Source organism: Colossoma macropomum, unplaced genomic scaffold (assembly GCF_904425465.1).
Source record: "Colossoma macropomum unplaced genomic scaffold, Colossoma_macropomum, whole genome shotgun sequence".
Taxonomy (NCBI): Eukaryota; Metazoa; Chordata; class Actinopteri; order Characiformes; family Serrasalmidae; genus Colossoma; species Colossoma macropomum.
Genome location: NW_023494786.1, coordinates 10,539,655 through 10,683,833, shown reverse-complemented (window position 1 = coordinate 10,683,833; position 144,179 = coordinate 10,539,655). Strand labels below are relative to the sequence as shown.

Genomic DNA, 144,179 nt, shown 5'->3' with positions numbered 1-144,179 from the left:
GCACAGCTTTTATCATTGCCATAAATCTCCTCCTCCAGCAGTGTTACCCCATAAAGAGGCAACCTGCGAATATCAGAAGCTCTCTCCACCCCACAGAGAGACGTCGAGGACGGCCACAGGCGCTATTACACAGACTAATAGCAATTCCGCCCATATGTCTGAGCTAAAGCCTGGTGGGAACCCGAGTCGGCAATGATTACTGCGGCACCCATCAAATTTAACCGGTCATCAAGATATAATTGAAAGGCAACTAACTGCCTGCTGAGTGCATTCTGTTGAAAAGGCATTCAGACACCAGCAAGGTGAAACTTAATTAGACGTAATGTGTTCAAAGGCGCTACTCTAAACATAAGATGAGCGAAGGCTTAAGCACTTCACTTTGCTAAGTAAATGCACCCTGCCTATAGGTGCTGTGTAGAGTGAATCTGGCCTCATCAACTGGTCAAAGAGAAGGAAGACTTCTAATTAGGTTTCACTTTTAAGCTTTTCAGTGGAACATCACTACCTTTTCAACAGACTGTTCAGTAAGATTTTAATTAAAGAGGAGCAAAAAGGGAAAGAATGAATATTAGTAGAATTTAAAAACAACTTGGTCGGTCCAGTTTCTACACCAGCTAAAGAAAATACAGGTGCTGTTAATGTACAAAAGTTTAGCGGCCACAGTGAAACCTAAAATACCAGAAACGCATGTTTTCTCTCACAGCGTAACATCTTAACCTGTACAACAGCAAGACCACAACACTATATGGCTCATTAACCGATGAAAGATGTGAAGGAGCAAGACGACAGGTAATTACTCTTCACTTTTCACTGGATTTTCACTACTTTTCAACACACTGTTCAGTTAGGTGAATGTCAAAGAAAGTTCAATAGATTTTAATTGAACACTAACAAAAAGGAAAAATATTACCACTTGTAGAGTCAGAAAAAATCCAGTAGTCATTCAATCAATTTGTAAAGCAATAGATGAGAATCCAGACACGATTACAGTGCAAAAGCTTAAGGAGCAGAGTGACATCTAAAGCACCCCAAGGGCACGTTTTCTTTCATAGTTTCTTCACTTGGCCCCATAGGAGATGAGCATATGGGCATGATAAAGAACACCTGAAGGCAAGAAATTACATAGTATATAATAACAAACATTTTTTAACAGACACAAGATTAGGCAACATAGGTGATCTTTGAAAATAGTGAAAACGGCTGAATTTCTTCAAGATCACAGCAGTCACACAGCAGCTTCTTGTCTCACAAGTATGAGTGTGTTAAGCTTCATTAGCAAAATGGAAACCTCCATACAGCAAGACTAAGAGGAGTCAGATAACACATCTGCCCTACACACAGAAGACTGGGGCTTGATTCCCGTTCAGTCAGGAATATAAGCAAGACTCCCAACACTTATGTACTCTGTTAAGCCTTTGGATAAGAGTTTCTTCTAGATAAGAGAGAAAGAAAGGATGAAGAACAACCTCCAACAGCAGTCCTTGCAGTATAAAAGGACTGTAAATCATTCTTCTTTGTTTTCATTTAAAGGAAACAAAACAGCGGAAAACACACTTGGATTATTTCAAGGAAGATTTTTTCATTTTGTCCTTACAGTAGTAAACATTTTGAACGTAGCTAGCAATGGTTTGTTTTAATTCTCTCAGTGCATTCGAAAAAGGTTAATTAGCCCAAATTATGGTTCTTCCATAGAACTCTTTTACAGAGAGAGTGCATGAATAGATGAGATACATATCATTTATCACCAGAAAGCTGAAAAATGTTGCGATATAAATTTACACACATTTCACCCAGCCCTGGCATTACGTATCTGTTAATCGCTGAAAAGCATTTGACCCCCCAGCACTTTGAACATGAATAGAACAATAACAGAACTTCCATGTTACGCTCATTTTTTATCGATTCTATGCTTAGCCTTCAAATCAATCATCGGGACAGGTGGAAGCGACGAGGGAACAAAGAGGTAAAAACTAATATTGCTTTCCAGTTTAAGCACATCATTCTGCTAGTGTGAGAAAGGAAGCTCCTTGCGGGGCCTAATACCAGCCACATTCTTCACTGCCTTCCTACAGGGCTCCGTGCCCTAACATTGTATGCTTTTAGCGTCAGGCTAACAACAACTGAACTCGGTCACCTCATATTCAAAACACGGGGCTGATGTCAGTGAGATAACCGTGTGTAAGCAGTGACGCTGGTCTGCTAGACCAAACAAAAGGCCTGACCCACTTGACATATTTTGCCCAAAATGGAATGAACTGACATCACTGCAACATACTTGGGTCAATACAGCATCCCCAGGGTGAACTAATGATCATGTCTTAAACTCATTGCAGCCTGAAGACTTCCCTGTACCACTTACACCATGAAATAGTGTGTTCTTCTCAAGAAATCGTAAACAAAATATTAGGGAACCTTTTCTGAAAATATAGGCATTTGGTTAAACTAGCATCAGACCTTCACAGTGTGTGGGTAAGCTAGTGTTTCAATGTCCAGACAGGAGACTGCAAAAGTCAACTGAACTGAACTTTGTAGAAGCCACTGAATGTGTCCCAATAAACAAGAAAAACAAAAATTTTTACTGACAATCTATGCAATAAATAAATATAAGAAACAACTACAAAATACTTATTTTATTTTAAATAAATCCACTTGCTATTGTTCAAACACAGTTGTCAGCCTTGTCTCCAGGGTTGGACCAAAAACTTTGAAAAAGTAGTGATGGCTGAATACTGAATATACTGTCCTAAATGTACTCAGTAATGTATTCCATTACAATACATGAGAAAGTAACATACTCAGAATAGAATCTGGAATACACTTAGAATATATACTGATAAGACAGACGGGAAAACTAGGTAATTTCTACCTAGTTCACTATTCCTCATTGTTACTATTTGGCAGTTTTCTTCATCTGATTCCTTTGTTAATATGTTTCATGAAAAAGCTGCTTATCATTTAAATTAAGTTCTGAAATTCTTGAATTTTCTTTTCTCTGTCATCACCTGCTTAAGTCCACAGCTGCTCCCACAATCCCTCAATCAGAGGTCCAGTACAACACAGATACTAAACTTATCACTCACAAAACATGTCTAATACTGGGGAGATCATTAGTTTGATCCTCCCCTTAAAGGGGTTTACTAACACTGAGATTAATAACTGTCTCAGCACAATGATTTATCAGTCTACTCAAGCTTTAGTAGGAACTTCAGTGTTTGCAAAAAAGCTGTTAACTGAGGTCCTCTTTAGAGTTCATCTAATGGGCATGTTTGCTACAAGTGCAGATTTTAAAATATTTCAACAAACTCTGAGGATGTTTCTTTTGACAATTTCTATTCATTTAGTGGGTAATGACTCAAAGTGTTGTCCTTAAAATGTAAAAGTAACTGTATTCTGAATACTGCCTTTACAAACTGTAACTTGGACGGAATGAAGATACTTCATTTTTGTATTCTGAATACGTATTCCAAATACATCCCAACCCTGCTGTAGGTACTGTCACTGTGAGATCGGTGTAGAGGTACGAGGCTCTAGTTGCATCACTGATCACAGATCTAGTCCTTGATGCTCTTTGTGTTTCCCTCTGGGGAACATGGCAAAAACAAGGAGCTATGAGATTGATGCGTCTATTGCAACCATTGTAGAGAATGCTGCTTTATTCAGAGGAGGCCATAGCAATTATTTGGGAGGCTGAATGCTCCTTGCCCCGGGACACAATGTGAAAATGTGTTTGTCTTTGACACTCTGACAGGGGAGCCCGAGGGAGTTGACAAGTTCATGGCTCTTAGGAAACATGGCCGCATACAGCGTGATGTATGCTCTGTCAATGGGGGGTAAGGACTGTGGTGCAAAGCCAAAAGAAGCTAACCTCACCGAACCCCTCACATCTATTATCTACTCAAGAATGGGCAGAAAATATGCAGGGAGCTTCAATACATTACTGTATTTTCAAAATGCCCCATGCAGCTGGTTAGTGGGGCTCTCTCATGCCTCAGTAGACAGATCCATTAATTTAACACTGAGCTTTTGAATTGGATGATTGTCGCCCAATGGAACTGTAGATAATTTCAACAGCTTTCTCATACCTACCTCAGACATTACCCATCAGGCCATACAGAAGATAGACAGTTTAGCAGCCTTTCAGCAAATCATACTGAGAATGGAATAAAGTTTAAAATGCATCACAGCTATATTCAAACTTTTATCACATCATTTATGGCACAATATGGTGAAACAAAGACAGAAATAGAGACTGTTCATGAGATTTTTCACATCAAGTGCAGACCCTCAGCTGTTTTACTCAGTATAAATACATGAAAGCAGAAGGGAGTGTGAGGTATGTTCGGTATGTTGTAGTGACCAAACAAAAAGCAGTCAAATCGAATTGAAAACAGAGTCCAAACATGTAGTCACTGCTGGAGAGAAAACCAGCCAAACCACACAAACGTTACCAAATTCAAGCACTAGAGTATGATTTACGCTGCACTCCCAGGAATCAAAGTCTTAGCTTAGCATACAATACCATCGCATATAATTCATAACACAGATGTTGGTCCTACATCACCTTCATGACTTTAGAATTCCGCCATATTGTTTCTCAGGTCACCTGAGGTCTCAGTGGTCTTTGAAAGTCAAGGTCTCATTATAGACCCAGTTGACTCAAACATTGAAATAAAAATTAAAAATTAGCCTAAAAAATAAAATTAGCCTGTTGCACAAGTTATCTTAACTGAAGAAATTACAAAACACAGCTTCTAGTTAAAACCTGTACATCACAGCTTTACTGTTTCATTTAATGGAAATGGTAAAAATTGTGTTTTTTTTAACACTTAAATGGCCCTTTCTTCCTCTTTCTTTCTGGTATGATAAAATCCAGTTACAGTACTATATACTATGCAGTTATTGTACTATATATCACTGTTCACTATTTTTCAAATGACAAAAATGCTATACTAAAAATTACTGTTAATTATTTCCTCTGTTCACTGTATCTTCTAATGTATCTTACAATGATGGCCATTATGTTTCAGATGTTTTTTATAAAGTAATATGTCTGATTTCTACTGTCATTAATGTTAATCTTGTTGATATTAATCTTCTCAGATTTGTTTCACTGACAAATTACAAATGGCAGTGTTATGTTGCTAAAATCCAAAAAAGCAATAATTCAATAACAATACAAACGCCAATAATAATAACAATAAGGATAATAATTATAATAATAACGGAACTGTTCTACCACATGCAGAACACAGCGCTTTGGAAATCTGCCTTTTTGTCACACCCACGTGGCCAGACTCAAGTCAAATCTCTATAGCCTTCTTCTTTACATTGCATAAAGCTATTTCTCCTCACTTCCACATCCAAAGGTTATATGTGATCCAGGGCAACAGAACAGCCAGAGTACTTAAGTGAAATACAGAATCCTGTCTCAGTGCAAGTGTTCTCAGCCTCTCCACGTGTCCGCCCACCCCTTTAGACAATTCCAACCTATTAACCCCTCACACCAGCATGTAAAGAGCAGCATAACATCTCTACAAAATTTCACGTGTCTGTTGACAAACTCAAACGAGCAACAAGTGACCTTTTTCCTTTAAGCCCCACTACCCAAAAATACTGACCAAAACTGCAGACTATGGGTTCGCCTTCTTCCTCAAATTTCACACCTTCTGGTCTGAAGTTTCTCTCTCCCGACTCTCAGAGGCTGTGTAAGGGGAAGGAAAAAAAGATCTTCAGATACTTGTTTTGTTTTTCCTCATTTTTGTTCCTTTTTTTAAAAAGATTAATTCACTGTTCATCCCTCCTCCCACAGCAGGATGTAAAAGAGGAGGCATACAGAGAGAGAGCACATGAGAAACAAAAAAAAGGAAAAAGAAAAAGTCTGCAGGAGAAACTTCACCTCCCTCCGGTTCAAAATTAGAGGCTGGGTTTTTGGGGGAGCCGAGCAAGCCTCAGCGAGCATGCTCTGAAGTGAAAGACACACTTTTCATACGCACATGACTTCCTTTTCCAGCCTCTGGGTCCCACCTCTCTTCCGCCCCCCTCCGTCTCTCCGTCCCTCCCTTGCTCCCTCCCTTCAGCCTTCCTCGTGCTTCTCAGTCAAACAGGAGTCAGGAATGTGGCTCAGGCTAAAGTCCAGCCTCTGCACGCCTCAGTCAAGCAGAGAGTGCCCATTCAATCAATAACCATTCAACTGCTTCAGGCAAGCAGTCAACACACCACCACTTCTCTCAGGTGCTCCCATTACATCATATAATCCACTAGGACTTGTTCGCATGTCAACTGGACCCTAAACAAAACAATAGGCACCATGGAGAGCTTAATGTTGCCCTCAATTGTAATGACTGGTGGAATGACTGATGTCTCTTAAATCATTAAAAACAAAAGAGGGAAAAAACATGATAACGCTACATTTTGAGAGTAGATGCAGATGAAAAAGAAACCAACAGACTTCATATCTACTATAAAGTTAAACAGCTCAGTTTCAACATTGAAAACTCAGGTTTCAGTCAGTAATCAAGACATCAACCAATGAATTGCCGCCAATAATGAATCAGCCACCTAACAACACACTGACAACTGAAATTTTAAAAACTAAACACTTCAACAATCAGGGCAGAAATAAGTCACTCTTACATAGGGCACTGTCAAAACTGTTTTAATCTTGGGCTAAAACTGAAGTATTTGCTTCTACGCTATTGCTTAAATTCTATTTATTTGTTTTCTTATTTCTACTTTTTAACTAAACTTATTTAAAATAATACAAGGTAATGAAAAAACATCACTGCTAAAAAATGATTTTCATAGCATTATTTCATAAAAATGTCAATTTGGGGGATCCTGCCCAATCTGGCAACACAAAGAGATTGCTGATGCTGTTTGAGCATGTTGGTGAGGAGCGGTGCAGAGGAGCAGAGGAAACAGCATCTTTTTAAACACAGTCTTAAACATGAAAACAACTTCTGTGGCCAGATCTCATCAGTGAACATGCGAACAATTAAGTTTTCTTTTAAGTGGCTGAAAAACCCTTTCTCTGAAACTTGTCCTAAACTACATTTCCTACTACTCCGGACTGCTAGTCAGCCAGCGCACTCTCACTTGTTCTTGGAAATAAATACAACTGAGAACATGCTAGCTACCAATCTGCTTTGGTTATCTGAACGTCTTTGTCGTTTTCATATTTTATTATTCACATTTATCCAAATTATTGGATATTTATCGCAGCCCTATTTTTTCTTTATTTACAGTTTTCTCTTTTGTTACTTTAGATTTTTACCATTTTTTATGAAAATATGTGTGAAAAAACAATAACAAACAAAGAAATGGCATTCTCCTTTTGAATTATTTTTATTGAAACTGCTGAAATAACTAAAAATGAGAATTATAAGTGAATTTATTTCTAAGTCATTCATTTACTTCCTCACTCATGTGCAGCTGCTATCAGCAGTCAAATATTTTTGTATCACTGAAAGGGAGGAAACTGAAACCCACAACAGTAGCAGCTCAGGGCTGCACAAGTTTTCAGTCAGTTCCAGCGTGGAAGAGTATGGAGCAAAGGACTTCAAAGTACACAAACACAGGGCATATTCAAAGTGGCTGCCTTTGCAGTATGACATCACCTGTTTACCAATATAATGAACAATCAGAGGTTAAAGAAAGGCATAAAAGCAGCAGTGCTGTTCGGCATAAGTAACATTTCAGCTTGTTTCAACATTACAGGTTAATTCTCAGTCAACTAGATAAGCCATGAAACTTTACTGTGATGTAGCCTTTGCTTAAAATATATATATATATATATATATATATATATATATATATATATATATATATTTATAACATAAATTACATACTCCACACTATTCTGCATCTCTAAGTCTCAAATGATTTTATCTGTGTTCTCAGCATACTGAGTCAAGACGTAATTAGTTGCTTATCTAATTAGTTGCTCAAGGAACATAAAGCATAAGATGTTGCCATAATTTCTCCCAACACTCCACTCAGTTAACCACCACTCCCCACGATATTTGCAATAACACATCAATACAAAATCAACCCAATAGTAACTCTGCTATTTATGTATGTTGTGTATGTCCACGCGTGTGTGTGTGTGTCTATGTTACAGCCTGCTCTGCTTTCTGTCCTCAATCTGTGAGCCCCTGTCTGGACTCCTCTGATAAGCGCCTTGTCTTGGCGTAAACGTGGCTCTATTTGCCATTTGACTTATCTTCCAGATGAGACTTCAGCTTGCCAAGTATAGTGTTACAGACACACATGCTCATGTGTGTATACACACTTGCACATCCAAACACAAACACAGACACACATACACAAAAAACACAGTCCTCATATACCTCATATCCCCTTGACTTCTCTACCAAACGCAGCCTGGGTTGACAAAAAACTGCTGGCAAAAAGAACCATTCTACAAATGTGATTAAACGGGCAGATATAAGCTTTTATTGAGTGGACAGCAAAATCTTGCTGAGGATTCCTGAGGGAAGGAACTGGCTCAGTCCAAACTGGGGACAGCAAAGTCCCTCTCTCTCCCAGAGCTGCAACACGCACATTGTGGAGTGCTTAGTGTTCTCCTCTGTGTGCACCGAGGCACTTGCCAGTGGGTATTCTTGCATTGTGGGTAGTCTGAAATAATGCTTTGACAGGCTTCATGCACACTGGAGGAGGCATATAGAGCCTGTCGCTTTCCAGACTGATGGAACTGTCTGACACTAAGGGGAGATCCACTGCATAGGAAAAAGTAAAAACTAAATTAGGAAGAAAAAAAACGTTCAGCTTTGAGGAAGCCTGAAGGTCTCAGGGATGGCCTAGTTTAATAACTCACAGAAAAACACTACTCATAGCAAGAGATCTTGACCAAAACTTATGTACTAATTTCAGAAAGCAGACGTCAGTGTGAAATTCTGAGCAAGACAAGCATTCCCTATGCTAACCAGGAAGCGTGCCGAAGACTAACTATACAGAGCCAATGAATAAAGATGTAGCCGTGTTTTTTTGTTTCTTGTTTTCTTTGGCTGGAATGACACTTTTGTTCGTTTTTGATGCACAATTAATCTAATCTAACGCATCCACATTGTGAGATACTGGGTTGCATATGCTAATTGGTATCACAATACTGGTCTTTGCTATATTATTTCAGAGGGCTGATATATGCAAATAAGCCCTCTAAGCAATCATTAGATCATCAATCATCGTGTGCTGTGAGCACCTCAGATGCTCCAGATGAGTGTTTCTGTGGATGTTTTGATGAATCAAGGCATTTACACTCCCTGATGAATTTATGTGATCTGGGAAACAGTTTTTCCCTTTTGTTTATAATATTGTGCAAACACTTACCATAATCACAATATTCATCCAGTAAAACAAATTAACGGCAGTATAATAAATACTGACCTACGCTACAGTGCTTCAACTAGGTATGCAGCTGTTAGCAATAAAAAAAAAAAAGAGCTAGGCTCTTCCAAGGTACTTACTAGGGATGCACGATGATATCAAAAACATCAGCAGATAAAAACACATTTTAGATTTGACATTTGGATTTCACCTACTGACCCTATATTTTAAACTGACAGTTGATGTACTCTGTAAAAAGAGAATGTTCAGGCAACACTGGGCTACTGCATGTAAATATGTTTTCTATTCATTTTCCTGCATTTGTAAACCTACAGAAACAAACGCTGTATTTCTCTGTGATATTAATCCAGACATGTTTATGTATTGGCAATGGTATCAGCATTGGCAGATATGTACATGAAAAATATCGATTCCGCAGTTCCCGTATTTGGTGCATGCTTCATGGCATCCCCATGACAGACAGCTGAGGGCTCATGTTTACGTACACTTGATTGACACCAAATAACATCTCTGAATAAACAATGAAATGCTATGTTTTGCATACAAGCTCCATATGGCGTTTCTTTTAAAAACCTGAGAAGACAGAATGCAAGTGGACTGAGTTTCACAAAAAACATTTACAGAGGAAAATGTCTTCATAATTCAACCTCTGATATGTAAACAAAGTCATTCAGAGTGGTATGCTGTGAAATGGTGGATTGCAGAATTTTTTTTCCAAAAAACAGTGGTGACGGGAACCAGGGGTCGCAATGTCTAAAACACAAATATAATTAATTTACTATACAAAATGACCAGTGAGCCTACACGTCTTCTGAGGTTTTATGAGTATGGGAAAATATGAAAAACTAAAAAATAATATAAAAATAAGTTCTTTGGAAACCATTTTTCCCCAGAGAACCTGCATGTAGCTCTCCAACCATGAATTAATTTTTAAAAATACATTTCAGTCCAAAGGTTTGTCAAAACCATTACAAAACAATGTCTCAGGCAACACATTCTTAACCTTATTTAATGTAATAGCTTTATGTGAGGCAATCTGTAGAGGCATTAAACGCTTCAAACTTCTAGTTCCTTATATCTGAAAAATTCTGACTTGGTAAGTTTCTCTAGAACAGAGCACTTTACATCAAACCATTTCAAATTTGAGTTTGATTACAATTTAACCATTTTATTGTGCAAATATTTTGAAAAATCAATGTGATTATCCATAAGACTAATTCAAATGTAGGAATAATAACTTCTGGCTTTACTGGTGGTAAGCTTTTCAAGTAATGCTTAATTGACTGGGTGAATATGTTCCACAATTTTTGATTTGTTCATTCCAAATAGATATTCAACCGAATATGCAGAAGTACTGATAAGAAATAATGATAAGTACTGTATAAGTGGAGACTGGCATCAGTCAGTAATGGAACATAACTCTAAAAGATATCATGCACATTTATGGAGTTTCTAGTTTCATATTTTATTTCCAATTTATGTTTCCATTACTACTTCTATTTTTTTTGCATTTGACCATCAGTTTTCATAGGCATCCTCTATTTCAGATGAGGTTATGAAGGCACTCCCACAGCAAACAGCAGAATAAAACACCATTAGGCCCTGAGGCATTACAAAGACATACTAAAGCATTTAAAACCACAAGCAGGGACTGTAAAGCTGTTTACGCTGACCCTGAATTTGTAGTATATAACCAGCATTGATTCTTTAAGATAGATTTGCCAAATACGACTACTGCACCACACAGTCAGCAAAACAAGGACGTTTTTACTATTTACAAACAATAAAAATAAAAAAAGAGCTTTTGGAGCTATAAAATGCTGTTCTTTATGTTACAGACAGTTGCACCGTGAGTTCACAGCTCAGCTTTTAAATTGTCTAGGGAGGCAGATTGCAAGCAATCATGACATCAGTGTTTTAGAGCAACTCAATATCAGAGCTGGAATGCCTAATTATGACCTTTAAGGCCTTTTAATCTATTCTTTTCATCTAATAACATTAATTTCTCAATGATTAAGGTTAAAAAAATCATTTGGTTGAGTCACAAATCACCTTTCTGAGCAAGAAGAACACGCATAGGAATATACTTTATAGTTTAGTCATTGTTACTCTGACTAAACAAATCTACAATAAGCAACAAAAACAAAAGCCCCTAGTGATTTAAAGTCTGTTCTGACTATGCGTGCATGCTCATTCAGAAAATATCACAGTGCATCCAAAAATAAAGACAGCACAGGACTTTTATATATTAACAGCAGACAAAGCTCCAATTTCAGAATAGATACATTTTACCATGACCAACATAGACAAGAACACATTCTTGTCTATGTTGGTCATAGTAAAATGCATCTTGTAGCCGATTTCAACGAGTTAAATGGGAAAAGACAAGGACTCTGAATGTATTGCTAGTGAGACATTAGATAAGACAGGATTAACACATGCAAAGTGTAATATTTGCTGTGCTGTATCTTTTGGAATCACCAATTTTGAAACCAATAATACATGAGCGGACACACGTGTACAATGATTTTAACATAATGCTAATATTCTACAGGTTTTAATTTGCAGGAAGCTGTAGAAATTTTTGACAATGAGCAGAGCTGTAGATGATCCCATAATAACTGAAAAGGCTATACAACACTGAGAAACTTGCAATAAAATTAATATGCAGAACAACTAAATTTCACCGCTCAAATAGCTATTCATGGTAATTTCTTGACAAGATCATCATTTTATCTAATAAAATTTACAAATTTTTATTAAATAAACCTTTGGTTTATATTTTGGTGTTAATTTTCAACATTTCATTCTACACCGTATAAGATATTACTGAATAACCATTAACAATCTGACAAGTGATTCTAAATCTCTGAATGTTAGTGTACATAAAAACATCTACTTCAAGGGATCATTCTGCACCTGCATTAATGACATTCAATAGTTTTTTTATCATTTCATATATTAACTTGCATGTAGATTTGTTGGAAATACCCAAACCTGATCAGTGTGAGCGCAGTAGTGCATGTTGTTGTCTCTGTGGTCTTACAATTCTTTCTGTTGACCTACTTTTTCAGGGAAACCATCTGCATTCAAACCAGGTTGTACAATGAGGACAACAGTCTTTAGAGAAATGTGTGCTCTTTCAGCCTACTCCTCTCTCTATCCATGATTGACCTCAGTTTGTCAGTTCACAGCTGCTCATTAGTGACACCACTCTCACTGTACACAGCCTCTAATGACGTCCCCATAATATGCAGCTCTTGCCAATCACACTGGTTCTTTTTCTTGTGGAACACATATTTGTGCCCACATAAAGACTGAAATTCTTTGTGAAATATGAGGAATGTCTATCAGGGGGTCTTATCTAGGGCAAGACAATATTTTTTTACAGCCAAATTGGCCAATGATTGATTTTTATTAGCCTTTTTTTATTTACATATTTTATCTAAAACTTGCAGTTTGCAGGGTAAACAAACGCACTGATATGAAACATATAGTCCTAACAGATGCCAGAACGTTAGGAGGAGTATAACTTTTCACAAAAATCTTGCCGTATTAGTATGTTTCTTATAACCTATAATAATATATCCGAGTCCCAGCTCCTTTATCTCAAGGATCAGATATTGACTGAGCATGCAAAGTAGACAAGGAGAGAATGCATAATTGTTTGCAGTCAGAAACTACATGGATAAAGCCATAGTGAACATACCTCACAAACAACCAGCTCAGCTGAGAGCTAACAGGCAACCAGGCTCCACTACTAGTTTATCATACAAAGGAAATTATGGCACATGCATGTCTTGAAAGCTTCAAATGTCAATACTGTCATACATAATACTAAACCAGTGTGGGTACATCACTATTAGCTCTGCGTTACATAGAAAAACATATCAATGCACTAGTAAAAAATGAGCAGTATTCTAGCAGTCAAAAAGGCTATTTACAAAACGAATGTTTCTATATTATTAATATTAAATATTTAAAGAAATGAAAAATAAAAAATCATGACTTACTAAAATATAATATGCTTTCTTTTTTGATGCTACAAGCTATGCTAGGTTGGGGAGATAAAAAGGGCTGCTATGGAAGAGTGGCACTTCATATAAATCGTACAACATTAAACAGTTTCTTGTTGGTATAATGTTGAACTATAATATTGTTTAAACACTAAAATATCTGAACAGAATAGAAGTGGTTTAACTGCCATTCCTAATTTCAAGCTCAAAGCAGTAACGCAGTAGCTGGCAAATAGATATAGATAAATGCAGCACCTGTGTGCTGGCATTATTCGGGTCATAAACTTCGAAAAAAAATAAATCATTTGAATGAAATGACTGATCACGTTGGGACAGATTACAATTCTGGCCTATCGTGCATTCTTAGTTATCACAAGACCTGCTTTACTTTGTCTACATTATGCTGCACTACAAGCAATTCTGTAGTGGATCAGATACATTTTTTTTCCTCCGATATGCTTATCGAGCCTTTTCTGCTGGCATTGACCAGATACCAATACTGGGTTGGTGCTGACTGCGATACTATCTAAAGAACCATTTCTGAAAGAATGTTACAGGGAGTGAGCTGTGCAGTCTCATCGCTCTTCACAAACCCTACAAGGAGTCTGGCAGACTTCTGAGACTCAGCCCAAGCAGGACAGATATGAGCTTAAGTGCATCCTGGAGATTAGATCCATTCAGAAAATATGAGGGATGGCTAAAGAAAAAAAGCATTGGGCGCAGCAGTATGGTGCAAACTGAAAACTCTACACTAGCACAAAAAATTGATGAGAGAGTTTAAGACCTTTATGGGCTCAGTTCTCAACCGTAAACATGCAACTTAAAAAGTTTAAGCAGAAATCACTGCCTGTCAGTCACAGCCTATTCTGACCAGCGTGAGTGACTGAAGGCAAGAGGAATTAAAGAGTGGAGGGGCCACGCTTGGTCTGAAGATCTGTCCGAAAGGTCAAAGGCCATGGGAAACAAAGGCAGACGAGAGCACTTTCACTGAAGAGAAGGTGGTGCTCTGACTGCACAAGAACAAAACAACCTATAGAGGTGAAGTGGGGGGAGGAGGCTTGTCAACAAGGTGACCAAAATAAAAGCACTAAGCTCAAGACACTTCAAAGCCTAAATATAAAGCCTATTAAAAGCCTTAAGAGACCCCAGCATGAGAGCAACGAGCGCTCTTAGACCCCTGCCCTATTAGCCACTTTTAATGACTACTCCAGGCAGACAAACAGCCGGCATTGTCTGTACTCAAGAACTACAAGCAGAACAAAGCTGGGAAATTTACTGCCTTACACAGGTCAGGCCTTACTCTAGCACACCAGTGTTGTTCAACAAAGCACAACGATATTCAGTGACCCTGGTCTTTCTTCTAAAGAAAACCAAAAATGACTCAAAGGTTGAAGTAAAAGCCTGATGTTTAAGACGGACACTACTGCTAGACAATATATTATTTATACTAGCATAGTGGTAATACTGTCAAATAAAAATACTGATTTTTTTATACTGATAGACAAAAACTTGTTAACTGCTATGTCATCTACTGGGTGGTTCAGACTGGTTTGACTGTTCAAAATACAAAGTATGTTGTATCTGGTTACCATTTACAGTACTGTATAAGGTCGTCTTTGGAGTGCTTTCACACCTCCCTTCTTTGGTCCAGACCTTCAGACTTCTTAGTTCGGTCCGAACCAAAATAGCAGGTGTGAAAGGCGGTCCAGACAAAAAGACAAAAATTTGGTCCAACCAAAACAGGTAGTCTCGGTCTGAATCAAACTGAACCATGGTTTGTTCTATATGCAGTGTGTAAACGCGTTTTTGATGGTTCAGACTTTTGGACCAATTACAGGAAGTTGAGGCAAGCTATTGTCACCAATTAAAAACAGAGGAAGAAAAAAGAACTGGAATATAAGTAAAATGAGCCACAGTAGCACATGGGGAGAGGAGGTGACTAAATATATAATTATAGTAGTAACAAAAAAGTCAAAAGTCAACTTGAAAAAAAAATGCATAAAAATGCCGAAACTTGACCCTATTTTCTGAGAGAATGAGAGAGAGGGGATATTTCTTTTCCTCCATTCAATTGGAAATGGCTACCTGCCGAACTGACAACACACTGTCATCAGAAGCATGCCCCTCTACGAACCAATCAAGATGAAGTACGGAAAGATGCAGCCTACATAGCTGATGACAACAGGATGTAGGAATGTCATGCCAAGTTCTTTGGTGCGTTCACTAATTTGCAATGTGAAACCAAAACTAACCAGATCAAAGGCATACAACACAACAAAAACACAAACCTTGGTCTGGACTTTCAAGTGTGAAAATGCCCTAAAAGAACCAGAATAAAACAGTCCAATCAAAATAAGCTTTGTCAGGTTTGTAGGTATATGGTATATGCTAGTATATGCTGTCAACACATAGGAAGCACAGGTGTATTAACATTAATGCTAACAAATATCACCTGTTAACTGCGATACCTTGATATATTTGATAAATATCATTACAATTAATTTTACTAATAGTCCTGAACTAGCTGAAACAAATTTACATTATTCAAACTGCTCTTTATATAAGAATAAGAATTGTGATCATTTGGGTATCAAGACATATCTGACAAATGTCATGCACTTTTCTCTTACAAACAATATTTTACTTTATAACATAGGTAAACATAACTGATTCCAATGAGAATCTAAATATTAGGAACGCACAATGATATCGACATCATGCTCAAAAGAACAGCCAAAAAAATAAATAAATAAAAATAAAAATAATTTTATTTTGATTTGACCGATATCTGTTGACATGTTAATTGTACTCCTGTAGAGCTGAATGTTTGGGCAATGTTGGGATACTGAGCTAAAATATCTGCATTTTATTCATTTTAATGCATTTGTAACACTACAGACATACAGTTATGTTTTGTTCTGTAATGCTAAACTAGGTGGATCTAGCCCTAATTTTTACATTTTATAAATGTTTATGTATTGGTGTCAGCATGTACATGAACAATAGTGAATATTAGCATTGGCATACACTTCCCTTGTTGGTTCATCCCTGGTAAATATTTTGATTTAAATGTACTTTGTGTATACATATTTTATCATCAGATTATTATTTTTTAATTACCTACTGAAATGAATGAACCAACATTTGCACTAGCTTGCAGAAACTACTGATGCTCTAGTTGTTACCAACCCTGGTCCTGGAGATCTACATTCCTGCTAAGTCTAGTTCCAACTGCAGTCTGCCACACCTGCTCCAGCTGATTAACTTCTTCAGAAGTCCTGGAAGGCCGATGTCCAGCACAGTGTAGTGATTTACCCGCTCAAACACACCTATTACACTCATATGTTAATTGCTAGGTTGAGTGGGTGTGTTTGAGTAGGGAAACCTTCAAGCTGTATTGGACACTGGTCCTCCAGGAGCAGAGCTGTGCACCTTCTACCTTAGTGTTACATAAGGGGCAGGACAGCTTGTTAGATGCAAATTGGAACTAAACTCTACAGTAAAGTAGATCTCCAGTAGGAGAGCTGGTGACCACTGTTCTAGTAGCTTCAGCGTCAGGTAGATGGCAGTATTACAGCACTGAAAATGAACCATGATGGGAAAGGTTCCTGACCCAGCAATAAAAACGTCAAATATAAAGCAAATGAAGCAGCTTGAACATATTACCACATATTACCATTTAGTGAGTGAACAAAGACTGACAATTAAAAAATATAACTCTCTAAAAACACAAGTTTCACAGAATCGTTACTACAGTCAAATTTCGTTGGCACAATTCTGCCAAAGATCTATGTACTGTGTGAAGAAACACCACCATTTGAACCACTCTCTTTATCACACCAAGAGACAAACGTTTATAAAGCATATCAGACTACTAAACCAATGAGTGGTTAAGTGCAGGAAACGCATTATTTTTGCTCCGTCTCAGTGCAGGAGCAGAAAACAAAGTGGTCATGTCTTGCTAATATAAAGTTCTACTGCCTCCTACTGGCACTGACTAGAACAAATGTTTGTCAAGCATCTTCCTAGTTGGGTTGTAAAGGTATAGCTTTAAAAAAGAGGAAATATACAGACAAAAATTGAATTTTCAGGTGTACTTTTGCATGTTTTATTGTCATCTAGTTTGAGAAACCACATAAGCAAGTCTATACGAGGTTACTCAACAACATGAAGTGTTTTGAAGGAAGTGAGTGATGATTCAGGCATGCAGTTTGCCTAATGCTGACTGGTGGGATATAAGATTCTAATACTTGTTAGCTACATTAGCCTCATAGCTTAAAACTAAAGAAGCAAATTTCAGACAACTAATGTTCTTGACTATCAACTTGGAAACTGGGTTATTAGGTATATTTTTCAATTCTAAAATTAAAACTTAAAGAGAGCAGTAGAGTTTTAAGTTCTTCATTTATAATCTGAAATCACAAAAAACAATCATCTATTTGAAAGTAGAAAGTAATGTTAGGAGTAATAAAAAGGAGCAGGATGCATTAAGTAATTGAAATGCACTTTTCAGGTCACATTCTAGACATGTCAACTACAACTCAAAACTATAAATGTAGACTAAAGATTAAAAAAAAATCTACAAACATAGTGTGCAAGATTTATATGTGCTATTCATGCTTTGGTCACATTTACTACCAGTTATTAAATTTATTTAACATTTATATAAAAAATAACAAAATATAATCAGATCACTCACCTGGAAAAGTGCTTCTGCCGAGAGCAAGATAACGTCAGCTAACAGCTTCATCAACTCCTCAGGCATAGTTTCCGCTTGGGACGGCACTGCAAACCACAAACATGAAAACAGGCTGCTTAACTCAGCGTTTAAGTCTCTGAACAGTCAATACTGATCATGCATTATGGAAAAAAAAACAATATATTGTTAACATAGAGAAAGCAGATATTATAACTGCAGGAAGAGCTGCTGGGTGCCTCCTTGCGAGAGACCTAGCGGTCCAGTCCCTTTTAACTCACTGTGTGTTGCTTTTGTTGCTCTAATAAGACTAATATATGTCCAGTCTTTAAGTGGGCATTTTCTCTCCCCCTTTCTCTCTCCTTCTTTGACTGGAACTGAAATCAATGGTCACGCAATTAAGGAATGTGGATTTGTCAACCAAAGTGCATGGAGGGGAGGTATTAAACAAATACCCAATAAGAGGTTCAATAACAGCAATAACCATGTTGAGTGGCGACTACAGTACTATCAAAACCAGGCTAGACATTTACGTGCCAGGTGGTTTATTTCTGTTGAGAAGCAATCTGCAGTATTGGCAAAGGACATCAATGATCACTCAAATGTCTGGCGGCTGCCTATTGACTCTCCACCGGGGGGAGCCGAGTCGACCGTTTGAAAGTTATAGCTCCTTTCAAACAGTTTAAAGATAGGAACGAACGCCCAGGATGGGAAAGTGCTGTCTCGAGAGGCTCCGTCACCGATAATTAGCGATCAATCACGAATTAGTTTAAAAGCTCGAAAAGAACACTGAGAGCATTATTAGATTGCTGGGATTCAGAGCTCTCCAATAACGACTCAGATTTTTAGAGGAATGAAAGGCTGCTGCCGTTTATCAGCCTCTTCTTCATCACCCCCATAAATCAAGGGAAAATCCAACTGGCCCGAGACTGAAAGATTACAGGTGTCGGGTGGGAGGCAGGGGGAAAAAAGGCTGCTTACAGCTTGTGTAATTAGCCTGTAAGGACTTTAACAACATGCACTGGGTTCATTACATCGTGATTATTGCAGTTCAAGAACTATGGATATTTCAAACCATTACGACTTTAGAACACGGCCTCTGCTTACACGCCTAATAAGTGACTTCTGTTGCTTACAGAGCTGAAATGAAAATGAAAAAGTGATCGACTGTCCGCTCCTAGCTGTCCAACATGACTTAAATGTCCAGCTGTCTAAACACAAACAGGCCAGCTACATCATACATGGAACATCATATATGCAGCCACTTCCCTAGAACATGTAGTGGTCTGTCCACTGCTGCTGAAAAAAGTCCTAGAGGAAACACTGCAGGTGTATAAAATCAAGCACACAGCCATGCAATCAACATACACAAACACTGCCAGTAGAATCAGTTGTACTGATAAGCTCAGTGACTGAACATGTTACTCATGATACTGTCATTGGATGCCACCTTTATTGCAAGTTAGCTCGCAAAATTTCTGCCCTGCTGATGGATTAATCTAGGATTGGTGGATGCCAGAAGAACACAACCTGTAGGAACATACAGTGCCAACAGTAAAGTTCAGAGGAAGGGCCTGGGGCTGTTTTTCAGGGTCTGGGCTCGGCCCCTCTGTTCTAGTGAAGAGTAACGTTAATGCTACAGCATACAAAGACATTTTAGACAATTTTATGCTTCCAACTAATTCCATTAAAAATGCCCATGATTTTGGAACGGGATGTTCAACAAGCTTATATAGGTGTGATGGTCAAGTCTCCATGTATGCTTGGCTATACAGTGTATAATGATTATGCTAAATATATTCTAACTCCACAGTCTATAACATATATTCTATATATATATATCTATATATATATATCTATATATATATATCTATATATATATAGGTCCACAGTACAGCCTAAATTCACCCTGAACAAAAGACCAAGGCACTTGTGCATGTCTACAACCTATTTCATAGCAAATGGCACATTAAGTGATAAAGCTGTGTAGAGTACACAGATAATGGATAAATCAATATTAACTCATGTGGAACATCATTAAAACATACAATAACTGACAACACCAATGACATATGCAAACACCATCTGGCAACGTACTGATGCACACTAAACCCCACAATCATCAAGATTTAGTCCAGTTACCTGCCTCACTTTATCTATTCATTTACTCATTAACTTTGCTAATGGACAGTAAAACTGACAATAGCCTCACTGATGGAGGCTGACCTTAACTGGCCGCCCTCACGTACCCAGGCGGATGCACGAATGCTTCTTTCCACCAATCTAATTTGAGGATGCTACAAAGCGGGCAACATTAAACAGGAAAACAAATATCTCCAAATGATGAAATCAGACCACAAATCACATACCTAATAGGTAGGAGGGAGCCAGAGGGAGAAAGAGATCTGGGGTTAGATGAGGACATTAGGTCTGAAACGAGATACCCCTGGCCTTGAAAAACCTGCTGGTCCGGCCTTACCGCTGCTCATTAGGCCTTTATTTTGCTGAGACTGCCTGAAACTGCAGCTCCAAAAACCACAGAAGTGGAGAGCTAGAGCCAACTGAATCCCTCACAGCCAGAATTTACAATGCACTGAAGTAGGTGACAGTTTTCCCCATCACTGGCCCTTGTGCCATAGTGAAGGCCATTACCCAATCCAAGCTCTGCTGCTCCTCTACACTGCATATTTTACTGCCCTCCCTGCTCTACCTAGTGGTGGGTATAATCAGGAAGCATCTAAAACATTTTGAAACATTTGCAGCACCACAGTGCTTCAAGGTGCGTATTAAAGAGGCAAAGTCTTCATTACCTCATACTGCTTGGAACATGGTTTTAAAACGTATTGAAGTTCTGTCAGGCAACTCCACAGTGGACCCATGTCAAATCAATATAGAATCAGGTGTTAAACAATTAGGCACAAATGAACCGATCCAAGCTATTTAGGCTGATCAGTAGTCAGTATTGCAGATCTCCTGATGAGCCTTCCCAGTAATATTTACTAATGTATTTACTAATCACTGAGTTAATGTAAACTGATTAAGAATAAGTTCATTTTATTTAACTCAAAATATAAATATTGTATTCAACCCGTACTTCCATCACCACACACTTTGTTTTTTATAAACAAACAACAATGATCATGATCAAAATAAAACTACATATTAGTAACCATGGCGTTCACTGTACATGAAAACCTGCATATTGTAAACAAATTCAGGCTTCAGGATACTGTACACTGCGAGGGGTGTAACAATGCAAAGTGACATTATGACATCGCAGTGCAAAACTGTGAACATGTGACTGTTTATTCTGTTCACTGTGTCTTCTAATGCAGGCAGAATGTTTGTAAAACATCAGCATCAATCAGCAACTCAGCCCAGCACTCCTCCTGCCTCCCAGCTCCAGTGTTGTTAGTAAGCTGTACAAAAAGACCATACACCTATAGTGTATAACGTATAGCATAGTCTGGTATGTGCCATGGGAGGGTGATATGTCAAAATAATTACATCATAATACTTCAAGACATTTTCACAGTATACGATATGCATGATATATTTATTTTTTCTGAGATTTAATAAGTTGCAACAGACAAAATAGAACCTGTAGTGCCACATATTAAAAGGTTATAATAATAATAATAACAATAATAATGTGTTTTTTATTTTATGTTTTACAAACTGCACTAAATCCAAATAAACAGGTGAAATTATGCTCACTTTGTGAAGAAATATGCAGTTGGTCAGTATTTTTGAAGTACTGACAATATCCTTGACATGCTCAGAAAAGCACACTGTGAGATAATTTATCGACACAGCAATAAAATTTCGTCATTCTGCCCATCCCTAGTCTGTGGTTTTGGACGCTGGGCTCAGTTCTCTCATCACTCATTTTAACCCCACGAACAGCTTGTTGATTAAGCAGCTTTTCCATCCACGATTTTTTTACGAATTTTGAAAATGCGCAAAAAGAAAACCTGAATGGACAAACACAGAAATAAAAAAACACCCAAATATAGCAAAAAGACTTGTACGCTAGGACGAGGTGGAAAAGTCAGAATATCACTAAAGCCTGAATACGAAAAAGAGTGATAGAAAAGGGCTTTTAAATAAACTATGATGCATCAAGCCATAAGTGAGAAATGATTAGCCGATCATGGCGCATAGTTTCAAAGGTCACTTTCGACATTCTGAAATGGTTAATCCAAAGCGCGTTTGAAAAACTGCTCTGCACAACGTGCTCCAGAACTATCTGGTGCATTTGCGTTCCCAGATGTCAGGTGGACTTTGTCGGCATGGCATGGAGTTCAGCCCTCATTAGGTGGGCCACTGCTCATCCTGCCTGGCGTCTCTGAGCCGCAAACAACAAGGCCATAGGAAGACAGCAAATGGCTGGAAAGATAATTCTACTTGCAGCAAAAACAGAGTTAAATCTTTCCACCATGCTCATTTCAATGCAGCCTCTAATCATGGTAACCTACGTCTTCTAAAGTTTCTTCGCAAAACTCCACCGATTTATCAATAATTCTACATAATTAAATGGGATGTAAACAGAGTCACTCAGAGTGGTTTGGTGCGAAACACTCCGCTCTAGAGAATTCTGCCAAATCACAATTGCTCACAATGATGGTTATAGGAACCAGATGTCTGAAGAGTTTAATGTCTCTTAAAGCTCCCTCAAAGAAAGTTATTACATGAAATAGTTAGATATATGCTGCCTGACACATTCTTTTATGATGGTTTTGTGATGTTTTGGCTTAAAATGTACTTTAATCTATTCATGGCGGATGGATACATGCAAGTCATGTAAATCAAAATAGTCCCCAAGAAAAACTTATTTGCTCAGATCTATGACATGACATATAAAATTCAGAAGACACCTGTAGGTTCATGTGGGTTTTTTCATGGTAAATAAAATGGTTATATTTGTGTTGTGTGTAGAAATCATGAGCCCTGGTTCCTATCACCACCACTGTAAAGAAATCTTCTGTAAGCTTCTCTGCAGTGAGCCATTTCTCATCAAACCACTCTGAATGACTGTTTACAACATCTCAAGGACTGAATTATTCAGATTTTTTTTTTTAATTATGTAATTCCCCTTTATTTTGTTTGCCGAAACTTGGTAAATGCGCCTAACATTTGCGAAAGGTCTGAACGGAAACCCGGAGCGAGGCGCATCACTGAGGTTTCTAACGCAGTCTTGGTGACCCTCATTTCTGGGGAAGCGAAGAACATCATAATAAGCAGTCGGGTGGTAGAGCAGGACCGAGAAACCCTGGTCTAACGGTAGCTTTGTTGATGATGTTACTTCTGAGTGTGAGTAAAGTAAAGCCCGCTGTTTTGATAGCAGTCTGGGCCTGCAGACAGTGAAGAGTCGTTTGGTGCAGAAGTTGATAAATGATAAAATGGCCACCGAGCGTGAAAGTCAGTCAGGGCGGCGAATCAATCTTTTAAACGACTGGTCTTTAAACTTGAAGGTTTTTTTCAAACCAAATCTCGGCTTTTGGCCGGCAGATTGTCTATTCGCGAGTTTAGATACAGGATAGGAATTATGTAACTTATAGGTTACAAACACATGAATTTAAACTGAAATGCTTACAAATTTCCAGTTTATCAGACCAGTGACCTAGCGTTAGCTAGGTTAACTGGCTAGCTAGCTAGCTAACGTTAACTCTACGGTTAGCGTTAACCGTTAAACGTGAACTGGGCAGTTTAACAAGTTTTTTGTCTTGTAAACGCCAAAAACGCACTGCATACTTACACTGAACACTTTCAAGACCTCAGCTGGGCCACACGGCATAACAGTTAGTCATTCTGCTTGTTTATTTGTGTCAGCAGAGAAACTCCTGAGCGGAGCTCCGCTCTCCTCTCCACAGCTCCTCTGAGGCGGTGACGTCACAACGACTTCTTGATGTGTTTTTGATCGCGAGAGTTTCAGAGTTGGGCCCTCGCGACTTTTAGCATATTAGCACTTACTTTCTTCACACAAACTCTGTCATATTTTTTATCTTCCTAAATACATTGCTATGGATACCCATTCCTAACAGAGAGATGAGAAAAAGTCAGCAAGGGGCTTCATTCACCAAATGTTCATAAGAAATTTCCGCTTGAACCAACTTACACAGTCTTCAGGAAGATTCTGACATTCACCAGTGTTTTCTTATTTGGGATTTCAGTCTAAGTTACCCACACTTACAGCACAAAGGTGTGAGCAATTCTGCGGTTAAAGAACACATCAAGAATCTGACAGACTTTTTCTTAGCACCTTTTTCAAGAACAATTTTAAGATAATACTTAGGAAGATGAGGGTAAATGAATCCCAATATTTTTTTAGTATCTCAATATGACCCATTTTCTCTAAACATTGACTTACCATGTCATAGTAATGAATACTGACTTACTATGTAAAAATAAGAACACTGTAATTACTGTGTAGTAATAATGATTATCCCAAAATAATGGGCCTTATACACCAAGTGAGTGTCTCAAGAAAATAAGTCTTTCGAGATATTAATTAAATATTTCAATATTGCCAATACTTTAATTTCATTATTTTGAGGTTCTAAGTCATTTCAAAACAAAACAAACATTTTTTCTCCCTCACTTGGCGGGAATGTTTAGAGGAGAAATAATCACCTGTTTTTTAATTCTCTGCTTATGCACAGTACTGCATAATAATAACCTATTTTCTCAAAATATTTACTTATTTTCTCAAAATATTGTCTATCAGATCAATGACTTATTTTCTCTAAACATGACTTAATATCTCAAATGAATGACTATTTCCTAAAAAATACTGACATAATATCTTGAGATTACGATTTTGATACACCATGTACAAATAATGTGTTATTCAATTTCAAGAAGGTATGTAATTGTTTCAGGATAATGAGCCATTACAGGATAGCCATTATTTCAACATATTAATTCAATATTTAGAGGAAATAAGTCATTATTTCAAGATAAAAAATATTGACATACTGCTGCCAGAAACAGAGAAGTAGACAGAATAGGTTATAGAAACTCAGGAATGGCTTAAAATGGCTTATGTGTTTATCCTCTCTTTAGGCAATATACTGTATGTCTTTTTGCAATTACAGAGTTTGTGACCAATGACAGTCATAAAATTAGACAATGAAATACCACTACATCTACAAAACATAGCTATTTTGCCCTGCTAGTATTTCTAGAAATAGCTCTCTACAAACCACTATGATTTAAAATAGCATATTGCTGCTGTAGGAAGAAAACCGCGTCTCTACATTTTTGTCATTTTTCAGTTTTTGACATAATTTGAAAATACTTGTTACTCTTTACATTGCATGTAAATTTCATGAAGCATGGACCAAAAGAAACGGCCTAAAATTAATTGAAAAAAGTCTGGTTCCATTGACTTACATTAAAAGTAATGTTGTTTTTTTTCCTTTTCCTGTAAAGTTATCATTTTGGAGATACGAGGTTTTCTTTCGACAACAGCGATATCCTTATTGATGTAAAGACGTCCTATATCATGGTGCTGCATGAACTGAAATGTTAGTATCTTACTGACCTACAATCCACACAGGATGAATCTGCTGTAGTCATTTATTTAGTGATACAATTCCAGAATTTAACAATATGGAGGAATATAGCCTACACAATAATTGCATGTTCTATTAAGTTGAAGCAGCTGTCACTTAAAGTGAATCCCTGCGGTTTGGGTTAATTAAGACTGAATGTATAGATTTTCGTTGATGCAACTGGCGTGCTCAAAGCTTTGCCATTACAGTGAGAGCAAATGGACAATATTGGATACAATTATTCCTGCATAAAAAGACTCTAAACTTGGTGCAATAACCCCCATGCCTCAAATACCAAAATAAAAGCTAGAAAAAATTATAAAATGAGCCCAGCAGTGTGGGTTTGAACCCAGCAGTGTTGTATGTCATCCATGCTCATGGTCCTGAGAATACAACTGATAGCATCTGCATAGGGAAAAACAATAAGGGTCTTTCTTCAGATGCAGAAGCAACATTTCATACAGCAAGTTTATCGTGAAATGTTCACATATCCAACAGCCTGCTGCCACCGTCTCCTGTCATTCAGTCTTAAGTTCTTAGAAGCTATTATTATTTATCATCCAGCCTTTAAAGGGAGTGGAGTGATTTTATTTGCTTACAGAAATTCTGAGTAAATATTAAAGCAGTCTCTCAAGAACAATATAGTAGTCTGACAAAGTTAATAATCATGGCAACTGGAAGTACATCTGCTGCTATGTTGGTTATAGATATTACCCTGTCAGCATTGTTTTCAAGAGTAGATGAAGGAACAATTTGTGCACAAAACTGCTTAAGCTCTTTTATATGTTGCTATCTGTAAAGTTCCTGCCTTTAGGGAGAGAGTATAGAAACAAGTTATTCATAGTGATTGTGCCATTAGACCTGTGCTTCACCTGTTAAGAGTGATTGCCAATGCCCTGAGATTACCCTGCAGTCTACTCAACCACATCACTCATCTAAATGAGGTCCATTCGTCAAAACTCTGTCCCCTTTCCACATGTAAACATAAAATGTGGCTTTAAACACTGTTTAAACAGTCCAGGATCAGTGTTTAAGCCCCTAAACTTAAAGGAGGTGGGGACAGCTCGGGTCCGTTCCTCAAAACGGCCAACACGTGAGCTGTGTGCTTCCAGTGCATATCAGATGGCCGTCATCCAGAGCCGCTGACGGACAGTGCAGTGAAGGTCATTCCTGCTGTAGGGTCTCTCTCCAGTTGAAGCTGTGATTGGGTCCGTGTGTGAGGGGGAGGATAGGTGGGTCCACCAGCTGCCAAACACCCGAGTCCTGCTCCTCACACGCACACATGCCCAGATACGGAATCTGGAAGGACAAAACACTTTGATGTTAGTGTCATATTACCAGAAAAAGGCAGAAACAATGAAAAAAGAAAGAAAAAAACCAAAAAGAAGTGAAAGATGGCATCAGAAAGAAAGCAAAAGAACGAAACAAACAAAAAGCAATAGGATGAAAGAAAGTAAAAGAAAAAATAGAGAAATAAAAAATATGAAAAAAAGCAAAATAAAGAAAGCAAAACAAAGAAAAAGAAGGCAAAGTTAACAAGAAAGAAAGAAAAGCGAGCTTTAAAAAGAACTTTAAAAAGGTTCAAATCAGAAGAAAAGCAAAACAAATTAACTAAAGGAATGAAAAAGAAATGAAAGTGAGAGAAAGAGAAAGAAAAAAGCAATGAAGACAAAATAAAATAAGATAGAAAGTGAAAGAAAGAAAAAAGAATGAAAGACAGAATAAAAGAAAAATGGGAAAAACACACCTTCCTAACTATTTGGACGAACTCTTTGGAGTTGCGCAGGGTTTGGCCCTGGAGTTGCCGTGTGCAGGCTTCCAGAGAGGAAGCATGACCCACCATCAGAACGTTTCCTCCTAGCCAGAGGAACACAAACACAGTGAACACTTCCACTCAGGGTAATCCAGAGCTGTTCTGATAAACAGGCTCACATGTGTAGCCCTCACCTTTGTTTTTGCAGTCTGCCAGGACTTCTTTGGTCACTTTGTAGCTTCGGCTCATGTAGGTCTCATAGGACTCCGCCACGTTTAATTTACTAATGGACATGTGAGGTCTGTGGAGTAGAAAAATCATATCACCACTATTGTGTTTGTACTATATGTACATAAAATATATATTTTAAATCTATACTAATCATTCCCAATCAATACGCTGTTCAAAAATGGTAAAAGGTCTAGCAGTAATGTTGCCAGCAGACAGCTGTTAAATAACGGTTTACTTCTGTAAATGCAATTACAGTGAAAGTCCTTTGTTGTTTTTTCCCCAGGTTTCCCACCTGTTAGCTAGAACTCCCTAGATAACGTGATGCTAAAGGTGCCACTTGAGAGCATAAATGCTGTTATAAGGAGCTGTTGCTTTATTTCTTTCAACTTCAAACACTAAAATATGCATTTATTCATGTAAGTGATCAGTTATTATCTGTTTTCTAACAATAAATGTGCATTTATTATTAATAATTTTATAAACAAATGAACATTGATTTATAAGTACAACAATTTGCTGTAATAGCAGCTGACTGGCAAATAAGTTGCCAAGTGATTCATCCAATGAAAGATCAAATGTATAGTAGCAGTATTAAAATGGTAGCATTATGTGTCTTCTGAGGATGTGAGTGAATTATCTACTGTCATCATCTCTTCATCAGTATCATGCTGAGACCTAAACATCGAGTCAGACCTTCTTTTTGAGTCTCTGTGTGTGATGTTAACACATAAAGACATATGAAGTGTTCTGAAACTCTCCTGTGAAATCTGACCCAACACCTCTTATGTTTAAATTATTATTTCAGGCTTTACATGGCGACTTACAGCGGTGCACGCACATCATATTTCAGCATGTTTTTCCTCCTGACTCAGTAATGCCATGTATGTAAAAATCTTACATGGTACAGATTTAAATATCCTTTTTTAGTATTTAACCATGGTGATATATTGGGGATAAAATCAAATTTTTTAAGCTACACATTTACATTTTTATTACATTTTATTGCTGTTATTTTACAGGACAGACCATATTATCACTTATATTTTCTCATGGTTTTAAGAAACAGGAAATATCATGCAAAATGTACAGCACTTTGACTGTGCATCTTTTATTTATCTTATAGTGTGCCTGCATGTCTGTACCTGTACGTTGTGTCAACACTGAGGTTGGCTGCAGCGAGGTCTGTGGGAGGTATCCATGCAGGTAGAGAAGATCCAGACACCCATTTGGTCCATTCAAACAGGGCTGGCTCCACTCTTATCCTTAACTTTCCATCCAGCTGCATGCCTGCAACAACAGAAAGAGACAAAGAGGGTGAAAAATTAATAGATAGGTGTGTAGTTGTGGAGTGGCTACGGCTAGAGGCTCAGATGGAAGCTGAGAAAATGTTTCATTTGTTTTACTGCCTTTGCAGATTTGAGTGTAAGTAAATCCATTTCTCCTCAGTCCACTACCCTTTACCCTGTCTATCAGTGGTCCCATTCTATTATGGATAGAGAAGGTGACTGACTGATGATGGACTGAGTAGAGGGTGAATGATAAATTGTGCAGCAACAGAGCTGCATTCAGTAGTCGTTGTACCTCAATGACTACAAACAATAAAAAGTACATGCCTTTGAGAATCTCGTGTGCGGTCTGGACGCAGCGAAGGCTCGGCGAGGAGTAGATAAAGTCGATGGTGGTATTAGTCTCCAGTAATGCTTCACCTGTAACACACAGCCAGGCACTCACTGTTGAAGCTCTTCTCACATGATGAGCTCATTCAGTAATAAAGAGTGTAGAGGAAAGCTCACATACCCACAGTCCTGGCCTGCATGGCTCCAAACACAGTGATGGGAGCGTCCATATCATAATCTCTGTGTCCTCCACCCCAGGCAGGCAGGAAAGGAGGCATGTTCAGGTTTGTCCGCACATATCTGCCTGCAGAAAGAACAGTGACAAATCAATTCTTTTTCATTACTGATTTTAAGGCCAGGATTAGGTTTAGGGTTGAAAAATTATATTTACATATACACTGTGAAAAATTCAGAGACCACCCTTCATTTATTCCATTTTCAGTCAAAGGGCCATTAAGTACAAGTTTCTTCAGTGTCAAGGAAAAAAGCAGAAAACATATATTTAACAGAAAATGACAAAGAAGCCTCAACAACTAACTACACTCATTGTCAAAAAATAGTTGCTAACAGAAGGAATTGTTGGATTGCAGTGCTATTCGAAAGGAAGATAAAGGTTACAGGGAACAATAAATTATTAAAAAGTGTAGACTGATATGGGCAATATTTACTGAGCTACACGTACAGAAGTAGTGTCTCTCAGTATGGTGTCAGGCCGCCATCTTTGCTAACACAACATGCCAGACGTCTCGGAATGAAGTTGTAGAGGTTCCTAATGGTGTCCTGCGATAATCCATCCCATGCAGCTTGAATATTCTCACACAGTTCCTGCAGATTTTGCGGTAGGGGTGGAGTGTTGATAGCACATCCAATAGCATCCCACACATTTTCAATTGGGGATAGGTCTGGCAATGTGGCTGGCCATGGCATAGTACACTGTTAGAAATAAAGGTGCTGTGTAGGTGCATGTTTCATCATTAAGGTACAAACAATGTAAATGTTCCCTCAAAAGGTACAACAGTGGTACAACAGATCCAATTGTTGTACCTTAAATAAGTTTTTCCCAGGTGAAAAATATGCGTTTGTACCTTTTCATAATCTTATGTTTTAAAACAGAACAATGAAATAAAAGGTCTGGAGACAAGACGGGGTGTGTGGTGACAATACAACGTGAAAAATATCATTTCAGTGGATTGGGGTACAATTATGTTCCCTGACTAAAGGTACTGAGATGTACCCTTGAGGGTACCTGTAAGGGTGGAGGCAAGAGGTGGGATGCAAATGCGAGTTGCTTTTATTGAAATTGGACTTAACAGAGTCCAGAGGAGCAGAGGTTTGAAGAACAGACAAATACATGACAAAAACAAAACCAAACTTCAAGATGAAAGAAAACAAGAGACAAGGTTACATCCACAAGTACAAGTGCGTTCAGAAAAGGTAGAGACACTGGCAGCATGACCTCATTAACATAACATTGGGCTGTGAAAGTGCCTGTGATGAAGACCAAAGGTGATCTGGCATCATAGGAAACTGCACCCCACACAATGACACCAGGCCTTCTGGATGTGTGACGCGTAACAACAAATGGTTGTCAAATGGTCATCTCCACCAAGACAAAAGCGAGACTCATCAATGAAGATCACCTGCTGCCATTCTAAGGCACTCCATGACAATCTGGCACAACACCACTGCAGTCATTAGACGACACTGACATGGTGTTAAGGGCAGTTGTCGAGTGCATGTAGTTCTGCGTCATGCAGCCGTCTGCCAATGGTGCTGGCACGAACAGGATGACTCATGCAAGGGCATCACTGCTCGGTGAATGTCCGCAATCATTGTTGTTGGTCACTCTGTGCACGTCGGACAATCTGTAGTTCTCCCTCTCCATGGTTTGTGTTGGTCTCCTAGGTCCTTCAGGTTGCTGGTGCATGGCTTCTTCAATCCACTGCCGCCAACAGTGCACTATGGTGACATCCGCATGACTGGTATGGTGCGCAATACGTTGATAAGACCATTCTGCTTCCCGGAGCCCTGCAATGCGACCCCTCTTGAACTCTTCCAACTGCTCAAATTGCTTTCGACTCTTCTCCAAGGCATACTTCGCTTGCAAAGGATGCTACCAACACAACAGCACGAGTCAGAATGGAAAGCACTTATATAGTCAGTCAGGTACAACGATAAGGCCCGTACTTGCTCATGTCACATGCTCGGCTGAGCGTGAAACTTGAATCATTCGCATGTCTCACGATGTCAAACCTACCCACCAAGTTTCATTCTGGTCAGTTGATTCCTTCTGGGTGCAACTATTTTTTGATGATGAGTGTATAATATCAATTTTTCCAGAATTTAGTGTCCACTCTTTGCCTTTATTACAGCTTCCATTCTTTTTGGGGGACTTGCTTTCAGTTTTTCAAAGAAATCTGCAGGGATATTTTTTTCCACACCTCCAAAGTTTAGTCTTAGAAGTTGGTTACATTTTCTGATTTTCCTTTTATGTTTATTTCCTTACCAGATCCGATCTAAAGCAAGAGTGGAGATTGATTTTTTCCTTTATTTCAAAGATAAGTGTATATCTTATAATATTTGTTTGAACTCCAGTCTTGATAAAACCCCTATATCTTTTATTTCCTTTGACTTTTCCTGTCCTCATGCAAGTGGATTATCATTATCATCTGCTCAGAAATATGTCCTGAAAAATGAATGACTTGTACTCAATGGTGCCTGACATTGTATAAAAACAAGCATGTGTGTGGTTGAGTGAGTGTTATGAGGATTTTAAGTCAATCTATTCAGGACAAATTTGCCTGAATTGGCTGAGGGTACCTTTAGCATCAGAGCACTGTGAGAGCCAGTGTTTCCCGAACACCACATCCATCCTCTCTCCGTGGCGACACACAAAGAGGGTTCTTTTAGGAGGCCGACAGTGACTGTTGATTCTGAGTACCTGCACCAGCACAAAACATTTATGAATAAAGCTTCATATCTTCAGTTCTAGAGCTTACATTCACAAAGTAGCTCAGTCTAAGAAGAATGCAGACTCCGATCCTCCAACAGCACTCTTAATCTAAAATGCTTTTGAGAATACACTTCCTGGCTATTAAAGAAATTCTTTAATTATAAATGAGCAATAATAGCTCACAACACTCATTTTGATATACACTCATTGACCATCTGTTATCATGCACAATTTGCTGTTAGCCATCCTCTAGCCTTCATCAATGGATGTGTTTACGTGCACTTAATAGTCCGATAACTACAGAAAATCAGATTTTGTCAGTAATCCGATCAACACATTTACATGCACTTGGGTAATCAGATAATGGGAAACTCAGGTCTACATGCATCAGGCAGTAATCAGATTACTGCTTTCCAACCAGCCAATAAACTCACAGAATAAGATGTAGCGAAACATAATGTAAAACTCACTTCACCTGAAAATATGAACATACATAATGTGGTAGATGAACAACATTTAAATCATTTACTTTGTTAAGCATGTATTTAGTTTCAGTGTTGCTCCAAAAGTGTTTTGTTGCCATCTCACGGGTGATATGTTTTTGCCCATGTGCAGACTGAGAAATCCGAAAGAAATCAGAGTAAGAGTATACATATGCTGAGAAATCCGATTACTGAGCTGAAATGCAGCTCTCTTTATCGGATTTCTAGACCTTACTCCGGATTTGGACTATACTGTTTACATGACCATTTGAATAATCAGATAACGGCAGAAATCCGATTATGATTGGATTATTGAGTGCATGTAAACACACCCAGTTTTAGTCGACGACCATCAGCTCTTGGATGGATATTTTTGGGTGGCGGACCCCTCTCAACATATTAGTGATACTGATGTGTAAAAGCCCCAACATTCTGACAGGTGGGCTACATTCAGTGATTGTTGTCTTTTGTAGTGTATTTTAAGGTAGCTGGCCAATGAGTGGAAGAACAAGATAATAATAAACTGTTCTAAAAAAGTGGATAGTAAGCATTAGTGTTGTAGTACTCCAGTCCGGTCTTGGTCTCGAGACCAGTCTTGAGACCATAAACTAGCGGTCTCTGACTCGTCTTGGTCTCAACCTCATATGGACTTGGTCTAGTCGAGGTCTCAGGGTTAGGTGGACTATTGGTGGCAATTGTTGTCAAGACCAGCTAGTCCGATGCCTTCATCTGAGGTAACTGGAAACTGAATTATTACTGAATGTTAACAAAACCAGAATAAACACAATGAAACAGTGCTTTCCCTGTGTAGTAAACTCTCTTCAGCTGCATCACTGATACGCACGCGCAGACATGTTGCTAGAATACAGACAGAAGCAGCCGGAGCTGGAAGACAACACTAAAAGTTTCAATCTCTGTCTACATGAAGTAACAACAAAGACAACTTTCTTTATTCTGTTACTTGTTGTGCGCACACTGTAAGTAATTGTTTATTTCAGCTTTCATATTTATGATTATTAACTTAGTAGCTAATCACTTGGCTGTATAAGAGTCAGCACTAACTGGTGTTCTGACGAATTGTGCTTCCTTGTGCTACCAAAATGTCAGAAGTCCTTATCAGAAAATATTACCAGCATTAATAAAATAATAATGTTACTGAGAGCTAAAATTCACTGCTCATTACATTGTTTACAAATCTGTTGATAGAACATCATTAACTGTAATTCATCTTAAGCTATTATATATATAAAAATCTTAATCTGATCCCAGTCTCGGTCTCAGCAACTCCTGGTCTCGGTCTTGACTCAGATTTGACAACTAGTAGTCTTGGTCTTTACTCGGACTCGGTGTGTCCTCGTCTCAGTCCTGACTCGGACTCGACTCTAGCAGTCTTGACTACAACACTAGTAAGTGTATTATCCAGCAGCGTGTAATATGCATCCTACAAATTGCATTATGTCAGACAAAGGCACCTGCATAGGTTGGCACACCACACTCAGGATGGACGAATCCCCTGGTCTCGAGTTATCCAGGCACTGAATGCTGAGCAGCCCATCCAGTGTTCTGCTCTCTTTGTTGCTTTTTTCTGAAGGTGAGGCACTGAAGAACGAGTGTGACCTGCGTACGATGAATAAGAGCAGTCCTACCCTTAGCTTTAGCTTCTGATCACACTCAGGTTACCACCAAAAGCTTTCATAACTGCAGCATGCTCTTTGTTTATTTAACAAAGAACTTTCTTTCTGAAATGTTTCTCTCAGACATTTTAAGACAGGACTGCACAATATATATTTTGTTCATTGTTATAGCAATTCTGGCTTTGGCAATACTGATATAGTTAATATTATTGCAATATTGACTGATTGATTGATGAGGCCTTTAACAAGTCATAACGTTATTTACTCTGTGCTGAGAGAATCTCGACCAATCACAGTTACAGATGAAAGGTTCCGTGGGTGTTTTGATGAATCAAGGTATTTAAGTAATTCACCAAAAGTAAATGCTTTGGTCAAAATATTGCAGGTGATTCTTGGCTATGTCACCAGTGTTTTAATATACTGAAAGTCATGTAGCTACGACTACATATAGCAATATAACTGCAATACTAGCCTTTTAACTAAAATCATGCAGCCATCGATGAAAAGTGTGTTTACAAGGAGTTTGTATGTATTGGAGAAATTCAACTGATTTTTTTTAAAAAGTTTCTTTGAGATGTAAACAAAGTCTTTCAGAGTGTTTTGATATGAAAAGGTTAATCATACAGAATCTTACGGATTTCCTTACAGGGGTGGGGATAGAAACTCGGGGTCACAATATCTATAAGCAAACCATTTTATTACTATCCAAAATGACCAGTAAACCTATATTGTTTTATATGTAATGTTGATAATGGCAAACTAGTGGTAAATCCAATATTTTTTTTTTCTTTGGCAACTTTTTTGCCCTAATACCTTGTAAGTACCTCTCCACCTTAAAATCTTAAAAAATACATTTTATACACAAACTTTAGCACCAAATTATTGTCAAACAATGTCTCAGGCATCATGCAATTAGTTCCTGTGAGGCAGCTTTTAGAAGCATTAAACACTTCACAAGTCTGGTTTCCAAGACGACTGTTGTAAACAGATTTCCCTAGAATAGTGTGGTTTTACATCAGTCCACTCGGAACTTTGTTTACATCATAACAATTTAATTGAGCAGAAACTTTGAAAACTCAGTGGAGTTCCCCTTTAAGCAAAGTATTAAAGGACTGAGCCTCACCCATGGCAGACCCATGTGTCGCATTCATCAGCCCGACTAACATAATTTTCGGGCAGCAGTCCCGAAACCCCCGTGCTCAGAGAGGTGCCGTACACCCAGCCCTCGCTGGTGCTCATCTGCTCCACTGAAGATGTGAAGACAAAGTCACCCGGCACCAGCTCCAGCTCATCCTCATTCTGAGGAATGTAGGGGTACATCACCCTCAGAGTCTGGGGGATCAGACAGAGAGAGCAGAGTGATCACACATAAAGTTTTCCTGGATGTGGATTTAATCTAGTCTTGGACTACATGTCAATTGTGATTCACTACTCCAAGTCCTTTTAGTCTAGACTTAGGCTTAAGTCTGGTCTAGGAGACCAGCCCACAGTAGACTAGACAATCCTTGTTGCTGAAAAGAACAGACTTTTAAATTCAGAAACTACAACACAGTAATGGCAGCGCACTCTCAGATCAAACACTTACCTCATGATTTGCAAATCTAATGTCCCGAGAGAAGAGAACAGCGAGCCAGTCACAGCCGAGCTTGACCTCAATTCCTCTTGCCAGCTTTTCCAAGGACGCCAAATGACTGCTTGGAAAGTGGTAGGCTAGAGTCACATGCAGCTGCTTCTTATGGGGCTCTACATGGACATCTGTGAAACAACAGGGAGAAGTTTCTTGCTTATGAGGTTTCTGACATTGCTCACAGCTCCTTCAGTCGTGTGCAAAAGTTTGCATGCCCCTGGCCAAAGCACTGATGATTTTCTGAATGTAAATAAGTTAACACATCCTCTACAGAACACACACTGCAAATGTTGGTTATTTGCTCAATTTAACATACTGAAAACTAATAAAACATAAAATGTGGCCTGTGAAAACATGACATTTTATATTTTATGTTTTAATTTTTTTCTAATATGTTAAATAAACAGAAATTCTGCACTAAAATTTGCAGACGTTTGTGCACAGAGGATGTGTCAACCTATGTTCACTTAGAAAATCGACAAAACATTGACTGAGGTGTTCAAACTTTTGCATACAACTGACTAAAACAAACAGACAAAACGTTACAACGTCTGCTAGTCCTGTATTTAACTATGCAGTGTACCTTTGTCCATTTTCATAGATGTACATTATGTCAGAAACCACATAAACAAGTCTATTTGAGATTACTTTACAGCTCAGCGTGGTTTCAGGCGTGTGTGATGATTTAGGTATGCAGTTTGCACAATGCTAACAGGTGGGTATAAGCTTACATTACTAGCTGCATTAGCCTCACAGCTCTATACAAAACTAAAGAAGCAAACTTTAGACACTCTGGTTGATCAGCTACATTTGATAGAAAGAGAAATTATGCAAATTTCCTTCATGGTGTTCGACCTGCTTTAGTGGCAGCTTCTGCAGAGAAGTCAGCTGCAAATTTCTTCAACGTCTCAGCCACCTGTTCCTCGACGAAGAGGCCAATGAAGTTGGCAGATGTGTAGAGCTCGAGGGGCAAAGGGCTGGGGAAGCGACCTCTCCACTGACTTACTGTGGACTGCAGAGCCCCACACAGAGCCTCCACCTTACTGTCTGCACACTGGACAAAAGGAAAAGAAGACAAAGTCACCTACATACACTATCATTCAAAAGTTTAGATTTACTTGTCATAAAGTCGTGTGCAGAAGTTTGAACACTGGTCAAATTACATGTTTTTTGATTTTCTAAGTGAAAATAGTGTCTTCTACAGGGAAGTTTACTGAGAACACCAAATTATCATGATTAGTAACTTATGACCTTAAATAAGTTATATATATTTCTATCGAGTTATCTGCCACAAATTTCATCACCATTTTTAAAAACAAGACTTTTAAAAAGCTAATTTTATTAGAACTCCATTCATGAAGTTATAATTCCATTAAGGAATCATCTACAGTTCCGATCATTATTCTGGACACAGCTAACACTTCTTCATGCCATTCCCTACTGCATATTTGAAATCTTTATGAAGTACTACAACAGTAGTATCACATTAGAATTATTTTATACATATGCCTGAAACAAACAATGTTTTTATATTTTTGAAAATACTGATGTAGGTCACATATATGAAAATATTGATGTATGCAATATATTCTGAGACTTCTGGACAGTTGTGTATGAATGGCTTCCATTAATAAAACAAGATACTTAAAAAAATACATGTCCTGGGTAATTATCACTCCTAAAACCAACAGCAGAATATAACCGAGAACCATAACATACGAAACTCTGAGGCATATAATAAGTTGTAATTCTACTGAGAAACACTTGGATGAGTGATGCTTTAATTAACACTAGATGGTATACGGAACACGCAGCACAGTCCAGATGTTCCCTCAATAAAATCCATGAAAAAAACTGCTCCACAGCTCACCATGAAGAATTGGCAGAGTGTGATGTGGGGGAATATGTTGTGAGCTTTGTTCTTGCCGCAGGTCAGCCGGGACTGCTGCCAAAAGTGGTTGAGCTGGTTCTGAAGGGGGCCGCTGGGCCGCAAGTACAGCACATATTCTCTGGGTAAGGAGTCGTCCAGGAAGGGGTCATCTACATGGGAGAAAAGCCTGAGGAGAAGAGGACAACAGACCACATCTTTCACAAGTTACTGTCTTAATTACTGCAATATTGCTGACACCAAGAGTGATGTAACACCAGGCATTTGTGCTTATGGGAACACAAAAGAACATAAAGCAGTGGCTTTAACTGCATTTGTGGAAGAACAGGGCTCTAGTACAGCAGATACAATGCGTGAAGTAAGTGATAAATGGATTTAGGTGTGTTAGTCCCAAAAAGGCAAGCCAGAGTACATGAGTAAAAACTTAAATTCATTAAATAAAATCTCCATGATGTAAACAATAGTTTCAGAGTATTTACAGAATAATTCAAAGTGGCTTCTAAGTTTGAAAATGCATAATAATAACAAGAAGAAGAAGAAGTTGAGCACCTTTTAAGTATGCTTTACAACACAAGTAATAATATTTAATATAAATTATAAACACAAAAAAGACAACAGGAGGAAAACAGTAATTTTGCATATAAGGCATATAATAAAAAAAAACAAGTAATAAAATAGAATCAATAATAGTCGGAGAAAAAAAATATTCCTTTTGATACATCATGATATTATTATATTCAATTGAATAACATTCAATGAATTCAACGAAATACATTCATTTTTTGGCCAAAATAAAAACAGTCTCAGGCCATTTTCAAAGCATTGCTTATTGTTTTACTGTATATATTCCACTACTTTGTAAACAGGCTCCTTTGCTTGTGTACTTTAGTGTAATTTGAAGTTTGAACACCCCTGGTCAAATTACATCTTCTGTTGATTTGAAGTGAAAATAAGTGAAGACACTCTCTACAGACAACAAACTTAAATATGGCAGTTTTTCTGCAAATTTTAACACGCAAATTTCTATTTATTTGCATTTTTTGTTTGACTTCTTTCCACTATACTAAATTCAGTAAATAAACAGCAATTGTACATTAAATGTGCAGACGTGTCTAACTTATTTTCACTCAATCAACAACACATAATTAAAAGGGCACCCAAACTTTTGCAAATGGCTGTATAATTATGAATCATTCCGAACTAACCAAACTGAAACAAAACTGAGATACACTGAAACATGTTTCCTAAAGAACTTGCAATCAGACTGAATTGTTGCAAAATCAGAGGTTTTCGCTCTGACTAATTACTGACTAATAAGCCTGCAGTTTAAGAGGTTACAGCAGCCTTGCTGTGGCCCTCCAGGACAGCAGTTTGACATGTGACATACAGCACATTCTAGCCAGTGGGAGGCAGCAGAACACTGCAGGAAGGGAGCAGTCACTTTGAGGAAGTATGTAGTTGTGTTTGACTATGACTGCTTGCAGTATTGATGAAACATTATAAAAAGAGACTCACCAGTCACATGCGAGCTGCACACTCCTGCCTCCTGTAGAGACCAGTGCCTTCAGCCTGCAATCAGACGGAGATTAGGATCTCATTATGATTTATTATCTCTCACTTTTCCAGCTTAATCTAAGGGGGAATGTCACTCTTCACCTTATTTAATTGAAAAATAGGGCTGTCACGATTTATCAGCTAAAGTCAATTATTTGATTTAAAAAAACATTGATTGAAATTTATTTTCTCATGCAGTCTGCATGATGATAAAGCATATTTTACTTACTTTACTGGTCTGTATCACAGTAAGTAACAGAGCCTGATGGACCCATTTAGATGCACTTTTTTGCCACATTGTGTTTTGTATATAAGAGGTCATTTGAAGTCTAAGACTTCTTAGTTTATCTTTTCTTCTAAAAAAGTCTTCTGGAGTCTTTAAAACACTATGCACAGAGTGTTCAGACTAATTTTAGTGTGTGGTCTCTTTTACAGTCTCTGAGTACTCCATTAATCATTAAAATAACCAGTAGATTACTCAATTACTTATACAGTCGGTAGTGGCAGCTCTGGTGTGAAGTACACAGAGATGTTCTGTGGCTATACTGTATATACAGTTTTATGTTGCACATGGTTTATCATGGGAAGGGTTCCTGCTTGAGCTGACTAAAAGCGAGTGGGCGGACATGAAGCTACAGAGCCAAGAAGTGATACTGCGTGTTCCACGATGCACCTCAAAATCAAAGAAATGACTTATTGGCGCCCATGCACGGTGCCTCACCGTGGCCGCTGACAAAATGGAGAAGATTTGACAGAGAGGGCCGCATGATTGATATAACAACTCCCCGACGCTTTCACAAGAGCCTGTGGAGACGGTTAAGCTGTGTGGGAGCTGAGTTCATCACACCGTTCTCTCACATCATCTATTATTATTTGAGAGGTTTAAAAAAAGAGCAGAATCACAGGGGGGCTCTTCCTCCTTCGTTCAATCACTCTCTCATCTCACTTAATCCACATCAATCTGCATGGTAAATAAAAATGACATTTTTAAATTTTGGACGTTGAATTTTTTAAGGTTCACTGATGTTAAAAAGAGCTTACATAATGTTACAGTGCTGACACAGAAGCCCAAGCTTTTCATAGAAGCAATGAAAAAATAATAGGTTATTCTATCACATCTTTGCCCTAGTGTTCACTTCTTCAGCTGAATGGTGAAAGTGAAGTGGATATTAGGAGTTGGTGATGGCAAAAATATGGAATAATACTGTGCACTGAGCTTTAGGTACTTGTTACTTATTTTTCAGAGTCAGAACAAAAGCTGAAAAAAAGCTGAGAAAAATATAAAAAAATCAGTATTTAACCCTTCTGTTATCCTCAAATCTACTATTTATCTTTTATCCTTGGGGTTAATTTGAGCCCAGCAATTTAAACCTGCAGAAAATATTAAAGTTCTGGTGGGAATTATGTTTTCCCCTTATCATGACGTGTGAACTATCAGTGGTTCTCGCACTACGGCTGAAATGTTAGGTTAGGGCCCTAAAGCAGATGGAAGTTTTTAGAAGATTATAAAATTGCACCTCAATATCAACCAAAACAAGCAAAACAAATGCATGTAAGATGTTGATATTTCTTCTGTTTTATACAGCAAAAAAAAGCCTGGGGTCAAATTGACCCCAAAGAGCACCAACATGTACAAAATGTGTCCAGTACATTGAAAACATATCACGTAAATATCATGTTTACTCAGTTTTCCCGCATTAAATTAGTAAAAGTCATTACATATAATGCAAAAATTCTGATGTCAATCATTTATTTAGAGACGTTAAACACTGAATAGGGTCAAACTGACCCCAAAGATAATAGGAGGGTTAATCTGCCCGACTCTTTACTTTTGTGCTACCTACTGCCACTTTAACCCCTCCATCTTTCTACTCTGTTATGTTCCCCTTTAAAGTGATACTTTCACTTAAGCAACTACCCAAACACACCTTAGCTGTCTTGCAAATTTCTTTCACATGTGCATCTAAAATAGAAGTCTAAGTCTTAAGGAGAAAATTCTAGGAAGATTAGATAGAAGATAATTCACTTGCTTAATAAAAGGGAAAGTAAAAAAAAAATCATAAAAACATAAAAATATATATTTAGTTTTTGTGTAATTTTCTGTTAAGTATGTTTTCTGTTGTTTTCCAATCATTTGACTGTAAATCAAATAAATTAAACAGTGGTCTCTGACTTTTGCACTGCACTGTATCTGCATGAATCATGATATTTAGTTTTTCTAAAGTGTGCGAACAAAATATACCAGCAAAACAGTAGTGATATTTAAAAATGCGATTAAAACTGAGTTTTAATTCAATGATTGAACATAAACCTTTTCAGAAGGAACAGGAGAACAAATCAAACATTAATATATATTTAATATAGAATTAATAAAACAAGATGACCTCAAAATGGGCGATGACGTCCAATCAGCTTAGCGTTACTATGCAGTTTATGCAGTTACACTGGTTGCTGTTGTTGTTTACAGGCTCTTCTAATAGTACTTGTTGTTAAGTGCTGTAGAAGTACTGACGATAGCCGTGATTCACTCGGAAAAGCATATCATGACATCATTTATCACGACAACGACATATCGTCATACTGCCCACCTCTAGTTTATATCCATGCAAAAATGAAGCTTAACTGAAGCACTCTACTCCACCGCAGATAACATGAGCTGCGCGTTCCATGTGAGGACAAAAGCTTTGTGCGCGTTCCTCTCCCGCCTCTACTCCATCTGCCTGAACTGCCTGGTGTCCCAGAGGGGCTTGTTTAGCGTAAGGGAGAACTCACAGATTAAAAAAAAAGCAGATTGCTGCCATGTACCAGGAGAACCTTGGTCAACAGAGACTTCCAAATGTTTCTTTGCTTTAATCTAAACAGCATCCTCCTCTCCACCCTTAATCACCTGCTCCTTAATTAGTGCTCCAGTGTTCCTGCTTGAAGAACTCTGGTGGTGGATGCTGTGGAGCTGGGCTGGTTCATGGCCTCTGGCCTGGTGCACGCTCAATAAAGAGATAATTAGCAAGGAATGATTAGAGGCATGAGAAAGCGCATCATGTCCACAGCCTCAGTAAATAAACAGGGGGATGAGCTTCATAGTATGTTCATTTATAAACCTTCTTCATATTTAAAAGAACAGTACTATGAATTACACAGTTTTCACCTTTGATTTCTGTCTAGAGTTTATTTCTTGAGCTACAAGACTAATCTGGCTAACAAGTAAGGGGAAGAAAATGGACAAAAGTACAGATGAAATTCAGGCTTCAAGTGGCTGCTACTACTGTTTTTGCTGATTTTTATAGATAACAGTGTGATGCAGTGTCAGAAACCACTAAGTCTATTTCACATCAGTTACACGATGCAGTTTGCAAAGGTAGACAAACTTCTGTACTTGAGTAAAAGTAAAAAACTAGGGGTAAAATATTATTAATTACAAGTACAACTACTCTATTTCTATTTCTGTGCAGACGTACTTGCTTGTGAATGTACTTCAGTATCAAACGTAAAAAAGGACTAAACTTGTCTTGGCCTTCAGCTAAATTTAGCCTCTGGTCTCAATTACAGTTTAAAAAATGACATTTTTGTATTTTCTTTCTATTGATTGTGACAAATGACTGTGTCTGTTTAGTCTGGTATACTGACTGAAATTCTTTATTAGGTTTTGTCATAACTGGTACACCGATATGCCACAAACAGTGCAGATAACACAGAGCATAAACAGTGCAAACCTTGTGACTAAGCCAGGGGTGTTTCACTCACATTTCAAATAAAAATGAAAAAGGAGGAGACCCTCGATCACAGCCACTCTCTAGTCCATGTCATCTTGAATCATTTACTTTGTTTTTGAGGAAGAAGACAGGAAAAGAATGAAGAAAGGAATAGCCAGACTTTTGGGGTTAGCCTTAGCCTAACATGGACGTTACTGCGCTTCACTCATACCGCACAGTCAGCTGCATCAGACAAGGCCTTGTGCGCGAAACAAGGCGCGAACTGACTGGTGCTGAAGCACTGTAATATTTTCCAAATTCAAGCAGTATCTGACGACCAGAGGCATGAGTGTATGGTGCACGCGTATCAGACACGTAACTTGAGAAATCTGGTGAATCTGCTGACGTTGCCTCCTATTTGAATTTTCCATTCTACCTTAAATGTGCCTGAATATGGAACGGAAAATTCTAATACCAAGCAGGCGAATAAGAAGCAAACTTCAACCTTCAAACATGAAATAACATTTAGCATTTAACATTTAACTATATATATATATATATATATATATATATATATATATATATATATAGACACACACAAAAACTGTCAGAAATTTGAATCATACTGTGATGTAAAAACATTTGCTCAAACTGAATACTACTACGTCTGTTTGTTTCATTTAGCTAATTAGTAGAAGAGGAGATATTTACAAATGTAATTTTTACAAAACTATGTAATTAATTATGTAATTACATCATTTCACTAAAACAGTAAAGCAAAATGAAAATTATCACTCTAAAATACTTAGCATCAATTCAGATGTCCCAAGTCAATCTGCAGGAGTACAGCCCACTTTTAAATAGCAGTAGAGACTTGACTAGTGAAGGCTTGGTCTCGAAGAGGTCTCAGCTAGTCATAGTCTTGTCATGGACTTGAGAAAGGTGATCTGGACTACAGCTCTAAGTTTGTTCACCCTGCATCATTTGAGGCAAGTGTGAGATGATTTTGCTAATTGTTAGCTTCATGGCTCCAGTGCAAAAGCAAACTTCAGGCACCAGATATATCTTCACTTTGGTTTAAGGTTTGTGTGGCTGTTATTGCGCACACAACGCTATTCTAAGTATAACTAAGTTACTAAGTATAGTTAACTGCAAATAATTCTCTACAAATCACACAAGCAGCAGACCTCATCATACTTTTAGCCTTCTTGTGCTAACCACAGTATCTGTGCGTCAAGGCTCCAGTTTTCACAGGTGTCAAAAGGTCTCATTCACAGCGCCCTTATTAACCAGTGCTGTTGAAGTGAAACTCCAGAGTTTACTAGGACTTCCCCTTTTGGGCCTACCAATGTCTCTTAACACGAAGGCCTAAACCAAAGTTCGTGGTTTCTCTACAAGCAACGGTCAGTCCACAGACATCGCTGTTGCCGAAAAATAGAGCGTCATAGTGTTCTTCAATTAACTGATGCAACAGTTTTAGAAAAAAACTTCCATATAGCGAGCAGTGATGTGTCATATGAACGCAACAGCAAAATCAGCGGTGCTCCGCTCATGGTGACCTGGATTAACTTAGTGAAACAGACAAAACCGCCGCAATGATTAACTGTGAATCATAAGTTCTCCAATGTTAAATGTGGAGGTCAAAGTCTGTCAAAGGTAACACAGTCTGTTCGAAATGCAACATTTTTTCCATAACCAAAAAAAAAATCTGCAAGTCGAGCTTTTTCCTTTGGTCAAGATGTTCATTTTGATCATATAACAATCTTGCACACTTTACCTGAGTTATTTGCTATGTCTTTAAATATAAACCACAGTGGTGAGCTGACCATAAGGCTATGTTGCAGAGGCCACATTTCCTGTTAACTCCTGAGAACTGAGAACCCTCCATAAGGCTTGTGCTAAAAACAGAAACATGAAATGAATGTGACGTGAAACCAATTAAACCAAATTTAAACTTGTACACTGAAAGTTCAAGTGTTTGGAATCACTGTGTTCAATAATAAACCAATTAATACAAGATGATTTTAATATAATACCAATAATATGAAGTAATAAATGTCAGATGTGTCTAGAATAATGAACAGAGCTGTAGATGATTTTGTAATGACAGAAAAAGCTGTAAAACACAACTACACAATAATTTTAATATATTAAGTTATACTTATATTTACATCCAGAATGCCTCATATTTACAAAGTGGTGAGGCCAGTAACAAATCAATTACCAAAAAGATAATTATAGTGTGTTATTTATCATTTAAGTTCTTGCTGTTCCGAGAAAAAATATTAATAATATGCTGTTGCCGGAAGAAAACCTCGTATCTCCAAAATGGTAACTTTACAGGAGAAGGAAAAAATCATACTTTACTTTTAATGTAAGTCAATGGAACCAGCGTTTTTTCCAAGTCATTTTGGGCCATTTCTTTTGGTCCCTTCTTCATGAAGTTTACAAACAATGTAAAGGACAACAGGTATTTTCAAATTATGTCAAAAACTGAAAAACGACAAAAATGGAGATACAAGGTTTTCTTCCAACAGCAGCGAATATTAAATACAATATTCAATAAAACATCTTAAAATATCTGCTGGTGTATATCTTACAGTATTCACAGTCTACAGTATGCAAAAGTTTGGGCGCCAGTGGTCAAATGACATGTTTAGTTCATTTGATTCTGCAGATTTTCATGCACAATTACTGTTTATTTGCTGAACTGAACACATTGGGAAAAAATAAAACATAAAATGTGTCCTGCAGAAAAGTTACAGCACATTTTATTAAATAGGAACTGTGCACTAAAATCGGCAGACAAATGCCATATTTAAGTTCCCTGTAGAGGATGAGTAACCTGTTTTTACCTAGAAAATCAACAGAACATGTCACTTGACCAGGGGTGTTCAAACTAAGTTCAAACTTAGTCATTAAGTTATTAGTAAACAAAATAGGAGAATGCGTCAATCATGAATTTTTAGGAGTAATTTTGGTTTCTTTACAGTTAAACTGGCATATTTTCTATTAGCCAAAGTCAGAATATAAGTAAGATTACTTGCTCTTTAATGGGCCAAACTCACGTTACATGCCAGATGCCTATTTAAATAGCATGAATCAAAAAAAGTGCTACATTGAAAGCAAGAGGCTGCTGGCTGTTGAGTCATGCATAATTACACTACAACCTTTTGGTTATAGGTGTAGCAGCAGCATTCAAATACGGTGTGAGTGCACTTAACTGGCTCACATTATTTACATCATAAAACTGCAACGCAGATCAGCCAAAAGCAAAATAAGTTGGCCGATTGCTGATCACGTGTTTGGAACAAAGGCCGATTCCAATCTTGGCCGACTGCAAACACACGCTCACAAACTAGATAACTGCCATTATTAATAAGTAGATCCAAACTTTTGAACAGTAGCTTATGTTGAATCGTAGTTGACCCTGTGAGCAGTGTCCATATGTGTCCCTTTCAAACAGATGAGAAATTTCAACCCTACAAAATAATATAAACGGCACCCAAGCCTCAGGATTTACTTCACACACACATGTAACAAACAAAAAGAGCTCACTCCTAAACACAGGGGCTCCTAACTGGCTCTGGAATCTGATGTACAGTTGTTTTGGAACCTTCACAGTATGTGGAGGTTCTTTAAACTTTAAGAAGGTTCTTCACACTCACACAACAATTTACAAAAATGGTTCTTTAATGAACCGTCAACTAAAGGTGCTTTGTTTTACAGCACTGCTCTGTACTGTAACTCTTCTTTATGAAGAGTGTGACTGGGCAAGCTCACAAAGCTTGACGTTTCTCACGTAGGCTGTAGAAATACTGAGAACATACAGTCTTTAATTTAACCGCTCATGATCCTCAGGGGAGAAACCTTTCAACCAGCTGTAGAGTCTAGATAAGAAAAAGGAAATAAGGGTCTTCTCTAGTGAGCTAGCATTGACTACCATGTATGTTTATCACTACAGAAGAACGGTCATGGTTACTGAAACAAGTTGCACCCTTAAGTTCAACTTAACAAAGTGACATTTTCCACAAATGTGGGCTTCTGAGATTAAGGCGATCGGAAAGGTGAAGCCACAAACAACTTACTTAATTATTACGAATTTCCCATCTAATAGTGACATTAAGAAAAGCTTTGATCAGCAAAAGCTCTCCTAAAAATAAACATTCTGTCTACCAATATGGAATAAAACATGACTTAGCACTGATGAGTCACATGGCACATTTCTATATACATACAAAAGACGAAACTTCATGTTATGAATAATAACCTGACCACTTAAAAAAAGAGAGAGAAATGCTTTCAGTTATCTAATCAACCACTGGAAAAAACTAATGTAATTTATACACTCATCTTCAACCAACAAACCAACTTCAGCAGTTTAAATATCAGTCACTCAGGGTTTGGCGTAACACACACATCACTAGTTTGAATGAAGACCCTTCAATATAGAGAAAAAATGAACTGGTATTTAAAGGAAGAGCTCGTCCTCAAAAAAAAACAAAACATTTTTCCATTTTCACTTTTCAGAGTATTTAAAAACACTGCTTTTTTAATTTGTGAGTAAAAGAAAGTTCTGTTGCATCTTTCTACGACTGCATCCAGTTTCAAGTTTGTACAACTTCAAGCATAAACAGTTCCATAAGATCACGTCTGAGTTGCGGTATGAATTAGGAATGACTAACGTATATGAATACATCAGTAATGTATAGAAATACATCACTACCCACAACATTCAAACAAGTACAGTTGCATGCAAATGTTTGGGTGCCAAAGTTTGTTGGTTTTCTAAGTGAAAAGAAGTGATCACATCCTCTGTGTAAAACACGTCTGCACATTTTAATATAGAACTATTGTTTGTTTACTGAATTTAACATATTGGGGAAAATATAAAACATAAAATGTGGCCTGTGCAAATGTTATGTGGCACATTTTCATATTTTATGTTTTACTTTTTTCCCATTATGTTAAACTTGTTAGAAAAATCTATCGTATTTGAGTGTGTTCTCTGTAGAGGATGTGTTCAATTATTTTCACTTAGAAAATCAAGAAAACATGTAATTTGACTAGGGATGTTCAGCTTTTGCAACAGAAAACTTACATAGCAGTAAACAAGTGTCTTCATTAGTGGTATATTCGACTCTCTAAAAGCAATTTTACTGATTTTGTTTATGGGCCTTAAAGGGAAATGGGAAATGACAGTTTCACTGTTTCCTATTTATGAAAAACAAAGTATGTTGGACAGCTCATTTAAGCTACCAGACTGCTATTCTATTGTTTTTTCTTTGTTTATCTTATTTGTTTTACTTATAAATATGGTTTTAGGTCCCAGTTTGAGGTGCCTTTTAAGGATTTGCCAAAGCTTAAATGCCTCTCCAGAGAGGTACAACAGCCAAACTTCCCAAAAAAGAGGCTCCTGCAAGTCTTTTCTCACACATGGAAGCTTGAAAGTGACTAAAAACCTGCACCCTGAAGTGTATTTAAAGCACCAAGACTTCTTGAACATCATTCAGTTGGCCTAAATCCATTTCAGCAGGATATTCAGATGCTTCTGAACATCTAGCTTAGCTGGATCTAGTAAGCCAAAAGGAACACAGAAGTAGAACTAAACTCTCCAGGGTAAACGTATGAAAAGGACATGGGCGGGCCTGGTTTCTCTGGGGTGCCATGTTTACCTGGTGTTTTTAGGAAGACTATAATTAGCCTACACAGCACACATGCATCTGATTATACCTTATACCATTTGTGTGACTGCAAACAGTGCATTGTATTGCAATTAGTACTGTCTCTGGTAGCGTACTGGACATCTGCTAAGTACGGGGAAAGGTGGGATTATGCCACCCCACCTAGCAAGTAGGCCTCGCATCTTACAGCAAGCTCCACTGTTACTTCAGATCAGAAAAAACCCACAGGTGTTTCTGTCCATCCTTCCATTGTGAGAAGACAACTCAACACTGTGAGTCTGAAAGGATGTGTAGAAGCTGGTAAGAAGCTCTTACCAAGCAAAGGAAATAAATAAAAAACAATACAACAACAAGAAGCTGCTGGTGTTCTCAGAACAATGCATTGTCCACCCAAGAGTCCAGACGTCAACATTACTGAATGTGTTTGGGATTGTATTATGAGAAGCAGAAAATCCAACCAGCTTCTAAGACTGAACTTCGGGGGTGTGGAAAAATATCCCTGCAGATTTCTTTGAAAAATTGAAAGGTCTCCTGAAAAGAACAGAAGCTGTAATAAAGGGTGGACACACTAAATACTAAGACGCTATTATATTTAGTTGTTGAGCCTTGTGTGTAATTTTTGGTTCAGTATGTTTTCTTTTTTTTCCTGATGCTGAAATATGAACAACTTTTACTTAATGGCCAATCTGACTGTAAATTAAATACATGAAGTGTGGTCTCTGACATGTTTACAGTACTGTAGATACATGTAAAACTATCAAACAGCTACAAAAACTGCCTCCACTTCAAATACCAACAACAATGTTAATGGCTGTCCAGTAGTGGATGATTTGCAAAGGCTTGAGAAGTGAAGTAAGTTCTTTTTAGCCTCTCTGCATAGGGTGTGCTGTGCTGTGCTGCGCATCCCATTCATTTCTAATACCCGCTCAGTAGTTTTGCTCTGGATATGGACCTGCAGATGGAGACCTTGGTCCTTATGCATGCACCAAAACAACTGACCTTCACATGCAACTGTCCTTAAAGTGATAGCTTTGGGATTATGCATATGAGCAGTTGAAGCAATGAGATTGAAAAGGGGGTCCTCCAGGATTGCCAGAGGCCAGCTGTACAGATGGAGACTCACTGTGTGTCCATCAAGATGATTTGCCTCCACATGCAAGCCTCATTACAACCTCACTGTACAGATGGAGATCATGCTGTTCTTGCATGCACCAAGACAATTTGTCTCCATATGCAAACGTCCTTTGAACCATAAATTGCTCGTAAAGAAGTGGTTAAGTTAATGTAATTACTGTCTGTATCTCTGGGTCTAAGTCTTTAAAAGGGCTACACAGTGATGTTGGAATCATATCAGTATCAGCAGATATTTGCTCAAGAAATATCGGCATTGGACAAATATTTGACCCATATTTGATGACATGTTTATTGTACCCTGGAAAAATAGGAAATGTAGGCGACACTGGGCTACAGTGCTAAAAAAAGGTGCCTACCTTTTATTTAATTTACTGTATTTGTAATTTGTAAACAGAAATAAACATTATATATCTCCATAATGATAATCCACTAATATACTTTATAGCCGTTTATATACAAGCACTGGCAGATATGTACATGATAAAAGTCAAATATCAGCATTAACTCTTAGTCTATTGTTGTTACTGTTGTTGTGCTACATAGATGGTTCACATTGCATCACCACTTATAATTAATCACATAGTTAAACAATAATTATATTTACGTTCAATTTACATTCTGTCTAGACAGGATCTAATCTGCACCTCTGACGTTTTCCTAGTTTTGTCGATTGTATACTACGTTGATTTTTCATTCAATTCAAATCAGAATAAAATATCTCCTCTTCCACTTACAAACACAAATATGGTGTCGACTGAAAGTTTAGAATCCGCACCTTTGACAGCTGTTTCAATGAGCTATGAGTGAGAAAAAATGAAAACAAATGTAAGAAGATGCATTCACGCCATATACGCTGTCTGCTAGCATCTGCCTGAACTACCCCTTTAAGGCGATGCACTGCTAATCCATTGTTTAGTGAATGCACGTCACTGTACATGACCAGTGTCCCACTAGAGATGACTGACCGTCACCCTCCGTTCCTGTCTTCCCACCCCCTCACAGCTGTCTACACACACGCCGGCACACCTTCTCCCTGCTGCTCATCGGGGAAATCCCTTGGCTTCGGCCCCTGCATCCTCATGCTTCCTGTTTACAGACCTAGCCTATGTGTTGCTCTGCGATAAATGAAAGAGCAACAGCAACGATATTTATAACCACATCGAGACCACATTGCTCCTATTTTCTATATCAGATTTACATATACGAAAATAATACGCATATCAAAACATTTGTCATGCTTTAATATACATAATATTTCATGTGCATAGAGGAGACACTCTTCTATTGAAAGATATAATCTTGCTTTCCTCAAGCTTTTTTCAAGCTCTTTGAGCCAAGAAAAAAGAAGGAAAGTCGCTGCCTTCCAGTAGAGATATACTGCTGACTTCAGAGGATTTTTATATAGCCTGTACTTTGATGAAGCTTGATGTAGTTTAAAAGAATAGCTGTGTGCAGTCTGGTGAGACATCACAAGTCATTTCACTTGGAGTTCTGGAACCGCATTCTGCTGCAGCCTGTCCACCAAAAACTCAGAAGACCAAAGAAGTAGGGAAGAGATGGATTTTGCATGTAGTTAAAATAACAACACGTACAGTTTGGTGTATTTACATTTTCTGTAGTATAGCTATTAGGGCTGGATACTGCAGTATCCAAAATGATGACGGTATTTCAATCTCATGATGTGTCAACTTTTTATTCCATGTCTGAACAGACAAAGAAACACTTTCCACCCATTTATTATTGAGAAGGGCTCATTGATTGCTGGTGCAGGAGCTGACCAATAGGTAGCACTGATAGAAAAATGAAAGAAAAAAAAATTCTGAAAAACTAAGCACAAGAGTGGCTCAGCAACGGCTAAGAGCTACATACACCACAACACATCTGATTTTGGCTTTCTGTCACTCCAACACCAGTAACTCGATTTTTCATTCTCAGATATCCTGTAAATGGGTGTCATTTTAGCTTCGGTAAGTTAGCTACCGTCCCAAACAGGACCCAGAACAAGTTCCATTTCAGCCTTCTGTCACTCCAACAACAGTAACTCAGCAAATTAAATCTGTACTATGGTGTGTAGCACTGTTTGGGTCTGCTAAGCTAACATCAAGTTAGACAATCAGGCTACAGATCCAAGCACCACTGAACAAGTTTAATTTCACCTTTCTGTCCCTTGCTTGATTTCACTCCCTCAAATTTTAATCATCTAAACTTGTGTTGGTGCTTTGGTCAGCCAGAATCAAAAATGTTCTGTGGTGAGCAGAGCTGCTGTGTAAGCTAACGCTAACCAGCTCCTCTCTCCTGGTTAGCATCACAGTTTAGCATTTAGCAATAGTTAGATAGCTGGTTTGACATTTATTAAATGATGGCTTATTAATGCTGAACGGTATTGATAAAACTCTGTATCACCATGTTTTAAATACAGTACTGTGCAAAATCTTATTTAAAAAGCTATTTCTGGTCAGAAAGCATTTAATTGCTTGAAAACACTAATATTACAATACACTATGAAGGGTGTTCATGCGGTACCTCCTGGTGGGAAATTCATTTTTCTGATAAAGCCTAGACCACCTGAAAGCAGCATAACTTGCATCCTGATCTGATGATCTAATTGTAAGTGGACAGTGTTAGGTATAGGTGTGAAGAGGGTCTAACGTCTTTTGGAGACACACTGTGATATGATCGCTCAAACCACCTTCGGAAGCACACGACCGTACAACATTTGTAGTGTGAACACTAAAGCACCTTGACACATTCCTCGACAGCAACAAAAGACCGCCCTCCTCAGCTGTGTCACCACCACGGAGGCAAAAGCAAATGCACAGCTTGTTCTTTAATCTCCTCTCCTGTTTCTTTACAAGTTGGACACAGAAAGACTCACAATACACTTTTGTCTGACAACAACTGCAGTAAGAGACTGACATAGTCCGCACTGAAATGGCCATACATTTCACTGTCCTCTTGTGATCAGACTGCTCTAGGCGGACGTGAATACAAAGTGTGGACAGGGCCAATGTTGTTTGACAATTTCCAAACCTCTCCTCATGGCAGCCTGGCGTTAACTGTAGTTATCATGCAATACCTGGTTTGGCTAATCAACACTTCATTGCTTCATTATTTTAAATCATGTTTGCTAGTGGATTTATGTGGTGACTGGGGGCTTTGAGGAAAAATATGGAAGCAAACTCTGTTCTTCAAACTAGCTCACAGGATTTCAATTACTTTTTTGAAAACAAGAACTTAATTTTTTGCTGTATTTATGTTTATAAATTTATGTTTATAAAGCACAAAATCACTTTTGCCAAGACAAATAGGTTTAAAACAGTGTGCTTAGTTGACTTTTGCACAGTACTGCACATCATGGTATCAGATGATTTTATTTTTCTTGTTATATTTTGTTCTGTTACCTTCTCTTAAAATGACCCCAAATAGGTCCCCCTCATTGCAATATATAATTTTTTTTAACATGCCCTTGCCAACTTTAACGCACCAATCAGAAGTGCGTCATTCTTATGTTACAAAAGTGGCCACTCACAGCACAAGGACAGGAAGGGACAGTGATAACAGGATCTTTGAAACAGAACAGACTCAATCTCGGCTGGGTCTGCACAGAGATATATATATAGATATAGATATATATATATATAACAGGAGGAGGAGGCAACCTACTGGTTTAAAGTAAATGAGATTGCTCGTAATGCTCAATATGGTGAGTGTTTACAGGGAAAATCTCGTGCTGCAAATAAAAGAACCCATTAGCATAAACAGGAAAAACCCTAAATCATTGTGGAGATATGCACATGCGTAGTGGCCAGAACAACCTAAAAAATACAATTTTATGAGTTAATTGAGCTAAACTATGCTAGTTTTGTCTAATTGTGTGAAGTCTGTTTCTGAATTAATGTGGCTTTCAATTTCAGGTTTAAGTTTCCTTCCAATCAAAGAGACAGGAGTGTGTTCTTGCGTGACTAGAAATAATGGACTGGGGGTGTTCCCAAGATGGCTCCTGAGTGAAGAGTCTTTTCTTAGGACTCAGGTTAGCCTCACCGAGCTAATTAGCTAGCCATGCAAACTTTGTAATGTAAAACATTTTTTAAGACGTCCAAACTCAATGTACACTTGGCCTGGGCAGCAGGGCGATGTAACTGGAAATCATTGATGATCGACAAGTAACCTAATGATGATGTGTAAAAGACAAGAAAATTATTGCAGTTTTGCCGTTTTGTGAAAGGAACTAAAGAGGGCTAATTTACCATTAAACAGCTTGCTAAATATGTTGGGAAATTGGGGTTCGTGTTCCTTTAAAAACGAGTGATAGTTGTTTTTATTTTCTGTTTGAGAGACAAGTTGTTAGTTCTCTCTGATGCACACTGTGATACTAGCTTTACTGCACGGCTCTTCAACTGCTACTTATTTTACCTTACGTTAAAGGAGCAGTGTGTAATATTTAGTAGCATCCAGTGGTGAGATTGCAGATTGCAACCAACTGAATATCCCTCCCTCACCCCTCACTTTCCAAGCGTGTAGTAGAACCTACAGCAGCCGTCTGATTTTTTGCTGTCGCCTGTTCCGATTTCATTTTGCTCCTTTATGTTTTCTGTTCTTTGACAACGAGAACTGACCCTTCCTTGATTTTTCTCGTGCTAAATAATAAGTTTAATCCTCCATTTGTCAAAATTTGGGTTCTCACAACACAAAATGGTCAGTATGGTTTGTCCATTCTGGGCTACTGTAGAAACATAGTGACTATGAAACTGTGAAATATTTTAAAGCAGGCCTATTTTGTTGCTGTCTTATAAACAACTTTGTCTACCATTTTGGGGAGGTTTGAGAGGGAAATGTCTCAGATCACAATGATTTCTGGGCATGTTCTGCTAAAGTCAACGCATGTGTTCACTCAATCCCTCACCCCAAAGTCTCATCTAATAAACTTCACTTGAGCTGATAAAGTAATGGGACGTCCAACAATATTATGTATATCTAATATGATGGAGTTTTAAACATGGTCTACTTCAAGTTATTGTATGTCTTCATTTTAGAGACAAATCCTTTACTGTGCTTTGAAAAGGGCACCAAAGCGATCCTCTCAGTATTCACTAAGGCGAGCATGATGGTAGATATTCTGCTAAATTAACTGTGCATCCTGAATGGCGAAGTGCGAACAAAAGTGTCTCTCTGCACTAATTACATTTGGCCATTAGTGCCAAGTACGTTGTTCAAAACCAAACAGGGAGCTTCCCCTCTTCCATCCCTGAACACAGCATTTATTATACTGAAGACTCTGTGGCAGTACAGTTTCATAAAGAGCAAACAAAAGCCAAATTGTGCCATGGGGCTTCCCGTAAGACTGGATCAGCTTCACATTCACTTCTATCACATTTGTGTGCGTTTTAGATCCAAACGGTAAACAAACCAAGGATGTGTTGGGATAATTAGAAGAGTTCTACAGAAACTGCACATGAGAATTTTTTAAAATAATAATTAACAGTTAACAATTAGAAATCAACAATCTATGTTTTAACTATAAGTTCAATTATTATTGTATTATAATTTCAATTTAAATATGTTAATTGAGTAGCCTGATGTCACTCTTCAAGGGCATCATCTATTCTGTATCTTTTTGTGGCACAGATTAGGGCCTGACCGATACGACGATTGTGTGGCTGATACAATATTTTAAGGGGCTAAAATTCCCGATTCTAGCTGATATGATTTTTATTTATATATTTTTTTTTATTTAACTGTTATTTTCAATTCAATACTTCAGTAGTCTTGGTTAAACACTGTCAGTTATGTTTTCTGTTACCTTTTATTCTTTTTATTTTCCATCGATTTTGTTCTTAGAAAAGGTTTTCAGTGTTATGGCATGTTATTCTCATGCTAACGGTTAGATTTAGATACATTTCACACATTTTAACTGTGATGGTATTTTGTGTTCCTGTTCAGTCTATATTTTTGTGATGTAGTTAAACAGGGGGGGATTCACACTGAGTACCCCATGGCCCAAACATCTAAGGTTGTAGCCAATCATCAGGAGGTTGTGGGTGATGCTGTGACCAAAAAATGTATGTGTATTATTGTGTATTATTGATATTATTATTAACTATTGGTATGTTATCAGCAAGGGTTTTACAGATATTGATAAAACCACAAATTGTTAACATCAGCTGATATTACTGGTCAATTCATCCATCATTTGGGCTCTAGCGTAGACATGCATAAAACAACTGCCAGCAACAAATGTGAATACTTGTGTTTAAAAATTCCAGCAACACTGCGGTGCCTGAAAGCAGTGCACCACAGTACTATGCTACCACCATGTCAGTGTCACTGCAGTGCTGAGAATGATCCACCACTCAAATACTTCCACTGATGGCTGGGGCAGAGGGTGGCTAACAAATGCTGCAGCAACAGATGGGCTCCAGTCATATCTGTAAACATACAAAGTAGAAGATTTGGACAGAAAACAACGGATGGGACATGATTTCAGCATGAAAGACTACTTTATAGTAGATCTTAAGGTAAGTGCTTCAATTAAAAATAGCTCATTTTAAGGCGCCGCAGTCACTAACGAAGAAATATTGGAACAGTTTCAACGTATTCTTAAGGTTTCAGTATCAGCATTGAAAAAGAAAAAGCAAAATCATGCCATCAACACAAAGTGCACCTGTGTGGTAAGTGTATTTGATAAAATGACCAGTGAGTGTAGTTACAAGGTAGGTGTTTAAGATAACTGGCAACTTAGTGTATGTTAGTGTACGAGCATAAATTTTTAGCAATGTTAGATAATCGTGAAAAGCTAAAAGCACTTACAAAGAAGGAGAAAAAGAAGGAGATGAAGAAAATAAATAGGCCCCACAACTTCCTACGGAATGCACAAAACACCACTGTTGATGATAGTAACATGGCAATGATCTACTCTGCTGCCTGGCAGTATTACGAGCCACTCAGTTTAAAATCAACATTCTCTCTAATATGTTGTCAAAATAAAACCGCATAAGGACCATAATTAAAAGTCCACAAGTCCTAATGCTTTTCCAAAACATTGTCCAGCAGGTTGGCTGGAGCGCAGAGCTGCGTCCCGCTGCGTCTCCCACAGCTCCAGTCTGAGGCAATGCAGCAGCAGCGGGCTGGAAGGACACTCGCTTTTGGATGAGTCGCCCGCAATCTGGCAAGGGCACAATAGACACAGATGGTGGACTCACTACTGAGAGAATGCACACACAAACTCTATGATGCACACACCGCCACACACTGATAGGAGCTCCACGCTGATGGTGGAGGAGCTCAGTGAAGAAAGGCCAGGCTCAATGCTTTTAGCAGAGCGGAGGCTTGACGATGCATCTTGAGTGTGTTGTTCATCATTAGAGAAGAGGCTCAGCTAGCAATATGTCTGGCAAAACTCTAGCACAATCCAAGTGCATAGTTTGAATGAGGGACCTTCAAAAATTACAGAAATTGCATTTTATGGCTCTAAAGCATGGTGCTGCCCCCACGATATAATCAGTCTACATTTTTTAAAGATGCATTATATCGTGGGGGCAGCACCATGCTTTAGAGATGTTTCCTAAGAGTGGTGGATGGTGCTAAGCACAGAAAAACACTGTAGGTAAATGTGCCATAGTGTCACCTGAAGAGACCCATAGCTGCCAAAATAATAAAACTACTGTAATTACTGAAAAAAAGGGCCAACCAACATAGTAAATAACGGTTTTGCAACAAAGCAAAAATATAACATCACAACACTTTCCAATGACATGATATTTTGCAGTTTTACCGATGCAATGACACATTTAGTTCTACATTTAAAAATCTTATCAAAACATAAGAGTATAATTATTTGGGTTCAATGTTTCATTGTGCATCATTACATTCAGTTAAATCAAAACCAATTATGGTCAGTGTTTTCCACACATAGGTTATAGTATAACAGTGTGGCCAGGTATATGGATGGCCGTCTAAGTACATGTTGACCCATTTAAAAAATGTTTAGCGTTTTAGTATTCAGAGAGAGGGAAGGCGAGGCAGAGTGTGCACTAATGTTAGCTATCAGCTCAGCGCTGAGAAATGTTTAAGAAGCAACCACAAATTTCAAGTACCCTGATGTGCAACTTCAGGGTGCTCATTTTTTGCACACATTTCCTCCACACTTCGTGGTTCACTGGGCTATCTTAAACCTCAGTTAAACGCAGTCTGAAGAAACGGTTATAGGGTAGTGTATATTGGTCACTTCAGTAGATGATATCTGAGTAAAAGACATTAACTGAGTCTCCTTTTTCGGTACGTGTTTAATTATGAGTTTGTACACTGTGTTAGTTGCTGTGTTAGAACCAAACTAATTTGCTCCTGTCAGTCATTAAACATTTCATTTCACTGAGCCCTTAAAAAACAGCTGAGGCTTTCACACTTCTAAATAAGATCTCTGATAGGTTGTAGAATGTCTGCAATCATTGTAAAAAAAATGTGTTACTTATAAAAATGTGTTATTTATTCAGCTGGTTTTACAGCTGGTATCTTACCAGTGTGTTTCTGGCAGCCTCTCCCCTCCAACACCCTGTACCCCATCCCATCAGGCTACGCCTCAGCACCAAAGTATTTTTCAAATCTGTGGGAAACACTGGCTCTCATGGACTCCTGGCATCGTTGGGATTTGAACTCAAAATCCCCCAACAACAGGGCTAAACCACAGACAGCTACCCCCCCCTGGGTTTTAATGAAACATGCATCATGTTGAATCATATCAAAAGTGGACTGCACAGCAATAAGAGCCTCTCTTATTGCTTCTCCTCTAAAAGAGTCATGTTTGCTTGATTAACTGTTCTTGAAGTACTGACAATGTCCACAACATGCACGGAAAAGGGCATCATAGCACAAAGCTATCCAGAAAATGATATCAAACCCTTACAATAACTCCGTCTTAAACACATCATGGTATACAAGAAAATGTAGAATAAGCTTAAGGAGCTAGTGCAGAGGGCTGCATCTGATCCTGTGGCTTTCTAGTAGTAAATATTATTGAGGAGAGGCAATGGCTCTCGATGGTCCCCAGAGGGAGTAGCATAAGTGTACTCACAATGTCTTCATGTCTCCACGGGCTCAAGTGCAGCCCTCAAAACAACAGCTGCTACGTCTGACACACATGGGACTGAGTCAGGGATTGACCAAGGGGACATGAGGTGCACAGCTGTCCATCCCGAAACCACGCACTGCAACACCTGCAAGCACAACAGCAACTGTAGGCAAGCCTATGAGCGTGTGCAAGCAAGGAGCAATGAACTTTCATAGGGGCAATGAATTTTCCAATGGACACTGAAGCCCTGAAAGAGACATCAATAGAGTGGTCTCTCTGTGAAATAAAAGCCAAGCATACAGCAGGCCTTCCAAAGTGGTGTGAGTGTCTTATTTCATGAAGGAAGCCAACAGCATTTACAGAACATCCTGATGCGATACCACAATGACACAGCATTATTGCAATGCTGGTCCATTTTCAAGCGTAGAATATTGTATCTTATGACAGTGAACCATTGAGGCATAATATATAAGAAACAGTCACCAGGTTTGTATTGATACTGTATTGATCCAGGTAAAACTAAAACTAAAACAGAAACAGTCCCATGTGGAGGCCAACGTAATGAATTTTGTATGCAACGCTACACTTACTCAGTGCAGTATCTCTACAAAGAGTCATCTGAGTCATGTAAAAGAAAGAGACCCAGGCAGAAAAGTAAATGTTAACTGACTTCCAGAAAACCCCCCAAAAAAATCAATGACAGCTATCCGTGTGACTGAATCTTTCAATTACTGGGTGCTAGGGCAGTACAGTATATTGTCCCTTAATTGTTCAACACTGCCCTTTGCAATACTGATATTTCAGAAGTGTGTAAAATTTAAATAAGCTTTAACCCAGAGGTGTCAAACTGGAGTCCTTTCAGGCCCCAGCTCTGCAGAGATTAGTGTTTCCCCTCTTCTAACACTGTGAACTTTAACGTTCCTGATGTATTTACATCTAATGGTGTAGCGACTCCAAAATATTATTATTTGTTTCAATATGATATGGTGAAGTCGTGATTGGATAAATTTTTTCAACACAGTAAAATTAAAGGGTGGTTGAAAATGTGCCTAATTTGTTAAAGCTTCCATTTTCAGTTTCGAAATAATAAAGGTGCAATGTTTGAAACAAAAGCTGCGCATTATAGTGTCCCAATCCAATATTTTAGCCCCAAGGAAATACACAAGCCACATGCTAACATGCTAGTCACGATATAATATGACACACTGAAATACAGTTTAATAAAATAGCATATGTTGTGTTGTTAGATCTCTAGTATTTGCCTTCTAAAAAACAACACATTTTAAGGACAATGTTATAGATTTAACCAACGACTGAGCCTGTATGTTGATTGATCTAAATACCACTACAGTGGTACCCTATTACTGTTGATGGTGTGAACACAGCCAAGCTGATAAGACCTCCTACGCTGTCATATTCTGACTATGCGTTTGTGGTTTGAGGAGGCCTTTTCTTTGGTTTTTCCAAAGAAGCTTTAGCCAAACGCAGCAACAACTAGGCCTTGCTAACTACGTGATGAGTTAAATCAGCTGTGTTTATTGAGGCAGAGCACTAAACTCTGCCGAGGTATGGCCTGGAAGGAACATAGCTTGACACTCCTGATCTAAAAATGATTGAACATTTCATGGTGTGGTATGGTATGCCTTTTTTTGATGATGTTTTGTTGATAAGAAAGCCCTGTCAAGCACAGAAACGATATACAACAAAGCCCAAGATTTACCCACTACATCAGTAATAGAAGTAGTAGGGTAATACTAGTAAAGCTACTACTAAGAATAATAATCATAGCAAACCACTGCCTTAATTTCTATCTGAATGAACTCTTTGAACTGCTAGAGTGCTAAACTGCATAGTTTGGGAGTAGCTGAACTGGCTATATTTTGGCTTATTTTTGGTTTTTAATATCACAATGTCTATCACAAACACCTAAAATATGGTAATGTCACTTTTCCATCTATATCGTTCAGCCTTACTGTGCACTGACTCTAGCACAATGCATATCTGGGATGCACAGAACCTCTCCATCCCAAGGAAAGCACTGCAACACATACTTTCTGCATCAGCAGAAAAAACTGTCTTCATACAATTTTACCAAACCATCACTGAAAGTATCCTGGCAATTATTCTACTGAACTACAGCAGGTACAAAGCAAAAACACCACCAAAGCAAAAACTGCCCATGACTGAATCATAAAGGCGGTCTCGTGTCTTCTTTTTAACACTGAACTTCCGCTGTCAGGTTCAACCGCAAAAGTGCTGTAAGAAAAAAAGAAGAGAAGGAGTGTCTTCCCCCTCAAGGCGAAGGTTTGGAGAAGACAGGGAGGTCCCTCCTGTCTAAAACAAAGAGAACGTGGACGTGATGCATCTTTAAACCAGCTGCACGGCCTTAGGTTCGTTCCCACAGCAAGGCCTCTCGAGCCAAAAGGAGAATGAGAGACAGCACCTTGTGACTTGCAGATCAGTCACGCTGTGATGAGCACAGATGCTCTCTGTCTCCGTCTCTGCTTCAGCCTCTACTGTGGGTGTGTTTACTTGGTACAGCGTGGATCCCAGATTAAACAGAGTCAGGGTTGTTCCTCAGGGTCTCTTTCATTAGGGTGGGGAGTTATCTCATTTGTCTCAGATCTAGGTGGGCGACACAGCTCAGAAAAGGACCCTTAGAGGAAAATCGGGGCATTTCCCTTTCAATCGGCGTAAAACTAAAATAGGTCAATACTTCCGAGACGCAGACTGTGTAAAGAAGTATTAATAACTCCCTGTGTTGAAGCTCGGACGCCACAGGCCGTCTCACACAAAAGAGTTTGTAGCTTCTCCCAAAGCAATCAGGGCATGTTCCATTTCTTTGGAGTAGCAGCCTAAGGGCACTCTGAGGTCAGTCTGAGTCAGACTAGGCTAGACTACCAATTCCGCAGGTAAAAACCTTCTGTCTGCAGCACTTAACAGCAGGGTAGTATAGAACTGATGAGGGGAATACATTTTCTATTAAATTCAACTTTTTAGGTGTAAACAAAGTCATTCGGAGTGGTTTTATATGGAATATTTACTATCCAAAACCACCAGTGAACCTAAAAGTATTTTCAGAGTTTGGAAAAACGGTGCTAAATCTGACAAAAAATGTTTTATTGGGAGACTACTGCCTAACCCCCTCCACCATGCATGTATTTCAGAAAAAACACATTGTAGGCCAAAATCTTATTTATAAAACCATCATCAAGCATCAAACAGCACTTTCCAAAACATTTAATGTAACAGCATTTTGAGAGGCATTAAACTCTTCAGACGTCTGGTTCCTTTCACCACGGCTGAGAGCAATTCTGGCTCGGTTGCATTTGTCTAGAACGGTGCGTTGTTGCAATTTTGTTCACATCCTAAAGACTGAATTCTGCAGAAATTTGAAAAATCTGAATAATTCCCCTTTAAGTTCACTGAAAAAGCGAAGCGAGGAGTGGAACAGTGAATGAGAGCTCTTGTGCCCCAACACAACACAGTCACACAGTTTATCCCATTACTGTATTTCAGCTCCTGTAATGAAAATATAATGAAAATATAATATAATTTGGTATTTCATATTGATAATTAATCTTTATGTATATATCACTTCTAATTTTAGTTACTAAATCTCTTTGTAACAGTAAGATGAGTAAAATATTAGATAAATGCCATGGTCTCAATGAAATAACAGTACAATTACAAACAGCAGGAGAAAGATGTAACCCAGTACATGAGGCTGATGCTAGTTTAAAGAATTGTTAACTCTGTCAAACTAAGCAGCTTCCTAACTTTACTTCAAAACTCCTTCAATGACCGAACAGACTTTTAAAAGTTGAAAAATGGTGAAAAAGCTACTAAAGATGCCCCCTAAGTGCAGTTTAGTGACTATATGAAGGGAAATGAACTGTCGACAGGACATGAAGCTGAAGTAACTGTTTACATCTAACGAGCTATTTTTGTTAGCATGTTTTCCAGTCATTCCCAGTTCTCCGCACTCTGTTCCTCAGACACGAGAAGTTAACGGTCCCTCAGGATATTTTGACCGACTATCCTGCAGCACTGGCGAAAAGACCCCCTTTACCGACCACCACAGGTGAATTACAGCGCCTCGTTCCTCTCCTTCTCCGCCTCAGTGTACTTACGCTCGGCTCTGAGGGAAGCCCATCGACAGCAGCACGTCCAAATGAGAGCCCTGCTTGACGGCGTTGCTGGCTCGGTTCTGCCGGAGCCTGCGGGGAATGATTTTGGAGTAAAGCTCTTCCTTCGCTGCCATACTTCAGCCTCCCGTACACAGTCGGCCTCTTGGAGAGCGGAGCGGAGCGAGAGTGAGACATGAGAAATATCGGATTGTTTCAGCTCCATGTGACCGCGCACACATCCCCTCCCTCCCCACCCCACCGCTACAATGACAGCGTGCGTCACCCACCCTGGGTTTACACACACAGAGGAGAGGATTCAGACAGAAAGCGGACTCACACACACACTGACTCTGACAACACACACACACAGACACACACACACAGGAGAAACAAACCAGCTCTCACAACAGCACTGACAACTGCCGCAGACACAGAGACTTGAGCATATGTGTGTGTGTGTGTATTTCAGATTCAGACTGTATCCATCTGTTTCTCTGCATCTCCCTTCTCCCTTTTCCTGGGTCAGAATCCCCCATAGGACCACCACTGAGCAGCGCATCATTCTCAGCACTGACACTGACATGTTTGTGAGTGCTGCACTGGTACAAGTGAACCACACACACAGCAGTGCTGCTGGGGTGAGAACCAAAAATATCCTGCCAACAGCATCCTGTGGCCAGAAACAGACCACTGATGAAGGACTAGACAGTGACCAGTACAAACTGTGCAGCAACAGATGAGCTATCGTCTCTGACTTTACATCTACAAGGACCAACAAGGTAGGAGTGTCTAATAGAGTGGGCAGTGAGTGGACACAGTGTGTGAAAAACTCCAGCAGCACTGCTGTGTCTGATCCACTCATACCAGCGCAACACACACTAACATGCCACCATATATATCAAAAAGTCCAAAAGTATCCAGACAGCCCTTCTAATTAATATTACATTGTTATATATTATTATATAACATACAATGTTATGTTATGTTATTAATATATAAAAACAGTGAATTGCACTACTTTAACCTCTTTCTACATGCCCCCTAGTGGACCTACCGCTGACGGAATACAAATACTTAAAGACTCAGATATTTTTAATTAATAAAAGTGAAATAAAACATTTTTCCCCATAACAGTTATCAGATTAAGTAGGACTCTGTTGGCTCTCTGAGAGTGAAATGTTGTGTTGAGCTGCTAGCGAGCAAACAAGCAGAAATCACATTTCAGAGGTACTGTGAAAAGGGGTTATGGTTCACACACAGCTTGCATAATCTTCATATAGCCTCTCTCCTCTACATTAGCACTGCTAATAGAATGGGACACTTCGGACAGAGCCGCTCTTGAACCTAAAGTCTCCATGCCCAATGCCAAGCGTCAGCTAAAGGAGTGCACTGTGGAGCAGTGGAACTGTGTTCAGAGCTCCATCTAATATCTCTGGGATGAGCTGGAGTGATCCAGAATTAATTATCCAGCATCAGTAGCTGAGCTCACTGATGCTCTTGTGGCTGAACGCAATAACAATCTCACAGCAAGTTCCAACATTTAGTGTAAAGCCTTCTCAGAAGAGTAGAGGCTGTTACTGCAGCAAAGATAACCTACTGATACCCTCGATTTTAGAAGAAGTTTTGGATGAGCAAGTGTCCACAAACTTTGGGACATGATATGCAAACATATATGAAGAAAATGTATTCAATATTTCTAATCAGCTAATGCAGCCAATGTTGCAACCAGTGTATACATGTATATACTCCATATATGGTTAACTGCCCATGCAGGCTAAAAAGAAATATATTAAACACAATATTTCTCATCATTTTCTAAGAATTTCTGTTTATTTATTTAAAATAGATTTATCAAGATGGCTTCACTCGTTGTAATTACAATTAAAGATAAAATCAATTACAGTTGGCATTATATGACACTATATAAAATCAGTGAGGTACGTAATGCACATAGTGTACACTGATCTGATGTACTAACACACAGTTTAGTAGATTCAATTGAATTTGATCTATATAAAGCTACACTGTCTTACATTGTAGTAGTTTCTGCAAAAACACTATCTGAAATGCACAAGTCTATTTTAGAATAAATCACACCCATTCTAATAAACATTTTGGTTCTCAGTCTTGTGCTATTATTGTCTTGAAACCCAGGGACAGGAAGGGTGTACAATGCTGGCATTGATAGCACTTTAACAAGTCAATTGTTTCTGCTGCTTGAGACACGCAGCAGCAGAGCTTCAATGATTCACATCTGCATCCACTGCTACAAATACACTGTAGCACATACCAGGGTCAACACAGAGGGCAGTAACAATGACCTCTTGTAGACCATAACAAAAAAAAAAAAAGGTTGAGAAATGTCAAGCTTTGGCAGCATCACTTTCCCTAAGAGCAGAAGATGTCACCCTATTAATTATGCACGCCCAATGAAAAAGTTATTTTGAACTCTCCACCGCAGAGTTGGATGGTCTGTGAGGCACAATAAGGCAGAAAACACAGCCGGCCTCCTGAAACGCTCTCTTCATCTCCATCTGGTGGAACAAAAAAGCAAACATACTGATACCATATTCTTGTACATATTTTCACATGTATTTTCAACATTAAATGCATCTATTTAATATCACTAGATCTAATCAATTGTTAGCTTTATTGCATTTATACTGACTAGCTTAAAGCACCAGACTAGGCCTCAAAAATGTGTAACATCAAAAATGGCATGAGCAAAAAAAATCTTCAATAATAATTTAGGTGACAGATTTTACATCAGCAAAGTACAGTCAGCTCCATCATTATTGGCCCCCTGGGTAAAGATGGGCAAAACAGGTGATGAAAAAATGTATTTGTGGTCATTTATGTCCATCTCGTTAAAAATATGGGGAAAACATCAGAACTGAAGTAAATTTAGTTTAAGCAAACAAAAACACACACACCTGAAAATGCCCACACCCAATGCTAGGACAATAATTAAGAAGTTTAAACAACCAGAGCTGTAGTGAATCTGCATGGAAGAGGATGCATGTTTATTTTACCCCTACACAGTGAGGATGATGGTTTAAAAATTCTTAAAAGGATCATTATTAGAGATTTGCATAAGATGGTATCATTCTGGAGGCACCAAGAGCCAATTTAGAACCTAATAGACATACCAGGATTTTAAACATAAAGCTGGCTGCCTCTGTCAAGCTAAAACTGGCTTGTAGTTGGATCTTTCAGCAGGACAATGATCTAAATCCAAACAAAAATGGTTCAGTGACCACAGAATCAAGCTTCTGAAATGGTCATCCCAGTCCCCTGACCTGTGGGTTGAGATTAAGATGACAGTACAGAAGAGGGCACCTAAGACCCCTGAGGATTTAGAGAGATTCTATATTGAGCTGTGGTCTCAGATTTCTTGCTATGTATGCTCCATTCTCTTCCATCAACTTAGAAGAAGACTTACTGCTGTTATGATGGCAAAGGGAGGTAGCACAAAGTATTAAACACACGGGTGCCAATAATTGTGACAAATAGTAAAAAGAAAATAGAGGTTTTCATTTTTTATTTATTTCAATTAAAGTTTAGAACTTGTCCCTACAAGTGTTGGATCTAAGAGCTAGTTAACCACAAAGACATATTTCCATGACAAATATTATCTTTACCAAGGGTGCACTAATAATGGAGTTGACCTTTATGCTGTACCCTATTACTATTATAGCAAGTAAAGTGTTCATCCAATGAATAAAGTCAGTTTTACCAGTCGGTCAGGATTCCTACACAAGCCCACAACAGCCCCACCACTACCAGGCAATTTCACAGCAGAGCCAAACTGTGGCAGGCACAAACAAGAAGAACATTCTTTAGAGACTTTCCTGGAGTTTAAACTTCAAAACCCATAAAATCACCCTGTGACTACTCTCTCTCTCTCTCCATGCTTTACCTGTCTTGCCAATTGTACCATTTTGAGATTTCCTGGACCCAAACAGTCGTCAGTGTAAACAGACCTGCAGGGCAAAGGACAGTTTGATAGACTTTGAAGTTCATGACAGACATCACACTACATCATGAGTCAGAAAGAGTAGATCTTACCGCCTCAGCTCAAAGTTTTCATCCATTAGCTGAGCTAGTTTGGGCCAGTCCTTAGAGTGGAAGGCTGCCCTACATGAACGAAACAAGGTGTCATGAAACATAGCAGGTAGTTCCCACACTGTAAGTAAGTATAACAAAACAAAGATTTAATAATATCTTATATAAAGAATTTTATGATCATCATTATCTTAAATGTTTTCAACACCGCACAACAGGGATATGGGAAGTTGGGGGTGCGGGAGGGCTATAGAACTCCTAGATTACAGAATTGCTTAACCAAAGCCCTATTTGAGCTGGATTAGTTTCACCTCAGGAGGTGCTGTAATTTGAGTGATTACTGATGAGATCTGAGATTTTAATCCAGTATGAATCTGCCATGTCTGTAGGTTTTACAGGTCCACTGTACTAAATCTAGAGTGAATTATCTTCTATAACTCACCAAACTCTGAGCTCCCTTAGTAATAGCTGTTTGAATCAATATCACAGTAATAGCAAAGTAATAGCACAACCAGGTAATAGAAGACAGCACATCCTTTTTTCTTTTTTTCTAGAATCTGAAGTCAAGGTTAACAGCTAAAATGGAGCTTCATTTGACCCAATTCATTAATCCTCAGGTTCATGACATGACTACTAAAACCCATTTTTGGTGGAAACTGAATGATGAGAAGAGGGAAGATTAAATCTCTCAAAAGTACCGCTCGCAAGGCAATGTATTTTCTGTCTTGTTGGGAGGCATTTTCAAAGTTTCACTTTCATGGCACTTCAACCAGTCACCAAAATCTTATGCTGTGATTATGCACCATCATTTCGGATTGCTGTTGAAAACAGGCGTCCAGTGTCGCATTTTGGGGTTTATTTTAAATTCTGCCGTAATTTGTGGTAATTTGAGGAAATTACACAGATCCTTTATCCTGTATGTGTTGGCCAGTCAAATCATGCACAAATTACATTACAGGGCCTCCTCTGGTAAAACTAATCCAGTTTAAAAATGTCTTAATACTGATAAAATAACAATTAAAAAAAAGAATATTAAAATAATAGTCTCGTAAAGATCTGCGTGTGCTTGTTTTAGGTTGGAGTTTGAATTATATTATACAGTTGTATGCCGAAGTTTGAGCACCCCTCGTCAAAAGACATGTTTTGTTGATTTTCTAAGTGAAAATAAGTTACACATCCTCTAGAACACTCTTAAATATGGCATTTTTCTGCAAATTTTATTGCATCATTTCTATTTGTGTGCCCAGTTAAACATACTGAAAAATACAAAGCATAAAATATTTAACATGCCATAACTTTTGCACAGGCCACTTTTATGTTTTATTTTTTCTCAAAATTGTTAAATTCAGCAAATGAACAGAAATTGAGTATTAAAATGTCTAGAAGTGTGTTCTTTGCAGAGGATGTGTTCACTTATTTTCACTTAAAAAAGTCAACATAACATGGTATTTGACCAGGGGTGCAGAAACGTTTGCATACAAATGTAAATTACATTAATAAAGGCTGTTTTCAGAATCTGCAGCAGCCGCACACTGTTTAATTTAATGCTGTATTTTCACTGCAGCAGTGACTGTGTCGATAAAAAAACGCGAGCAAATTTAGGCGTCCAGAGTGAAAGTGGAAGCAGAGTTGTAGACTAGTTCTCTGCAGCAAAGCAGCCTAATGTGGACTTAACATATTCAACTAATGTTATAATGTCCCACATTTTGACCACAGTTATTTTTTCAGCAATTACATCTCCCGTTCGGGATTGAGCAGCGTGAGCACAGAGTGAGTATTGTATGTTATCGTCTAATCACATTACAGCATGTGATGACGCATTCTGTTATCCAAAAATTATCCAAAAAATTTAAAGCAAAAAAGCCATTGTTTATAAGCTGCTTAAAATTTCAGCACCTCCAACTTTAACACCTTCCCACGTACCTGCTTTACAACAGAAAACACACTGTTGATTTAGCACATGCCCATTGACTTCCATTGTAACTGTGTATTGTTTTTCTAAGTTTAATAATTCAACTACTCCCTTAATTAATGGTCCACATGTAGATAGGAAACGTGTCATGTCTTTAACAAACCTGGCCTCGTCTGTGAGTTGAGCGAAACGTTTCATGGCTTCAACAACATCAGTTTCACCTGGTCAAGAACGACATGGCATAAGAAATTAGATGAAGAGCTGGTTAAATAGACAGAGGCTCATGTTCACTGCATTCTTAACGCTTACCATTTAGCCAGCGCTGTCTCACGTTGCTGTGAATGCGGCCAGAGTCACTCGGATCCCCCAGGTAAGCCAACCAAAATGTGGGGAGGCTGCTCATATCCAGGGGGATGTACTCCCCTAAACAAACAGATAGAGAGCACTAAGCTACAGAAAACACACTGAGTGCTTGTGGGGACCAGGATCAAGCAGAATACACACACTGCTTCATTGTATGACCCAGCATCAGAAATAACCTTAAGCAAAATTCATAAAGCCCCATGAAACCTAAACCCATGTCCTCTAAGTAGGATAATCTTGCTCTTGTGGGTGAACAATATATATGTGCAAACTGTAGTGATGTGTCATTCACGAACAGGCCAGCTCTTGGAAACACAGCTAAGAATTATAGGAAAGCCGGCAAGAACAAAACCAGAGCTAAACTAACACAACAAGCAACAGATTTGGGGATAATGAGGGGGCATATGCTCCAAGGAGATCCAGGAGGGATGTGAGCTACGACAGTGTAACAGGATCTACCCATTTATTCTGTCTTAACTTCCACACAAAAAAGGCTCTTCAATGAGAGTCGGCTTCCAACGCAAAGATCTTAAAGCCAGTACCGTAACCTCGCTCGTCCATCAGCTGCTTGCTGAAGTCCATGTATACCAAACCCTCATAGACCTGCAAAAAACAGCACTGGTGTAAGAAATGTGCATGTCCAGGATAGAAAGAATCTGCCAAGTCATGCAGAACTGACCTCCACTCATGCAGGACTGACCTGCACCACCCTGTCCTGCAAACCAGCCGTGATGAAGAGCTCATCCGTCTCCACGTTCAGTATGAAGTTTGCTCTGATTGGTTTAGGAAGGTCCTGGCAAAAAAAACACCATTAATTTCATTATTCTGTCAAAATTCAACATTTTGAATGTTAAATCTTAAAAAAAACATTAAACATACATCTTCTGTGAGGTTGTAAAACTTCTTCAGGCACTTCAGGGTAGCAGACACGATTGCACTTGACAAAAAAAAAAAGAAACATAAAAATGTCAGCAAAAATATGATCCAGTTATGTAAATATCACATATTATCACTGTCATAACAAAACCTCATTTCTCTAAAATGGTAACGTTATAGTAGAAGACATTTTTAAGTTAAAGGGGCACTCTGGCCAAAATGAGAAATGTAAGCATCGCTACATCTGATGTGAACATGCCTATTCGCCTCTTACAGCGGTGATCTAGAGTGTCTGGAGCAAGACTTTAGAGTATATAAACTAAGAAAAATACCTTCTGATGACATAATTTGAAGGTAGAAAGAACCTTTGCAAAAATACAAGCATTTATTTAGACGTAAGCCAAATAGCTAGACTTACTGCTAAGTAACTAATTATCACTATGGCTGTATTTATTAGCCTCTACATCAATACGTTTCTCAAAATCGATGAGTCCAAGGGGAGCAGTGCTGTTCTACACAATATTACATAGCAAAAGCTAGTTTTAGGCCTCATATACACTTTTTGGCATTTTCAAATGTATAAAATAATAATAATAATAAAAAGTAGTTATGGTTTTCTTATTAGAGCCACAATATATAAATTATGCACTTTATAATTTATTATGAAACACTGAATATTTATGGGCAGGATTTCTTCATCATTACAGTTTTTCTATTTTGCTGTATACAGGTTACTTATTTCACAGGAATGCTTTTACCTTAAGAGCAATCTGAGTTTTATTAGAACTGAAATTGATTTTGTATGGTCTAAAATAACTAAAACCATGAATTCCTGATATCTTTACTTAAGAAAACTTAACTTACCTACTTCCAGCTAGTCCCTAGAAATGACCAGAGAAGTACACTGAATGAATTCTGAAGCATCTTAAGACATTATTTCTCCATTTTGAAGCCTAATATTAGTGTCGACATAACAACAGAGAACCATACAGGGCCAATTAGACTTACCACCTGCCGTGGGATGTTAGTGTCGTACTTTAGAGTGAAGTTCTGCTTGGTGAGAGCAATGCTGTCAACACAAAGGTAAAAACACAACACACTGCATTCAGCACAGCACACTGATACAGAAAGAAACCAAGCTATCAGTGTTCTGTGCTTTTTATCTCTCCAGTGGCTCATATGGTCAGGAAAAGGATACTTAAAGGTGACAGTTTAATTACAAATCGAATTTATACAGTTTTACTTTATGTCAAATGTAGTTGTTGTTATGTCAAACTGGAGCTATGAGGCTAATATAGCTAACAAATAACAGATGGTTATGTACATCAGTTAGCATTATGTAAACTGCATGCCTAAATCATCACACGCTCGTCTCTAACCCTGCTGAGTTGTTTAATGATCTCACACAGACTCATTTATGTGGGATCTGATACTGTATGACATACTGGTCTCTATAAAAAGGTACAAAATTACTTCACATAGCAATTTTTTTCAGTACTGTTGTCCAAATATGTCTTGGCTGATCAACTAAATCTATGGTAAGGGGAACTGTGTAACACTGACTTCACTTTAAAGGGAAATTACACTTATTTTTCAAAATTTTCTGCTTAATTCAATACTTGAGATGTAGTTGATTAAGAGCTGTTTAATGTGAAATAGTTAAGTGTAGAGAAACGTACTAAGTCTGATGTCTTTAGAGTAGTGGTGATAGGAACCAGGGGTCATGATGTCCACAACACAAACATGGCCATTTTGTGGAAAAACAGCGATAAAGCTGTTTTCTCTGGAGACTATTTTCACCCTGCACATACCTCTCCACCACAAATTTTCATCTCAAAACTATTGTAAGACAATATGTAAGACAATATTATATTATTTATTGTAAATAAGTAATCTTATATTATATAATATTATATTATTATATTGTAAGACAATCATGTTACGCATTAGGCAACATATTTGTATAATTTATTGTAATGACTCTGTTTACTCTCTGAATGTCTTCATTCATATCTTAACAATTTATTTATGCTGAAAAAAAGAGTGAATGCTGTTATGACCTACTGTGGTATAACTAGGATTCGGATTGTATCACGAGGCTCACCCTTGCTTTGAGCAGAACTGGTAAAACTTCTTACAGGTGGCCTGTAGCAGCCTTAGACCTCCTAAATATCTGGGCAGAAAGAACATAAGGTGTTATTCTTTAAGTGTAATTTCATACAGGACATATTGTCTGCGCACTCAACTAACACGGCAGGAAGTATTACTGAAAAAAAGAACAAACCCCTCTTTGCGGCTGATACGAAACAGATCCTGCAGACTGCCAAACTCAGTGGGGTCATTGAGAGGATGAGGCAGGAGGACCTAAACACAAACAGTGAAGATAAGAAAACTTTAGCTATTTTGGCTTTTTTTATTTTAAAAACCTCAGTGTTGGAGTAGTAAGTAAGTTAGCTAACTCGCTAACCAAAAATGTGAACATAATTATGTTTTATAGTTCTATACTTGTCACAACATAGTGCTGCACACTGATCTGTAGCAAGAAAGTATAGATTTGGTTTGCAGCAGTGAAGTGTGCGTGCAGCTGCTGTTAGCCAAGAAACTCACCTACCAGAAACAGTAAACAAAAGTAACGCTAATGCAGTCTCTCGACTGACTGTGTATCATGCAGACACGCTTTCACGTGATTTGATAGCCTGTGGGGGGGGTGTTAAATAGAGATAAACACAGCCACAGCGGAAGTGCTATTTGTCGAAGAAAAACAGCACTACTGGTGGAAATGTGTAATTGAATGCAATAGGCAGAAGAACATTTCGTAACGTTGGTTGTGTTTTGGACACATATCGGACGCATCTGATGACTGCGAGTGCACTGAAAGAGCATTCCAAGAAAACTCATCATATTTTCATCAGCATTAGGTCTGGGTAATTGAATATCGTCAATATTTGAGGCATGTCAGCATAGCTTTGAAAAAATTCCTCATTTAGAAATGTGTTGTAGTCTCAAGTTTCTCCAGCAAAGGGGCACTATTACAAGCAAGTCATCACAAACCTACACCAGAGGGAGTTCATGAAAGCACGTCTGTAGCAACGTACAAAAAACTACAAGTGGTATTCAAACGAAGTTGGATTACTCAGTATTTTATTATTTAATATGTGATTTTTATTAAATATTTTCATTAAAAACTAAACAATGGAATAGAAAATAGGTCCAAGCTGCAGCAGACTGTGAATCGGTGGGCAGTGAAGTATGGCGAATGAGTATAATGTTGATTTTGCATTTAAGAACTAAACATCAAGTCGGGCCTTCTTTCTGAGCCTGTGCGTGTGACATTAATATGTAAAGATGTATGACATGGACTTGAAAACTCAAACGAAATCCAACCTCATGCCTCTGCCTTTTTTTTTATTATATTATTATTATTTATTTTTATATAATTTATTTATTATTTACTATTTTAGGCATTACAGGGCAGCAAGCAATGCACGGCCAACATATTTTTCCTCCTGACCCTTAAAGATGTAATGCTACTTCTTTCAATTCTAACAAAAGAACTTTCATAGTGCAGCTTTAAACATCACCAAAGTTCAACACAATGTGAAGTTTTGCACACAAAATGTATTCGCCATGGAAGAAATCGAAAAGAAATTAATAGAAAATAAATTTATTTGCAAAAATTCTTTTGCTAGTGTGACTGGGCCTTTACAATGTATTCTGCTTTCATCTACCAGAGTCTGGCTCTCCACCAGTGTGACTTCGGCCCAGAAGTTAGAAATGGTCATAGCGATGGTTTTCCCGTTGAAGCCGTCCGAGGGATTCCCCATCAGGCCGACTCTGTAAACAGTGAGAAACACAGAGAGAAAGAGAGACAGAGAGAGAGAGAGCACAATGAAGAGTGAATACTGCTGAATGTCAATCATGGAGGTGGGTGTGTTATGCTTTGTGACTCACCTGGCGTAGGAACGACATGTGATAGGCTTGGCGGGAGACTCTTGCTGCTTAGCTGAGTAATGCGCAAGCCATTTTGTGTAGTCAGATAGGCCCTGTATTAACACAGACATTAAAGAGACAGGACAGAATTCAGGCTACAAGATGGCTGCTTCTGTTTCTAAGCTATGTAACTTTGTTGTGTATTCTTTGAAGATAACAGTGCCAAACAATATCAGAAACCACATAAGCAGGTCCGAGATTTGAGGTTTGAGATTACTTAACAAACTCAGTGTGGTTTGAGGGAAGTGTCTGAAGCTGTTACACAATGCTAACTAGTGGGGTACATGCTTCCATCACTTGTCAGCTTCATTAGCCTCGTAGCTCCAGTGCAGAACTAAATAAGCAAACTTCAGACACCAGACACGTCTATGATCCACAACATCCAGGGTAAGGGGAAAAATCTGGCAAATTTGTTTTTTCACCAAAATATAGCTTTAAACTGACTCAAACTGCCTTCCAGTTGGGTGTCAGGATAAACTGATGTCATGGCAATGCATGTCATCCAGGTACCCACCACTTGTCCAATTAGTTGGAACCCTGTTGGTAGCTTCATGCCAAATACTGGCAATTTTTCTTCATTTATGAGCCATTCCTAGGAAACAGTACATCAAAAGAGCAACAAAAGTCAGCTAACAAAACTCTGAAGTGACCATTCCACTTTTGCAGAAGTCAGATTACTCTTGTTCACAGTGCTGTTTGTTAAGAACGAACAGAAGCAGACAGAGCACTGACCCAGAATCTGCCAAACGTCTTGTCTTCCACATTTGGCTGCTGGAGCAGGAAGTCTGAAAGGTAAGATAGCGTTTCCTTGCGGAGGCAGTAGAAAACCACACTGGCCAGACGAGATGCAGTGACGCCCTCCTGTGGCTTCTCAAGGAAACGGGTGATCCTGAAATGCACACCAGCCAACTTTTGTCCATTTGAGCAAGCAGCACATACAGTACTGTTAATGCATCTTGGTGGTCAAAACGTTATATAACATTAGAATAAATGCAATAAGAACACGCTTGGTTACAGATTTCTCCTTGACGCCCTAAATTCACTACATATTACAGTAATGTTATTGGCATTTATTCTAACATGTGTTTCTGAGCAAATAAATGATTACTGCCCTGATCAATAGCTTAAAGCAGTACTGTACCTGATGTATATCTGTAAACACTGACGCAGCATTACAGTACAATTAAATATTTGAACACACCTCGCTTAATGTATGTTTTGTATATTTTTCATCATGGTAAACACATGAAAGACTTAAGGGTTTATGCTTAAATGCTTGAAATGTGTTTCTAAGAAAAATCTAAACAGAGGAACCTATGTATGAGTTTATTTCCAAAACATTCAGTTATAATTAGTATTTTTTTAATGCTCACACACCCCCTGGCCTCCAACCAGCCCCCACCCTCACAATAGCTACTTTTCAGCAGCTTATCATGTGCTCAGCACATGTGTATAGTACAAAAAATACTTTTTTCACATTTTAGAATGATTTTAGAGTGAAATATGGAGAATAACAACACAGTAACATGAAGAAAAGAGTAAAAATGAAGGAAACCCTTTTATGAGTATGTGTGTCCAAACGTCTGGATGGCACTATATATTCCCCAAACTCTTTAAACTGAAGGGATGTAGATTATCACCCGTGGCTATTTGGTTAACCTTCAAGGCCTTGGGCCTGACTGAGAGCGACTCTTACTGACATTATTGGTGTTTAGTTTTCCTCTAACAACAGAAAAAATGTGTTGAAACACAAAGGCTGCTCAGATGGTTCCAAAACAGTCCTTACCTATGAGACTCTGGACACACTTCCACAATTCCTCTGGAGCAGCACTTCTCCCCTTCCTCCAGCTCGTAATATATAGCCAGCTCTCCAGACTGAAGGATGAAACACACAGCTATGATTTACCTCTACATGTAAATAATTGAATTTACATGGAAATTAATATATAAGCAAATAAATAAATGTGGGACAGGAAAAATACTGATGCTTTTATAGGTGAATACTTTTAAAATGACTTTGGACAGCAACAAAAAAGAGCACATGGATTCTTGACCAAATCAGGCCTCACCTCTCACACAAAGCTCAGATAATCAAACTAAAGCTATCTTATTTCAGACATATGAGACAAATCAATTCATTGGAAAAGACAATTACACTTGAAGGTAAAAGAGGAAGAGGATGGTCAGCTACAAAACGGAGGATGGATACAATCAGAAATAAGAGATATCTTGAACAAGACATCTTATAAAATAAGATCAAATAAGGTAAAAGAGGAAGATATCTTACAAAATATCTACAAATAAGAAATATCTTAAACAAGCCATTAAGAAACCTAAAGACCCAAACAGAAGACAGAATATGTGGGAGAAACTCCTATACACTGCTACACTCTATAGTCTAAATGAGTTGGAACCGACTTGATGGAGCTTAATAATAATATATAAAAAGCTGTAATAACAGTGCAGTTATAACACTGTCATTAACTGATTAAAGTATATACTTCATCCAAATCAGTGGTTTTAATATTGATATTGTGCAATGCTTATGGAAAAGCTGCATGTGAACGAGATGAATCTATGAACTATGAACTGTGTTATGTCAGCATGTATACCATTCAACATACTCACGGGTTGTTCTTACCATGGACCTGAAGAAGCGGATAACTTGCGCAATGTCAAAGTTCTGGTCGGCACAAAGCATGTCTCCTGCAATCTACACACCGAGACATCATTTCTAAGATATTAATTGCAAACACTGTTTCACAGATGTCATCAAAATTACAACAAGCCAAGCCATGAGGGACCTGCAGTCGGGGCCATAATGTATTCATATTGTGCCTCACCACCATGATGTCATCTTGAAGTTGACGACTTCGGATGGCCAGCTCCAGGTCAGCCACGGCCCCAAGTCGGTCATCTAGAGTAGTGCTGCCATCATTCACCACGTTCTCCACCGGGAAGTCATTAGCGGTTGCCCAGCGCTCATAATGTTTGTACCTAGAATGACGGTGACAGACAGACAGAGACCAAAACTCAAGAAAACTTTACTCAAAGATCTGAGTAATATGTTTGACAACCCAAACTCTTGTGAAAATAACTTTAATATTGAACATAAAAAAACAAGTGAATCTATTCAAATAACAGGTTAAAAGAAAGTAAGATAGATTGTTTCTACTATTAGAGGCTCAAATATGTCATTTTTGGCAGCTAGTTCACATACAGGTTTACTCACTTATCTGCATTGGTGACTAGATAGACTTCACTGAAGAGCTGCCGTCTATGGAGGACAAAATGCAAGATGAATGAAGTAGATCTGGCCAGACATCTTTCTTCCGATGACAAATGAAAGTTAAACTGAATGCAACTCACGTGTTGACCGTTTCCCACCAGAAATCAAGTATTTTCTTCCCCCCAACTCCAGGGAGCAGGGCTTTGGGCACCCCAGCCAGATGGCCATACAAACCTGTAACATCATTCTTCCAGAAAGAAGAGGAAAAGTGCTAAATAAGCAAAGCTCGTCCTCATCCTATGAGCATGTTCAGTTTGTGCATGTGAGCATCCAGTGTAAAAACCTAGAAAACCTGAAGTGTGTTAAATTCATGCCCTTAAAGTTGCTGTCCATGCACTCTGCTCTACTGCTAACTGTATTCTGGAGATTGCATTCACACACACCACCTCAGGAACTGGAGTCTTTGTGACAATGACAATCATAAATAGATTTTAAATCTGATCTGAGATCAGTTCACTGACTCATGATTGCTTCATGAATTGCAGCCCTGTATGTCCCAGTTTTCCCAACCCTGGTCTTGGGGAACAAGTGTTTTCCTGCTCTAAAAACACACCTGTCAGCTGAGGATGGGCTTGTAAACAAGCTGATAATCTGGATCAGGTGTGTTTGTAGCAAAGAAAAACCTAAACCTAAACCTAAACCTAAAGGTGGTTTTATATTGGACTCATATTTGCTGGATATTCGACTTTCTCTCTTCAATTTCTCATGAAATAAACATGCAATAATAATCACACCTACACTTTATCCCTCTAAGAACACGGATAACAAACTACAACCAAATATATTTCTAAAGTATCCTTTGGTAAATTTTTCTGAATGTTAAGGCTCCCAAAAGCAAAACTAAGAAGGCGTTTACTTTAACACATTAAATGTTATTTTTAAAATTAAAACTAAAAATCAACAAACAATGAAACTCTTTGAAGGTTGTTGTAGGCATCTAAGGGGATCACTGACTTACTATAGATAAAATACTGGATGTAAGTCATATAGTATGAATACAGTAATACATTTACATGTAAAATTATTGCTAAAAAAGTAAGATTTGTTGTAGCAGATATTTGTTGTAGGTCTCTAGAGGAATGACTACAGATAAACTAAATTAAGTCATTCTGCATGGATACATGTACATTAAAATTTAAAATTATTACACAAATTTAAAGTGCTTCAGTGTTACTTTGTTGAGCTATGGTAGTAATTTTAAATTATAAACGTGTTACTCTATCCATGCTATACGACGTTATGTTTAGTTTTATCTGTAGTAAATCAGTCACTTCTTGTAAAATGTCATGTATACTAAGAAAAACATGACGGCCACTGCAATCTTTAACGTGTTAAAATGTAAACCTGCACAGTTTTACAGGTTGTGCACTTTTTAGATGTTCCCTTACACAGTAACGCGTCAGCGTTGTGCTGCTGGGAGCCTTTACACCCTTAGGTAAAATTTTCTAAATACTTTAGAAATATATTTGGTTGTATTTCGTCCTTCATGTTTTCAGAACAACTTAGATACGTACTACAAATATCTACTGCAACCGTTAAAAACGTTAACATGTTACTTTACTGACTTTTAACAACAACTTCATATTTTAAATTTATTACTGTATTCATGCTATATGATTGACATTCAGTGTTTTACCTGTAGTAAGTCAGTGATCCCCTTAAATACCTACTACAACCTTTAACTATTTTAAGTGTTGTTTTGTTGATTTTAAGTTATATTTTTGACCTTTACATTAAAATTGAATGTGTGCACTTTCAGACGCTCCCTTAAACAGTAACGCGTCAGTGTCTGGCTGTTGGGAGCCTTTACACTCAGACAAATGTACCGAAGGATACTTTAGAAATATGTTTAGTTCATTTTTGTTCTCTGTGTTCTCAAGAGCGAGAGAACGTAGGTGTGGTTAGTTCTGCAGCTTTCTTCATGAGGAATCAAAGAGAGAAAGTCGAATATGCAGCGAATATCCGAGATTAACTTTCCGCGCTGCTGCAGCTGAACGCGAACATCACCAGTGTGGGTGAGAAAGTCTCTGTATGAAGCTCAGAGCAGAGTCCAGCTTTAAAACACAGCAGCTTTATACCTTAATCTGCGTCTCCAAAACCGTCCCGTGACCTGCGACTAGAAGAATACAGATCATCGCTGAAAGGCCGTATCACTGTCCAGCCACTCCGCTGAGCTGCTTTCAAACAGGGTCCACAGTTCAGCACCAACAGGGAAGTGGGCGTGTCTTCAGCCCTTAAAGCTACAGCGGCCACACAAAACCACTCATTAACCCTTTAATGATCAACAACTAAACTCAGGATTAAGAAAACAACGTGCATGTTTGTTGAGACTTACTTGATAAAAATACTACACGCTTTAAAAAAAGTGGTTATTCGAGGGTTCTTTAGTAAAGGAAATGGTTCTAAATACATAATAATAGAACCATTTCATGCTTAAATGGCTCTTTGCAGGGTGAAATGGTTCCTCAGATTAATGAAGAATGTGTTGTATATAACACCAAAAAGGGTTCTGCTATTGTTACGATGTCAAGCTTGTAATAGCAGCAGAACCCTTTTTTTTCGTGCTATTTAGAGCCATTTTTCAAAAGGTTCTATATAGAAACATATACAGCACATTCCTCATCAATCTGAAGAACCATTTCACCTGCAAAGAACCATTTAAACATGGAAATTCTAAATAGAACCATTCGCCCTACTAAAGATCCCTTGAGGAACCATCTTTCTGAGAGTGTAGATTTTATATGATAAAGGAAGTGATAAACATTTTTAGCCAGATGGTTCTTCAAGGGTTCTTTAGTAAAGAAAATGGTTCTATATAGAACCATGAATGCTCAAAGAACGCTTTGCCTGATTAAAAGGTTCTATGCATCGTGAAAGCATTCTTTAGACTGATGGAGAATGTGCTATAGATGGTTCTATATAGAACCCTTTTGAAAAGGGTTCTTTTCTTATTAGGATGTCAAGCTTGTAATAATAGAAGGGCCCTTTTTTCTGACCCAGTTTAGTCTGTCCCTGAACAGGTCTTGTGCCCACATTTTCCATTTCCATGGACCTAAACGACACGGTGTATGTGTTTATTTGTAACAGCTCTCTTATTGTGTTCACTGTGTTGTCTGAGGAGTTTTTAAGTGGCTCAAACACCAACCGACTCTACACAGGTCGAGTTGATATGAGTTTTCGTGGGGGCAGCACCGCCTACTGGCCAGAGCGTAGACTGCTTTAAAACAGACACGAAAGAAAAGAATAAAACGTGAGAAGAATAAAGCGTCTAATGTTTCTCTTCAGGCTGGTGACACGGTGAGATTATGGGGAAACTGATTTAGCTCAGCTGCTTTCCTAAAACGTTCTTTGGTTCAGTTTTACTGTTGCTGTATTACTGGGTTAAGTTCAGTGACTCTGGCAGAGCTCCGTCTGTGAGTGAACTGTGCGGTGAAGGGATCCTGTATAAATCCTCCACAGACATTTTAGCCCACTTATTCTGTGACCGTCACTCCGTTCATGCCCTGAAACGCGTTGCTCTGAGAAGAAAGAAAACACTGGACAGTGCCCGAGGTTCGATCCCAATCGGGAAAGAAGCGAAGTTCAGTTTCGATACGGAAGTAACCTCTGAGCTAAACCAGTGCGGAGGCCACTCTCTTCAAAGACTGTTTTAGCTCTGAGTGAACAGCGGAGGCGGAGACTAGGCTTCCGCCTTCACTGAGTGCCCCCAGCAGAGGACTGAATATTAGGGGATTCAAACCATCCTTACTTTATCACTGCAGTGTCCGTATCCGCAGTGCTTCTGTTATTTTAGCAGCGCAGTGTCTGTAATGTTACTTTATCAGTGTTGCGCCAACAGTGTAGTCTATCAGTGCAGTGTCAGTAGTGTTATTCTATTAATGTAGTGTCAGTGTCAGTAGTGTTATTCTATTAATGTAGTGTCAGTGTCAGTAGTGTTATTTCATTAATGTATTGTCAGTGTCAGTGGTGTTAATTTACTAATGTAACGTCAGTGTTAGTAGTGTTATTCTATCAGTGTAGTGTCAGTGTCAGTAGTGTTTATTAATGTAATGTCAGTGTCAGTAGTGTTGTTCTATCAGTGTAGTGTCAGTATCAGTAGTGTTATTCTATTAATGTAGTGTCAGTGTCAGTAGTGTTTATTAATGTAATGTCAGTGTCAGTAGTGTTGTTCTATCAGTGTAGTGTCAGTATCAGTAGTGTTATTCTTTTAATGTAGTGTCAGTGTCAGTAGTGTTACTGTATTAATGCAGTGTCAGTGCTGTTTATTAATGTAACGTCAGTGTCAGTAGTGTTATTCTATCAGTGTAGTGTAAGTAGTGTAAATTTATTAATGTAACGTCAGTGTCAGTAGTGTTGTTCTTTTAATGTAGCGTCAGTGTTAGTAGTGTTATTCTATTAATGTTGTGTCAGTTTCAGTAGTGTTATTCTATCATTGTAGTATCAGTGTTAGTAGTTATTCTAATAATGTAGTGTCAGTAGTGTTATTCTATTAATGTAACATCAGTGTCAGTAGTGTTATTCTATTAACGTAGTGTCAGTGTCAGCAGTGTTATTCTATTAATGCAGTATCAGTAATGTTATTTCATTAATTTATTGTCAGTAGTGTTATTCTTTTAGTGCAGTGTCAGTAGTGTTATTCTAATAACATAGTGTCAGTGTCAGTAGTGTTATTCTATCAGTGTAATGTCAGTGTCAGTAGTGTTATTCTAATAACGTAGTGTCAGTGTCAGTAGTGTTATTCTATCAGTGTAATGTCAGTGTCAGTAGTGTTATTCTAATAACGTAGTGTCAGCAGTGTTATTCTATTAATGTAACATCAGTTTCAAATAAACTCAAATAACATTTGGACCAAAAGAAATGTAAAAATTCATGTGTCACATGGACATTAATGGGTTACGTGTTAATTAAATGAAAAAATAAAATTTGGCTCTCTTTGTCTTAAAATGCAACGTTCTCGAAGTCCTAATGTATTACTAGCATCTGTTCGGCTCTAGATCTTTACTGTTTGTTTTAGTAGCAATGTTAAGTTCTAAATCTGTCTTTTCTGGGGAAGAAACCTTTCAAATGCTAAAATTACATACAAGGGTGCAGATCTTCTAAATGTGAGTTACTGCCAGATGGACATATGGGGTAAGCAAGAGTAATGAAGCACACTTTCATTCAAATTCAAGCAATATGCTTTAATATCAAAACAGTTACTGTAAGCTGGAATGTTATAATTCCCACATCTCTGTTGATTATTAAAATAACTCCTCAAAAAGTAAGCTATTGTCCAGCAAGGTTTGGGAAAAATGCAAGAGAAAAAAAGGGTACCAATGACAAAGCATATTCCTCTCAAGAAAATCAATGCATGTCAGAAGAGGGCATCTATTATGATGGTACTCTCAAATCAAGCTGAGCAAAGTACTTTTAATATTTGTGAATGCTTGTGCCTATTATTACAAAATAGAACCATTTAGGCAGGATTTACAGCTGCTTGAATTAAACTTCAGCACAGCCATGAAAGCCGATGACAACATTAGCTATGAGCCTCATGAGTTTATGATTCCACACAGGGAAAACACACTGCACGCAGTACAGTGTGATCCAGTGGCTTCAAGGGTTTAGATTTCAACGGCCCTACTTGATGTTCATGACTGAGAACGCAACTGGACTTTAATTAGGAAGGCTATTAGGGTCACTCTTATGGCTCCATTATCATGTGGTTGAGTTGATTAGTGTTCTTCTCTGAGCATGTTGTAGGCCCTGACAGTGATATAGGACCAATAGTTATAAAAGGTGCAGTGGCAGGAATCAGAGTGAAAGCAGACAGGTGAAAGCCTCTAGAGACGTGCACACCACCATCAGACTGATATGAACTGTTGCAGACTAACGCTACTGATGTTCTACTGTGGATAAAACTGCTGCACTTACAAATGGCCTTGAATACACTTCAGAGAAAATGGTTCAACGATATTACCACTTTGTGCTTTTACTAGTCATTTTGTACTGGAGCACCCCGTTACCAACACCAGGCAGTGCACCCATATTAACAAACTGTCAACCCATTATTATAGAACAAAATCACACATTGCTGGTTAAACAACAAGCAACAGCTACATACAGCCATAGAATTAGTTTCTTCAGGATTTAAAGCAAAACTCAAATTCCAAACATTACTTTCTGGTATTATTTCATTAATTTCAAGTAAACATATCCATTGTACTTGATACGTGAGAATTACTGGCTCTCTTACATTACAAATTCTGGAAATGGAAAACATTACACTCAGCAATGGTCAAACTCCTCCTCTAATTTATTTCAAGGGTTGTGAAGACCGCCAGTCCAGGTTAATGGTACGCTGCAAGATGTTGTGGTATGATGACTTCTCAGTTGCCTCGGCCTCAAATCACAACACTCCAGGCTCATCTGCCTTCATGGTAGATGCTGCTTATTTTCATATAAACGTATATAATTTCTGTTGCCATACAAACATATAAATACACCAATACTGCACGCCACTGGATTGAATTTTGAGAGTCTGGTGTACTGTCTCCAAACTGTTACACAGGTAGGCAGGCAGGCTAGAAAAATATTTCTTTAAGAAAGTCTTTAGAGTATCTCATACTTGTCAACGACAAACGAAGTCTCGATGGAATATTTCACTGGGCTGTCTCCTTCTACATGGGTCACTTTGGCCACCTGTAGTAACAAGGCAGAGATAAAGCAGTTTTCAAATGATTATTTTGCATACATGTATTTCCAGCTTTTTCATCAACATAAAATAATTGGCTAGCTCAGTAGAATAAATTTCCATATGAGAATGGGGTTTTACAAAACTTTAAAAGGGGGTATATAAAAGTACATAACTAAAATAATGTACATTGAATGTGTTATCACAGTATTACTTTACCCCTCACACATTTTTTCTCACAATCAACTCTTCTCCATTCTCTTAGCTTTATATGATGATCAACTGCGACCACATCACAACCGTGATGTTCTTGGTGGTAACATGCTCCGCCTTCGCCTCCACAACTGCTTAATTATTTTTTAGTCACACATATGTATTTCTGAATACATTGATCATCAGATATAAAAGGCTTATTAAAAAAGTGCAAGGTTTTGGTATTAAACATTGCTATTTAATTACGTGGAAAAAACAAGCCCTTTGTTTCTGAACAGCTAGCAAGAAGACACATGAGCAAGTAGGTCTTAACAGCTTATGTTTTCTTAATTCATTATTTAACAATAAATATACGTTTTAGGTGGTGGTCAAGAGGCAATTCTGGGGGGCCCTCAATAAAAACAGAGATAAAACTGTATTATGCCCCTGGATTGGTCCTGAAAACTACAAAACTGATTTAACTCACCTGAATGTCGCAGTAGTTGCGTCTAGACACAAAGGAGACACTGACTGGGAAGAAGTCATTTGGTTTGCCAGCTATGCTGAATTCCAGACTTCCACTCTTGTTATTTTCATCTATGACAGGTAGGCACCATTCAAGGATGTTTTTCCTGCTGTCATGACGATACTCCCCATCAATATCTCCAATGACAGGGGCACCTACTCCAGACCTGCAAAAGAAGAATGCATGATTAAACCAACAGCATTCAATTCTACGCCCTTTTCTGACTAGACATCATTTATTAAGTACTTACGGCACAGGGATGCTAACAATCACATCATTGAGTTCAAGGCTTTCGTCCTGGAGCTCGTATTCAATGTTGACATCGCAGTTACTACCACTTTCTGAGGGCCAGCAGTTTACTATAGAAAAAAAAACAAACAAACGTTACATTAGAGAAAGGGCACACCACAACTGAATACACTTAACAGTCACCAAATAATAGACAACCACTAAACATACATTTAGGAACTTTTTTTCAGGCAGAAGCCGTAACTCAGATCGTGCTTACTAGTTAAAGGGATGAGGGACTCATCTGTGCTCTGTAGCCTCCACTTCAGTACACCCACATCACTGTTGAGGGGGAAAGACTTCTCTGGGTTTTTCAGACCAATCAATGACTCTGCGGTGAACAGCTTCTTATCTACATTGGGGTGGGTCTGAATAAAAAGAAAAAAATGATTTTCTCTTATAGTATAGTAGCTCAGTATTGTGGGTGGGGCATAGACATAATATTGAGTCACTTCCAAATGTTATTTCAAACAGGCACAGATTTGCTAGACATCTTAATAAATGTTACAAGAGTCAAGAATCCTTAAGTGTTCAGTGTTTTTTCTAATTTTAACATATATAAAGTTATCTGTCAGGGCAGTATCAGTATCAGTTACACCAATTTCAGCAAAATCTGCATACAGCCTTGTTTGACCATGTAGCGTTTTCTCTCAGGATGTACACTCTACAGATCATGCAATCTCAAAACACTAGAACTCAAAAGCACCTGTAGCTGCACTCCTTTCTTGTCGTTGTTGTTAACGTGCAAACGGATACGGCCGTTTTTGTCATCCGACACCCTCAGGGTTATCATGCCCAAGATCTCCATGTTTTGCAGTCCACCATCCCGTCCACAGGTGAGAGATATCTTCTCCTCTATCTTCAGATGTACACTGAGCCATAGGAAAAACAGATGAGCACATGTTACATTTGGATGGACTGTAACTGCAGGTTTTAGTGTGTGAATGTATACGTTCACTACACAGCATTACTGATTAAATGAATTGAGGAAAGGCTGCTGATAAATGACTGCTACAGTACCTTTCAGTGTTCACCAGAGGTTGAAGGACTTTAGATGCTTCAGATGCTTTCTTTCCCCCACTGGGTATGATGATATTTTCACCCTCAGACTTTAGTTTGTCTACAAAGTTATCAACCTCCTTTCCTTTGGCACCCAGCTTTAGGGCTTTACTAGGACCACTTGGCCTGCATAACACACAGCTTTGTATCAATTTCCGCTTATACTCATGTATGAGCAGTTAGAAATTAACTGTAATGTACTCAGGTGAAGTCTAAGTTCTCAGTGCACATACCTAACTGGGGCTGGCGCCATTTTCGGCTTCTCTGGTTCCACAATTGAGTCTGTGATGATGGTGGCTGGGCTGATACCACTCATTCCTGAACTTCCAAAGCCTCCAAAGCCTGGCGCTTTTTTGCCGGCACGCTCAGCATCCCGTCTTGCCTGCTGCAACTCTTTAGCCTTCCGTCTCATCTCCGCATTTGCTTCTCGTTCTTGTGTCTGGCATAGGAAACAGAGATAAATCATTTATAACGATGCATCAGAACAGCAGTTTCAGAGAAGATACTCCTCACTGAAACATTGCAGCCAACCAACCTCTCTGACTGCACGGAAGACCTTCTCCTCATGTGAGTCCATCTCGGTGAAGGTACGGATCTGGGCTAGATTGACATTCTCCCTGTAGCCCAACGCAACAATCTCATCAAAAGCAAATATGAGATCAAAACAGTGCTCTGAGATCTCTCCCTCCTCCAGCACGCGGCAGTATTCAGGAATCTGTGAAGAGACACAAGCATGTAAAATACTAAGACAGCTGTACACACAATCAATGTAATGAGATGTATGAAAGTACACGGGGCAGAGAAAAGCAAAACATAACTACCACGCGGGAGAAGAGCCGTAACGTCTCCAAGTCCTCCAGAATGTTGCTGTTCTTTGTAGTGACAAGAACCATGTAGAGCTTCTCTAAGGGCTGGTAGACATAGCGCACGCTGTCTGTCTCCACAAAGGTGTGCTGCTTTCCTGTGCTCATCAGTTTAGGGAAAGCAGCCAAAAGACCCTCAATGCGAGTGCGCGTCATCTCTACAAACTGCCGTGACACTATGGCTTTTCCAGCCTTGGTGCACACTGCTGCTGCCAAGAGCACCTAAAACAGATTTTGAAAATGACATAAATAAATATGCAAAATCCTCCTGCTTCTTCCTGCTGACACAGAACCAAGTTCAAATCTTTAAAATACATATTTGTAATTTAAACAGCATTTTTATTTGGTGTCATGGTTATTAACTTTTCAAAATGACTGCTGCTAATCCACACGTCTAGTCAGGATCCCTTCTGAAATCTAGACCCGGTTGCCAATGCAATGCCATTGCAACAGTGTCCATCCGTTGACATATGATTTACTTGATCCTGTAGGTCACTTATTTAATCTTTCAGGCGTAGTATTGAATTAAAGCTCGTAGATGAACAGGGTGCCCAAAACTGGGACCAAAACCACGCAATAAAACCTTTACTACTAACGTATGAAGTCACAAATGATCTGTGTGACACTAACAAATGAATCGACAAGGCTTTAGCGTTTTCATACAAATTCTATTCACCGCAAATGAGTTTTAGCTGTAGTCTGCCAAGCATTGTGAAAGTATCAGCTAACTCATTATGTTACCTGGCCAGCTAAATGAGTTACTAAGGGTCATAAACAAATGATAACTTAGCGGTACAAGTTCGGGGACACAAATAACCCAGCTAGCTACCTAACACATCTAGACCAAATCGACTATTTAGATGGGAAATTATAAACTTTACACCTGCTTATACTGGCTTGCTAGGGATCTACCTGGCTGTACTTTTAGGGACTTACAGCTAAGCTAGTTAGCTAGGTTAGCTGACTAGCTACCTAACGTTAACATATGGCTAACTAGCTAACTTAGCTAGTTATAGTAAAACTCCAGTTTCCGTAATGCTTATTAACATGCATTGTTGTGGGAAACGGTTACACAAAATTATTGTTTTATAATGTTAAACTGGCTACGTGTCAAACTAATGTTAAACGCCGCGTCTACCGCCATTCAACCTACTTCGCTCCTTAGCTAGCCAGCTAACTTGAAGCTAGCTAGCAAGGCGGCTAACTAAGTAACTCCAGCTCGATTTATAGCTTATATAAATTGAACCCTACCATTTTCGCTCCGTCTCAAGGTGCTTAAATCCACAGTCGCACTAAGTATGGTGTTTACAAAACCAACAAACGTCAATATCGATGTGTCCTTTCCTGAAGGTGTCATGCAGTCCGAGTTGTAGCAGTGTGGAAAAGCAGAGCCACGTCTCCAACCGGAAAAAGTTCAGTCTCGCAGCCACGCAGCCCCGCCGCATCCGAGACGGCGCTTCAGTTCCCTGAACTCTCCTCAACAGAGCCAGAGTCTCTAACACCAACACCAACACCAACACACACCACACCACACCACACCACACCCCACCCCAAACACTCTGAGAGCGACATTAACCTCAGCAGAAACAGTTCCCCGGGAAAGGAAAGTGTTCAGTAAAGTTTAAATTTTGTTGCACTGATTATAATCAGAATCTTTATTGCCTACGAGATGTACACAGAGTTTCTCTTAGTGCAGGTGTCAACAAAGATGCTGATTATCTAAGTAAAACTAAGCGAACACATCCTCTACAGAGCTGTTACTGTTTATTTACTGAATCTGCTGGATATAGACATATATACTGGACATAAACACACACACATTATATGTACTCTCAACAAATATAGAAGAACTGAGCACAAAAGCAGAAAAAATGGCATTTCAATTTGTTCCCTATTGAATATCACTAAAAAAAATACTTTTACAAATGTATGTGTGTGTAAGCTGCCCACATCTACAGCTGTACATAAACATGTACTTCTGGTAAACGTCTCTGGACACTAAACATTTCCATATCCCGCATTTGTTTTGATCTGTTTCTGATTTTTGTCACTACTTTTAGTTCTTCTGATGGTTTCACACGTGACAGCACACAGCACCCACACGCTGAAGCAGAACTGCAGTGTGCTGATGCAGATGCACTGTTCCTCACACCAGTGAAAACCTCACAGTCTTACACTCCTGACAGTGCAGCACTGATTTTGACACGTAGATTTGACAAGTTTTTAAGGGTTTGTAGTTGTTTTTGCCCCAAGTTCCTGCCTACATTTGACCCCTGCTGAAAAAATAAAACAGCACAGCTGGTCACTCAGTATGCTCATGCAGGTTGACCAGCATACCAGCCTCCAAAACACAACCTATGCTGGTTTTGGTGGTGATTAGCATATTAACTTTCAGTGCTGCTGACCAGCATCCAAAACACAACATAGGCTTGTTTTGCTGTTGACCAGCAATGCTGGTTTGTCTAGCAGGGGCCTCTCCAGGTCTAGGGAATGTGGTGAAGTGAGCAGACTTAAGTGGCCCTCTAGTGGTGGAGAGTATGTATTGCCTCCAATCTATGTTTTTCTTCTCAGACTGGCCCTACTGACACCATACATATGAAATGGTAATGAATTTGAGTCTTGATACCCAATTTGACATTTCTGTGGAGTCTGGCATTCTCAGCTGGGGCTAAAATCACCAATGTTAGCTATTTAACGTTAATGTTATAAGAATTAACCTGGTGTTTCTAAAGGACACACTTCCTTTTACCTGTCTTGTAAGTGTTCTGATAATGTTTGCACACCATGAAAGATAATAAATATCTATAAAAGGGCGTAGCAGTCAAGCAAAAACAGACATTTTCAGGTTTCAGTTCCTTTAATAAGTCATTCTATGGTTAGCCACTGCCACTGATGCCAGTGACAGTTACACAGAAGTTCTAACGTCACATTTGGAGGTAAGGAAAATAAAGAATAAGGATTGTGTGACAGCAGAGAAAAAAGGGATGAACAGTCACACCCCTGCCCCCCAGTAGCCCAAATCCATCAAAACCCTAACATTCTGGTGTCTAATGACCTACTGTTTAGCCTCTTCTAAAGACCTAACTTGTTTTTGAGTTATTTGGCCAACTTTCTAGCCCTGACCATAGTTTATCTGGGTTAGTCTTAGAACGTAGACTTATAGAAAGTGTCTGAATGCCATCTTCCAACATTATCGCTGATAGACATACAATGTCACATGCATACAAAGATCCCCACACCATTTCTGACACATATAGTAATTCACAGTGTGTAACATATATTGGGTCCCAGTTACCACTCAGTATTGAGGTGGTACAATGATGTCAAACATGTCTTGTACAAGCAAATAGGACAGTGAACTGGCCAAAGATGACATTTCTCTCACTACACAATATCAACATCATGGCATCATTATAGGCTTCTTCAAATGCTCTGTGGTTTCCTCTTTTCATCTACAGCCTGTTCTCAGGGCTATGGTCATAACCATTTACCACCACCGCATGATTAAATAAGCAGTCTCAGACTGAAGGCTATCAATATAAAAGGCTGGCTACAAAGCTGCGAGACATTACATTGCTCTAAAGTGCACGTTTTTTCACTGATGACCTGTGGTTTAGTTCTAGCTCAACCATATTTTAGATTTAAAGACTGTTACACTGAAACTGTGGTCAGTTCACAGGTGCTGTACTTGAAAATGTACAGGCTATGTTTGCTTCTATAAGTCATGTTCTCAGAGGCAGTAGAAGAGCCGGATCTTGTGGGGCAATGGGAGGAGGTCTGAGCACGGAGGCAGGGGAGGGGTGCAGCTTCCACATGGGCCAAGTTACTTTGGTGCAGCGGCCTTTTCCTCGCAGGTGATGGGGATGCTGCGCTCAGGGATGTCCTGCAGGTTCCGGGCAGCAGAGATGCACAGCACGCCGTCGTAAGACAGACAGGAGGTGAAGGCCCCAGGGTCCACTCCCGATGGCACCTTATACTTCCTAAAGAACTCCCTCGCCACATAGCCATGCTCATCCTGCGAATGAATGGCAATGAAACTTCTCACAAATAGATGTTTAGCGCAGCAGACAATATTCATTCAGTGAAATATTTGTCCTCCATGTTGTAAGGATTTACCCCCAAACTCTAAGGAAATATAAATATCCAGACTTTCGTTCCACACTTTCATAACTGTGTATCATGCAGAGTACTTTCATAGAGGTTACTGAATAAGTCATAGCAGTTACTGGAGAACAGGATAATATAACTTAAGATAATTAACTGAATAATATGAGTTTACAGGGTCAATACTTTTCAAAAATGCTGCCTTCTTTTAGGTGTTCTGCTTATGTTTAATCACCATGGAAGAGAATAAGTGGTTGAGAGAAGGACTAAATGAGCTAAACCAGCCGTTCAGATTGCAGGTCCTTTACAGAGCTATTTTCCGCTTGAGGTCCACCTATAACATTTGTGTGGATTCATAAACCAAAAAAGTCATCATTCATTTTTACATAGCCATTTTTCAACCTTTCTTTACTGTGCCTTTAAGACTGATATATGTAAATGAGCTTTGGTCTACCCTCAATTATAGCTCATTCAAAAAGTAGTCCAGGCCAAATCACTCATTATAAAATCATTGTAAATAGGCAGGGCTAAACTGCTTTGGGCTGCATGAACAGATGTTTAGCCTCTTCTGAAAATCTAACTTGTAACTTTGTTCAACTTGTAGCCCTGACAATAGTTTATCTGGGTTTATCTGATGGACCCCTTTCTGGCATTTCTGACACTACAGTAAATCACACTGTAACATTTATTGGGTACCAAATATTCTGGTCAGCACCAATGACCAAAATCTATTCTATGTTATATAGGTATGTTTTAGTCGGCATCTAAATACTTAGAACATACACTTTATTCATGTAAGGACACACGTATTGTGTGAAGTGTTAGATCATCTCATGTGTGTTTTATTACCTGTCGCTCCTCATGTTTGCCATGAATCTCGACATACTCGTCGTTGACCTTGACTGACAGCTCTTCAGGAGAGAAGTGCTTCACATCCAGGTTGATTATAAAGCGGTCCTTATCCATTCTAACCTGCATATCAGAGAGTAAAATGCCTGGCATATCATACAGGAAAACATCTCACAATCAAGACTGAAATAGTAAATATCTTGCCCTCGCTGTTGTCATTAACGTGAGTTATTTTCCAAGTAATTTGTACTAAGATTGAAAAGACTGTCATTTTAAATACATTGCATGGTTCTCAGATAGATGCTACCAGGTAGACCTCTCTTACCTCGGACATGCCACCATCCCACCAGTTTGGATAGCGCCAGAAATAAGGCCGATAGTAGAACATGGCATAGAATGGTGCGAAAAATTCACTGTCCCACTGCTCCCCGAAGTGCTGATCAAAGATCCGGAAAGGGAAGAAACCTGGAAAGTAAGGCCGACGGAACCAGGGTTTCTGGATTGCTATGTCCATTATATCTCCTCCAAGTGGACTTTGGTTGATGGCTCTTGTGGATGTGCAGCTCATGCCCCTGCCCAGGCCCATATTTATGCTCCGATCTCCAAGCTCATGCCAACTACACACCCACCCGCTGATCTGCATCCAATAATGAGGTAAAGTGTTTGTGCAGCTCTCTTCCCCTCTACCCTCTGACATGCCCTGATGCAAAGCTCACCCCATGAGGACATAGCCACCCTGAGGTCATTCACATACAGAACCCTGGATTACTCTCAGGGATTTGAATAATGCTGATGCCCCTCCACTCACAAGCTCGGAATGATTTTTGTTTGGCTAGGTTAGACCGCTTTCGCCTGAAGCCTTCCGTGAATTTGGCTGGAGCCCCAGCGGAGGAAAGTGCCAAGGGATTCCGGATCGAGTGGCCTGGCCCAGGACACAGCCGGATGCAGTCTGCTTCCACTCAGCCCTGCATCAATGGAGAACTCAGGCAGAAAGATAATTTGAAGCCCCCCAAAAACGAGTGGGATTGCAGCCCTCAGCAAGATGGGTGATCCGCTGTGAATCAGCCAGGATAAAAGGACCTTCCAGCCTAGCAGTAGCACACTCACCCACCTGCAAGCTGTGGAAAGTCTCATACCACTCCATGTACAGTACTGTGCAAAAGTCAGAGACCAGCCTTCACTTATTTAATTTCCAGTCAAAATGGCAACTGGGTACAAGTTATTAATTTTTCAGCAGATATATCAAAGTTTTCGTCTTTTAGAGATCCACTTCCGCTCTAGCTTCTGAAAACAATCGACAGGTGTTTTTGTCCATCCTTCTCCTGTGAAAAGACAATGCAATGCTGTGAGCCTGAAAGGATGTGTAGCTTCCAAGAAGCTGTTACTGAGAAAAAGAACACTGGCAAAAAAAAAGAAAGAGTCTAGACTTCAACATCTTTGAATGTGTTTAGGATTATTTGGATCATAAGAAGCAGAAAACACAACCAACTTGTAAGACTGAACTTTGGAGGTGTGGAAAAATATCCCTGCAGATTTCTTGGAAAAGCTGAAAGCAGGACACTCGAAAAGAATGGGGGCTGTAATAAAGGCAAAGAGTGAACACACTAAATACTGAAAAGTGAAATTATATTGAGCTGTTCTGTATAATTTTCTGTTATATATGTTTTGTATTACTTTTCCCTGATGCTGAAAAATGGATAAATTAATGGCTGTTTTGACTCAAATTAATGAAAAGGCTCTGATTTTTGCACACTACTATGTGTGGAGGTATGGAAAGGCTAGAAATGGACAGAAATGCTGCCGTTCCCGCATAATATCAGCAGACCTCTTGTCTTCCAAGTTACCATGGAAACAAACCTGACATTGTACCAGTTCTTGGTAAAAATGACTTATGTGTAAAATGAAAAAGGAGTCAAGAGAGCAGGATGATTCCCTTTTTACAATAAGAGAAGACTCCCTCCAACATTATTTTTAGCTCTTGTTCTTGGTTGAAGCACTTTATGAGGACAATTTCATGCTGTCTCAGCACAAAATGCCATTCGTTCACTTGCTTTTATCAGGAAAATTGAATGGGAATAATGCTGCAGTCGCATATCTACAACAAATCAACTGTAACACCAAAATGTTTGACTGGAATGAAATACACACACACACACACACACACACACACACACACACACACACACACACACACACTTTCTAAGCCGCTTATCTTTCTGGGTCATGGGGAGAATTAAACATAGACTTGGCAGCAAGTAAAACACTATGTAACATTAAATGATAAATGAACAAATTATATATCAACTATAACAGATTAACAAACATATTAAAACATAACAAGAATATTTTGTTGTTTATCACATTTAGAATAATACAGACGAAGAACAAAGACTGGAAGAATACATTTAGAAAAGCATTTGGTGTTTCACTCCTCTGTGAACTCCAGCCACTGTATCACTTTGTTCAATATCGTCAGCAGCACCTGATTTAATTTAATGAAGCACTGATTAGCTGAAGCAGGTATTGGATGTTAACTGTAAATACTGGTCTTCCTCAAAGAGAGCTTTGGAAATAGTGAAGCTAACATGCTGATATATATAAACTCACAATTGTTTATTTGTTTGTCATTTCTTCTAATGTTGTTTTTTTGGGCTAATAAACATGAATTGCCCAAATTATTGTAAGTTTGCAGTTACTAACCAAATATTATTTGGATTATTCTGAAACATTTCTGAATTCTTTTTTTTATTGTTTTTCAGTTCTATTTAATATTGTGGGAGTTGTATATGATCTGATTATATGAAGAAAGCTGCAGTTAAGCTGTCTATTTTATCTCAGCATGGACATCTTTGCAGAGAGGTGTGAATTGTTTTCACAGCAGGGAGTTCTCATCCGTCCTCTTCCACCCCTCATTGCTTGCTAGCAACTCAACACAGAGTCACACTCCAGTTAGTCTGTTAACAAAGATACGGGGAAAAAATATTTAATTATTTAATTACATAAATAAAAAATATGGATTGATTTCCATTCTGCCCAGCAGAATGGCTACAAGGGGCCTGCAAAAAGAGGCTTTATAACTATCTTAGCATCATTACTGGGTCGAAGTACTTTCTCTAGATATTTCTTCACACATGTGACTTAAATCAATACATTTTAGTTTGACAAAAGGCACCTGTTAGTGCTTGTTATATCCACACAATGGTTGCCTGAGAGCTCAGGACATGATTTAATGACATACAGGCATTGCTTATGACTGTTTTTGGTGCCTAGTCTAGTGCTGTTTTAAAGCTGGCTAGGAACTGATGCAGTACAACTTGCTTCTTGGTGGAATTTCCTGAATGAATGAAACGAATAGAGGTACCACTGTAGTAATTCTCTAAGCTCTTATTCAGACAGTTCAAAATGTATTCGTTGATTTTAACAAATAGAAGATGCTCAGTGCTCACACCCAGCCCTCCAGCCTGGTGGAAGCTTTTGCCACTACATCCCCCCACAGCCCCCCTTCCCAGACCCTCGGTGGGAGCTGCTTGGTGGGTGAGGGAGGGGTGAGAAGGAGGAGACGGAGGCGGAGGGGGAGGGTAAACACACCAGGGCTGAGCCGTCTGTGCTCAAACAGGAACAAGGGAGGGGGATGACCAAGGAGGGAGAGAGAGAGAGACATGGGGAGGTTGTGGGAGAAAAAAATCTCTCTGACTAACCCCAGAGAACAACAAATCTGCTAAAAGGAGAGGACTTGCACGATTTTGTAAGCAGTGTGCTTGAAGAAACAGGCAGGATTCGGCAGACGGATGGGATGGCATACCACTCCGTTCCTCTCTTCTGTCTTGTTATGGCTTGGAAATGAAAATGGGAATGCCTCATACTTCTTATCCCGGGAGACAAGCAAATGCTGACCGGGGTTTTGGATTTTATCTCTGACTGAACATGCTGGAAAGGATTTAGTCGGGGTCTTTACTCCACTGGGCCATCCCATTCTGGGGATCTTGCCAAACAAGCAGAGATTTGGATTTGTGCTGAAGCTGATTGAGATACTGAAGCTGGGGGCTGCTCCCCATCGCCGCTGGACTAGAGTTGATTGCCCCATGCAGGCTGCTTTTGTTGTGTGCACACCCTTTTTAACGTGGCCACTCTATTTGCTATGGTCCTGCCCCTTCGCTCCAGTACACGCCACAAATTGAGAAGGAGGACCAGCATGGGAGGTTAAGAGAACAGCTTGCAGCATGGGAGCCAAACCGATGAAATGGTATGAATGAAATTCCTCGCTTTCAGTTCATGACTTGTAAACCCTTCTTCTTCTCTTTCCCTCTCTGTATCTTTCTCTCTCTGTCTCCTGTCCTCTCGCCGCATACTCCATTCCAGACAATACAGCAAACAGACACAGTCTCCATTGTGTAGTGCCCATTTTTCATCTGCTAACCTTATGCTGTAGTGTTGTTCTCCATCAGTTTTGCTGCATTGTGTTAATCTAATGGGCATGCTAGGCTTTGTCAGGTGTGAAACAGGCTTAAGATTCTTCATTCTTCTCTTAAGGATGAGCTGTGTGCTTCAGTCTGAGCCTCCATGAGTGTGATGGGTGTTTCTGCCCAAGTAATATTGCCTAGCAACCGCTAACCATTGCATGTAGAATGGTCAGTGCTGTCCATCCTTCTGTTCTTATTAGAATTCTATGCCGAATTTTACCCTTGATTTGTGTAGATGCAGTAAGTATGATAGGATAATGACACTTAAGAGTGGTGGGGGTACTACACAGGGCTCCATGCCAGCAGCTCATAATCGGTAAAGAGTAGACTGCATTGACAGGTCATGTGATTCATTTTCATTCAGTGTTCATGAAGTGCGGAGGCAGTACATTCCTTTTAACATCTCTGACAGCAGATTCTTCATATGCCTGATAAAATAGGCCACTGGCTGCTGGTTACTTGGACCGGCCTCAAAACATAGAATTAGTTTACTAATGTGGGGATGACATGCTTTAACAGAGCTCAGCACTGGAATATGGAGCATGGATGAAACATTTTTTTCTTTTCGTTTATTAATTTCAAGGCAAAACAAAAAAGGTTGAAGCTTGTTTTACACTGAAATAGCATATAGTTGCTCCAAAAATATTGGGACATTTTATGCTATACTTAAAATCTATTAAGTTTGTTGTTTTAAGAAAAATAAAATGTCAAATCAAGTGGCATTTATTTTAAACAGATCATTCCAAGACTGTTATTTCCTTTTTTCAAAGTATTCTTTCAACAGAAAGATCGTTATCATTCAAGTTGAGCAGTTTCTTTGCAGACTTTTGCAGGTTTGCATCCAAAATGCCTGTGTATATTTCATGATCTCACCAATAAACACAAGCTCATCCACACCATTGTAAGAAATACAGCCCCAGTCTTTAACTTTCCACCTCTGTGCTTTACAGTACCACACACAGAGTCTACCATCAGCTTGCTGTTGTGCTAAAAGTGTTTTCTTCTGAAACAAATATAATTTTAAATTGTGTCTAAATACTTTTTGGGGCCACTGTAACCTTAACTTAGTTAAGACTGTTAATAAAAGAGGGTAATCACTGTCAGTTGACAAGAAGTGAGCATGCAGTGTCTGCTGCTTGCCTTCTTCTGTGGTCTTGTGATGTCAGTCTGTCACCCATCAGCCACTGCATGTCTCTTAAAGATGCGTGTTTGATTATGATGCTGTAGGACGTTCCAAAAGCAGCTCTCTTAACCGACACCCTGTGCTAAAGTGTGTAGGTAATATAACAGTACTGCTTTGGGACTCTGTGGAATGGAATGCAGCTCAAGTCTTTCAGTCAAAAGTTGTTTATCTCTGAATTAGTTTGCCATTAACTGACATGTCTTTCTTGTTATTTCCACGCTGATGAGAAGAGATGCAGTGATAAAATACTGTGCTTCATGAAGTGACTGTATATAGGTGTGGAAATGTAAGATCAGTGTTTTTTTCTGTTATTCAACCCATTTTAAGCTCAAAAATAGTGCCCTTAGCTACTGATTATTAGAATTCTGTTTTCAGACAAGATTTGTAGATTTTATGTATCTAAATCGACCAACTCTCCAGGATCCAACTCTCCAACTTTCAACCTTGTTTTGAATGTAAAAGTCAGTTTGACAATGTGGTCTCATGAGATCACATTACCAAGTCTTAACTATGGCTTGAGGTGTTTTAGGGGTATTTGAAGGGCCCTCCCATTTCACGTCTATTGAAAGCTTGTGGTTGCATATTTCTGTGGAATGCTTTGGCAGCACATATCACTGTGGTTTGGAAGACAAAACCCACATGGGAGTGGAGTTCATGTTTTGTAAGAGCACTGGTGAAAGACTGATTAGCCGTGTGAAAGCATAGAGCCATCGTATAAAATTCAGTACATGTTAACACAGAAGGGCTACCATCTCATACCATCTCTCTAGACTCATTATTAGACTAGCGATGGTTGAGTCACGTCTAAACAATTCAATGAGAACTGATGAAAAAATGACATTCTTTGTTAACAGATAAATTTGTGACGTAATCTTCAACTGGGTCAGTTATTGGTTCTCACTGCTCACTTGATTCACCTTCACAGTCTCAGCTCATCCAGCCCTACACACACCCCCAAAGAGGAGTACATCATCGCCCAGTCTGAAGAGCAGGCTGAGACTGTGGGGAACCACACAGAGCAACCACAGAGCATCAAAGGTAAGATGAGTATCAGGGTAAATCATAAATCACCTTCGTTCTGCAGCTCGCCTTTCTCAGCCATTTCCCTCTCCATGGCCCATTTCTCTCTCTCATTCCAGAGGATGCAGTGAAGTCCTCGGTAAATGAGCCGACTCCAGGCCCAGAGCATGCTGGGACAGGGGATGCAAGCTCCTGGGAGGAGCAGCTGTGTGCCCAGCAGGAGCAGCTGGAGAAGGAGATGCAGGAGACCAGGAAGATGGTGTCAAGGCTTCAGGTGAGCTCGATATTCAGAGGCCAGATTCACAAAAATCAGATGAAAAGACTTATGAAGGATCATAATACATACACTGAGATCTTCATAACAGGGCCTCATTCACCAATATGTTCAAGTGGGTTTTAAGAAGAACTTTCTTCTTATGAACATTTGGTGAATGAGGCCCATTGCTCTTAAATGCACTTCTCAAATTAGGTGCATATAAAGTCTCAAGCTAGTGACCTTTAAGGCTTTAACCTTTAGTCTATTTACTCAGCGTCATATCATATATACAGTATATGGTAGAAGAGTAAAGTGTGTGGTTATGTGAGTACATTACCTACAAAGTCAGAGAACGTACTTTGCTAACTGGCTAGCTAACTTACCTACTTCAGCAGCCTTGAGTGAACGCTGTCAGGCATTGACTGATGTCAGACATTGACCGCAGTGTCAAAGCTGCAGTTTTACAACGTTTTCTGTCAAGAAGTTAAGAAAATTCTGAAGTAATTTTTGAAGTATAACAATTTCTTAACACATTTCTTAAGTGTCAAACTAAGATAAAAACTGATTTTATTTCTGAAGACACCTGAAATACAAATAGGCCTGCTGGAGATATTTGATACCATCAAATTTGTCACATACTCTCTCACTAGAACACCGTATTCAAGGCCTTTTTGCCTAGGACAGATATTTCAAACTGGGTTTGATATATTCTGGTGTATAATACACCGTGATACACAATAGATACATTCCAGAGTTCAATTTTTTAACCATATTGTTCCCTGAACTTACTGTCTCAACCCAGATGTTACATAGAAAATATGAAATATAAAATATTAAATATTAAATTTCACCTGTTCTAGATATTTTGGGTTTTGGAATCCAGATATTGTGAGTGTGGTGTGTGAAATACACAAGCATAGCCTATTACCTGTTACCATATGAAAAAGAAATCGTAATAAGTCATTTGTAGGCTTCTCCTAGCAGCTCTGAGCCAGTCAGTTTTTTTTTTTACATTTTACACAGATTTATTGGGCCTAATTTTAAAAACACATTAATTACTTGGCCAAATCTATAATACTGGTGAACAGAAATGTTTTAATTGAACTGTACAGCAAGAGAGAATGTGGGAAGTTGATGTTAATGAAGGAGATTATGGGTGAAAAGGGGAGATGCGGCTTTAAGAAAGGAAGCAGATTAGCCTAATCGCTAAATCGCGTCCAAGGATGATCACATGATAGCTGTTGTTTGGACATCCTTGTTGGACCAACAGCATATGTGCACTGCATGACTTCTACACTCAGCCTGCCATTATGAGATGATTTAGAAACTGAGTTTGTCCCTCCTCGTTTCTTCATCCAGGCTTTGCTGCTTCATGGGTCACTGCCTGAAGATGAGCAAGCAGCACCTCTGTTTGGAGACAATGTCTCCAACGCAGAGCAGCAGCTGGTAATTCACCTGTTTGTCATATGGTTGGAATAATTATGATTTTACTGTGATAAATTTAGTGGAATCTTTAGCCGTTGGAGAGATACACATGATGGTTCATCTTCCTTCTTCTAGATATTAATCCGTAGTCGTCTTGATCAGAGCATGGAGGAGTCACTGGATCTAAAGGTGAGTGTAAATGAAGAGGATCTGAGCTTTTAGTAGCAGCTGAATGACTGAGCAGATGCTAAGGACAAGGGATTTAACATGTGTCTTTCAGAGAGAGCTGCTGAGGTACAAGCAAGAAGCACGCAACCTTCAGGCTGTTAAGGTAAGCCAGGCCAGATTACGCCTAAATCTTCTTGATTGATATTTAATGAATGCTTATTGCAAAAGCAATGCCTCCATGAATTGCATGCATTATTAATTAAATTATTAATATATTATTATCATGTGTTAAGAAAGTATGCTACTACTTTGTGGACTAGTGAAGTCTTTACAACCCACTGTATTTACATTTATTACATTTATGCATATTTTACGGACATGCTTTTCCAGAGTGACTTACAACTGAATTATATTACAGAGGTAGACAAATGTAACGTTAGGAGTCCTCCCCAAGGACTCTCATTGGTATAGTGTGTTGTGTTTGCCAAAGTGGGACAGTTTTACCCGCTATGCAACACCAACTGATCAGTAGCTCTTCAGTAGTTTTGCAGAACTGCAGGTGTATAGCCTAATCGAATTAACCCCCTTGTTTGATCCAACTGCCTGCCTCCCCAGGATGCTCTGCAGCAGCGCATGTCAGTACAGGAGGACTCAGTGCTGCAGCTCAAACAGGAGCTGCTTCGGTCCAGCATGGCCAGAGAGGAGCTAGCAGGGCAGAATGTAAGTATAACTGCACCTTAAACATCACTCACTCAGAGAATGATTTGCATTAATGAAAGTACATTGATATCTGTTCGGATGTTCTAACAGAAAAATGAGTGCATGGAAAAGATGCAGGTTTATGTACAGTTTATATAAGCAGCCTTTGTTTCCAGGTGGAACTGCAAAGAAAGCTGAGCGATCGAGACAAACTGCTGAGCGACTGCAAAGTAAGTCTTATTTTTGTCATTTAAAGAATTTTAAAGCTAGATTCATGCTTTGATTAAACGGAGCACCTTGTCAAGACTGATTAAAATGGAAGAATGTTTTTTTTCCTCTCGTAGAAAGAAATCGCACAGAAAGACAGACAACTTCAACAGCAGCAGGCTAAACTGGATGAGTCACTGCGCAAACTCAGTGAAAACAGTCACCATACGGTAAAGTGCAGAACCAATGTAAAAAGTATTAAAGTTTACTGTATATTACACTATTTTTCCAGTATTGTACGTCCCACCAGTTCTGTTATGTCAGCTAACAGATGCCTGCACTGGCCGGCATTGTGCTGAGTGATGGGGAGAGGGGAAGGGCTATCCAACCCCCCCAAAAAGAGCAAGCCTTGTCTTGTCTTTAGCTAAATTATTTGGTGGTAAATGTGATCATCTCTGCGTTGTCCATGGCTTTCTGGCATGGTGGGCAAAAGATGTATGCTTACAATAATTGTAGCAGCAATTATATGTTTAACACAAATTATGCAGTGATGGGACACAATTGGGAGTCTTTGCAAATATTGCGAGGGTTGGTTGAATTTAGTTAAATTTGTGATTGCAGATGCCTGGAGGGACTGGCTGTAGTTCACAGAGGTTCAGAGATTTACTGCACTCAGTTACCGCTAGAGGGAGCAATTACTCTGAAGCTTCATGTCAATCACAGCACAATAGGGTGGTGATTTGTGCTCTGTGTCCTAATAAGTCACATTTTGATGCCTCTTTTGTTCCAGTTGTCTGGTTGTGAGAACAATGGCTACAGTCACATGATGGAGACATCTTCTTTACCCTTTTCACATGGAATGGTGAGTCACCAGTGGTTTCTGACTGTTAGTTTTCACAGTTAGCTGAGAGTGAATGTTTGGAATTTTTGCCCCTGTACAGTGGTGGAATTTTTACCTCTAATGTTCATGTATATGTGTGCGTCAGGGTGATGAACTGCAGCTGGTGCGAGACGCTCTGCGCAGTCTGAGGAACAGCTTCAGTGGTCATGACCCCCAGCATCACACGCTGGACACGCTGGAGCAGGGTGTGGCCAGCCTGATGGACCGTCTCCATGCCAATGACTCAAAGAAGAGGCAGGACGGGAAGGTATGTGAAAAAAACTCCACCTGATCTACAGCCATTGTTTATAATCAGTTTAAGCAGGAATAACGTTTACATGTGTACAACAAATCTCAAATCTTGTTTGACCACAGGGCCCAACCAAATCTCCAGGACGACGAGCCAATCACACAGATCGAGAATCATGGCCACCTACTTCCAGTGAGCCGTTTTAAACCAGTTAAATTATGAAATTTGTTCTAACAGAAGAGTGTACTGAAGTGTTTTTGTATGTGCTTCTTTCAGAGATAGCCCATTCTCACAGCAGCCCTGTGCTCAGCGCATCAGCCTCCACCAAAGTACTTTATTTCACAGACCGCTCTCTCACGCCCTTCCTAGTCAACATCCCTAAAAGGTACCAATATGAGTAACGGTAACAAGATACATTATAACCTCATCTGTATTTTGTCTATCATTCTGAATACCTTTTATTATTTGGCAGACTTGGTGAGGTCACACTTCAGGATTTCAAAGCCGCCGTGGACAGACGTGGCAGTTTCAGATATCACTTCAAGTCTCTTGATCCAGAGTTTGGAACAGTGAAGGAAGAGGTTAGTAGACTTTTACATACAGGCCACTTTATTAGAAACAACCAGGGCTCAATTTGAGGTGGGATGCAAGGGGTTTCCCTCAGAAAAAATAATAATTATAAACATATTCTGCCTTTAACAACATCCCTCCATTCCACCCCTTTGGATTTAAGTGATTTAATGGTGATATAATCATTATGTGATATACCCTGAGATGTCTGCTGTTAGGGGTGCGGGAAAAACTTGATTCTTCGATGCATCGCGATGTGGACGTGAACGATTCTGAATCGATTCATAAATGTCAAAAATCGATTTTCTAAATATTTAATTTATAACGTAATGTTGACGGAACGTAAAAGGCGGAACTTGGAAGTGGGTAAGTGCAGTGCCCGGACAGTCTGTGGCGGCACATAACAAAAACACAACAGGATGAGCGAGAAATCCGACCGACTCCCTCTGCATTAAAAGCCAGGTTAGATCAGGAGTCACAACACAAATGATAAGAAGAGCCATTTTGTCCTTTCAACAAAAATCAAACCACCTTGGGAGCCACAACAATTTAATGTCCAGTATGTCTCAGTATGTGATAATGTCCTAATATAGGCTAAACAATATAAACGAGAGCGCAGATTTACTTTAACGTTAGCTGCAGCCACTTTCCTCCCATTTCCACCAGAAAACCTTTCTTCAAAAGTAGTTCAGCTTATTGTAAAATGTCTCTCAGTGTTCGACTGTTTTACGAGGCTGAAGTCGCTTCTCATTCTCCAGCTTCTGGTTCTAATTTTCCCGTTCCACCTTAAATTCTGCCTGAGGCGCCGAATGTAAATGCGACACCATTTAAGGTGGAACGGAAAAATTCGAAAGAGAAGCGACTTCATCTTCGCAACGTTTTAGTGTTTGACAGTCTCTCGTTGCAGATTTAACATACCAGGAAACCAACTGCGCTGCTTATAAATGCGATTAAGTCCACTCATCTGTCTTTTTGTAGCTACTAGCTAGGCGAGACTTCGTTGCTGTGTGACCTGCAGTCTGCACGCCAGTTCTCAGTCGTTGAGAACCAGGGATTTCGCGCTTTGTTGCACATTTTGGAGCCGAGATTAAGCGTCCAGTTTCGAAGATATTTTACTGACACAGCGATCGAAGATATTTTACTGACACCCACCCACTCTCTACAACGAGACCAAAACCAAAGTTATAAAATCACTAAAGAAAACGGGCAGGATGACTATAATGTGCTGCTTGGACACCCATTGCCACTGGATCTTATGTCACCCTAACAGCGCATTTTATCACAGATGAGTGGCTTCAGTGTCTTATGTGCTCCAAACAAAAGCAGTGAATGAGAGCCTTCCAGTTCACTTGCCACATCACTTCCATTTGATTTATTAATAAAAGATATTGGAAGTAAAAGCATTATGGATCATTATAAATACTTTGCTTTAAAAGTACCAAGTCGTCACACAGTAAGAAAAAAGAAATCCTGTATAGAAAAAAAAGTTGCATCAAGATGCATCGATAATCATTTTGTAATCACATCACAGCCCGCTGAATTGTAATTGAATCGAATCGTGAGTCTTCAGACAGTAAGTCTTCAGACATTTGGAAAATAGAAGTCCTATATAGAAAAAAAAGATGCGTCAAGATGCATCGATAATCGTTTTATAATCGCATCGCAGCCGTCTGAATCGTAATCGAATCGTGAGGTGCCTAAAGATTCCCACCCCTATCTGCTATCAATATTTTAATACCATACTTCTCAGAGATTTACAGAAATTGTGTTGGATGTACTGGGATGTTCTGCATGCAGTTTTTTGCACTTTTGTTTTTTACTTTGCACTAAAAATTTAAACATAGCAACATCCTTCCTTTGAGTTAACTCAAGTTGAGGACACTAGAGATCAGCTCAGACTTCTTAGTTTAGTCAAAAGTTCCCCTAAGTCACATTCATCGCACCAGGTAAACAATACAGAAATATATAATACACTACTAGAATACTAGTGATGTGTCATTTTTGCACTTTTCCTGTCTGCTTGTCTTGTGAGTCCTGCCTCTCGAAATGTATCGAGTCAAACTACGTATTAACATGTAACTTTTTTTGTTTTATGACAAATGATGCATTTTTGTTCATTAAAAAGTAGACAGAGGTTTTATTGAAAAACAAATAATAGATAATATTGTTAACTTGTCTAATCAAAAAACGGACAATGCTGTTGAATTAGAGCCATTTGGGAGCAAAAGAGATGACTCTTATTGGTGAGCTGAGCCGACTGATCTGACTTACTGAAAAGAGCCACAATGCCCATCGCATTTTTTATTCATTTTTTCATCACACAGGGCTACCAGGCATTTCATCTTCTTGGGGCCCTAGTCATGGTTGGCTGAGGGTTGGGGTTTTACCTTACAATCTCCTGATGTTGACGTGAATTTTTTGTCCGCTGTGCCACTCAGGAGCCCCTTAAAGTTGCTTCAGTATAGCACCTTTTTGTTAACAGAATAAAAACTTAGTTCACAATCTGCCTCAGTATTACGAACACATAAAATACTCAGTCAGAAACACATCAATATCCAACTTTTTAATATCCAACGATTTAATTTACATTGAGATTTAAATAATTTGTGGCTGACCTAAATATTTTGAACTTCAAATAGTTTGTTAACAACAATCTGTATCCTATATTGTTATGTAAAGTTGTTCTCTGATGCTCAATGAAATTCAAATTTAAAATTAACCATGTTTCTTGCTTACTGATGCAATTGGGCTCCTGAGTGCTGCAACAGTCTAAGTATTCACCCCAACATCAGGAGACTATGAGCTCCAACCCCATTAATGGTACAGCCATCCATAACAGGGAGCCCAAGAAAAAACCTGGCGGCACTGTGTGATGGAAAGAGTCCAATCTATCTAGGAGGTAAATCTGCTTCTAGCTGGAACCCCCATCAACAGCACTGTGCCTGATACCTGTACTGATAAGTCTCACTGGTACGGTGAGAATGCTCCACTGCTGGATGATAAATGAGGATGGCTGAGAAGTTGTGAATGACAGCAGATGGGTTACAGTCTGTAACTGTTCATATAGTGGGCCTATATGACCTATATGGCCTCACCAAGTGGTGCCCCGCCCTGTTTATCTTCTATTTATCAGGTGTTCCAGGATGATGCTATAATACCTGGATGGGAGGGGAAGATAGTTGCCTGGGTAGAGGAAGACCATGGTGAGGGCAGGTAACTGAAGACTGAAGTGCAGCCAAAGTGATCTGGGGACTGTAATCGCTTCAGTATGTTCATTTGGTACATGTATATATACCTCAGCACCTCTCAGCTTTGAAGAATCTGCACCACGTCATTTCACATCATGCCAAGGCAAGTTTGTAGTCTGTTCACTTTTTGTGTGAGAACTGATTCTGAGAATGTTTTCAACAAAATAATTCTTGACATTGCTTTGACTGTATTGGTACTATGATCTGTATTTCATTTCTCTGTAAAAAAAAAGCTTTATAAGTTTAAAAAAAAGTGTTTTAATAAAGAACACAATTACACTGTATATGAAAAAGAAAATCAAGGAGGAAAATCAAGGAAGGAGTTTATTAGTTGCCAAACGACTTGTAATGAACATAGAATGTTGCCATGTGTGTTTCAGGTCACAGTTCACAATGTCTTGCTGGATTATCTTGTCGACTCTATTCATGGTAATAGAATATTCATTTAAAACTGTTGCAAGTGATTCCATAGACAGACTTGTTGGCTGTCATTTGAAACCAGAAGCTGGGAGAGATGGGACCACCTTATTTGTAAAATTTGTATTATTTGAATATAAAAATGTGCTTTTTGAAAATATTGCTCTTTTCTGTGCAGTCTGCATGTCTGTTCAGTGTTGAAATCAAATGCATCCAGTATTTGTTCACTTTTTTAGTAAATGTGTTCCATGAACAACTTGAGTCCACCAAGTTTTATGTTTTTGTTCATTTGTCTACTAAAAACCATGTCTGACAATGTGCAAAATGCAATGTTCAGTTTGTATAATGTTACAAAAACTGTAACGTAATTCGGTTTTTCTATATAGTACATTCTTAGCTCAAGTAACACGTCAGGAGACACTCTTGATGATATGCACAGTGAGGTTACCATGGAGCTGAAGAGGAGTACATGCAGTTGAAGGGGGTTTTGAGAATCTTCTTGTTGAGTTTACAGTACAGATGCTGTAACAGTCAACACATGTTTCTTTTTGTTGTATGATGCATGACAAGTCTCGTCATTGACACGCTCAGGAAACCGAAGATGGAGATGATACAGTTCCTCCACCTCCAGCAGAACGTCATCCTTTAAACAGAGAAATATATTGCATTAGAGTCTAAATATCTCACTAAATCAACAGTATTGCGCAAAAGAAAAAGACCACCGTTTTGTTTATTTAATGTCCAGTACAAGTCGATCATTTTTTATTTTCATAAAAACAGCAAAAGGTATATTCTTACACAAAGGCCTCCAACACTAAGTATAATATCAAATCTAGCAGTATTTAATTTGTCCACTCTTTACTTTTGTGCATCTACTGCCACTTTAACTCTTCCATCCTTCCAATCTTAAAGCCCATGTGTTTCAGCTGTGTCCTGCCAACAAAAGGAGTCACTGACATTATGTTCCACTTAAAAGAAGCACATTCACACAAGAACTAACCCAAACACAGCTTACCTTCTTTCTCATGTGCATCTAAAATGGTGAAAGGAGAATAGATATGACATAATCCACTTGCATAAGGAAGAATGAAGTCAAAGAAAAATAAGTGAAATAACAGGAGTCTCCAAAACTGGAGTTCAAAAAATTATTAAAAGTTACAGACAAAATGGAAACTGTACAAGATAGGGAAGACCTCCAAAACTCCATCAGATAAACAGTACTTAAAACTTTTATCTTTGAGCATGTGTAGCTGTCAAGCAGCTGTTAATGAGAAAAGGGAATTGACGAAAATGTAAAGTTGCACTAGAACACTGAAACCGGACATGAGTCTAAATCTGTAATGGGGATTGTTTGGATCATAAGACTCAGAAAATGCAACTAACTTCTTAGACTGTACTTGGGAAGTGTTTACAAGTATGGGAAAGGATGGGGAAAACAGATTTCTTTGAAAAACTGAAAGCAAGAAACAGAAAAGATTGGAAGCTTTAATAAAGGCAAACTGTGGACACATACTTAAATACTGAAAAATGAGACATTTTATTTAGTTGTTGTGGCTTCTGGTTAATTTTCTGTTAAATATATTTTTCTGCTTTTTTTCCTGATACTGAAAAATGAATAACTTGTACTCAATGGCTGTTTTGACAGCTTTTAAAATGAGGGTAGTCCCTGATATTTGCACAGTACTGTACATCTGTACTGTGTTATTACTCTTTTAAGTCAAGCCACAAGAATACACCATACCTCTAACACAGACTGCATATGACTATGTTAAAATCTCGACACACTGGCCATGTAACGTGTTAGATGTGTTAAAAGTAAGAGGAAATGTGTTGAACTGAACTAGACACAAAGATGTTTAAAAAAAATTGCATATTGTTTTTACTACATCTGTTGTATTTATCTGAGCTCCATAGTATATAAATATATAATATACAGCTCAATGACTGGAAACACTGACTAGAAGCACTGTACTAATATCCTATGAAAGAATGCACTATTGGATAGAAAGAACCTATGAATGATAACGGCTATGCATTTTACGTATGTACAATTTGAAAGAGCTCCTCCAGTATCACTAAGAGTTTAGTGATCATTTTGAATCACTTCTCTCCAACGTTTATTTTAAACTGTAAAATAAGCATCCCCCCAGATGCAGTGAAGCAGATGTAGTGGCATTACCTGGGTGATGCTGAGTTGGCACTGGGAGACGGAGTGTACTCCAGGCAGCTCCACACGCAGCTTTAAGCTCCTGCTTGAACCGCCTCTCTCTGCGCACACCGTGACCTGGTGCTTGGGCAGCTGCGGCTGGGCTGACTCTGTGCTGGAGATCACCTCAATCAGGCCTGGCCGTGCTCTGCCTTCCTCCTGCCCCACACTCAGATGAATGGTCGAGTCTTCTTTAGTCTCTTCCATTCGCAGTGAAGAGATCTGCTGAATAAGTGAGGCGGCTGAGGAAAGAGATAACAGCTTTCAATATTACTGCCCATTGAGGAGCTTTCTCTTGGAAGTAAATGCAACACTTCTGTTTTCATCTAAATAAAACTGTAATTGGTGGCAACATCTCACTCAGCAAAACAACTGGAACTGCATACAACTGTCACTTACCAGACTCTGTTTGTGGGTTAGGGCTGCTGAATTTGGACTGAGGTGGTGCCATAAACCGACGCTTTCACATCCTGTACGCTGCCCTTTAGTTTGGCTTTAGTGACAGTGAAGTGTTGAGACAGATTCAGGTTGTGCTGCTGCTGAATGAAGCTCAGAGCCAGTAGGTGTATCTGCTCCTTCTCCTGTGTGTCTCCCTCTGCCCTCTGAAGAACCGCAGGGTTGACGGCCACATCCACTATAGAGTAATTTTCTGGAAAAAAAGGCATGTACACTGCTAGATATAAAGGTACTTTGAATGTAAGTGTACACTCAAATTGTGTACCATAAATATGTTTTTCACAGGTGAAAAAAACATATTTGTATGTTTTCATAAGCTAATGTTTTAAAACAGGACAATAAAATAAAATGCCTGGAGACTAGATGGGGTGTGTGGAGTCAGTACACCTTAGAAAATATAATTTCAATGGATTATAATACAATTATGTTCCCTGACTAAAGGAACTGAGATGTACCTTTGAAGGTACCACCCCAGTGACAAGAGGAGTACTGCCCCAGTGACAGTTTAGTGCCTTTTTTCTGAGAGTGTAGATGAAAACATGTTTTGATTTCCCGATCAGAAAGAGTTTTAATAGGCGTTCGGGAAGAAGCATTCAGAGTGTTTATAAATAAAAATACATTATATATTAAAAGTCCATGCATGTCTCCAGAATGCTTGTTCACAGCAGGAAGTCCAACAGTCACTACAATTTCACTCTGCTTATAGCTGCTGACGTAATGCAGCAATGACATCATTAGTCTTTTTCCTGGATAATGCTAATCATCTTTAAGCAATGCCCGCCACAGCACAGTCCTAGAGGATTTCACACACGTGGATGATTTGGCTTTAGGATCTTGGATTAAGAAATGATGAAAGGTGAGGTGTACCATTCTCTTCAGCAACCGTTTCCAGTCTTCCACCACACACAGGAACAGGCTGTGTAGAAGAAGTGGGTGCTGGCACTCGTTTCCATCCACACATGTTCACATACAGTATTCCTTCTTCTGGCTTCTGGAAACAATCACACAAACCTTAACCCTTATTATGTGGTTACTAACCTAAAGCCTTGTTATGCTGTAGCTACAAAACATACTTTCTGGTAAAATCTATCAAACGAATATGTAAGTTATGTAGTTTTAAAGGTAAGGAACTGAAGTGTAGGCCCACATATGGACCACTAGGGTATGAAGTAGTTACATTTACTCAAGTAAAAGTTGTTGTTTGTTGTCCTTTCCAGAGTATTTTCAAACGATAATAGTTATATATCTGCTCAAGTGCTTTTGAGAGGAATGAAATCTACTCAGTTATATTTTAGTCACTAACATTAGTTACTAATTTATACTGCTTTGCTGGTTCAGCTCCTGGACTGCTTTGCAATTGTCTTTGACTTTAAAGCCTGACTTTAGACTAAGCATTTTATTTTAGAATAAACTGCAGTTCTAAATTGCTCTAATTTACTTCTATTAATTCTACCAATGTTTCAAAATGTGTGCATAATTCAGTCATTGAGATGTAAGTGGTTTAATGAGAAACAAATGTAAAAAAAAAAAGTATCTATAGTAAAAAGTATCAAATTTTTCTACGCAAAAAATGAAATAATACATTTTATGCCTAACTATATCATAAAACTATCTTAAAACAACATCTGCAGCATATCTGTAATTTCATATAGTAATATTTCCCCATATCTTTTAAAAGAAATGTATTTTAAAATATATTAGGTTAATATGGCAACATATTCTGAAATACATTTTAGTGTTGGAATGTATTTCAGCATGGACTGCAATGCATTTAAAGTGTATTTCAAACATATAAAAAATTTTGAACAAATCTTTATACAATTTTTCATATGAGAACAGAGGTTGGAAAATGGTCATGTAAAAATGAATTATGACTGTTTTTGGTACACAAATCTATGTAAGTGCTGCAGGTGGACCTGGAAAAATGTAAGAAACTTTTATTGTAATATTTTTACAACGAGCAAAAGATTAGGAATATTAGAGACAACTCCACTTGCCAAAATAACACTTTTGCACGGTTGGACCTGCTTCACTCTTTAACATGAAGCCCCAGAATCTCTAAGGGAGCTTTTACAGCTTTTTAAGCACGTCTGGTTCCTATCACCACCACTGTGGACAACTCTGACTTAGTTTCTCTGGAACGGAGCATTTCACGTTAAACCACTCTGAACGATTTTGTTTAACGTTATATCTTAACAGTTTACCTGTACAATTTAACCTTTACAAAACTAAAAGGTGAAACTCCATTTTAGGAAAAGTACATTTTCCTGTGCTTTGGTCGTACTGTACCTGTACAGATGTGCGGAGGCAGCAGTGCGGCTCAGGCGGTGAGAAATACTCAGCTCCCTCACTCAGCTGGCGGTCGATAAACGTTTTATAAGCTCCGGGATCATTCAGTGACATTTCGTCCAAAATAGACCAAAACTGGTTGACCTGCTGTAAGACAGCAGCACTCTGACCTCCCGGAACCCCGTCCATGGTCCAGAGCCTGTCTGGGCTTTAAACAGGAGGGTGGACGCCAAGCTAAAAGCTAAGCTAGCCAAGTACGGCTCCTTTAGTTTAACTAGACTTAACGTTAACTAATGTAGCGTTAACTTATGTAGGGTTCACAACCAAAAGTCTAATGTATGTTTACCTGTTTTAGTCGCAAATACTTTGTTTACAAATACTAAAGAGTCACGCAAATTAAGTGTTTCTCACCAGCACCTGTCTGTGACCCGACTATTTCTCATGAACAACATGTGTTGCCATAGAAACAAGGCCCATAAACTAATGTAATGTGTGATTCCCTCCGCTAGATGGAGGCAGCTCCCCAAATTTCGACTTGCACGCATTGGAAAGTGCAAACCTATGCCGTCTGCTGGTTGCGTTTAAAACATTTCATTTGCTTTATATTTGGCCACATTTTTGATAACAGATTAAAAATCACTCAAGGCAGGATCTGCTGCTGCGAAACCGACATTTTTTGGCATATAAGCACCTAAGCGCCTAAAATACAGTATAATAGCAGAACATTTTACAGAGCAATATAACTGTAGCGCTTAAACTACAATAGAACTACAAATCCCATGGCTGACTGTCGACGACGCGTCGTGGAATGTGTGAAAGTGACGTTATCCGCAGGACAGACTTTGTAGTCCGTTACAGGAAAACTCTCGCAAAATCTGTACTTTTTGCTGTTAATTGACAAATAACGTTTTTAATCGATAGTATAGTGTAAAATATATCTGAATATGGACATATGTTTCATTGTATAACCCCAAACATATTGTACAGCACCTTCATTTAATTTTGAGTGCAAACAGCAGGGGTGACTTGGACACTTTTCTTTCAGTTTAACTGAGTCATTTATTCAGTTATTGTTTTTAACAAGCACAGCTAAACTTTGTTTTTTGAGAGGTTGGTCACTGTAGCCAGCTATTTAAATGTGTGGTAGCCAGCTAACAAATCCAAGGCTTTGCTATGAGTACTTCCACGCTTAGCAAATGCTAACTTATTGATTTTTACTGTGTTTGAAAAAAAACTTGCACAGATTTCTCTGAATTAAAAAAAATGCAGGGTGAAAAAGCGTTCCTAAGTTCATAAGAGTTTTGGTCAGTCAGCATTGCTCATTCTCAGTTTTTCTTGGGGGCGTTTAGTGTGGGGAAAATCAACACGCTAATTACTATTAGGGATTACTAATTACTAAGGGAACAAAGTGTTGATAGTTGAAACACTTTAGTTAGATGATCTTACCACTAAAAGCAGATTTATTAAATAAACTATGATTTAAAAAGTAATTCACCACATTCAGACTGTTATCTATTAGTACCATGAGCTAGGGGTGGGCATTATGGCAAAAATATCACAATACTTAATTTTCTCGATACACAACATGCATAATGATACTTAGTTTTGGATAAGATAATACCAAAATATTACCTAATCTAACTTATAACATTATAATGACAATACCCAAAGTGATTTTCTGATACACAGTATGCAGGTTGATGCATGTTTAGAACAAGTGGTGCCACATTTAAAAAACAAACTAAAAAACTAAAAACACAGTGATTTTTAATTAACGTTTCACATATTGCACTGCACTAAGGTATCTGTAGATTATGGAATCAAGGGGACATCTGTCTGGGTTTTAGCTTAACCATATGCAAACCTCTTTTTGAGGATGTCCAGTATTTACAGTTACCATCCAATACCTGCTTCATCTAATCAATCCTTCTTTGAATTCACATTAAGGTGTGCTACTAATGGAATTAAACAAATTGCACTGCACTAAATTCAGTTAAACAGGGCTAATTATACTCTCATGCAATATTGCATGCAGTTGATCAGTGCTCTTTAAGTATAATTTCCACACTATGCTCAGAAAATATTTTGTGACATAATGTGAAATAACTATCATGGTATGTATTGCCCACCTCTAGTATAAACATATAGAATGTCTCACATTTAGGTTCATAGGTATCCCATTATTAAGCATCTAATTGAAAATGTAAAAATCTTTAAATAATAAACAAAAAAAGTGCCATGTTATTATATTCAATTAGTATTGATCAAATCCATTTTATCACCAGACTAATCAAGTCACTTGGGTTTTGCTTCAATAATTGTTGTTATCTTTTTTAGCGCCAGAACCCAGACATCGTTTCAGAAACCTTTTGAGAAAAGCATAAAAGTGCTAATCATTTATGAGCAAAGAAAAAAAATCTGTTAAACACCACACTCAATCTGTTACACAACACAGTTTATTACAAACATCTAAATGGAATATTAAACTGGAGCAGTTGAGGTTTTACAATATAAAAATAAAGCTTGAGATAAATGTCCACAATATCCAGCAAAAAGAACTTAGGTTATGAGGTTATGGTCCTTGACTGCAGTATTTCACTCGGTCTCTCAGTAGCTCTGCATGGAGGGAAAGAAGTCATGTTTATTTGATCCCCAAGAATAAACTAGTAGTGTAGTATATCTGCAGGGCATTATTGCAACCTACCTCTATCATCTCATAAATCCAGCCTAAAAACTCAGCCACTTTGGTGTATACACCTGGGTGATTGGGCTCTGCGCAGCCTGTTCCCCAGCTAACAACTCCAACCAGCCTCCATACATTATCATCCTGGCAAACAAGAGGGCCTCCACTGTCTCCCTGCATGAGAAGCAAGATTCTTACTCTTTTCACTGTTGTTATTTAGTAGGGTTACATTTTCCAGAGCATTTTTGAGGATATCTTTAAGGCCTTCTGACTGGAACATTACCTGACAGGCGTCCACTCTGCCCTCTGTATAACCAGCACAGATCATTCGTGGAGTGATCTCCCCATTGTACATACAGGAGCTGTTGCATTTTTTTGTGCTTATCAAGGGCACTGGAGCCTCTTTAAGAGTGTCAGGAATATGTACTGTGCAAAGGAATAAAAACATATGTTAATATACTAATGAACTTGTTTCTCATTTCCTTATGATGCTTGTTAGCCATTCATTACTAGTTAACACTTTACAGCGGGGTTGGGAAAGTCCGGTCCTGGAGGGCCAGATTCCTGCATAGTTTGGTGATTTTTCTAAGCAAGCACATCTCATTCATCTCATCAGTTAATTACCAAACTAGGTTGGGCAATATCTTATATTTATCGTGATAAATTCTGTCCCGAATATACTTTTCTTGCTGTGTAATGGATATTGTCAGTACTTAAAGAATGCTGAACTAACTATGTTCCTTGTAAAGTAAGCATAATTAGGCCTGTTTAATTGGATTCAGTGCAGTGCAGTTTGAATATTAATCACTGTAGTTGTAGGTTTATTATTATTATTATTATTATTATTATTATTATTGCTAATATAGAAATTGTAATATGTGATACTACAGGTTCCATTTTATCTGTTTTAACATATTAAATATCAGAAAAACTAAATATTCTGATGCATATTGTGTATCATAAAAACACCTTGAAGTATTATGATATAATATTTTTTCCATTTCGTTCATCCCTACATCAAAGTGTGCTGGACTCAGGCCCTCAGTTCCCCACCCCTGCTTTAAATCTATTACTAAAGCCTAATTATATTTAGGGATGCACAATGGTATTATCAGCATAGAGTTGGATGTAGTCCCTATTTCTGTATTTTACAAATGTTTAACATGTGTAAATGTGTATTGTCATCAGCCCACAATTCCCAAATTGCCTCCCTAAATATATTTGTGGATAGAGATTTATCATAGACTACATTTACATGTGTTTTATTTACATGTATTTTCCTTACCATCATCAGGTTGTGTATATCCCCAGCCAGAAATCCAGCACTGCGTTCCTCCTGGAAGATCATGGTCATACTGCGGTAGACACACTGGCCTGATGGTGTCTAGAGTTGGAATCATACAGAACACAAAGATACAGAACACAATATACAATATAATGGACATTAATGTGATTTTTGTTCAGCTGTTTTCACCTGAAAAATTCAAAGGTGTCCTTAGTTTCATCAGTGCAATATCATTGTCGTGGCTTCTGTGATTGTAGTTCTTATTGTAGATGATTTTCTCTACAGCATAGCCTGTATACTGAGCCAGTTTGGCTGAATTGCGAGTAACAATCCCAGCATAGACCACCCAGCTGGAAACTTGAGGTAGCCTGTAGCTTAAATGACAAAAATAATCAGAAATATGGTTGGTTTATCTGAAAGCATACTAGTGAGTTACTGCGGGCTTTAGTAAATGGTAGAATAGTTTTTAATAAGGGATCTTACTTGTGGACACAGTGAGCAGCTGTAATGATCCACTGGCTGTTGATGATGGATCCTCCACAGGTGTGACGGTTGCTGTAGTAGAGACTCACTTGCCAGGGCCACCTGCCTAGTGTGGCCTCTACCCCTCCTATTATCCTGGATAACTTTGCTCTCGTCCCACACTCTACACAGGGAAACATCCCAGACTCAAATTCATGACAGTTTTATTGCTTGAGTAAGTTGAGAAAATGTAATATTATAGTATTTTGTCCAGCAGGTAGAAAATGTAATTTATGCCTCACCAAAACATTTCAGAGCTATAACCTTTCCTGTGCTGCAGCTTCCCCTAGAGTCATAGAAAAAGATAGAGTGAACTCAGTACATTCTTTCATTAATGTCATATACCAGGCACAGAACTGCATAAAGAGTTACCTGAACTGCCATAAACTTTCCAGATTGCTTTGATGTTCTGAGGTAATTTGAACAAATCCAACGTTGTACTTTGGCCCGATGTCAGTCAGATTGACCCCCTTGTGCTTGGTTAATCTAGAAACAGAGGTCAGACCAAACAGCTGGATTTACAACTCTGAATGACATGTTCATCATGACACTTTCAGAATGAGCACACACTATAAACGTCATTCTTTGATGCAGGAATGAACATGACTGAAGCGAGTATCAGCACTGCCATCACCGTAGGAAAGGTCGACTAACAGAAAGCAGCCACAGCTGTTCTCCAAGTAAAAGGTGCTGAGAGCTGGAAATGTGTGTGCACGTGTGTGATTGAGCTGTCAGCATCGCTCACCTCAAATAGCCCAGCTGTCGACACACAAGGGTCCCCAGTGAGGAGTTCCAGCGCTCGTAGCACACGGGCAGCCAGGTCTGCAGCTTCTCCAGCTGAATCTCTAGCAAAGAGTTCTCTGCACTTATCCTGTAAAACACTGAGCCCCTTTCAGTCAAAATCCCTCCAAACACTAACCAGATTGCAAAGACAGGTGTCATTTCGGGCTGTCATTATTAATGCATTAGAAATTAAATAATCTAATGATTATTTTGGTAATTAATCAGATAAGATGGTTTTTTAAAAAGACAGACAATAAAATGGATTTAACTGAACAATAAAAACCATGCATAATTTTTCAAAGATGTCATTTATTTCCAGTCAAATCAGTACAAGTTATTTGTTTTTTTAAGGAGATTTTGGACATTAGAAAGGAGGCCTAAGGAAAGTGAAAATCAAAGGAAAACAATAGAAAAAACAGGAGTTTCCAAAACTAGAGTGAAAACAATTATTAAAATATATAGAAAAATGGAAGTCTTAACAACCATGCAAGACCCAGTAGACCAACAGCCACCATCAGATAAACAGTACTTTAAGTAATAGTTTGGTGAAAAATTTTGACTGCATTTAAAGTAAGTAGAAAATCATGTACATTTTTTACTGAACTATTTCTTTTAAGATTTTATCTTAGACAGATAAGAGAACATCAGGTTTCACTCTTGCTTCAGATCTGAAAAAATCCATCACACTTGTAAGAGAGACCAATAGACATTTTAAAAGCTCCTGAAAAAAATGCATCATCATACATGTTGCCTATTGTAGAAGAGAGAGAAGGATAAATGTGAAAATATCGCAGAATCACAATTCATATGCTCATTTAAAGCTGCTGTTTTTTTATTTTCAAACTGTAACTGTTGTTGTGAATATCTTTACTGACTGTTTATTTACGTCCTGCCGCATGCCATGCCTCCCTGTGTTCTGTAATTGTTACGGGTCTTTGGCTTTCCCGTCATCTGTCACGCAGGCTCTTCTCATTGTTCTTTTCATTTAGAGTGTAGCACTGTCACTCATAGGGGATTGTCTATGCTGTTGTGTTTACCAGCTGGCCCTGTATTGTTTTCACAGAGGCTGGTCTGGAGGGCAGTACATTGAGCTGCATGCCCCAGGCACATACCTTTCCTGGGGTCAGTAACAGAGGTGTCTTCTGATACGTTGCAGAAGGAGGTTTCTTTGGTATCCCCCAACCCTGTAGGACTCTGAGTTGAGGTAGGTCTTAAAAGAAGTTTGACTAGAGAGAGAGAGAGTGAGAAAGGAAAGCATATGTGTACTCTAATACTTACGGGAATTATATGTGCACTTTGTGAATGTTGGGAATGATACTGAAAAACATCTTACCAATGAACCACACACCAACAACAACACCTCCAAGTAGCCCAAGAGCGCACAGAGCGGCCAACACTCTAATCACTCGTTGAGTGGACACGTTTATGGATACTGAATGAAAGACTGATCAAATTTAAGAAGAGTGTAGAAAGACAAAAAGCACAAAAGTGCACATTTTTGTTAATAAATACAAATGTTTTCTAGCATACTGCTTGTAGTACAACTACAACTATTAGTACTACTACAACAGCTAATAAAATAGTAATAATAATAATAATTTAGTATCATTAGGCAGTTAGAGCACACTTATTTTCAAAGGTTTGGCCTGGGGCGGTCAAAATAAAATCTGACATTCAAATATTCAGCAAAGCCTATAAGAAATTGCACAGTCTAATGCAGAAAACATGCATCTAAATGTTTAAACTACCTCTTTAGTAGCTTTACCTAGTTACCTAGTTAGTAATATTACAACACAATGGCTACTAAATCATGGGAACTAAAGTAAGAACATGCAATTGCCCACCATAAGCAAAGAAAACAAAAACAATAAGTGTTGCCATTATTAGAATTTTAAATCATTTGGAAATTTCTGCAAACATCACACTGTAGCTTTTTTGCTATTTGATCATTATGAAAGAAGCAATATGTTGTGGAAATTTCTAAATGCATAAATCCTTTGCAATGATAAATCAGAAAAGTTTGTGGTACATGATTGTTGGTAAAAAAAATGGAACTGAAAATGTGTGAAAATATTAGACAAACAAACAAGGGTAAAATTCTAATTTTATTTCTAATCCCACATGACAGCCCTTGTTCAGTCTGTATCCTCACTTATCTGCGGTGCACTGATCTAAAGTGTGTCATTGATGCATGCTGTCTGTACCTGTGTGTGGGGCCTCGATCTCTCTGAGCCAGGAGCCAGGACTGTCCTGGCCTCCTTTCCCCTGAGCCACTCTCATCGTCTCATCCTGGAGAGAGTGCCTGACTGCCACAGGGTTTTCAATCACAGCCAGAGCACCTTCACCAAGACTCTGTGACGCAAACATTGACCATATTGATCAAACTGAACTTATTATGAGGTAGGTATTATTTATGATGGACTGTAGAGTGTTGACAGCTGTAATCATGTCATCATTTCTGTTGGCCAGATCTGTTGCCAAGCCACCTGTGCACACCTTGCTTTGCTCAGTAGCTCACCGTGATTCCCTGCCCACCCATACGTGCACTCATACAATCGCTTAACAGCGCAGTTACATGAAATGTCTTTTCCATTATACTGTGACCATTGTGTGTATGTATGTAAATAATAGCTACCAGTTAAAATGAACAAAAAAACTCTGCTGCATGAATTTATAGGAAGACATCATAAATGAGATTAGAAATATTCTAGAGCCCTATATGTTGAAAGATTATTTAAACACATGTCTATACTTAAAATCTAACATTTTATTACAAGAAATTAAAGTTTAACAATATTCCATCAATGTCTGGTCTAATTAACAGCAAACAATGACTGCAGGCAAGTAAAATATGTGGTGATATTAGTAAATATAAGCTTATGTTTTAGGTAATTTCACACACAATGTTACTTATACAACCCGTGTTGAATAGGCTAATAACTTCTTTACAGGTACGAGTATAGCACTGTGGTGTACATCACATATTCTTGAAAGCAATTCCACAGAAATTTCATAGCCTGTTAAAAACCTTACATGAATAGGTTAATAAAAACTAACTTCTATACAATAAACATAAGTCTCACCATGGTTTTTCCTGGTTGTGAGGGTCAAGGCTAGCGTGGCTTTGGCAACTCCTGCTCTCGCTCACCCTCTCTGCTCCATCACAAGCTAGGTCTGCTGTGCGCTCCTGCTGCTCAGTGCTCAACCATTTAGCAGAATGCAACTCAGGATTTTCGTTTCACAAAGAGACAATGAGGTCAGCAGTGGAGCAAAGAATGAGCCCGTTGTTTTACCAAGGGGGTCATGGGGCCTGGGCTGGCTGGCTGAACCAGTTCTTTGTAGGGCTAAACATCTCCAAAGATATCCCCCTGTCACTGATAGGATGCAGGTTGCTTAGTAACACCCCCTTACCTGTGCCAACAGTGTGTCCACTTTGCAGAAGAGCTTATTACCTGATGATTCGCAGCTTTGGAGAGAAGCTTCTAATTGCAAAATGTTGAAAAGAAGAGTGTTGTCATTTCATGTCAGCATAAAGATGTTAACATGGTTCATACTACCATCATTTAGCAGCGCTAACCAAGAACAGAATATACATTATTCAGTAAATTCAACATTAGGGGACAGAGGTCTTTTTGTGAAGGACTGTATGATGAAGTCAGTTCTTCCTCGGCCAAGTTGTAATGTTAATGTAGCTCATCTGAGCATTCCAGACAGTCTGTTTTGTGTTTCATGTGGTTACATCAGCACTGAAAATATTACAGATAATGATGGAATTGCTGATCAATTTTTACTTTAAAACATGAATGTCCCACTGAGAAGAAGTTGAGATACACTGAGACATGGGTGTCTCTTCATGTGTCTTTGATATATTAGCAAATGGGCTTGGAGCAGGTGGGGAGGGAGTATCACTGCAGTAGTATTCTCAAAAGCTGAAGTTATAGCTCAGGCACTTCTTTATAAATTATGCACTAAGTAAAGACCTGCAAGTGTGAACCTAATAACACTTGGTTTTTTCAATGGTAGTCCATAACCACAGGATATTATTAAACTCTAAGACAAGTAAGATTCAACATTTCACAACATTTTAAGACATCTGTTGTTAAACATGATGTGGTAAAACATATTTACACAAACACTGATTTGATTCCTGTTGTGTGAAAAAAAACACACTGGGAAACTTATACAACAAGTTAATTAAAGATATCACACTTCTAAAGTGCTTTAGTTTGGATCGGTCTTATTTTCCACTGATTGAATTTGAACAATGTTGAGAAAAATCTGTCAAGACCACACAAAGCATGATGTTTTAAAGCATGAAAAAACTTTTCATCCCTGAGTCCATAAATTAATGGACTTAAGCAACGCGGTGCAATAATGAAGATAACAAAATCAGCATATCTCAAATGACCATATACTGACACATTTATCTTTAGAAATACCATTTCTATATATGGGCTTAAAAACTGCATTATACAGAGAAACAGCTGAAAAGCATGAAGGATCACAGTTCTAAGACTCTTGTTGGTTGATTTCTTATTGTCAGAGGAGGCGGCTCTGGCTGCGGTCATTATCTTGATGTAGGTGAAGACAATTATAATGATCATGAGGAGAAAAAGAAGCTGCAAAATTGTAACCCGCGTCTGTGCCTGCCACTCTTCTCCTAACATTAATTCCACACTGCACACATCATAGGAGAACAGACTGCTTGGAGGAACCACAGACAAATATGCTACCAAAGTGAACAGTGGAACTATGGAGCTGATACCCCATATAATAAGAAGTCCAAAGAATCTGTTTCTGCTGGTAGAGATGTCAGCATGTCTTAAAGGCATGCATATAGCAACATAGCGCTCCAGACACATTGCCACAAGAGTCAGTGGAGTACAAATGGTGAAAGCAGTTACAATTGTACAGATGATAATACAAGGAATCATGTGAATAAGATACATGTAGTTATTCCAAATCAACATTACATCACTAATTACCATAAGAACAGAGTCTACCAATAAGGTTTGTGCAAACAAAATGTAGCGAGTGTCCTCCCTGAACATGTTTTTTTTCAGAAAGGTGAAAATCATCAGACAGTTCACATAGAAGAAAATCCCCACCAGGATCTGCACCATCATAACCTTCTGCATAAAAATTCTTGAAAAGTTCATCAACTGATTAATGTCCAAGCTACTGTTCACTGAGTTCTGCATTTCTGAAAAAATGTTAGTATAATAGATCTAGAATAGGTAGATTTCACAAATCAATCACACTGAATAATTAATACTCAAATACGTCTATGATGGTCTACTGAAAATAAAGTGTAAGCAGTAAAACAACCAGCAGTTGCAGTGGGCATGATCCTATGGCTGGTGTACTTATACTGTTCTCAAAGACCCTTGGTGATGAGGCAGGGCCTATGGTACTTCAGTTTGCTTACAGAAATTGCATAGCAACTGTATTTGTGTTGACAGCATTACTATTTAATTGCAGTCTTTGAAAGATATGTAATGTCTTACAGATTCACAATTGGAACACACCGTGGTGTTTGGGATATACTGTTGAAAGATACTGAACATAAAATTTACATATGTTATTTATTAAGGGTCAAAGTGCTGGAACCCTATTATTTTGTTTTTGATTCTTTCCCCCCCCAAAAAATGTGAAAAACAAACTGTAAGTCATACAGATATAAAACCTGGTAGACAAGTAGTACTGCTTCATTTACCATTATTTTTAGAGACAAAATAATTTTTGTCAGATTCTTTAGCTTCAAATGAACTCAAAAAAACAACTCATTATTTACTGGGTTAATTTACTGAGTCATGTATCTTCAGAAGGCTCTGTGTTAAAATGCACCTGTGTTTTTTTTCTGTGAGACAAATACACACGTTCCTAGGGTTTTCATGAAAGCTGTGCAAATCTGGCCTCAAAATAATCACTGAACTTCAGTTATTTACGGAGCCCCTAAGGTGACATGCTGATTAATAAGGCGTGGCCACAAATTTATACATTGCAGCAACAGTTTACTATATTGAGGCCACAATTTACTATATGGGGGCCACAAATTAATATATCGAAGCCACGAGTTCTGAGAAACTTAAAATAGTAATTTGTGCCAAATAACTGTTTAATTAAAGTGATAATGGACCAACTAATTGATTATGAAAATAGATGTTAGTTTTAGCTTTACATGCCATTGTTACCTTAAAACCACTTTTGTACCATTGATGGGTCATTTACATTATTTGTACCATGATGAACGAAAAATGTACCTGCACAGAACCTTTATTTCTAACAGTGTAAGCATTTCTGCAAAAAAAGAAATGCGTACAATGAGAAGCACCTGATATGCACTGTCAAATATACAGGTGGATCACTGATGTTTTATTTTAAAATATCAGATTTTAGCCCAAAATCTGTCTGACTCTGCCAGAAGGCGAAAACTTGGATGTGGGTGGACCTTTTCACAAGATAATGACCCCAAAGACACCAAAATCTACACAGAAATGGTTGCGGAAACACAAAATCAAAGTTTTGCAATGGACCTTTCAGTCTCCGGATTTGAACCCAATTGAAAACATGTGGTGTGTATTAAAGAAGGCAGTCCACAATCAGTCCACAATTGTTCCAAAACACACTGTAATCATAAAATATGCAGTTTACAAATCTGTTTAAGCCTTAAATATCACTCATTGCATCAGTGGTGTTTATAACATATTGATTTTAGCTCATTTCCATTAAGTTTGCCAAATGTTCTGGAGCTGACTATGAATAATTAAGAGAAATGTTGGCTTTTTATTACATTATTGGAACAATCAAACAAAGTGGCTAGTATTTTTTAAACTCTGTTTAGACATTGCCTGATTTTGAACAAGTTTGACATTGACATGATAACAGTGGGGCATGCCAGTTTGACTTGCCCTGCAGGGGGTGCAACAGTCTTACATTTTGTGCCAGTGATCTATGAATAAAATGAAAATGAAAATATCTGTTTAAAACAGAGTAGAATAACTGCTGTCAAACAGAAATCTTTATTCTGAGCAACATTTTCTTTAGATGCGTTTTGCTAAATTATTTACACTGTTAGAAATAAAGGTTCTGTGCAGCTACACTTTTTGTACCTCATGGTACAAACAATGTAAATGTCCCATCAAAGGTACAAAAGTGGTTTTAAGGTCCAGTTGTGTACCCTAAATCTGTTTTTCCTAGTGGAAAAGTACATATTTGTACCTTTTCATAACCTAATGTTTTAAAACAGAACAATAAAATAAAAAGCCTGGAGATGAGACGGGGTGTGTGGAGTCAGTACATCTTAGAAAATATAATTTTAGTGGATTATGGTACAATACCTTTCATACCTTTTTTTCTGAGAGTGTATGATATTGGATATGTACATCTTACACTTTTAATGTGAAATTTTGATAATAGGTGTAATTAAAATGAAGTATTATTAAAATATCATAGAATAAACACACCTCTTCTATGTCTATCATTACAAGTTTTGAGTCAATATAATAAATTGTATTTTCAAATATTTGTGTGAATGTGGAGGGACAGTCCGAAGCACATGGCAAAGTCACCATAAAACATTTTTAGGCATTAAGGTAAAGATATTGTATTGTATATAGTATTCATAAAATCTAGAGATTTATGAGGAAGTTAATTACCTATATGGCAGTGCTGCTCAAGATTTATTTCTGTATTTATTGAATCATCATCTACAAACTGTTATGTCTGTGTGTGTTTTTTTTTATATCAATTATTTTGGTGGTGGGCTTAAATGTTACAATTCTGTGGTTAAAACTTATAGACATGCTGATTCTACTTCAGGCAAAAATGTTAATTAGTGAGGGTAGGGTAAGAGGCAGTCTTAGCAATGACTGACAGGTTCCTTAGCTGCTCACAAAGAGATTGGCAAAAGTTGTGCTCTGTGATCAAGTTCCTCACAGGTGACAGAATAATTTGGTACACTTTGCCACCCTTGCTCAAGTGCTGCTCTAGGCGATTGCCTAGTTTGTGTATATTGACACACTGGCCCTGTACAAGTGTTCTATTTTTGTACGACTTTGTGTTTTTCTCAGTCTTATTTTACCACTGGCAGAGACAACTGTGTATCCAAAGTACCGAACAACTATCATACGACCACTGAACTCAGGACATCTGCTGCTGGACATCTTGAAGAGCACATCTCTCATGAACTCTCTGACAAAGGAGCTCCTCAGCCTCGGATTGCTACACAAGTAAGGCCAGAGAACCGCCTCAGGCTTGCCTACTACAGTGACCCAGGTGAGGATGCACTGCAGGCAGCATGAGCGCAAGCAGAAGCGTGGAAAGTGGGGCAGTTTGAGTTAAAAGCCAACCCGGTGAGACCGGCTGTCCCAATCATCCTGTTTGCGAATGTTTACTCAGTGGGCATTACACTGGACAATATCAACATACAACAGACTCAGTGTGAGATGAAGGACTACTGCAGTTTTATTTTCATAAAAACGTGGATGAACAGACTTATTTCTGATGTGGCCATTCAACTAAACAGGCTAACCACTTTTCATGTGGACACAGAAGTTAACACTTGGTTTGTGCATTTATGTCAACACAGGATGGTGCACAAAACACCGCTTAGCGATGTTGGAGTTCGTGGCAGTTAAATGTAGACCTGCCGCTGGAATTTACCATTATTATTATTGTGGCTGTTTATATTTATCCCTCAGTGCTAATTATAAGGAAGTACAACCTAAGCTGTACGGAGCCATCAGTGAGAGCCGTCCTCTAATCCCGATGCTTTTTTCATTGTCGCCAGGGATTTCAATCATGCCAGTCCAAAGACAATACTACTGGATTTATACCAACACATTCAGTTTGCAACCAGTGGTGCAAACACCCTGGATCAACAACATAAAGGACTAGAAGCCTCCCTCCATCCCCCACCTCACACTCTCCGAACAGCTCATAGACATCAGTGAGTATACTGAATCAGTAGTGGGATACATCAACAAATGCATTGAGGATGTTAGTCACCAAAGCCGTCACAAGGCGTACCAACCAGAAGCCATGGTAGAAATTCAAAAACTGCTGAGAGCCCAAGATGCTGCTTTTAGATCAAGTGATGAGGTAGCATTCTGGGAAGCCAGAGCCAACCCCATGTCCCATGGAATCAAGCTAGCAAACTGTAAGTAAAAATCAGTGACCAGTAACACAAAATGGCAAATGTGGCCAAATGGCAGGGCAGACACACCATCACACCCCACCAGATGCCTGAGACACAGATAACTCTCTCCTGAATAGACTGAACACCTTCTATGCAAGGTTTGAGGCCAAAAACACTGACTTGGCAAGGAAATCCACCCCCCTCCAAATGACCAGATACCCTATCTGCCTGCAGCAAGCATGAGGAGGACCCTGTCTGGAGTTCATCCATGCAAGGCAGCAGGACCCAACAGCGCTCCAGATCAAGTGCTCAGCGACTGCGCAGGCAGCTGGCTCATGTACTGATGGATATCTTTAACATGTCAAGAGTCAAACTTCAAGATGACAACCATCTGACCAGTGCTGAAGAAGACTGTGGTGCCCAAACTCAATGACTACCTCCCTGTAGCACTGACGTCCATTACCATTGTTTCAAGCAGTTCATCTCATGTCACACTCCTCACCACACAAGATCCAATGCAGTTTGTGGACCACCAAAACAGAGCCACAGAAGATGCAGTCTCATATGCCCTTCACCTAAACTTGACAAAGTGAGCTATATTGTCATTCCTTCTCATCACAGATGTGTTGAAACAGGAACAGAATATTTTTGTTATTTTTGTAAGTAGTTATTTCGTGCCAACAAAACTAGACTTCACAAGTTCTAACTAAATTTCAGTGTTATAGTGCATTGTATTAGGCTTGGTGACCTGTTTCTGAGCATCCATTTTTGCCTGCATACCTTTTAAGACCTTGAGCAATGTACATGAAAATTACTGCCTCAGCTAGTTTAGAATAAAGACCTGCAGTCACATCGGCCCTACTGGAACTAGACTAAAGTATGCTGATTTACCAGCAATGTTATGATGCTATGATATGATCCAAATAAAATTACTTATGGAGTTAAGCTCCATAAGCTGTTATCTGTCTTCATAAACTGTCACATTTATTTCACAGCTATGTTGTATGCTAGCCTATTATATCACAGCTATGTTGTCTTTTAGCCTAGTATGTGTATTGCATACCTGTACATCTTAAGAAGTCAAAGTTACTCTGGGTAGTGTAGCGTCTCATAGTGTAGCATTTCCACATTGTCTCTCAGAAAACCCTTCCAAAACAAGGTCCAGACTTTTGTGTCTTCATGCTAGTTATGATCATGAATGTACTGTGCACCCATATACTTATACTAGTATTATCCAGAATACGTGACTAATTAGTGAAAACTGAAAGCAGATTGACTTCTGACCAGACATAAGCCAATAGAGGCTATAGCCATACATTGTACACTGAGGTCCTCATCATTACAGCCTGGTCCAGGGCAGGTTTTAAGTTATACCAGATATGTTTCTTTACATTCATGAGTATCTCAGCAAAGGTCTGAGTATACTTTCCAAAAGGCCATTATTCCATGGACACCTCCTTGTTTCTGCATGCATTGTCCGTTTTGTTAGCTCCACTCACCATATAGGTGCACTTTGTAGTTCTACAACTAAAAACTGTAGTCTATGTGTTTTTCTGAATACTTCGCAAGCCCCCTTTACCATGTCCTTCTTTGATCAGGACCCCTAAAAGACCACCACAGCGCGCATTTTATTTGGGTGGTGGATTATTCTCAGCACTGCAGTCACACTGATGAAGCTGTGGCGTGTTACTGTGTGTTGTGCTGGTTTGAGCTGAGAATAGTCCACCAACCGAAAATATCCAGCCAGCACTGTGGGCAGCATCCTGTGACCACTGATGAAGGAATAGTGGATGACTAACAAACTGTGTAACAACAGATGAGTTATTGTCTCTAAATTTACATTTATAAGGTGGACCAACAAGTTAGGTGCATCGAATAGAGTGGAAAGTGAGTGGACACAGTGGCCATGTCAGTGTCACTGCAGTCCTGATAATGATTGACCACCCAAATAATACCTGCTTTGCCGTGGTCCTGTAGGGGTCCTGACTTATAAAAAACCAGGGTGAAAGGGGGCTAACAAATTAAGCAGAGAAACAGATGGACTACAAAGTGCACTTTTACATTGTAAGTGGACCCATTAAAATGGACAAAGAGTATAGATACAGGGCCAGTGTACTTAATGTAGTGGCCGGTAGGGGTATAAGCTGCAGTAGTGGTCTTGGCTGTAGTTCATGAGCATTCTTTGCCACTGTTTCATTGTAACTTGAGGCCAAAGTCAGCCTGTTGGGCTGTGAGTCTGCTATCACTAATACATGTATCAACGTTGTTAAAGTTTCCTTTGAGAATTGAAATGTATTCATAATTGTCAGTACCAAAGCAGGCCAGCAGGTTTTAGTCTATTCACATAAAATATCCAAACTGCTTATGTAACTTTAGTAGGATTTTGTTTTTCTTTGGCTGTCATGTTCTCTGTCATATATTGCTCCGCATGACCTCTAAAATCACCTCAAATAGTTTATTGTCTTTATAAATCTTTCATGAATCTAGTTGCACATGGACATTCAAGTATGTTGCATTATGTATTACCAACTTGCTCTACCATCCTCATCCAGTTTAAAGTCTGTAGAGTATTGCTCTTTATGTTAATCCAATCACAATGATAAATGTACATTTATTGAAACATATTTACTGACCATACTGTACAACAGCCATAACTGCTTACAACTGCACATCACTTTCACAAAAGTAACCCAGATTCCCGTTCACATTTCTATGGCTGACTTTGGCAGGTCCTGTGCTTGTCCCTGATTCTGGTTCAGTCTCTATCCCTGACTCGAATGCATTCCAGTTCAGTTTACAACTTAACTTCTCAATTCAGTTTCAGATTTAGCTCCACTCACTACTGCAGAATCAGTTCTTGGTTCAGCTTCCTGCATATTTGCCCATTTGGATTTGGCTCTCTGCTTTTGCAGCTGATTTGGTGCAGCTCCCTGAAAGCACACTGAAAACTAACAATAAAATGATACATTTCTAACAATCTTTTGTTTGAATTTGTGTTGTGATGAAGCTGTCAAGACCACTGCATGATGTTTTAAGTGAGGGAAATCTTTTAATCCATAAAACAGTGGGCCTAAACTACATGGTGCAAAAATAAAGATACATTTTGAACATGTTAAATTTAAACATTACTTTAGAAAACGCCACAATTATTCTGATATAAATGAAAATGATCATGAAGAGAAAAAGGAGCTGCAAGATTGTAGTATATGTTTGTGTCTGGCACTCTTAGCGTTATCTGTGTCGACAGAGCATCAGAACTGACCACAGTGATACGTTACTAAAGTGAATAGTAGAACTGTGGAGCCGATACCCCATATTATAAGGAATCCAAAGACTCTGATCCTGCTGATAGAGATGTCAGCATGTCTTAAATGCAAGCATATACCAAAATATTGCTCCAACCATATTGATAAACTATATAGTAGCAATATGCTACAGGTAATTATTCCACATCGACTGTGCCGTGGTCAATACCATGAAAGGATGGTCTCTAATTGGTTATAAATTGTCTGTGCAAACAAAATGTAATGAGTGCTCTTATTTTTAGGTAGGTGAAAGCCATCAGACAGTTTGCACAGAGAAAAATCTCCACTAGAATGCACCAACATAACCTTCTGCTTTAAAACAAAAAAAAAATCAACAGGTTATTGTTTAAGCTACTGTTATGCACCGCTGTATATTTAGTGGCTGTTGTATGTGTGAGTATCTCTCTTTCTCTCTCTCTCTCCCTTTTTCCAGCCACTGCAGCTCTAGAAGAGTGAGTTCCTGTCTGAATCCTGCTCCTCTGCTAAGCGTTCGCTCAGTGGTGCAGTTGTCCTGGCATCCAGTGTCTCATCCATATTACATCACGACTTTTGTGCACCACGTCCCAGGGATGTATATTGAATATGGTCTCATCAGTTATAGAGTAGGTAGTCATTTATTTTGGAAGTGGGTTTTTATGTCTGTTTTGTGGTTAGTTAGAGAGTTTAGGTAAGCGGACTATTTTTTTTTCTTCATTTGGTTAAGTTAGTTTGTGAAATAGAGCTACCTTAGGGTTTTGTTTAGTATTTTCAGCATTGGCCAACCTGGTCAGTGCTGTTGTTTGTACAGAGTTTGTACAATTTACTTGCACTTATTTAACCCATCTTTGCCCATTATTAGCTGTATTATATACAAAGTAATCCACCACTCAGTCATTCTATTATGGCCCAACCCTAGAATGTGTCATAACAATATATAGTATAATAGATGTAAAAGATGTATAATAGGTGAGGAAATCCACGCCACACTGAAGAAACATAAATTCTAAAAACAAAGAACAGTTACACTTGGCCTGTTTCTTTATGATACGTAATTTATGCTGCTCTTAAAGAATCTTGGTGACATGTTAAGAGGTGAAATCTGCAGTATTCGAGCTTGCTTACAGGAAAAGAACAGCAGCAATTTTGGGGTTGGTAAAATTAATATTTTATAGTGATCCATGAAAAAAGTAAATGTAACAAATTCAGAATCTGAATAAAATGTTTTAGGTATACTTTTCTAAAGCACTGAACATGGAGTTTAACAGCGAAAGTAAGTGTTTGTAATCTAATCAAAATATAGTTTCTGTTTGAGACTAATTTTAAATTTAAATTTAATTGTAATTTTGTTTGATTTTTACTTAATAGCAACCTTAAGGAGCCTTTATCACTAGAGACCAACAAATTACTGCACATTACATACATTCAGGTGTTAAACTATACATCAAGCTGAACATTTTCTTATTTTTCTTCTCTCTGTTTTTTTCTTCTTCTTTTGAATTTTGTACACGATTTTGTGAAAATTGATCATAGTTGCACGTGGTGACCAAGAAAAACAGTCATCTATGATCCTCCACATGACAAATTTATTTTAAAGGAACTCACAAAATACACTCTTGGAACAAAATGCTTTTAGTAAACTTAAACTGTCATTAAATCTATATGCTGGACAGTTACATATACATTATTTTCAATCCAAATAGTCATAATAGTTAAAATCAACTAGCTGGGTGGGTCTCATTTTTGTTTTAAATGCACACACTAGACTGCAAGTTAAAGAAAAAAGGTTTAACTTGAAGTCTAGTAAATTAATTCAGAGTCCCATTTCTTTAACCTGTGCAGGGTCCGAGAACAACTTAAAATAAACAGAAGGAAAAAACACTTGATGTTTGAGGCAAGTGATCAGTTTATCCTTTTTCTGATTCACATATACTGATTCAATAATTCTCATAAATTAGTTATAAAGCACAGTGAATAAACTGTGATACTGAGCTCTTGATAAAAGCTGTTATATTTTTTGTTAGCCTGGTCTTATTTTCCATTCACTGAATAATGCTGAGAAAAGGCTGTCAAACCACACATAGCATTATGTCTTAAAGCAAGGAAAAACTTTTCATCTCTGAGACCATAAATCAATGGACTAAGACAACGTGGTGCAATAACAAACACGATTAAATTTGAATATCTTATATTATTAAACGTTATGATGTCGATGTTCCAAAATGCCATTTCTATATATGGGATTGAAAACTGAACTATACACAGAAACAGCTGAAAGGCATGAAGTATCACAGTTCTGAGACTCTTGCTGGTTGATTTCTTATTCTCAGAGGAGGCGGCTCTGGCTGCAATCATTATCTTGATATAAGTGAAGACAATGATGAAGATCATAAATAAGAAAATGAGCTGCAAAATTGTACCACGTGTGTGTGCCTGCCACTCTTCTTTGAACATTAATTCTGCATTACACACAGTATAGGAGAACAGAGCACCAGGAGGAACCACAGATAAATATGCTATGAAAGTGATCAGTGGAACTATGGAGCTCATACCCCATATAATCAGAAACCCAAAGAATCTGTTTCTGCTGGTGGAGATGTCAGCATGTCTTAAAGGCATGCATATAGCAACATAGCGCTCCAGACACATTGCCACAAGAGTCAGTGGAGTACAAACTGTAAAAATAGTCCCAACTGACAGCACAATCATGCAAGGAATCATGTGCATGTGGTACTGGTAAGCATTCCCAACCATCAGCATATCAGATAAAACCAAGAGTGTAGAGTCAACAAATAGGGTTTGTGCAAACAAAATGTAGCGAGTGTCCTCCCTGAACACCTCCTTTTTCAGAAAGGTGAATATCATCAGACAGTTTACACAGAGGAAAATCCCCACCAGAACCTGCACCAACGTCAGCTTCAGAAATAAAGAACTTGACGATTCTGTTAAAAGATTATTGCTTGAGCTACTGTTAACAACAAAACTCTGCATTTTTGGAAAAAAGTATTAAGATTATACAAGTCAACCACTGTAGAACAAAAACTGTAAAAAATAAAATCACACAACAGATGCAGGGAGCACAAGGCTTAGTATCACATTCATCATGTATTTATTGTCTTTGTAAAAACGTAGTTCTAAGGGATAGAGGTGGAGCCTGTGGTAGTTCATTTTGGATAGTGACAATTTTAATTTTAATAATTAAGTGTTGATTCACATTTAAATGATGTTCTTTTTGTGTCTTTTCTTTCTCACAACATTTTAAATATTATTTTTTATTTTTATAATTTTTTTTATCTACACAAGTGAATACATCTAAAAAGTAGCATGAATCGTATAGTCATAATCCTGCTTCCACGTCAGTCATGAGTTTAAAAAAAAAGGTAATATCTAATAGTTAATCTATTTTTGATTAATTTTAATGAATTACATTGCCAAGATTTTCTTTTGACTTGCCATGGTTAAAGTCACAATGATGTTTGAGTCGTGTTTTTTGGACAGAATTACTTGCAAACAGTCTATGTTATGTTCTTGTCACTTCAAAGTATTTATAGCTATATAATGTTAACTAGTTATCTGAGAGTAATCTACTTACACTAAAGCTTTAGTTAATGTTCCAATCATCTGTGTCTACTAAACTGATTATCTTGTCCTACAGGTTACACTGTTTATATTTGTCTGTAAATGCTGCTTGGCCAGTTGACATCCTCCCTTTACAAATTCATTCTTTTGTGGCAGGTGGTGGAGCAAGCTTTACAGAATGTTGGCAAAAATCCTCATGAGGAATTATGGCACATTTTAGAGTCAGTATATAACACAAAGTTTTCAGTTTATATTGATTTTTGCATTACAGTTCTCCCTTAGGTTAAGTGAGATTTGTGCCACTATCCCTGTCCAACCCTGCACCATTTGCAAAACAACTCATTTATGGGTGGAACCTGAATAAACCTTTTTTTTACTAGTGTTGCTTGGTGTAATCATGATCATATACATCTACCCTTTTGAATTCTAACTATTCTACCTTTTAAATTTAATTGTTTTAAATTATTATCATTTTGTTGTTTAATATAGAGTAAAACAACAATTATTTCTGTTGCAGTTTTACTTGTTTTAATCATTGTCAAATATTCTGGAGCAATATTTAATTAATTAGCTCCATCTTCCATTATGGACACATCGTACTAAAATTTCTACATTTTTTTGAGGAAGGCCTGAGTAACAACCATGGCTTAATCTTTTCTGTGAGTCTGGAACAGCTCCTCCAGCCATGGCAACTCAAGGTAAGACAGTGAGAGAGAAACAAAAAGAAGAAATAAAAGGACTCTCTTGTCTACCTTGAGATCTTCAGAGCAGCAGCCTTTAAAAAGATGGCATAATTTCCCACAATGGCTGCCCGATTTTTGTCCCACTGTGAAGGACACTATCTGTCCCACCGGCCTAGACATAGACAGTTGGCCTCATTGGATGGAGAGGTAGGACAGGCGACAAATGCAAGGATGGCATAGGAGCTTTTCAGGTATCCTCCAATTGAGAGGCAATACAGCAGCACGTAAAGTGGACTGGAGAAACAGCAATCATACATGCAACACTAATCCTAACCTCTGGAGTCTCTTCTCCCCATTTGACCAGCCCTGGGACTCAGTCCACTCCTATAGTTGCATGCTGTTTGCTGGCTGACAGAGCTGGCTCTTTAGAATCCAACGAAAGTGGACCAGTGGATCCTCTGTAGGGGTGTGGGTTGCCTTTTTTACTACGCCTCAGCAAGATTTTTTAAAAAACAATATTTGGCCAAATAAAAAGACTAAAGTTTTAAATAGTCACACACATTGGCAATCAGGGAATGCTTCCAAATCCTGCCCAGATCCACATTCCCTACCAATGTGGCAATGAGCCTATGGCACTCTAACTATGGACCCAAGTGGGAACTCACACAGAGCATGAAGGAATGACAGAACTTTAAAAACTCCTCCAACTTGCTATGTGACTTCAAATGGCTTGTGCTACTTGTCAAGCAATTGGAGCTTGATGTGCTGAGTAAAAAGTTCCAGTGTAAGCTGAGTGCACCTATTCTTTCAGAAATAGGGCAATTCTGAGATTTTTCTATGGACTTTAAGTTCCCTGTTATACTCACTACATCATGGGACAATCAGCCATACAACAATACAACAATTGGACATTCAGATGACAGACGCAAAAACAAAACAAAAAGGAAGGGAGAACATGGCGGGAGAGAGAATAGACGGCATGGTGAATGAGTGAGTGTGGGCAGTTTCTCCCTTGGATCTATTTTCTCTGCTTTTTTTGTTCACTGTTTGCAGTTGTGCGCACGACTTTTGCTGTTGGTGACTTTTTTTCAACGGACACTAAACAGAGTTGGACAAAGAAGCAACCACGGACTTAGACAGTTATTAATGCCTACAAGGTGGTGAGCAACCTGGCTTGGAACTTGAGACCGCCATGTCTCCGCGCATTTATTACTCGCCAAACTCTCTCTCCCATACATACTTCACACTTGTGGAACTGTTTATGACAAATACGGGATTGCTGAATCCCGATATTGACGTTGTTGCCAATATGCGAACTGTATATATTTTATGGGTTTATGTACATGTGTATATACATTACTAGCTTTGCACTGACTTTTTGGGTGTTTGGAGGAGGAAATGCACTTGCAAATACAACAATAAATGCTGCAGTTGCCGTGGTAAAGGGTTGTATGCGTGGTGAGCTCAATTGAGAGTGATATATTACGCCACCCCGACCTTAAAAGGTGTTTGTAAAAGCATTCCCTGTGGAACCCCCTATAAGCTAAGCTATCTGTATCACAGTTCCATTTATTAAACGGTGAAATACCCCGGGGTGCATATCAAACATGTTTATGATTTCTTGTTATTTTCTCTGAGTTTGGTTGTTTTGTGAGGCTGGTCTCATACAGCACTTGGGGTAACACTTTGTTTAGCTCATACTAGGCTATCATACGTTGCTAGTTTTGTTCCTAGCTTTATTTACATTAGCTTTATCTAATACATCAGTAACATCTACACTTGTAATTTACACATAATCTCAATCATATACACGTACATATCTTCATAGTTTGGTACACCTAGGATATCCAAGGCCCTCCTTTTCACAAAATGGAGGTGGCTGAAGAGCAAAACAGACCCCCTCAGCATGTAACACAGAGGCAGCCAAGTGGGGATATCACTGAGGTTTCTAGCCTGCTTGAACAATTATATTTGGATAATCTGAAACCATCTGTTTCCCAACATGAAGATGACAATGTTAGCAATGAACTTGGCTTGTTGGGAGAGAGACTTCACAAACTCGCTGAGAGAGTAGAAGCATTAGAAGGACAACTTAAAGATGTGGTTGATTCCTCCCTCAGTAGGGAAGAAGGGCTAAGAGAAATGATCGACAAACTGTCCATCAACATGAAGGAGTATATAGATGAAAGTTTTAGCTATCTTGCCCACACAATTGTTGACTGTCCCCATCGTTGTGATCGTGTGTGGGAGGAAAAATTAAGAGAAACCTCACGCAGAAGCTCTTGGAAGCTTTTAAAGCCCCTCGCAACATCCACACCTGCTGTGAAATCATTTCCCAGTGAAGCCAGCTCTATGAGTCCACTGTCTGTACCACCTTTCGTATGGATTTTCCAAAGTTTGGTGAATCCACAAGCTCATCGGATATCACTCAACTTCACTGAGCAGTGTGAGAACTTCCTGAGTCTTTGGCCGCTGAGTGATCAGGAGCTGCTGGGAAACACTCAATGCTGTATTACAGGGTCCAGCTTTTTGGAAGCTTTTCTGTCAGAAGATTATACTGCAGAAATCAAGGAGCAGCTCCATGCCATGGTGCAAGCCCCAAACCAGCGGCTAAGAGATTTTGCTTGTGACCACAGGGCACTTTGCTTGAAGTGGCGCCCAGGAATGCCAGAGGAGGAGATTGAGGATTCTCAATGCCTGTAATCTTCAGCTGGCTGGATTAAGGGATATAGTATCAACAGTTGATCAGCTTGTCAAGACTGGATCAATGATAGAAAAGGATTGGGCTTCTTCAAAAGGCTACGGGAGCAGAGTGCAAAACGTCAGCTCAGGAGAACACCAAGTCAAGAAACCACCAAAAAAGGGTGGGGAAAAGCATTTTGGTGACGCCGATCTTGCTACAGTGCAGGCAGTGCCCTCTCTTCTCATTGTCTCCATACAGATCCGTGGAGCAAATGGTAATGCTGTGTTGGACACTGGCAGTACATACACACTTATGCAGGAAAGCTTGTGGAAACAAAATGCCAGAAAAAATGAAGATTTGTTGTGCTGTGAAAATCAGGCATGTATCTTATGGCAGATGGGCAAGAGAGCAAAGCAGTGGGCAAATTTCCTCTAGTTCTCAAGCTCTATGATGTGTCCTACAAACTTGATGTGTATGTCCTGAAAGATGACAGCCTGTACATGCCGCTCTTGCTTGGTCTAGACTTTCTAATCAGCAGCAAAATGTCCCTTCAGCCACACCTGGGCAAATATGCCATGCCGAATGGGAAATCCCATCCGCTCCTTGCAAAATCTAGAACAGCGCTGACATAGGGGGTAGAATTAACTTTTATATGGCCACGGAGAGGACAGAACCACAAGCTAACATTTTTATCAACTCTCAACCAGACATGGTACAACCATTGCTGCAGAAGTGGCCGACAGTCTGGACTGACAGGTTGGGATCCACTTTGGTGGGAAAACACAGTATTGTAACCACAGGTGAGGTTCCTGTGAGGAGAAGAGCCTACCGAACGTCCATCAAAAAGCAAAGAACACAAAGAACCCTCTTCCTCCTCCTGCGCTGCTCCTGTGGTTTTAGTCCCAAAGCCGGATGGTTCATTCCGCTTTTGTGTGGACCACCGTGGTCTAAATTCCAAGACATTTCATGATGCCTACCCTATGCCCCTGGTGCATGAGATCCTAGAGTCAGTGCAGGATGCTGCCTACTTTAGCACACTGGATTTGCAGAGTGGCTACTGGCAGGTGGCTATGGATGAAGAGAGTAAGGTGAAGACAGCAGTCATCACCCCACAAGGGTTATACCATATTAAAGATATGCCCTTTGGCCTCAAGAATGCTGGCGCCACATTCCAGAGGTTGATGGAACAAGTGTTGGGAGAGCTGAAAGGGAAAATATGTTTTGTCTACATCTATGACATTATTGTATTCTCACAGACTCCGGATCAACACCTCCAACACTTGGATGCGGTCTTCAGCAAATTACATCAGGCCCGACTAACTCTCAACATAAAAAAACAACATTGGATCTCAACATTGGATTGGGGGATGTCCTTACCCCGAAATTTAAGGGCGAGGAGAAGGTCATCGTGTATGCTTCTTGGGCACTGCGAGGAGCGGAGCTGAGATATTCCACCACCAAGAAAAAATGCTTGGCCGTAGTGTCGGCGGTAGAAAAGTGGCGGCATTGTCTGGAGGGCTCTGTGTTTGACATCTTCACAGATCATAGCGCCCTTACTTGGGCATTCAACTCCCCCAAGACTGTGTGTCTAGACTCACTTGGTGGACTCCAAGCTTTTGACTTCAGAGTGCGTTACAGGAGAGGCTGTTGCAACATTGTGCCAGAGGCACTATCAAGAGCTCCGTCAACTCTAGAAGGAAACATCTGTGTAGCAGTGGCTAAAACCTATTGGTGCAATTTACCAACCTCGCTGCAAGACATTGGAGTTGCTCAGAAAAGCAGTCAGATCTGTGAGCAAGTAAAAGAATCATGTCAGAATACCAAGATGGGACGAGTGCACTATCAAGAACAGCAAGGGGTTTTATACCGTGGTGTGCCTTCCAGATTTGGAGGTTTCAATTGCCAGTTAGTGGTCCCTGAGGAAATGATGGGGCAGTTTCTACAGTACTTCCATAGTAGCCCTTTTGGGCGTCACCTTGGCCGAATGGAAACCCTCAGGAAGATTCTGGAGGTGGCTTGGTGGCCAAGTATAAGAGGAGATGTCTGGAAGTATGTAAAAGAGTGTGTGACCTGCCAACAGTACAAGAGCCCGAGGAACACTATGCTGATGGTTGTAGTGGATTATTATTCCAAATGGAGTACACCACACACGGCTGCATACAACACTTTACATAATCACATGGCTCTATTAAGAGAGGTTAAAAGTCACGTGGGTGTGGCCAAGTCCAAACAAGCCAGATATTATAATTTCTGCCGCAGATGTGTACAGTTTGCGGTTGGGGATCTGTGTTGGACAAAGGAGTAACCACGGACTCGGAGAGCTATTAAAGCAGACAAGGTGGTGAGCAACCTGGCTTGGAACTTGAGACCGCCGTGTCTCCGTGTGTTTATTACTCGCCATACTCTCTCTCCCTTGCATACTTTGTGCTCGTGGAACTGTTTATGACAAATACTGTAAGGGTTGGCTCCAGGGCTAGGCCACCGCCGGCCACCAGGGGAGTCAACGACCCAAATGAGCCACACCTGCTCAGGGGGCTTTATAAGAGCTGAGAAGAAGACACACTTTGCTGAGTCTTTGTTTCAGCGTTCTGGCAAACAGACCGGCCAGTAATCTCGGGTAGAAGCTCTAGAGAATTTCTATCGAGCTTCTTTTATCCTTGTCACTACTCGATTCTATCCCCTTTTCTCGAGTTGTGTCTTTCTTCCTTTAAAAAAAACAAACAAACAAACAAACAAAAAAAAAACTAAAGAACTAAATCTAAAGCTAGAGAAGGGACAAGTTTGCCCCTTTCTCCTTTTCATTCTCCTTTGTGCATTCTTTTCTTTTGGGAAAGTTATCATTTCCTCAGTGTTTGAGAGAGCCAGTCTTTCCCCTGGAATCCTTTGTTTTGTTCCCGCCTAAGCCTTAGCAGGTGGGCTTTCATACGGCCTTTTGTTTTTCACCCGTTTCTGGCATTCCCTTTTAAGGTGAACCCTCCCTGCACCACATGACACGGCCTCCATAGTGCAGTGGTAGAGCGCTGGTTTATTAATGCGGCGGCGTGGGTTTGCGCCCCGGCATCCGCGGTTATATATATTATTTTAATAATACCTTCCAATCGCATAGAAGCTCAGCGTTTGGGTCCTGCCTGCCAAAACCCTGTGGTGGCTCACCCGGTTGGCCTCTGAAATACCACCCAGATGGCCTGGGTTCTAACCCCACCTCTGGCAAGCTGCCACATTACAGAAAGACTCAGCCAAAACTATGGACCCAGCTGAGCTCCCTGACCTGGATCAGGTTAAAATTGCCCTGGTTAACCAAGGGGCTGTGATTAGAAGGCATGAGCAGGCTTTGCAGCAAATACTAACTCAGCTGCAGAGCCTCACTGCAACTCTACAGCAGGCTGCCCCTCTAGTGGTGGTTCCTGAGGCTTCTCCAGCTCCTGCTCCCCAGGTTGCTGAGGAAGCTGCTGCACGTTCTGAGCCCCACCTACCGCCACCAGAGCATTACTCTGGGGATCCTGGAGGATGTCGGGGTTTCCTCCTTCAGTGTTCCCTGGCTTTCGAGCAGCAGCCCTCCAGATTCCCCTCAGAAAGGGCTAAAGTAGCCTATATAATCTCCCTCCTTTTGAGTAGGGCCCTTGCTTGGGCCACTCCTGTGTGGGAGAATCAAACTGATTTATGCGCCTCCTCTGAGCAGTTTATAGCGGCTCTGCGCCATACATTCCACCACCCAGTTTCCGGAGGTGAGGCTAGCTCCCGCCTCCTACGCATACGTCAGGGAAAGCGGCCATTAGCCGATTATTCCATAGAGTTCTGCACCCTGGCTGCAGAGAGTGGCTGGAACTCAGAAGCGCTCATGGCCGCTTTTCAGCAAGGCTTGAGTGACGAGCTCAAGGATGAGCTGGCACCGCGTGACTCCCCCTCCACTCTCGATGACCTGATAGAGCTAGCACTAAAGCTGGACAACAGGCTTCGGGAGCGCCGTAGAGATTGGGAATCGGGGGGAGCACCATCGGCTCGCAGACTCCTACCCTCCTCTGTGGCTAACTCCGCTCCAGCGGAGCACTCTTAGGAGGCTCAGCCCATGCAGTTAGGGCCGATGCCTCTATTGCGGCCACACAGGTCATCTGCGCCCTGCATGCCCTGAGTTAATGGGAAACAGCCACGTTCGTCACGGGCAGGGGGGGCCCCTGACGGACCTATCCATATGCCCCAGAGCCACTGGAGTGCTCCTCAATGTCACCATCTCATGGGGGAACAACAAAGAGGAACGCCTCCAGGCCTTTGTGGACTCAGGGGCCGCAGGGAAATTTATTGACGCTGGGCTAGCCAAAGCCCTTGGGCTGCCCCTGGTCTCATTGGACAAGCCCCTTCCTGTGTCTGCCATCGATGGCCGGTCCCTTGAGTCAGGGGCAGTCTCCCAGCAGACTAAACTACTCTGCCTGCGCATAGGACAGCACTGTGAGAAAGTGTCCTTATACCTCATCAGTGCCCCCAGTGTGCAGTTGGTGCTGGGCTTTCCCTGGCTCCAGCGTCATAATCCCTGTCTGGACTGGCTGAACCGCTCCATCCGTTTCTGGGGTCCCCTCTGCCAGAACACCTGCTTGCAGAACCCCAGGCCTAGTGGCACGGCTTCCCTGTCTCCCAGTCCAGAAACCCCTGACCTCTCTCGAGTCCCCCCTGAGTACTGGGACCCTCCAGGAGGTCTTCAGTAAGAAAAAAGCCCAGTTCCTGCCTCTCCATCGGCCTTACGATATTGCCATTGATTTACTGCCTGGCACTAGTCCCCCTCAGGGCCAGCTATTTTCTCTGTCCGCCCCCGAACGTAAGGCCATGGAGGTCTACATCCAAGAGTCCTTGGCCACAGGCGTCATTAGGCCATCCACCTCCCTGGCTGGGGCAGGATTCTTCTTTGTGGGAAAGAAGGATGGGGGCCTGCGCCCCTGCATCGACTATAGAGGGCTCAACAAGATCACGGTCAAGGACCGCTACCCTCTGCCTCTGATGTCATCTGCCTTTGAGGCACACATCCTGATGAACATTACAAATACGGGATTGCTGAATCCCAAAATTGACGTTGTAGCCAACGTGCAAAGTGTGTATATACATCACTAGCTTTGAACTGACTTTTTGGGTGTTTGGGGGAGGAAACGCACTTGTAAATACAACAATAAATGCTGCAGCTGCCGTGGTAAAGGGTTGTATGCATGGTGAGCACAATTGAGGGTGATATATTACACCGCACTGACCTTAAAAGGTGTTTGTAAAAGCATTCTCTGTGGAACCCCTATAAGCTAAGCTATCTGTATCACGGTTCCATTTATTAAACGGTGAAATGACCCGGGGTGCTTGTTACAAACTGACATCTAAAACCATTTTTGAGGTTTTGGTGTAAACCTTAATTAATGGCAGTAAGCACAATGGGGACTTTTGGAACTATTCTAAATGCCCAGCCATGTGATTATTGTAAGCTGCATGAAAAAAACACTTCCCTGCAGCTCTTTGGCACCAGCAACTGGGTATTACCTGATTTTGAGTGCCTGGTGTCACTTATACAACCTCTCTTTAGTAAGTGAAAAATACAGATGTGACACTGTGACCCCCAGCTGCTAATCATCTATTGATTATTCTGACCTGTCAAATTTGTGAATTTGCTAAAGCAACAGTTATGGCAGAAAATCCTGAAGTATGGCATGGTATGGCAAAGGGGTGTTCAGTATTCTCTCTTTCGAAGTCTGTAATTTGGAGTTTTGCTCCAATTGGTCCATAGGATTAGTGGATGCCTCAAGCTTGTTTTTTATGACCCATGTTGAGGATTCCATGTTGTGGCTTTCCCACTCCACAGCTGGACATGCCCCAAAATGCCTGCAATCCGGCACACTCTTACCAGAGAGTGAGAGGGAGACAACAGGAGGATTTTGAAAGAGAGAAGGGGCTCTTGCCTCCAGATTCATTGTGAAATTAACTTAAAATACCTTAACTACAGAGCTCACCTTCAACCTTCTTTTTTACAAATCAATAGTAGCATTTAGTGTACTACTTACAAATGTGCCCCCCACTACAAACTCCCGATAAGTTTGTGTAAAGCTGTGAGATCAATTATATAAAAAGTTTAGTCTATAATACATTGGCAAAGAGTGAATAAGGGGACTCGGCAATCCCGTGAATAATGACACTGTGACAATGAGCCTATGGCTCTCCGACTAGGGACCCGAGTAAGAATTCACAAAGAGCATGAGTGCATGACAACTTTAAAAACCCCTCCTACTCACCGTGAGATCAGTTATATACAAAATTCTGTCCATAATACGTCAATACTGAGATGTTTACCAACTTCCTTCTTTACCAAGTTCCACAATTTCAGACTACAATTCTCTGGGTGAGAAAAGAGAGTATGTAGAGTCTCACGTTCAAGAACCCAGTTGCTCCCCATCCGACAGCTTGTACAGCAGTGCAAATTTGTTGTTTACTTCCAACACTGAGCTCTGTTGAAAGTAAGTCCATAAAGTTATTCGAAGCTGCAGGAAAAAGTCACACGCACAATTACAAATGACAAAAAAAATGAGAGAAACAGCTCCAAGCAGAAGTTACCAGTGCTCTCAACATACCGGTTCTCTCTCTTTCCTCCTCATATGTTGTCCCTTTTGTGTCTTTTCATTGACTGATTGTCCTATGATGTAATCAATCAAGTGCTAAAGGGTTGCAGAATCTCTTGTCCTTGGCCTGCACTTTTGCCAGCATCCCAAACTGCTGTTCCTGTTCCCACTGAAGGTCAAGGAGGCCCTGGTGTTGGGTCTGGTCTAAGCTGGCTACTTCTCCAAACAGGGATGACTCCATTGCAGCTTATTAGCATTTTTTTAGGTTTGGACACCAGTGTAACATCCTTGGCTGGGCAGAGGAAGGGCACAGGAGACAAGTGTGGTTAAAAATAGAACTATTGCACTTTTACTTAGAATAGTGACTTAGAAAGTTTCACACTCAAACTTTCTTGATCATCTTTTGTCTCTGAGGTCTGTGGTTAACGGATCCTCTCTCTATCATCTCTAACAGCCTACTAAAAGAAAAACATGCAGATATGGAAGGCTGTCAGTCACAAAACACAAGTGCAGTCACTGACTCATTTTCCATACACTGCCACTGTTTCATTATAACTTGAGGCCAAAGGCAGCCCACTGGGCTATGAGTCTGCTGTAACTGATATATGTGTCAATGTTGCTTACTATTTCATTGAGAACTGAAATGAATTCATGGTTGTCAGTAGCAGAGCAGGCCAGCAGATTTTAGTCTATCCACGTAAAATATGTGCAAATTGTTTATGTAGCTTTAGTATATCTTTGTTCTTATGCTGTCATGATGTCCTCTGAAATCACCTCAAATAACTTGTTGTCTTCATAAATCTTTCATGAATCTAGATGCACATGGACATTGAAGTATGTTGGATTGTGGATTACCAACTTGATCTACCATCCTCATCCTGTTTAAAGTCCGTAGAGTATAGCTCTGTATGTTAACTCAATCACAACAATAATAAATATATATTTTACTGAACCATATTTACTGACTATACTGTACAACAGCCATAACTGCTTACAACTGCATGTCACTTTCACAAAAGTAACCTAGATCCGTTCACATCTGTATGGCTGACTTTGGCAGGTCCTGTGCTTGTCCCTGATTTTGGTTTAGTCTCTATCACTGATTCA

The 144,179-nt window shown here is 39.1% G+C and overlaps 9 protein-coding genes and 1 long non-coding RNA gene across 10 annotated transcripts in view; 1 reads left to right on the top strand and 9 right to left on the bottom strand.

Annotated features, from left to right (window-relative positions):
• The window catches only part of LOC118800453, a 7,554-nt gene extending 1,527 nt beyond the window's left edge, over window positions 1-6,027 (bottom strand). The window contains exons 1-2 of the long non-coding RNA XR_005006237.1: window positions 5,897-6,027; window positions 5,619-5,701 (exon numbers count right to left, since the gene is read on the bottom strand). This is a non-coding gene — a long non-coding RNA (uncharacterized LOC118800453). The remainder of the gene's footprint in view (window positions 1-5,618; window positions 5,702-5,896) is intronic.
• A 19,508-nt stretch (window positions 6,028-25,535) lies between these two features.
• Window positions 25,536-63,568, bottom strand: ubash3bb (ubiquitin associated and SH3 domain containing Bb). The gene is made up of 14 exons (XM_036560683.1): window positions 63,077-63,568; window positions 39,334-39,387; window positions 37,801-37,987; window positions 36,786-36,984; window positions 35,889-36,058; window positions 35,427-35,635; window positions 34,142-34,286; window positions 32,055-32,175; window positions 29,416-29,538; window positions 29,232-29,324; window positions 28,761-28,905; window positions 27,582-27,688; window positions 27,382-27,491; window positions 25,536-26,933 (listed from the first exon to the last, which is right to left on the bottom strand). Exons 1-14 carry the CDS (start codon window positions 63,205-63,207, stop codon window positions 26,799-26,801), a joined length of 1,929 nt encoding a protein of 642 aa, XP_036416576.1. The 5' UTR covers window positions 63,208-63,568; the 3' UTR covers window positions 25,536-26,798.
• A 1,316-nt stretch (window positions 63,569-64,884) lies between these two features.
• LOC118800438 (glucuronokinase with putative uridyl pyrophosphorylase) lies at window positions 64,885-79,788 on the bottom strand. The gene is made up of 23 exons (XM_036560670.1): window positions 79,647-79,788; window positions 77,649-77,755; window positions 77,512-77,556; window positions 77,123-77,276; window positions 76,921-76,992; window positions 76,066-76,154; window positions 75,012-75,168; window positions 74,794-74,871; window positions 74,241-74,332; window positions 74,018-74,123; window positions 72,574-72,653; window positions 72,394-72,462; window positions 71,298-71,358; window positions 71,154-71,170; window positions 70,293-70,350; window positions 70,114-70,206; window positions 69,956-70,016; window positions 69,360-69,473; window positions 69,214-69,271; window positions 67,142-67,210; window positions 66,993-67,056; window positions 66,810-66,881; window positions 64,885-65,607 (listed from the first exon to the last, which is right to left on the bottom strand). Exons 1-23 carry the CDS (start codon window positions 79,701-79,703, stop codon window positions 65,512-65,514), a joined length of 1,869 nt encoding a protein of 622 aa, XP_036416563.1. The 5' UTR covers window positions 79,704-79,788; the 3' UTR covers window positions 64,885-65,511.
• A 2,939-nt stretch (window positions 79,789-82,727) lies between these two features.
• On the bottom strand, window positions 82,728-88,652 carry arcn1b (archain 1b). The gene is made up of 10 exons (XM_036560646.1): window positions 88,421-88,652; window positions 87,128-87,391; window positions 86,842-87,021; window positions 86,540-86,745; window positions 86,268-86,432; window positions 85,954-86,119; window positions 85,468-85,615; window positions 85,210-85,318; window positions 84,921-85,125; window positions 82,728-84,249 (listed from the first exon to the last, which is right to left on the bottom strand). The coding sequence occupies exons 1-10, from the start codon at window positions 88,421-88,423 to the stop codon at window positions 84,160-84,162; spliced, it is 1,536 nt and encodes a 511-aa protein (XP_036416539.1). The 5' UTR covers window positions 88,424-88,652; the 3' UTR covers window positions 82,728-84,159.
• A 1,676-nt stretch (window positions 88,653-90,328) lies between these two features.
• Window positions 90,329-92,669, bottom strand: cryaba (crystallin, alpha B, a). Its single transcript, XM_036560660.1, has 3 exons — window positions 92,448-92,669; window positions 92,123-92,245; window positions 90,329-91,184 (listed from the first exon to the last, which is right to left on the bottom strand). Exons 1-3 carry the CDS (start codon window positions 92,634-92,636, stop codon window positions 90,993-90,995), a joined length of 504 nt encoding a protein of 167 aa, XP_036416553.1. The 5' UTR covers window positions 92,637-92,669; the 3' UTR covers window positions 90,329-90,992.
• Window positions 92,670-95,706: 3,037 nt separating this feature from the next.
• On the top strand, window positions 95,707-107,171 carry dixdc1a (DIX domain containing 1a). Its single transcript, XM_036560621.1, has 15 exons — window positions 95,707-96,365; window positions 98,691-98,803; window positions 98,905-99,059; window positions 100,401-100,487; window positions 100,602-100,655; window positions 100,747-100,797; window positions 101,250-101,354; window positions 101,510-101,563; window positions 101,678-101,770; window positions 102,331-102,402; window positions 102,527-102,688; window positions 102,796-102,862; window positions 102,947-103,055; window positions 103,143-103,251; window positions 106,374-107,171. Exons 1-15 carry the CDS (start codon window positions 96,343-96,345, stop codon window positions 106,455-106,457), a joined length of 1,338 nt encoding a protein of 445 aa, XP_036416514.1. The 5' UTR covers window positions 95,707-96,342; the 3' UTR covers window positions 106,458-107,171.
• On the bottom strand, window positions 106,795-112,289 carry pih1d2 (PIH1 domain containing 2). Its single transcript, XM_036560633.1, is given in 6 exon segments — window positions 106,795-107,548; window positions 109,085-109,353; window positions 109,511-109,574; window positions 109,576-109,760; window positions 110,435-110,558; window positions 111,857-112,289. Coding segments are annotated over 6 exon segments (966 nt in total). The 5' UTR covers window positions 112,046-112,289; the 3' UTR covers window positions 106,795-107,413.
• A 2,007-nt stretch (window positions 112,290-114,296) lies between these two features.
• Window positions 114,297-120,281, bottom strand: tmprss5 (transmembrane serine protease 5). The gene is made up of 12 exons (XM_036598597.1): window positions 120,213-120,281; window positions 119,334-119,481; window positions 118,463-118,573; window positions 118,242-118,355; window positions 117,092-117,227; window positions 116,719-116,832; window positions 116,589-116,632; window positions 116,308-116,470; window positions 116,014-116,198; window positions 115,825-115,923; window positions 114,823-114,965; window positions 114,297-114,713 (listed from the first exon to the last, which is right to left on the bottom strand). The coding sequence occupies exons 1-12, from the start codon at window positions 120,213-120,215 to the stop codon at window positions 114,498-114,500; spliced, it is 1,476 nt and encodes a 491-aa protein (XP_036454490.1). The 5' UTR covers window positions 120,216-120,281; the 3' UTR covers window positions 114,297-114,497.
• A 1,059-nt stretch (window positions 120,282-121,340) lies between these two features.
• LOC118827286 (odorant receptor 131-2-like) lies at window positions 121,341-122,330 on the bottom strand. Its single transcript, XM_036598584.1, has one exon. The coding sequence runs from the start codon at window positions 122,328-122,330 to the stop codon at window positions 121,341-121,343; it is 990 nt and encodes a 329-aa protein (XP_036454477.1).
• Window positions 122,331-131,580: 9,250 nt separating this feature from the next.
• On the bottom strand, window positions 131,581-132,540 carry LOC118797729 (odorant receptor 131-2-like). Its single transcript, XM_036557000.1, has one exon. The coding sequence runs from the start codon at window positions 132,538-132,540 to the stop codon at window positions 131,581-131,583; it is 960 nt and encodes a 319-aa protein (XP_036412893.1).
• Between the last annotated feature and the right edge of the window lie 11,639 nt (window positions 132,541-144,179).

Excerpts from the sequence above, each read along its gene's own strand:
- ubash3bb (XM_036560683.1), bottom strand. The coding sequence starts at position 63,207 with ATGGCAGCGAAGGAAGAGCTTTACTCCAAAATCATTCCCCGCAGGCTC. Across the intron at positions 32,176-34,141 it reads TGGTGTGCCAACCTATGCAG|GTACTCAGAATCAACAGTCA; the intron begins GTGCCTTTGTCT and ends GTGCTGGTGCAG. Across the intron at positions 27,689-28,760 it reads AGTGTTGACACAACGTACAG|ACCTCACATGTCCATTAGTA; the intron begins GTACAGACATGC and ends TCTACTCCACAG.
- LOC118800438 (XM_036560670.1), bottom strand. The coding sequence starts at position 79,703 with ATGATCTGTATTCTTCTAGTCGCAGGTCACGGGACGGTTTTGGAGACG. Across the intron at positions 75,169-76,065 it reads GTGTGTCCAGAGTCTCATAG|GATCACCCGTTTCCTTGAGA; the intron begins GTAAGGACTGTT and ends TGTGCATTTCAG. Across the intron at positions 72,463-72,573 it reads CGTATCAGCCGCAAAGAGGG|ATATTTAGGAGGTCTAAGGC; the intron begins GTTTGTTCTTTT and ends CTTTCTGCCCAG.
- arcn1b (XM_036560646.1), bottom strand. Across the intron at positions 87,022-87,127 it reads TACGGCTCTTCTCCCGCGTG|ATTCCTGAATACTGCCGCGT; the intron begins GTAGTTATGTTT and ends GTCTCTTCACAG. Across the intron at positions 85,126-85,209 it reads ATTGTTAGCATCCCTGTGCC|GTCTGGAGTAGGTGCCCCTG; the intron begins GTAAGTACTTAA and ends CTTCTTTTGCAG.
- cryaba (XM_036560660.1), bottom strand. The coding sequence starts at position 92,636 with ATGGACATAGCAATCCAGAAACCCTGGTTCCGTCGGCCTTACTTTCCA. Across the intron at positions 92,246-92,447 it reads GGGATGGTGGCATGTCCGAG|GTTAGAATGGATAAGGACCG; the intron begins GTAAGAGAGGTC and ends TCTGATATGCAG. Across the intron at positions 91,185-92,122 it reads GCAAACATGAGGAGCGACAG|GATGAGCATGGCTATGTGGC; the intron begins GTAATAAAACAC and ends ATTCATTCGCAG.
- dixdc1a (XM_036560621.1), top strand. The coding sequence starts at position 96,343 with ATGGGAGCCAAACCGATGAAATG. Across the intron at positions 100,798-101,249 it reads GCAACCTTCAGGCTGTTAAG|GATGCTCTGCAGCAGCGCAT; the intron begins GTAAGCCAGGCC and ends CTGCCTCCCCAG. Across the intron at positions 102,689-102,795 it reads AGAAGAGGCAGGACGGGAAG|GGCCCAACCAAATCTCCAGG; the intron begins GTATGTGAAAAA and ends GTTTGACCACAG.
- tmprss5 (XM_036598597.1), bottom strand. Across the intron at positions 117,228-118,241 it reads TGTTACTGACCCCAGGAAAG|TGTTTTACAGGATAAGTGCA; the intron begins GTATGTGCCTGG and ends AAAGGGGCTCAG. Across the intron at positions 115,924-116,013 it reads GACACCTTTGAATTTTTCAG|ACACCATCAGGCCAGTGTGT; the intron begins GTGAAAACAGCT and ends TTCCAACTCTAG.
- LOC118827286 (XM_036598584.1), bottom strand. The coding sequence starts at position 122,330 with ATGCAGAACTCAGTGAACAGTAGCTTGGACATTAATCAGTTGATGAAC.
- LOC118797729 (XM_036557000.1), bottom strand. The coding sequence starts at position 132,540 with ATGCAGAGTTTTGTTGTTAACAGTAGCTCAAGCAATAATCTTTTAACA.